The sequence below is a fragment of the Megalobrama amblycephala genome, linkage group LG3 (assembly GCF_018812025.1).
Source record: "Megalobrama amblycephala isolate DHTTF-2021 linkage group LG3, ASM1881202v1, whole genome shotgun sequence".
Taxonomy (NCBI): domain Eukaryota; kingdom Metazoa; phylum Chordata; class Actinopteri; order Cypriniformes; family Xenocyprididae; genus Megalobrama; species Megalobrama amblycephala.
The window spans coordinates 54,862,638-54,982,399 of record NC_063046.1 but is presented as its reverse complement, the minus strand read 5'-3'; the positions used below and the strand labels follow the sequence as shown (position 1 = coordinate 54,982,399).

The 119,762-nt window shown below is 37.4% G+C and overlaps 4 protein-coding genes across 6 annotated transcripts; 2 read left to right on the top strand and 2 right to left on the bottom strand.

Annotated features, from left to right (window-relative positions):
* Positions 1-7,151: 7,151 nt before the first annotated feature.
* avl9 (AVL9 homolog (S. cerevisiase)) lies at positions 7,152-53,827 on the top strand. Of its 2 annotated transcripts, XM_048186104.1 has the most exons (16): positions 7,159-7,595; positions 11,760-11,880; positions 15,016-15,101; positions 15,413-15,484; positions 15,561-15,650; positions 25,212-25,278; positions 25,678-25,718; positions 25,851-25,889; positions 25,985-26,054; positions 30,721-31,187; positions 35,413-35,547; positions 38,285-38,504; positions 39,548-39,665; positions 41,372-41,425; positions 45,933-46,021; positions 53,163-53,827. In XM_048186104.1, exons 1-16 carry the CDS (start codon positions 7,521-7,523, stop codon positions 53,273-53,275), a joined length of 1,857 nt encoding a protein of 618 aa, XP_048042061.1. In that variant the 5' UTR covers positions 7,159-7,520; the 3' UTR covers positions 53,276-53,827. The 2 variants fall into 2 exon arrangements, with proteins under 2 accessions (XP_048042063.1, XP_048042061.1); XM_048186106.1 differs by lacking the exon at positions 41,372-41,425 and having other exon boundaries at positions 7,152-7,595.
* A 7,796-nt stretch (positions 53,828-61,623) lies between these two features.
* kbtbd2 (kelch repeat and BTB (POZ) domain containing 2) lies at positions 61,624-74,772 on the bottom strand. Of its 2 annotated transcripts, XM_048186103.1 has the most exons (5): positions 74,269-74,772; positions 67,994-68,100; positions 67,713-67,916; positions 64,197-64,362; positions 61,624-63,507 (listed from the first exon to the last, which is right to left on the bottom strand). In XM_048186103.1, exons 3-5 carry the CDS (start codon positions 67,883-67,885, stop codon positions 61,948-61,950), a joined length of 1,899 nt encoding a protein of 632 aa, XP_048042060.1. In that variant the 5' UTR covers positions 67,886-67,916; positions 67,994-68,100; positions 74,269-74,772; the 3' UTR covers positions 61,624-61,947. The 2 variants fall into 2 exon arrangements, with proteins under 2 accessions (XP_048042060.1, XP_048042059.1); XM_048186102.1 differs by having other exon boundaries at positions 67,713-68,100.
* Positions 74,773-81,936: 7,164 nt separating this feature from the next.
* buc2l (bucky ball 2-like) lies at positions 81,937-85,366 on the top strand. The gene is made up of 5 exons (XM_048186101.1): positions 81,937-82,097; positions 82,418-82,651; positions 82,862-84,928; positions 85,023-85,095; positions 85,222-85,366. The coding sequence occupies exons 2-5, from the start codon at positions 82,420-82,422 to the stop codon at positions 85,277-85,279; spliced, it is 2,430 nt and encodes an 809-aa protein (XP_048042058.1). The 5' UTR covers positions 81,937-82,097; positions 82,418-82,419; the 3' UTR covers positions 85,280-85,366.
* A 2,103-nt stretch (positions 85,367-87,469) lies between these two features.
* On the bottom strand, positions 87,470-111,703 carry si:ch211-217a12.1 (alanine aminotransferase 2-like). Its single transcript, XM_048186100.1, has 12 exons — positions 111,548-111,703; positions 106,921-107,101; positions 100,715-100,804; positions 100,518-100,626; positions 98,010-98,143; positions 95,501-95,744; positions 92,499-92,578; positions 92,273-92,409; positions 91,442-91,616; positions 91,191-91,346; positions 89,831-89,943; positions 87,470-88,721 (listed from the first exon to the last, which is right to left on the bottom strand). The coding sequence occupies exons 2-12, from the start codon at positions 107,056-107,058 to the stop codon at positions 88,631-88,633; spliced, it is 1,467 nt and encodes a 488-aa protein (XP_048042057.1). The 5' UTR covers positions 107,059-107,101; positions 111,548-111,703; the 3' UTR covers positions 87,470-88,630.
* Positions 111,704-119,762: the final 8,059 nt, after the last annotated feature.

The window sequence follows — 119,762 nt, the reverse complement described above, 5'->3', positions numbered from 1 at the left end:
CTCCAATCCTATTGGCCGGCGACAGCCTATCACGTCAAACGGCGCGAACCGTGACGTATAAAGGGAGCGCCTGGGGAAGCAGCCAACATCTTTTCGTCTTTGAGGGACTGTTCAGCAGGCATTCCGAAGCATGGCAGGAAAGCGCAGAGTCTCGTTCCCTGTTCTCAGGGAACCATGGTTACATGCGTAACCTGAGATGTTCCCTTTCGAAAGGGAACTTCAACTCTGCGCTGATCGCGCTATGGGGAACGATATACCCACGCTGCCATGCTAGAGGAGAATGCATGCCCAAAATGTCTGGACAAACATCCGGCAGTTCCAGGGAAAAACCGGGAGCAATTCTCCAAGGCTGTCAGTGACAGCATTCCCTACGGCCAACAGCCCAAGTTGAGCCTAAAAAGAGACCCTCCGAAAAAGGCCTGCCAAGGCTGCTCGAGCATCTGGGACCAACGAACCAAAGAAAGTGGTCCCTCTAAGGGAATGTGGCCAAGACTCCAAAGGAGTCCCAGTCTGAACGGGAGACTTCACAGAAGTCTACATCCAATGACCGGCTTAGGGAGCTAAGCACAATTACACAGTCAACCCAAAGGGAAGTACGAAGCTCAACCTAACAGACAGACCGTACTGTAGGCACATAGCCATGGAGGCCGACCAGAAGGGGCCTACAACATAACTAAAGTTCTTTAAACAAACTAATATCACAAGAACCCAATCCATAAGGTGGTATTCAGGATGGCCCATAAGGCCATTCGACTTAAAACATAGCATGCTAAGCGCATGACCAACCAAATGATTAGGTAGCTGTGAGTGCCCACAGAACAGCCCGTCCAACACAATCCAACGAGCAGTGTACTCGGTAAAAGCACCTTTCTACTCTTTAAGCAAGAGGAGTACAGCGTACGCCATCACGCGCTAAAGAAGGCCCCATGGGCCTATAACCTCAGCAGACACATGGCATCAGCTCGTGGCAGTGTTACCAAGCTCCAGGCAGAACAAACCGACTACGGAGGAGGTTAATGAGTCAGCCGGAGCCCTGGCCAGCCAGCGACAAAATCCCTTTCACTGTTTCTTGTCAAAGAAACGCAAAAGGTACATGCCAGCATGTTCCAAGAAGGAGGCCCCGAGGGCCTACCCGTTACATGCAACGTCAGCTAGCGGCCATTAAGAGATGGGCATCCCGGAGAGCAGAACTCAGCTAAGCGCTATAAACCCTCGTATTGAGGGGAGTAAAATCCGCTCTTCCTAGGATCTACTCAGTGGCTGATAAAGCACTGAGGAGGCTGTGCGCTAGAAAAACCCTGGTACAGGGGAGCACAAACCAGCCTGGGGCCAGTCTGAACGGGAGACTTCACAGAAGTCTACAACCAATGACCAGCTTAGGGAGCTAAGCACAATTACACAGTCAACCCAAAGGGAAGAACGAAGCTCAACCTAACAGACAGACCGTACTGTGGGCACATAGTCATGGAGGCCGGAACAAAGGGCCTACAACATAACTAGAGTTCTTAATAATGAACTAAGCATTCCACAGAAACTCAACAAATGAGGTGACATTCCGGGATGGCCTGTAAGGCCAAACACCTGCAACATAGCATGCTGGAAGCATGACCACCAAGTAATTAAGTAGCTGTGAGTGCCCACGAAAACAGTCCATCCAACACAATCCAACGAGCAGTGTACTCCGTAAAAGCACCTTTCTGCTCTTTAAGCAAGAGGAGTACAGCGTACGCCATCACGCGCTAAAGAAGGCCCCATGGGCCTACAACCTCAGCAGACATGAGCCAAACTCCAGCGTGATAGCAAAGGAGGCCTGTCAAAGCCTACGACTCATGAAACACGCGGCGTCAGCTAGTGCTACAAACACAGATGCAGACACCTCCTACCTTGGAAAGAGTGTCAAACGAGAACAGAGCATCTGAACAGAGGAGACGCTCGCATTGAATAATAGAAAAACACACATAGACGCCACCCTCAAGCATCGTCTATGCGTCCGCTCCTCTCAGACAGAAAAACGCCAGAAACGTGTACATCAAACCAGGGGACACGGATGAACACATTCTCCTGAACGTTTGCAGACAAAAAAGAAGTAATTTCCTACCGGGGTTTGTGAAACAATGGCACAAACAAAAACAGTCCCGAAAAGACGAAAGGAAGTTGGCTGCTTCCCCAGGCGCTCCCTTTATACGTCACAGTTCGTGCCGTTTGACGTGATAGGCTGTCGCCGGCCAATAGGGATGGAGTGTTGTGATTCTTGGCATTTCGAACACGAGTCACGAGTGACGTTCCCCCATAGCGCGATCAGCGCAGAGTTGAAGTTCCCTTTCGAAAGAGAACTACAACTGCCAAAGTATGATTCAGCATGGTCTTTTTGTTTACCAATAATGCATGCTGATGACGTTTTATTCTTTCATAGAAACTTGCATTGTAGCCTACGAGTCAATAGGTGTCATCATCGTACAGTCTACATGCTTGTTGCACCCATGTTTAATAGATCCATGTCACACAGTGTGATTTGTAATGATCTTATAGGATTGCTAAAATCGTGCAGTGTATCATGGGCTTAACTCAAATATGGGGTTTATTGAACTGTTGGTGAGTGACAGGAATACAGGCGTCACAACTGGTGGTTGTAGATAAGCACACAACGATGAAGATAAATGTCAAAGTAAAGTCTTTAATTGATAATCCACAAGGCAAGATTTAAATACAGAGGATTAACAAAGGGAAATATTAAGGGGACAGCTGAATGAGTAAATCAAATCAGTTACTATGGTATCAAATGAAGAACTCCGACAGAGAAATGGTGAAGAAAGAAAACAAAGTCCAAACACAACAGAACTGTGACAATACGCCCCTTCCCGGAAATGTGTGACTTCTCACCAACAAATCGATGACAGGAGGAGGATTCGGTGGAGGACAACAGGAAGAATCACGGCGGTGCAGACCGAGCCATAGGGGTGGAGAGATAGAGTGCAGCGGACAGCACGTAGGTCCATGGTGTAGGAAGGGCGATGTCTGACCCAGGCGGAGCCAGTGGTTCGAGTGAGCTCGGTGGAGCTGTGAGGCCTATGGTCCCTGGTGAAGCAGAGGGAGGAGCCAAGGCAGGGGAGTCAGGGTGATGAGGTGGACCGACAGGATCAGCAGCTGGAGGCGGAGCCAGGGGATCCACTCACCCAGGGGAGGCTGGCTCTTGGAAGGCCCGAGGTGAATCCACGTCACAGATCTCCTGGAGGAACAAAGGGGTTGACGGGAGATAGCTGAGTAGACTGAGTAGAAGGACTGGCTGAGGTCTAGAGAGGAGGCAGGAGAGGGAGGCTGGGTGGGATCCGTAGATCTGGATATGAAGAGTTTGATTCGGGTGGGATCAGCAGGGGTAGAGGCAGTACTCAGCAGTATTTCCCACAGGATTTTAGTGTAACTGTGGTCGGTGGACCTTGGTCCTTCTAGAGGGGTCCAGGGGCATGATGAAGTTAAATTCATCAATCTGGAGCACTTGAGAGTTCAAAATTTAGAGCTCCAACTCATATTCAGTGTGCAAAATAAACAAAAAAAAAGAGTCCGTACGTTGACTTTGCTTGTACCTGAACTTTTGAAGGGGACTCAACCCTCTTTTAGTTGTGATATAGTGTCTCAGTCTACATTACACTACATAGTAATAGTTATAATATTATTCCTATGACAGTAATAGCCATATGTTGTAAAACAAAAAAGCAAAAAAAAAAAAAAAAAAAGTTTTACTCTACTTGCTGAGGCCTAAACCTCACCTCAGAGTGAGAAGTGCAGTTCACCAGGTTGGGGGTCCACTTTAGATGTTATCTCCTCCTTACCCTGGTCAAAGCGAGTATTGATATGGTTAAGCTCGTCAGAAATAGAGGCAGAGCTGGATGGGGGCACAGAACATTGTGTCTTGAAATCTGCAATAGTCTGAAATTATTGCCACATGCGTTGGGGATCTGAGTAACTGAAGTGCTTCTCAATCTGTTGTTTGTAAGCATATTTAGCCTTGATGCCCCTCCATAGATTGGCCCTGGCTAAGCTGTAAGCTCCCTGGTATTTTTTTTTTTTTTTTATAGCTGCTTTACAGTAGAATTGAACCCTATTTGCATCATTGAATCATTATTTTCCTGTTTGGCTGCTTTGAAACAATCTGTATTTTATAAAGTGCTATATAAATAAAGGTGATAATTATGACATACAATGTCTAAATTATGACATACTGTACTGTATACTGTAAACCATAATTATGAGATTAAAAGCAAGTAAGATTCCTAATCTCTGGCAAATCCAGTGGGCCATAATAATTAGTTCCTATCTAGACAGGAGTGCTGGGCCAATAAATGTTGCGGCTTTATTCACTTTCATTTGTTTCTTGGTCCATTCTTGTCACAGTTGGTTGCAGCACAGAAGGGAAGTTGAGGCAGGATCTATACACAGCAGTTGCTTTTTTTTTAGTTGCTTGTGTTTCTCCTGCATTCCTGTATTCTTCTGTGCTCCTGATTTTTATTTTTTATTTTTGGTTTATTGTTAAGTGACTACTGCAAACAGATCTTGCCTTAACTTCTCTTCAGTGATGCTACCAACTGTCAACAATTACCAAAGAACTATACAGTAGTCCTTAAGCATCTCAGAAGCTATCAGAATTAGATAAAGAAAATAGCAATATTCATAAAGAGCTTGACGAACCCATGTGAAGTTTATTGAAAATAATCCAAAGTGAACAAAACAAAGACTTGACTTGATCATTAACATAAACAGTAATTCTGAATTCTGCAATCTCTCGAGATACATACATGTAAGAGGCTGACAATTAGCTGAACATGCAGTTGTTTTATTAGTAACACTTAGCCTACATTTTAAAATATTTATTTGAATATGGCAATTTTTTATTTTAAATTCTTTATTTGAATAGGTCAACATTTTATTTTAAAATCTTAATTTGAATATGGCAACATGACACCTCGTTCTACAATATTTCACTGACAGAGACCCCTCCCCTATCAGCCAATCACTGGGAGTGTAGTTAGTAAGCGTGTTGACATCATCCATAGCAATGAGGTCAACCCCGCCTTTCTCTTACCTTAAGACTTGTCTATTCCTTAGTAAAGGTTGGTCTCAGCAGCTTTGTGAATAGGTTTTCAAAGAAAACTCTTAACTAAGAACTTTTACTGCTATTTAGGAGAACTCTTAGTGGTAAGATCAAATGTTTTGTGAATATGGCCACAGGTGCAGTGTTTTGTTCTGGAAAGAGGCTCCTCCTCAGCTCTCGGTCTTTATTTGCAAAGAGTTTTTCTAGTGCAGAATCAGACACAGACACATCCTGAGTCTGCACTGATGCAAAAACTGAAGCAATGAGATCCAGGCAGTCCAGCAATGATTATGTCAGAGATCAAATTTGAATAAGTATTAAGTATTAATAAGTAAGTATTAAGCATTAATAAGTAAGAATAACAAATTTATTAAGTAAAAATTATAGAGACAAACAAATTAAGTAAATAATAGTTTATAATAAAATCCAGAGTATTGTAATATTGTAATATAATATTGTATTATGACGAGTGAAGATCAGAGTATAGAGAAAGAAAGAACAAAATTAAATTAAAGCTGCAAGCAGCGATGAAAGGGCCCTCGCACCCGGGCTCACCGCCACCCGTTGGCCTCAGGAAAACAGCGAACAGTGGGCAACATGCATGTAAGTGAGTAAATACAGGAGAATTATGGCAAAATCATGTAAAAGTGCCACACTTCCTGCTGCCAACAGGTGGCGCTATAGCTAACTGAATATTGTCATATAGATGTCTTTAGGCCAGGACTTTTATCACTCATGTGAAGTTTGGGGCAGATCAGACATAGTATGCCTGAGTTACAACAGCTTCCTCTTTCATGGCGAAAACATCAAACTTTGTCAGGCCGCCACGGACACGCCCTTCAGTGAAAACTCTAGATCTCAGCGCCGCGACACGTCTTTCAAATTCGAACACATTGTTTTACATTTTTTTCTGAGTCATAGCTGGGCGCCGCAGACAGGCGCCAAATGTCGCTGCTGGTGTGCGTACACTCATAACAATGCGTTCAAATTTTAAAGACGTGGCGAGGCGCTGAGGTTCGCGTTCGGTGTGCGAGCCCCTTCAGTCTTTTGCCACTCAGTGACCGTGACCGCAGTTGTAACGGTCGACGGTGACGTCACGTGCATACCCTCTATAATAAGCTGGCATTCGGATGTAAACATGGAAGCCTTCACTGTGCTCACTATGTCATCTGCGTAAGGATAATGAAAGGGAAGAGAAGAGATTGTGTAATTAAGTCGTTATTTTTGTTTTGCGCACAAAAAGTATTTCAGTTGAAAGTAGCTAAAACTGGTCGTTAAATGTTGCTAGATGACGTCATACTGGCGAGTCACGGAATCTAGATAAGGTTTGTCCAAGAAGTTGCTAGATTTGTCGCTAGGCTTTTGAAAAAAGTCTTGAAAGGGGACAAAATCGCTAAATTGGCAGCACTGCCTGTGCCCTAGACATTATCTTTATGTGGATTACTCACCTGTGTTCTGACCTTTGCCTGGCTTTTTATGTATTTGGACTGCCCCTCAAGATAGATAGATAGATAGATAGATACTGTAGATAGATAGATCTATCCAAAATAAAATAAAATAAATAAAACGGTGACAAAATTAAAAGATAGAAATAAAGTTAAATAAAAACACTGGAATGTTAACAAATAGGAACACATTTTACAACATAATATTGTTTTTAGGTAGTGATGAACGTCTGTTTTTGAAAAATTAAAAACAAAAACAAAGGCTTATTTCCCCCAAATTTACATTTATGAATACTAAATTTAGCTAAAAGAAGTAACAGATTAATTAAATAAAATTCCTTATGATAAGACATGAAATAGTAAAAAACAAAGACACAAAGCATTAAGTTGAAAGCTGGGCATGATGTGAGCTGCGTATTAATAAAAGAGCAGAAAACTTGCCAAAAACAAATTGAAAAGGGACAACTCCAAAATAAATGAAAGAATGTTTCTGCATGTAAACCACAAAATGTACAAAATATAATAGGCTACACAACGTTGCTCGTGACGTCATCAGGACGTGCCTTTGCTAGGAAGTGTTACGTACCTGCATGTGGGAGTTGTTCTTGTTCATAAGGTGAATCTCATAGGCTGTGTTTTTATTTTGACACTTACTCAAAATATGAATAAAAATATAAATGTATTATAATATTTGAGACTGTAATGAACTGGCCACCGACACAGGATAAGCACTTTGGAAAATGGATGGATATAGATGGATCGAGATGGATTGATGGATGATCTTCGCGAGCCATGGCGCGCCCTCTCTCGGCAGCCCCGGATGGCTTCCTGCTTTTCGTCCGGTATTTTTGTTGCTGCTGGAGGCGGAGCATGGCGTGACACACAAACTGACGGTCAAGGGTGCGGAAGTTATACACTCCACACATTAAACCCATATTTTACTTTTCATTTCTTCTCTTTTGCACTCTGATCCGATTATAATAGAGCGGATGGAGTCTCAGTGTAAAGAGGAACCGGTGTTGCACATCGTAGTGGTGGGATTTCATCATAAAAAGGGCTGTCAGGTAAGAGACTGTCTTCATGTGTTTGTTTATAAATATTAATTTGCTCCAACGTGTCGCGAGCTTCACTGTCACCCTTACAAAGAATTTATGTGGTTTTTCTATTGTATAATTTATTATTTACCATGGTACTTTGGTGTAGAAATGCAACAAAAAAAAACAATATTCAAAATTAAATCTGCTGAAGGAGCTCGACTTCACTGAATGATGAATGATCATAAATTATAAACATCGCCTGAAATTCAATACTGATGGTGACGAAGTGTGTGAGATCCACCACTATTCTCTTCATCTCATCCACAAGAAAGAAAGAAAAAACACATTTCTGTCATATTTGAATGAATGGCACATATTGTTTAACATAATGTCCAATTACATGAGAAGATTTCAGTCATATCATAGTGTTATAGCAAAAACTGTTTTATTCTTTATAAAAGTGTTCCTCCCTCATGGTGGCTGCCATGTTGATATCACATGACCAGCTGAATAAAACGCACTGGCTGTATCAAGAGGTAGTAACATAATCAAGACATCACATACAAATTCAATTATTGTTGGCCTACATAAAGATAAAAATATAGGAGTAATAAATTCAGTTAGAATAATGAAACATTATAATGCTGTTACAAATCAAAATAAATCAGTATCAAAAAATCCATCTTTGTGATGTGGCATTTAGATATATTTAAACAGATTTTTAATGCAGCTCAGGGGTAACATGAATTCACTGAAATTACAATGACATTTTTAAATTTATAATTAATATTTTAAATAAATATATATATAATAATAATATAAAAAAAAAAATGATAATTTTAAAGGTGATGTAAGATTTTTTTTTTTTTTTTTTTTTTGCCCATTAAATCATTTGGAAGTTTTTTGGCTTTTAGTATGGATATGTTAGCCTTACTGTTATTTATAAGCTAGTGTGCTCCAAAACAATGACAAAATTCCCATTTAGAAGATATAAGCATTGAAAACTTACAGTCTCTCACTTCTGCTAATATGGATCAATGATTTGATGACATCACTATGCACTTCAGCTTCTCATCAGATTTTCTGTCCAATCAAATGCTCTCTAGAATCTAAAGCATCCACAAGTAAATAGATGCTGAAGCTGTGGCCAAAATCGGTCACTTGTTCACACATTTACTATTTTCTACATGGTGAATGGCACATTGTGCACTATAGGGGATAGGGAACGCTTCAGACAGTGTAAATATGCTTTCCACTGGGGGAATGAAGTCTGTTTTCACGTTAGTGTCACACGAACTGCCACAGCTCGCACACAATCTGCTCCAGTCTAGAGACATGATAGAACAAAACGGATCTGAGAGTCTGAGAATACTAGAAAACGTATCAGAACCATTTGAATTCTGCACAGAATGCTATATTTTAAAGTGATATGAAGGAGATTAGGAGGAAACTGCGGCTTTACTGAGCTCAGCCTTCAGTGGCTCTGGCTGAGCTGTGATATAAATGAAATGCTATTGGATATTTTAAAAAAAGGGAATAAGCTATTCTAAATGTTCTGTCTTGTCTTGCTGTTTCAGTGGAAATTACGTCAATACATTGAATAATGCTGCGTGTTTCAAGGTACTTTAGTGGGCCTTTAAAATACATTCTCTTAACCCAGTTTATTGTTTATTGACAACTATAAAGGTGCATTCACGTCATGTCGTAATTACGAATTTCCAACTTGAGATTCCAATATTTACCGACATGTACCACGTGACCACTGTACCACTTGCACCACTGCAGATTCATTTTGGTGTTGATAGTGCTGCCTTAAGGCCAGAACACACCAAGCCAACACCGACGAACTAGTGGCAATGAAAGCAGACTGTGGGGTTGGCTCACGTCGGCAGGGTCTGTGTCCAAAGTTGCCCTGACACACCAAACCAACACTAGACAGCCGACGGCCAAGTAGCACGTCAGTTCTGCACCTGCGTGAGATGAAATGCCTTTTCCAACCAGCAGGTGGAAGTAGCAGAACGGCCAATCAGAATGATCAGATGGCCCGAGAGACCGACGAGCTCCGACGGCGATTCAACATTTCAAATCGGCCGAAAAAAAAGCCAACGAGGACCAACTTTGGCCGACGGACTTTTTGCCAGGGTCATTATTGCCCCCACCACTTTTTGAAACATCCCGTGGCACAGATGTATACTAATACAAAAGAAACACCTCTAGCTGATTAGCAATTTGTTCGTTTGTGTTAAATAATAGGCAATCTATCGCTAGGATGTGTTGTTTTTGAAATCATGTTGAGTTCTTGTTGCCGCTGTTATCAGTAGCCCAACAGTGTTCTCTTGGCGCTGTTTTTTTTAAAACAAAGTTACGCCACTGTCTGTTTGAAACCCAAAAATCGTGTTTCTCAATTTATCTAGAATTGTGCAGCTCTAGCGCACAGTGCTTTAGCATGTCAGCCCTGGGCCCATATGCAAAAATTCTTTAACAGGCCACAAACAAGTGCAGTGAAGAGGCTAATATTCACTGTAGCATATCAGGAAAACACCATAACAAACACATTTATATCTCATTGTTTTCATTCCAGTAGTCTGATAAATACATAATCTCTGTAAAGTAACAGGCAATCCAGATACAATACAAGAGTAGTATTAGTAGCTAATAGTAGGGCTGGGCGATATATCGCATGCGATTCTCACGCGCATTTCGTCAGTAAAGCCGGTTCCCTGATTACTGCTAAATCGCCATCACCTGCTTTCAAATGGAGCGCCATTTAACAGACAGAGCCGTAGTTCACTGATAAGCCACGCAAATATCGCGTTCATTATCGAAGGCGATTCATCTGCGATATGAACGTGATATTGCGTGGCTTATCAGTGAACTACGGCTCTGTCTGTTAAATGGCGCTCCATTTGAAAGCAGGTGATGGCGATTTAGCGGTAATCAGGGAACCGGCTTTACTGACGAAATGCGCGTGAGAATCGCATGCGATATATCGCCCAGCCCTAGCTAATAGTCAAAAATTGTATATTGAGCAAGTTACCTAATAATAAACCAATGAGAGCTGCTTATATTGCAACCTTGAGTGTCATATTTCTACCCAAAAACTTTTCACAACCAGAACTAACATACGCTATATTGGCAAAAGTTTTGGGAGTCTGCCTTTACATGCACATGAAGTTTAATGACATCCCATTCTTAATCTTTAGGGTTTAATATGGAGTTAGCCCACCCTTTGCAGCTATAACAGCTTCAACTCTTCTGGGAAAGCTTTCGACAAAGTTTAGGAGTGTGTTTATGGGAATTTTTGACCATTCTTCTGGAAGTGCATTTGTGAGGTCAGGCACTGATGTTGGACGAGATGGCCTGGCTCGCAGTCTCCGCTCTAATTCATCCCAAAGGTGTTCTATCAGGTTGAGGTCAGGACTCTGAGCAGGCCAGTCAAGTTCCTCCATGCCAAACTCGCTCATCCATGTCTTTATGGACCTTGCTTCTTGCACTGGTGCACAGTCATGTTGCAACAGGAAGGGGCCATCCCCAAACTGTTGGGGGAATGAAATTGTCCAAAATGTCTTGGTATGCTGAAGCATTAAGAGTTCCTTTCACTGGAACTAAGGGGCCAAGCCCAACCCCTGAAAACCAACCCCACACCATAATAACGATAGCTTAGAGAGCAGGGTGGCCGATGGTTGATATACAGTATATATCACATTACACTATTTAATTTAACAATAATTTAGCTCGTTGTCAGTTGTATTTCTTGATTGTTTTAAGTATAAACATAGCCTTATGATATTTTGTTTCTAATATACAGTAGATGTGACATTAGAGCTATTCAGAGGGTTTCCACTGCCCAGTGACCCGTTTGACTACCAAATATCTTTCAGTCATTATGTTGTCCATCTTGCCAGGCCATATCACAGAGTAAGAGTTCACAGCCCTGATATTTATTGGATTGAAAATACTCTTTAAACTCAGAAAAGACTATTTTTATACTTTTCCCTATACCTTATATGTGAATGACTGTTCTGAAAAACAAAAAGATAAAAAAACAAAGTGAAAGTTAATTTTCAAAACACTTCACTACTAATTAAAATGTTATACATGCAAAGGTATTATATTATTTCATGCATATTAAGCTCACAACACATGCAATGACAGGTTAAATTGACTGTTGCTTTTTTATTTTTATTTCAGGTAGAATTCTCATATCCTCCTATTATTCCCAGCGCGGGTCATGACAGTCACACACTCCCAGAGGAATGGAAGTACCTGCCTTTCCTGGCGCTGCCCGATGGAGCGCACAATTATCAGGAAGGTAAAGTCTCTATCTACACTACACTTTACTAAAAATCGAGTAAAGGTTTTGAAATTCTACCTAAATCCTTTTCTTTCTTCAGTTGTATATTTCTATAAAATCTGGTACAATTTGTACAAAATATCTTGAAAAAGCCAGTTTGAAAGTTTTGCACTCTCAGATCATTAAAGGGATAGTTCACCCAAAAATGAAAATTATCCTATGATTTACTCACCTTCACACCATCCTAGGTGTATATGACTATATTCTTTCAGATGAACACATATATATTTAAAAATATCCTTAGTTCTCCAAGGTTTATAATGGTTGTGAATGGGCGCCCGTGATTTGAAGGCAAAAATAATGCATCCATCCATTAAAAAAAAGTAATCCATATGACTCCAGGGGGTTAATAAAGGCCTTCTGAAGCTAAGCGATGCTTTTTTGTAAGAAAAATATTAACTCTGTCCTTTACTGAGCTCACTGGTTTGTTGTATTTCCTAATATTTGTCATTTTTTAATTGTCGGCATCAGCTATTGAGTCTTAACATTAAACGTCATCAGCCAAACAGGTAAACTCATCTACTCACAAGTCCACTTTCGTGGCACTTTGTCCCTCACTAAGCTCAGTCACATCAAGCTTTGGTTTATTAGGTTTTTTTAGGGATTCATATGTTTTTTAATAGGTTTCCCTAGACACTCCGTTTTTTTTAATCCACATTGAACCAAAGCAGTCTCATTAGAAATACTGTTTTGATTCTCTGAGCAGTGTGACGTCAATTCAATTCAATTCAAACTTTATTGTCTATCCCCACAGGGGTAGAAAATTGTCTTTAGACAAAGGCTCAACAAACAAAAAACACAAGTCAAGTCAAGTCACCTTTATTTATATAAGCGCTTTTTACAATGCAGATTGTGTCAAAGCAGCTTTACATTGATAACTGGTACATAATTTTTGCTGCACAGCAGCTCTTCAAGAATAGTGTCAATGCAGGCAGATCAAAGCACTGTTGAATAAATGTCAAGAATACTGTTGAATATCAAACGTCAAGTCAAATGTAAAGTGTCCCCAACTAAGCAAGCCAAAGGCGACAGCGACAAGGAACCCAAACTCCAACAGGTGACATCAGGTGGCAAACAACTGGCAAATAGGTGTTAAAATGGAGAAAAAAACCTTGGGAGAAACCAGGCTTAGTCAGGGGGCCAGTTCTCCTCTGGCGAACAGTGCTTTGTTACGAATCAGGTTGCTATCATAAGTCTGATAGGATCGCAACAATCAAAGTATTTATTTCAGTTCCATCCAGTTGAGGATCGTATTCATCACGCCGGTATGGATGGTTTGTTGAGGAACTGTGCTACTACAACACATAATATCAGTTTCAAACCTACTACATTAAGACCTACACAATTCTTATGAAAAACAAAAGATTCATCTTAAGAGCCCATTTAAAATACCAATAGCAGTTAGAATAAAAGTCTTCTTATATTTGGCCTTTTTCACTAAAGGTACTTTGCACCATCTGCCAGAAGGAAGTAACTGAAATGCACTATACAGGGGATGGGAAGAATCTGTCAAAATAACAGAGGCTTTCCTTTTTACTGCCACCATGTTGAGATCTGTATGTGATCCTTGTTTCTCCCCACTTATTTTACGAGCCAAATTTATGATCCTTAAGAGTCTGTTTTTACTTTTAACAGAGAGAGAGTTGAACCAAGATACAATGTTAAAGCTGAACACAGATTCATTAGGTGATTATATACTACTATCTCAGAATGTCCAGATTGTAAAAGATTTAACAAAATTAATATAATTATCCAGTGAGTATCCATCACACATGCCATGTCATCTGCATATTTTATAAGCATCAAATTATCCTTATTACACATCATCCCATTTGTATAAACAGAAAAAAGAATTTGAGATAAAACTCATCCATCTGCATAACAACTAATAAATGACTAAGCTATACAGATGCAAACCACTCAGCAGCGAGGCAGACAGGAGCAATTTGGTCTAAAGTTGTGATCGAATTTACATATTTGGTTTGGTTTTTGAAACTATTATCAATACTTCCAGTTCTTCCTTGTAAATTCATTTCCAATAAACATTCCAGATGGCTTTTTAACTTTTTAAATTTTTCTGCCAGTTGCAGTGTTGTTGTGTAGCCAGTGAAACCGAAGAATTTGGCTTGTGACATTGGAGTGTGCTCTGTTATCTCCGTTGTTTGATGTCAGATTGTGCGCCGCTATCTTGTTTGTTTACATGAGGCGAGTCTGTGCAATGGTGGACGTAGCCAAAATATTGCTGTTAATAACTGTGCTAACAGGGATTTGATTGGCCAACATGGTTTTACTGTTAGGGTTATATCACCGCCTGTTGGTTTGGCATGCTCTTGACAGCGCTTCATAGCATGTTTTTGCATTTTCATGTGGACGGAGATTTTTTTTAAACCATGCTTGTGTGGACGAGAGTTTTTTTAAACGAAGGAGGAAAAACTCCTGTTATAAAAATACCCATGTACATGTGGTCTAGGCCTTAATTGGTCCCTGTTTTCTCTGTGTAGTTCCTGCCTTCTTAGTTGTCATAGTGACTGATTGTTCCCTTGTTTGTCTTCATAGTAACCTATGACTTTCACCTGTGTTTTGTTTAGTTCCTTGGTTGCCTGTGTGTGTATATATACCCCTCAGTTTTCAGTTGTGTTTGTCGGTTCTCATTTATGTATAGGGTGTATTTTTTTCCTGTGACTATTTTAGTGTTCTTCTGAGTGTTTAAGTTTAATAAAGACTTATTTCTGTCTACATTGTCTTCGTGCGCTGCTACCACCATAATGTGACAATGACATAGTGTCCTCATTGTTTTATTTGGTTGTTTTTGTTTTATTTCTGTACTTGTTTATTTATTTATTTATTCATTCACTTGTGTCTTTATGATGTGATTCATTTTCTTTACTATGTGTTGGGCTGTGTTTGTTGTGTTGTAATTGTGTTAAAGTTAAAATTATTTTTAATTTTTTTTTTATATTTTTATATTTTGATGTAAGATGATGGGGGTGTGGTATGTTCAGACTGAGCTATGATCATAGATATAATCAATGAAGAATTTTATCTGCATATCTGTTTTTAAACTGCACATTGTATTATATTTTTTATGGACAGACACTGTCTACTTTCATTTGCCTCCTCTGGAAGGACAGCTGAAATGTGTTTATGGAGTGTCTTGCTACAGACAGATGGAGGCTAAGGTTTGTCCACAATAATTTATACTAATTATGATTAAGTTTTTTATGCTTTAAATACATCAAAAATATAGATAGTAAAATTACAATGCTTTGTGTAAGATTTATTTTTTTAATTGAGCATAAGCCATGGAAATGCAATTTGATGCCATCATAATCAACTATTTTGAACGATATTACATCATGATGTAAAACAGTTTCCTCAATCCAACATAAATGTCTCTAAATAATTAAATATGCAGGGTTGTTTTTGTTAGATACTGTAAAATAGTCAGATTATGTCTAGTCTGATATTATTGTAATTCTGTGTATTACAGGCACTGAAAGTACGAGAGGCAGATATCACGAGAGAGACTGTTCAGAAGAGTGTTTGCGTTCTCAGTCGATTGGTGAGATGTATATGCTGGAGAAGCCTTGATTTACATAAAAAATACAGTTTATTAATGTTATGTATTGTTGTTTCAGCCACTGTTTGGTCTGATACAGGCTAAACTTCAGCTCATAACTCACGCTTACTTTGAGGAAAAAGATTTCTCTCAGATCTCCATCCTAAAGGCAAGATTTTTCACACACATTTCATTGTCAGATTTATTAAGAACTAATACAGCTGGAAGATGTAAAGTTAAAATGTTTTAATAATGTTATTATTCATGAAATGAATAATAATTGTTAAGAACATTACCATATGAGATGTAGAACCCTTGTCATATCAGTGGTCTGGAAAAAGCTGCTTTATTTTGCATAAAGTTTCTTTTTTTTCTTTTCTGTTTTAAGTGATTACTTCCATCTGTAAACTCGTGTCTACAGTTAACAATGTTTTGACCAGTGATTAGTGAACATGTATAGGGTTAGAATTGTTGCATTATTCCAAATAAATAGATTGAGATTCACAAATAAATGTAAAGAGATTCACAAAAATGTATCAAATTCACAAGTTATTTTAAGATCCACAAATAAATGTAAAGAGATTTTATTATTTTATTATTGTGTTAGACCATTAGACAGCGTTTCCCACTTCTTCAGGCAAGCAGTTATAATGACACATATGAGCAGCTTTGTGGATCTAATGATCTATAGAGCACTATAAATAGTGTTTTAAACCTTAAATAGGCCTACATGTATTACGATTCCCTTTGTTTGTAGAGAAGATATTGGTGCGTTCTTTTTAATTGTGTGACAGGTTGATGCATTCCAGAGATCATAGATCATATGATCATATCATGCATTTAAAAGTGAAATGCCAAGCAGACAAGCAATATGCATATTTATTTATGGGTATTATATATTATATCATATTTGGTATTATACATTATGTATATATTATGTCCTATATTTGTCACTGTGATTGTGCTTTAAAAGCAAAAAGGAGCCGTTGTGCCATGTCTTACATCGTGTCTACCCCATGCGAGGGACGTCAAAGGAATGTGTTAATAATTTGTCCTTCATGTAAATTAGCGCAAATGTGTGTAGAAGTATAGTAGGCATCTGTTTACTTTCGGTGAACCATCATGTCACGCCGCGTCATGTCCAGTGTAGACAGCATCACTGATTATATAATGTTATGGGTACATTTTACTTTTGACGCGTTGTATCACGCCGTTTGCGTCCAGTATAGAGAGTATAGAGAGGGTGTTACTGATCATGATGCTGTGAATGATCATAATTTGTTTATAATCCTGGGTTTATTTTGATTCACTGATCCTAATGGAAATATAAAGAAGCCTTAAACTCCAATAATCTTTTGGAAACGGGGTGTTTTAACCACACAAACACTTCAGCTCAATTTGAATGAAGCACCCATAGAATACAGTTTCTTTCAGGGCTGCAAAATAAATCCGTTCCCACCCTGACTGTAAAGCCAAACGTGATTGGTTTAGGGAGAATGTGCTATGATTGGTCAGCGCAAATGGCTGTTATCTGATTGGCTTAAGTAGACAATGGGTGGAGTCTACTTATTTGTGGATTTGCCTGCACTTCTTGATGCTAGAAATGTTTTAAAATTCACACATGCGTGTGGGGATCTACAAATGCACAGAAAGCTATTCATAAATGCAGAGGAAGCAATTCACAAATGAATGCCAAGCAGAGTTGTGTTTGTGACATAAAACACATTTGTAATTATTTTTTATTTGCAAAATTTCATTTTATTTATTTGTGAATTTTATTATTTTTGTGAAACTCTTTACATTGTTTGTGGATCATGATCTATTTATTTGTAATAATGCAACAATCTTAATCTCATAAACATGTCCCCCAAGCATTCCTCTCACACAAGGAGGATATAATTCTGTGATTTAAACCAGTGGTTTCTAATCTAGGTATGAGCACAATGACTAATGTAAGTGTTGTTTAAACAGAATTTCTTTAATCGACTAGTCAGCTGGTCTAAAATGAATAAGACTCTTAGTAAAGAGTAAAAAAAAAAAATCACATTGTGTGTATTTGGGATTCATTTGTAGTACTAAATCTATTATTGCCAACAACAGCTAAATCTTGACACCTAAATGCAGCTGGAAATATGCCATGTGTTTGCAATGTCCTATATGCACAGCTAAAGAAGTTTCAGGCAGGTCTTGACAGCATTACAATTCCACATCACTTATCACATATTATCACATCACATGTTATTTCAGTTAATTTCAAATTATTTTAAGACCCTTGCAGCCTAGCACAGCAAAAGAACCAAAAAGACATTGAAATAAATATGCCTTTTATTTATGAAAAGCACACTAAGGTACAGTATCTCTGCTCTCTCTCTCCCACATAGACACATACACAGAGACAAACGCTACTAAAGAGCTACATGACATTTCTCAGTACTGAGGTTGTAATGTTGTTATTTTTTGAACTAGTTAAACTTACAGTTTTGCTATAAGGAGGGTCAATATCACTAATTCATAACAGCTTTGTAACGGCGTATGCAGGCAGACCAATGAAGACAGATAAATCAGGTTCCAAAAACTCAAAAGTTTAATTACAAACTCAAAAGTCAGGCAGACAGGTAGTTGCAAACTCATCAAACACATAAGTGACTGGACAAAGATTATAGACAAGGGAGCAGCTTAAAGAGTTAGTTTACCCAAAAATTAAGATTCTGTCATTAATTACTCACCCTCATGTCATTCCACACCCGTAAGACCTTCGTTCATCTTCTGAACACAAATGTTTCAGAGTACATTTTCACAAGTAGCATCAATTTTGCCATGCCAGTGGGCTAAATTTGACATTGTAGTCTGTGGATAATCTAAGCGTAACACTGTATTTCAAAAGAGTTTATATTCACAGAAGCAAATGTAGTACTTTTAAACTTATGTGCATATAGTTTGTTATTTGTTATTTCTGCATAAATATGCCCTGAAACATCATCCGATTTTCACAAGTCCTAAAAGTAGACAAAAAGAACCAAAACAAACAAATGAGTTAAAAAAAAAAAAAAAAAATGTGCTTGGTCATTGAGAAAAATGATCCAGGGTCATTCTTTGTCAACTCAACCAGAGCTCAAATTTTTGATTTTGTTAATATTTTGCCTGTGAAGACAAACATAAATTGTAATGTTCTATGCAATTCTGTTGATAGAAGGAAACAAGATACATTTCTAGTTTCAACATTGTGTTCTTCAGATATTCCTTTTTAAAAGAAAAAAAGTATCAGATGAATGCAAAGTGACCCACATTTGGTTTTTGACCACTGAAAATGTGTACAATGACCAATTTACTCATGGAGCCACATTAAGATCTCCATATCCCTGGGATTGAACCACCGAGGGCCTTTTAAAATGCAGATACCAAAAGGAAAGTTTGTAATGAACCAGAATCTAAAAGGGTATTAAGATATCTTTAATACTTTTTGAGTTACAGGCATGCAAGCTTGAGACATTTTTGAACTGTCACTGTTGCATATTGTTACGAGCCCCTCTTTAAAATCTAGGGGTAAGAAGAGGCATGTAACAAAAAAAACATGTAGAGAATGAGAGAACTGCCGTCTCCAGGTCCCAGGGCAGGTACAATAATGCTTAGTAATACAAGATTCAAAGATTTATTAAACAAATGGTAGGAATTAACAAAAAGACTTCAGGAGGGGAGAGGCCAAAAATAACAAACAAAACGATTCTTAAAGTTAAGGGATAACTTACCTACCAAAAGAAAACAAAATAAAAAAAAACACAATTTCCTAACTCCCTTTTCTGCATAAACAGGAGAAAATATGATTCTTAAATAAAATAAAGCCACCTCCCTACATAACTAAAAAGAAAAGACTTCAAGAGAATCAAGAGAATTAAGACAACAAAATAGGATAACTGATGTTCACAAATAACTCTTAAACTAACTGAAAAACTCAATGCTGCTCAGCTTACACTCAAGTCTCAGGATTGGAAAAATTAGCTGAAACACTAGACAGCTCAGGTAAACCAGTCAACTGAAGCCCACTTAATTGTTGTAAAGTTTTAAGTAGTGATGTTACGGTCTGTGCCGAGGCTTCGGAGCGTGTGTCGAGAAATCCCGGAAGCTTTCAGTGAAGCGCGTATCGAAGCTTGTATCGTTTTAGATCAGTGACGTCATTGATGACGTTCGAAGCCTCGCTTCTGCCTGACTGGTTCGAATGGTTCGACTGGATGCGGTTCAAATCTTGGCGCAACATTTTGACAGATATATAAACCATGGGATCCCCTCAGAATGTGTGGTTTTAGAATAATAATATCGCCCCTCCTGCCTGTTATGACCAAAGAATTTGTTTACACACATTTGATAGCCCCATTCATTTAAAAACCAATATGTTTATTACATAGTTATGTTATACAATCATTATATACAACCAGAAAATACACATTACATTCAAATAAATATATATGTCTTTGTGGAAATTGATTTTTTTCTTCACCGTTATTTCACCGCAAAATAAAGTGTATCACAGATCACATCAGGTCATCTGTAATGTTTCTACTTGTTTTACACTCTTTGACCACCAGGTGGTATTGTGAGCAAATGAAGCCTCGAGAAATGAGCCCTTTTGTGAACCACTTCATGAAGCTTCAATGCTTCATGAGGCTTCATCTCGCCATCACTAGTTTTAAGTATACACACATTAGCTGAAACACCTCATAGCTCTTTACCTGAACACTACAGGCAAAACAATATACACAAAAGAAACCAACAGCACTGGGACCAGAAGATGGTAGTATCTCTCAGAGAAAAGCCTCAGTCTCTCTTGGACTGGAAGTCTTCAGCTTCATTTATACTCCACCTAACGAGCTGCAATAGGATTCAGGTGGCACTCATGAGCCTGTCAAGCAAACAGGAGGAGCAAGAGCAGCATATAGAAAAAAAAGTCCCTACGTCCCTATGGACGTAACAATATAGTGAAACAAAGATTTCTAAAGATTTGAAATGGAATGACCCTATAGTATTACATATGTGTGAGTGGCAAAAGGATGTGAACTTTTGCTTTCAGCATCTGGTGTGACCCCCTTGTTCAGCAATAACTGCAACTAAACATTTCCGGGAACTGGTGATCAGTCCTGCTAGCCTGACTGCGTCAGACTTCCAACTTCCGCTCAATTTCATTTCGCTTCTGTACTCAGTCTGATACAGCGTCAGAGCTTTCTGTTTGCCACCGGTCTGGAAACAGCCGGGCCAATCAACGAACAGAGGGCGGGCTGAGAGCCGTGACGTAGATGCTAAGCGCCGAGTTTTACATTGTAGGTTAGAGAAATCGAAAACTGAAACGACCGCGGAAATGGGAAACGAGACACGGGATGCAATTCGCTCTGTTATGGAGAACATTCAACTCTTTTTCAAACTGAAGCCAGAACAAGAAGAGTGTTTGATAAACATTTTAAATGGAGGTGATGTTGTGGCCCTACTCCCGACTGGTTTAATCTAATCCTAAATTTGAGAGTTGGCTACAAACATTTTCTTGTTTCACTCTGTCAAAAATAAGTTTAGAGGCCGTGATTGTACCGTGTATGCGTAGATTAACTTCGCATAATCTGCAAAAGTCGTTTACAGCCATGTTCACTCCGGTATTTCGCTCGCATCATCATGTGTTTACAACAGGTTTACAGTGGAAGTTCAATCATAGATTTGAGTTCGATGCATGATGTCTGTGCTTCGATGCGGCTGTACAGGCGCATAACATACGTCATAACTAAACGTATCTGATTGGCTTACGGGTAACCAATGATTTTAAACTTCAGACAAGCGCCCCCTAGCGAGAGAGAAAACACTTCTCTATTATGCCATTCCAGACTCTGTCTACGAAGCAAAGTGAAGTAGCAGAGTCTGGTATTACCAGGCTACAGTCCTGCACAACTGTTTCAAGGAATTTTAGCCTATGTTGGTGGGTTTCCTGACATGAACTGTTTGATTCAGGTCCCCCCACAACATTTTAGTTAGATTAAAGTCAGGATTCGACTTGGCCATTCCAAAACATCAACTTTGTTCTTCTTTAACCATTCTTTGGTAGAATGACTTGTATTCTTGGGGTCAATGTCTTGCTGCATAACCCACTTTCTCTTGAGATTCAGTTAATGGACAGATGTCCTGAGTCTGACATTTTCATTTAGAATTTGCTGTATAATTCAGGATTCATTGTTCCATCAGTGATGGCAAGCAGTCCTGGCTTAGATGCAGCAAAACAGGCCCAAACCATGATACAACCACCACCATGTTTCACAAATGGGATAAGGTTCTTATGTTGGAATGCAGTGTTTTCTCCTCTCCAAACATAACGCTTCTCATTTAAACCAAAATGTTCTAGTTTTTCCAGAAGCCCTCTGGCTTGTCTACATGATCTTTAGCAAACTGCAAATGGGCAGAAATGTTCTTTTTGGAGAGCAGTAGCTTTCTTCTTGCAACTATGCCATGCACACCATGGTTGTTCAGTGTTCTCCTGATGGTCGACTCATGAACATGAGCTAATGTGAGAGGGTTTTAGTTACTTAGAAGTTACCCTTGGTTCCTTTGTGACTTTGTGGACTATTACACATCTTGCTTTTGGAATGATCTTTGATGTCAGCCACTCCTGGGGAGTTTTACTATGGTCTTGAATTTCTTCCATTTGTACACAATCTTTCTGTCTGTGGATTTGTGGATTCCAAACTCTTTAGAGATCTCTCATTTATTTGATTGGGTTCTCTTTGTCTATTTTTAGGACTTGTGTGAAAATCTGATGACGTTTTGGGTCATATTTATGCAGAAATATAGAAAATTCTAAAGGTTCACAAACTTTTAAGCACCACTGTATGTCTGTCTATAAATTAATAAATTGGTGTGCACTTTTTATTAATTCCTTTCATTTTAGTTAAATGCTGAGCATGTTGTGATAATTTGTTCCCTTTATTTTACTAAAAATAAGAACCAAATAAATAAAACATGCCCACAATTTAACTAGAGCAATGTACAGTCAAACCAAAATTTATCCAGATACCTTGAACATTTCATTCATTAATACAGTGTATTCACTATAGTTTAAAAAAATGGTAATAAAATATGACAAGATCTCAGAGTTAAACTGTGTCAGAAAAAAATAATCTTAATTATGTCAGAAAACACTTAAGTAAAACATAGTTAGGTCAAAGTGTCTGAATAATTTTTGGTTCCAAATTTTTATCAATTTTACTGGTAGTCCAATTTATGAAGAACTTTTAGGTATAATATGTCACAGTTTACTTTTATTTTGCTATCCTCACTTACATAAATGAGCTATAGTGTCCTGCACCCACAAGTAAAAATATATCAAAAATGTCTGAATAATTTTTGGTTTCACTGTAAGTTAAAACGAAGGGAAGGATTAATAAAATGTCTTCATGTTTTAGCTAAAATGATTTAACAAATTATTAAAGGGGTGGTTGATTATGCTTTCACTTTTTTAACTTTAGTTAGTGTGTAATGTTACTGTCAGAGCATAAACAACATCTGAAAAGTTATGATGCTCAAAGTTCAATGCAAAGGGGTGAGGCCATGTTATTGCAATACAGTACATAACACAAATGCAATAGCATGTCATAAAAGCAAGATGACAACATAAGTTATATCCACAATTAAACTAAACTATACCGGTTCTATCTTCATGCATATTCTCTGGCTCTGTAGGCATATTACAACAGTTCTCACGCAAGAGATTTATAGATTATCATGACAGAATATGCTAATCAATGACTTTAATATAGTTAACTCTACATCAGCTACATAAATTCATAAACTAACCATTCAGAAACGTCCTGTTGCATTCTATATGTTGTCACTTCTTCTTGAGTCTCTCCATCATTGTCCGACTCTGGTTTGAACATAAAAGGCTGAACAGTTTCTGACATTTTCAGTGAGTCTTCGTGAGGTAATCGGCGCTGCTAACACTATGTGCTAACAGGAGCTCTTGAAACTCCGCCCTCTTATTGGGAGCAGCAGCTCATTTGCATTTAAAGCAACACACAAAAATGGAGTGTTTTTGCTCACCCTCAAAAATTGACAAATTTAACATGCTGTAAAAAATGATCTGTGGGGTATTTTGAGCTAAAACTTCACAAACACACTCTGGAGACATAAGGGACTTATTTTACATCTTGTAAAATTGGCATTAAATGACCCCTTTTAATTAGTGTAAGCAGTGATATAACCATTAATGACAACTAAAACTAATTAAAACATGTTTTGTTAACGAAAATAAAACAAGATGCAGTAATTGGATGATGATGAAACAAAAACTACAATTATGTCTTAAGAAAAAAAAAAGAAAAAACACACAGTAACTAAATTAAGTTTTTGTATTTTCCTGAGCATTTGTATTAGCACTCTGGAGAGAATGAAATGTTTATATTTACAATGTGGTTTTGCAGCACTGATAAAATTACTTTATATTTACTTGATAAAATCCTTGTAACAATTTGCACAAATACATTTTAAGTAAATTTTTCTGCTCTAATATAAAGAACAAGTCACTTGTCATTATCAGGTATTTACTTACTATTGAATCTAACATTGATACAGGAAATACGTATATTTATTTTATAAGATATATTTACAGTATGTAAAGTAATTAAGTAAAGTACATTTGCTATTATCAAAATATTAAGTAAATCTTACTATTTACTGTTATGAAGTAAATAAGTAGATTTTATTATATTTTTTGTTTGACATTTTCATTTACAATATTACTACCTATAATTATGTAAACATTACTAATTTCTTTTTGATTAATATTACCACATAAATGTAATCATTTTGTCTGTACCTTTATTTAGGTTTCCTACCCAATTTCCTACAAAGTTAAGGCCACTGGTCTGTAATCATCTAAGCAGCTAATATTCTGCTTTTTTGGCACTGGAATTATAACAGCTCCTTTAAAACATTCTGGAACACTGCATACCCTTAACAACCAATTGAATATATTGGTAAATACTGGGGCAAGGGTGTAGGCACCCCATTTTAAAGTTTTAGCTGATATGGAGTCAGGGCCTGCTGTCTTCCTGCAATTATGTCTCCTCAGCAGGTTCCTGACTTCATGTTCTTCTATTTTGAAAGGAGGAGTCATTGAACTGGGCCAGGAGAGCAGCATTAGCTGACCTACCTGCTCTGTTGTATTAAATTGACTATAGAATACATTAAGATCATCAGGCAATGTAATGTTATCAGAGATGACTGTAGCTTTTACCTTATATCCTACGATCTGCTCCAGACTTTTCCAGACACCGTAAGTGTCTTTGGTCTTCAACTTTTATTCCAAGTCACATTTGTATTGACCCTTTGCCTTTTTAAACTGCTTTTTCAAATGCACATTGCAGTGCACAATCATTGCAACAATAAATAAACAAATAACAGCTATTATTAAAACATAAAATAAATCCTTAAACTCAGACAAAACTGCCATACATATTAAGGGAGTTTGAGGTATGTATATACCTCTGTAAATATAATATAAATTAACAGTGAAACTAGCAGCTTGTGGATGTCTGCAAAAGGTCTATTATCCACCCACTTTCAGTTGCAGAGTAAATTAATCATGGGTGTCAAATACATTTGTATTTTACAGTGACATCAGTAACTGCAAACATTTATTTTTGTATAGTGCTGCATCAATACAGATGTCAGTATAAAGACATCCAATTTTCTTTGTTCTCCGCAGGAGCTCTATGATCATATGAACAGATCTTTAAGCTGTACATCGCTGGAGGGATCACAGATTTATCTGGGTAATTCAAAAACTCACATCTGCTTTTCACTACTATAATAGATAATTTCTCCCTTTACTGACTCTAATTGGATGAATGTGATGTTAAATGTGACCCATATTTACTTTCCAAATACACTTTTCTTTTTTTCACTTATTGTGTAAAAAGTGTGATTTACCAGTTCACATCATTGCAAAAAAAAAAAAAAAAAAAAAAAAAAAAAAAAAATATATATATATATATATATATATATATATATATATATATATATATATATATATATATATATATATATATATATATATATATATATATATATATATATATATATATATATATATATAGTGTGGAAATGCTCTGGAGGATGAACTTGACTTGAACTTTCTTTTTCTTTTCTTTTTTTTTTTTTTTGTTCTGAAGGTCTGTCCGCCAGAGATTTGATCCTGCACTTTAAACACAAGGTAAAGGACTGGACTCTTTTTAAATGCTGCTTCATCCTTTTGGATAATACATATTTATTTTGATATTTATTATAAACTTGTAAATCTGGTTTTGGACTAAATGTTTGTGTTGTTTTTTCTTATTTTCTGTAGGTTCTGATTATTTTTAAACTGATTCTTCTAGAAAAGAAGGTAATTATTACCATCTCAATACACATTTTGTATAAAGTGGGATCACAAGGATGAGTTTAGTCTTAAATACACAAGTGTTTACTATCTCCCTATAGATCCTGTTTTATGTGACTCCGGTGAAGAGATTGGTTGAAACTCTGATGACTGTCCTGTCATTGTTTCCAGGTAAAAATGCTGTAAAACAGGTCATGTGATATGGTGCCAGATTTTTATTGGTGGGTGTGTTATTCTAACAAAAAATTAAAGCACTGACTTAAAAGTTAATAAAGAAATAGTAACACTGCAGAGTAACTTTAACAAGATACTATTAATGTTAAAGGGGGGGTATAATGCTATTTCATGCATTCTGACTTATTTAAACTGTTAAAGAGTTGGATTCTCATGCTAAACATGGCCAAAGTTTCAAAACGTATGATGGAGTTGGACGTATGATGGAGTATTTCTGTGCCAAAAATACTCTTCCAAATCCTCATGAATTTAGTTTTTTTTTTTTTTTCGAGTATGGGCCTGAGTGACGTAAACGGGGGCGGAATTCCTTGTACGGGCACTTCTCCTGGAAGGGCGTGCATGCACATGTTGACCAGAGAGAGAGCAAGAGCACGCCCATCAACGCGCGTCCGGCTTTACGGAAGTTGTCGGCAGTGCTGCACAGGTCACAGGATTTCGCAAAATCAACAATTAGAGATGCTCCGATCAGCATTTTTGGGGCCGATTACCGATCACCAAGATCATGATCTGCCGATTGCTGATCACTGCCGATCACAGAATGGCAGGGGAATGGAAATCTTTTATCTATAATCTAGCAGAGTTTGCACCATTTGTACAAATGAAACTAACTCTAAATGAACTGTATTGAGAAAACAAAAACTGTAGAAATAGGCTAGAGTCAAGATCTTGAAGAACCACCAAGTGATTATTTTAGAAAATTAGATAACTTAAGGCTACTGTAGGCCATCTTTCCCAAATAAGGCAGAGTAACATAAAATTATTCCAAACAAAGAGGGGTTAGGCAGACCAACACACATCAGATCAGCTTAATGGGATGTAGCCTCTTAAAACACTGATTACATTTAATAATTGGCAGCTATATGTAAAACTTGTTACACCAAAACTGGCTACTGCCACAAAGGACAAAACTATGGCAAGTTTTTTTTTTCTGTTATACATTATCACGTCGTTTAAATGCATCACTCGCAGTCGGCTGGTTGAGGGATGGGGATGTTGTTGGCTTCGGCTGGTTTAGTTTCTCATACTGGGCATATTCAGTTGTATGGCGTGTTCTAAGATGCCTAATCATGTTAGTGGTGTTAAAATGACGTTGCTTGCTTCCACCTCGAGGGATTTCATCACGACATACATTGCAAACGGCTAACTTTACGTCTTTATCGGACACTTTGAAAAACTTCCAGACGGGAGAACTCGTGTTGCCACTGACAAGCTCCGCTCTGCTGTTGTGTACCTGTGCGCCCGCTGTGCCGTGCATGCACATGCGAAAAAGTCGCGCGAGTAATTTACGTCACGTGATCGGTTTTTTTGATCGGCGCTTTTGGGGTTCGCCGATCAAGCTATTTTTAGCCAATATCGGCCGAACAATTGGAGCATCACTATCAACAATGTCACCAAAGAAGGGTGTTTTTGGTTGTAAGGGAAAGACCTTGCTTCCCAAAGAACCCAGCGTAAAGTTGAGCTGAGAGTTTTGTTCTCACGCAATACATTGATGCGCTCTCGATATTTGTCATTAAAATAACCATAGAAAAGTTGCAATCGCGTTTTTATTGGTTAAAATTAATGGAGAATATCTCGTGTTTTTCCGTGGCTGTTCGAGCCCTCGGGATTGGTGCTTATGGTTTCATAAACAAGTCCCAGTTCTGCGCTGGATTTACAGATCATTTGAAACTGAAAGATTGAGTGGTCACAGTGATAATGATCCCGGATATGAGTCAGAACCGCAGTTGGTGAGTAAAACTGCTTCAAATGTCTGTTTTGTTGGCATCAGGCGCCTAAGTGCATATAATCTTAACAATACGAACATAGTGAATTTATAAATTCATTATTCATCATTCACTATACGCTATATTCATTATAGTGATTCAAAGGTTATCCATGGATAACGCAATGGTGTAACGTTATTGCGTATTTAAATATATTTGTTTAGCTGACCATTGATAGTTTGCAGCCGATCTCTATGCAAAAGCTGCGCGTGCTTGTGACAGCTCATCACTCTGTCTCCGCTCACAACGACACGCCTCCAGGCACTCGGCTGTTTTCGGAAAGACTCGGTACAGCGTATGTATCTTTTATAAATATGATAAAACTAAAGACTTTTCGGCGATATGAAGGATGTTATACTACTCTATAGGTACTTAAGATTAACATGAGATTGGCAGAAACTGTGTGTGATACCCCCCCTTTAATAAATAATTTAATAATAAAATGTAATAATAAATTTTGTCTTTGATTGTACATTACTTGATTTGTTAATAATTTTATAATATTTGTTAATAACATGTTGCCAAAGAAATTGCACATGCATTCTAGGGTTGGACTGGCCGTAGGGAGCACTGTAAAGTTTAGACTTGTGAGCTGGCTGTTGTGAGCAAATGTAAATATTTAATTACCCCATAGAGTACAGGTCAAGTCTATTTAAACACATTATCATTATGCATGTAGGGCCTGAGGCCTGTTTCACAAAGCTGGTTTCAGTGGCTACCCAAGTTAATTTGAACTTATAGTCTGGTTTTTCAGACTCAAGAAGATGAAGAAGTAACTTATGCTAAAAGGTTGTTTTTTTTTTTAGGTATTTTTTTGTGATTGGCTGTTCACTATGTTAATCAAACTGAATTAAACTGAGTTGACAGAGAATAGTGAGCTCAATGGGTCCGCTGAACCTGATCTAAACTGGGTAGGATTTGATTGGTTTTGTCAACTCTAAACCAGGTCTGAAACATAGTTTGTTCAACCTGCTTCATGAAACAGGCCTCAGTACAATATTGCCTTTTACAGCTGAAAAAGTTGTAAACAAAGCCACACATTCCATTTCTGTGGAGCCCACCAGAAACTCAAGATCAAAAGGTGGCACAGATCAACAAACATATTTACTCCAGTTCAAAGTGACACAGGCACCTTGTCAATGTGAACATGTCAATCTAATTACATCTGTTTAACACTTTTTTCTTTTCTTTTTTTTACTTTTTAAAATATTTTTCCATCATTTTACATAACTGTTCATTTTGTCATATGTGATTTGTAAAGATATATTGTATAGATGAGTGGTTCCCAAACTTTTTGGAGAGGCGTACCCCCTGAGGCATTAAACATCCTTAACATCCAAAGACTATAGATAATTAAAGACAGTTTACTCCTATTAGTTATAATTGGGAGAAACTGCAACATGCAATATGGCGGAATACGTCCCGACTTCTAAGTAAAAGAGCTAATCACTGATTGATAAAGTCATTGCATCACTGCAGCGGCCGTTAGAAGCTCCGGTTCCCATAGAAACCTGAGACTGAGGACTGCACATGCGCATTGAATCATCTAGCCTGAAAAATAAGCTTTTTTTAATGCTATTGAGCATAATAAATAACATTTATGAGACAGTTCATGTCAAATTTTGTTGATGATTTGAAATATGTTATTTGTTGTGAGTTTGCCAAACAGTTTTTGAGATTTCAGGATTCCCCAATTCAAATAGATAGGACATGGTCTTGGATGCCCAAAATAGCTGCTTGGAGGCATTGCAAATATGACCGCCAAGTGAACAGACTTTCCTTGAAAGGGACTTTGGTACCACGCTCTTCCACTTAGACTGCAGTCACACCTTTTCCATTAAGGGACCATTTTTGCCCCCTTAAAGTGATTTTCCGTTGCATTTTTTCACCTTTATAAATACCTTTATAAAATAAATAATGTTTTAAATAAAAAAAGAAAATGTTCAATAGAGAAATATGTAATGATGGTAAAAACGAAGTGATACTTTTAAATATTAGACTAAAACCGCCAGTAGGTGGCGGTAAGTCACTGTCTTAATGAGTGAGTCATCGAGTCATTCATTCACTCAGTAATGAAGCAAGTGGCAGTTTCTGTGTGTTGCAGTTCTGCTGTGGCTTTTTTTGGAACTATTATTTCAATTCAAAATAGAGCAAAAACAATAATGCTGTGTTTGAAATGTACATCACGTAATATTACCATTTTGTTTGTTGAACTGGAAAATTTGCATTCTTGCTAGTATAATATAATATCAACATTAAAAAAAAAAAAAAAAAAAAAAAACATTTTTACAAAGGTTAATTGTCGAGAATGGCAGTAAAGTAGCACAATTTGCTAAGGCATCATACTCTGCATGCAACCTATCATATGCACGCTGCTTGTATGGATGCAGTAGGTTTCAAATACACACAGTTTTAATGTAATTTTAAGATGAGGTAGAATTAAATGAATGGCAATACTCAGCATTTTGTTTTTATACCCCCCTCTGTCACCTCACGTGCCTCAGTTTGGGAACCACTTGTTCTTTTGCCAGTTGACTAGTACCAGCAATTGACTGGATTATGCTGCAGCAGCTCGCATTGTTTGGTCAATCTTAATTATCTAAAGTGACTTTTATTTTGTGAAAGATATCTGAGCTCTAGCCTGTCAAGACACCACACATCTATTCCAGATAGACCCACCCCTGAATACAACATTAAAAATAGTGAAACAATCTTATCTTTTCCAACTTGGCAGTTCTTGGCTAAAGTAAGCTGCAAAAGAGTAAACAGAATTACTTTATGAATATTATAAGTTTTATAAAGTGACTTATTTATTTATTTATTTATTTATTTATTTTCAGGTATAATAGAGCATGGGCTAGCAGATTCCTCTCACTATCAGCCCCGGAGGAGCGTCTCGGAGGACTTCAGTTCACCAGAAATCATATCTGCAGACGAAGAATCATTCTGCATGTCTGCTACAGATATTACTGACATACCAAAAGAGCTTGAGTGCAGGTATGATGTCAGTGACCAGCCGGATCAATCAAAGCCTTGTAACACTGCTCTGGACACACACTACCTTCAGCCTCACACAGGAAGCTTGCTGGACTCCTCAGAGTGTGAATGGGAGACGCTGGAGCCTCATGTGATGGATGAGATGGAAGAGAAAGTGGACATAGATCATTCAGAGATGTTTGACACCGTTTCAGGGCTGCCAATAACAGTACAGCCACAATCAGCCACAGGACAGGGAACGTTGACCTCAGGCCTTGTATCTGGACTCCAAGAAGACCAGTATGGACTACCACTCGCTATCTTTACAAAGGTGTGCACACAAGACACAAGCCATATTCACCATACTCTGTAGAGTAAAACTCTACACTTGTGCAAGTTCAGTTATTATAATCTTAATTATTATATATTTTATGAATATATTTGTTATAACAGTTAATTCATTTCAATTAATGAAATTCAAAGAATTCAGAATTTTGATTGTAGTCTATAAGGTTATAAAAATATGCTAACTGTCTAAATGCTCTGTACATTTTTAAAACAATAGGGAGAATGACTGAAGATACACTTGCATTTTTGATTTAGCCAATTATAGGGTCATTATTGCCCAGTGGACACTACATTTTACATGGCTCCTCAGAATCACACATTTCATGTGTGTCAAGTTCTGCAAAAACTGAATATTTAATTTAAGAGTTAATGGTTACATTAAAAATTTAATTTGATCTGGTAAAACACTTTTGTTCTTTAGCCCCCATAGTATACTTTATGGTGATACTAATGTGTCTCTGTAAATTATGCGCTTACATTCCATCTCCGTTATCACAAGACCCTCGACATACAACAAACACAGCTCCGATCATGGCATCGGTGCGGTTTTTAGCGTTTGTAAATGCCGCGCTTAAAGACGCCACTGTCGGCCGCTTCAGAGTTTCTATTTCCGGTGGGAATGCAACCAGGAACATGGCCTGGGGGAGAAATTAGTTCTTGGGAAACTATCCTAGTGGCTAGTTCCTATAACTAAGTTCCTATAACTATTCGGTGCGCAAGCCATTATGACAGCAGCACTAGGCCGGCAGTCTCAGACCTGAAGTTTGGACAGAGCTGACGATTGCCTGCCCCCACCCCTAACACGTGTCTACACCGGACATGAGCGGAGCAATGCGACACGACAAAAGACAATAGAAGCCATTAAAATCAGTGATGTTACGCTGGATGCGACATGACTAGACAAATTCCCGACAGTAAACTGATGCCTCGTTCTATTTATGATGTACTCCGAGCACTCGCGATACTTCTCATAAGGACATATAGATTTGCAACGGTCGCTTTGTTGCATCCAGTGTACACAGCTTCTAGCTGCTGCGGCGTGATGTGTTAATGGACGTGTCCATTGTAGACATGGTGTAACCCTAAGTTTTCCCTATAACTATACGCTCCACCCTAGCAAATGCCTAACCCCACCCCAACACTAATTCTAACCTTAATGAGTCTATAACCTCCACTCTAAGTACCTGTCTTAGACTGCTGGCCTGGTGCTGCTGTCCTGAATCTGCTGTGACTTATGGCACTGTGGGCCTGCGGCTATGCAGTTGGATACTATTGGATATACTTACAGTAATGTTCTTTTTAGTTCTTCTCATTGGGGTAAAAATATGTTCGGAATACCTTTGCAGCTCTATGTGGCTAGCGAAGATCCTGACACCACAGACAGCGTTTAGATGAATATGTTAAAGTGCCCCTATTATGTTATTTTAAAGGTTCCTAATTTTGTTTTGAGGGTCTTCTACAGTAGGTTTACATGCATCCAAGGTCAAAAAACACTTTTCTCATAATATACATTGCACATCATCACCTCATTTCTCAAAGAGTCCGAAAACGGTTAATTTGAAGATTCAGTCTCTCTAAACCCCTCCTTTGCATGAGACTACTCTGCTCTGATTGGTCAGAAGGCCCAGTCTATTGTGATTGTTCTATGGCTTACAACGCGTGTCAGAAACTAAATAACTATTACCATATCTGAATTTTAGCTCCGGAGTATCCTCAGCGCTTGATACACAGTGATACGATCAGATTTTTATCTATTTATTTAACCTTTATTTAACCAGACAAGTCATTAAGAACAGGTTCTTATTTTCAATAACAGCCTGGCAGGAGAGTAAAGGTCTCCTGAAAGACATACAACCATACATTACAATACATATACATATTAAAAAAAAAAAAAAAAAAAGATGTCGTTTTTTTCCCCGTTTCTGAGCAACACAAACCAAACCAATGGTTAAACATTTATTTTGGTTGTAACTTTCATGCTTAGTTGCAACATAAATGTAACCAAATACCTATACGGATTACTGTTAACAACTTTCTTAAAAGATGACAACAGTAAACCACTAGCTACACATTATGTGAAGGCTTTAAATAAAGCAACGGTAACATAAACTATAATAAAATATATTCAACTCCTATAATAAAAATATATAACTCAAGCAAATATATCTGATCCAGGTATACTGATTTTATTAGCAACAGTCAAACAAAGATATGCTTGATTTCTTAATAGCGTTAAAGGGTTAGTTAATCCAAAAATGAAAATGATGTCATTAATGACTCACCCTCATGTCGTTACAAACCCGTAAGACCTCCGTTCATCTTCGGAACACAGTTAAAGATATTTTAGATTTAGTCCGAGAGCTTTTTGTCCCTCCATTGAAAATGTATGTACGGTATACTGTCCATGTCCAGAAAGGTAATAAAAACATCATCAAAGTAGTCCATGTGACATCAGAGGGTCAGTTAGAATTTGTTGAAGCATCGAAAATACATTTTGGTCCAAAAATAACAAAAACTACGACTTTATTCAGCATTGTCTTCTCTTCCGGAATCCTTTCCATTGAATTGATTCCATTGAATCCTTTCATCTGTCGGCGTTGGTAATGCACTTTTACGTTGCCGTGGTTGTTTTTGGTGATAAGGACATCCGCGACATTTTGAAGCATCGAAAATACATTTTGGTCCAAAAATAACAAATCTACGACTTTATTCAGCATTGTATTCTCTTCCGGGTCTGTTGTCAATCCGGGTTCACGACTCCGCAGTGACGCTGCTGACGTAAGACGCTGCTGACGTGTTATCCGGTGCGCCCAAGCTTCGTTTACAGTCTGAGGGAGACGCACGCTGTATTCAAGCTATTCTACATTGTTTGTATTTTGGTATTGCTATATTTTTTTAAAATGGTGTGTAAGTGTGCATGTCGCGGATGTCCTAATCGCCAAAAACAACCACGGCGACGTAAAAGTGCATTACCAACGCCGACAGATGAAAGGATTCAATGGAATCAATTCAATGGAATCAATTCAATGGAAAGGATTCCGGAAGAGAATACAATGCTGAATAAAGTTATTTTTGGACCAAAATGTATTTTAGATGCTTCAAAAAATTCTAACTAACCCACTGATGTCACATGGACTACTTTGATGATGTTTTTATTACCTTTCTGGACATGGACAGTATACCGTATGTATATTTTCAATGGAGGGGCAGAAAGCTCTCGGACTAAATCTAAAATATCTTAAACTGTGTTCCGAAGATGAACGGAGGTCTTACGGGTTTGGAACAACATGAGGGTGAGTCATTAATGACATAATTTTCATTTTTGGGTGAACTAACCCTTTAACTCTGGTTTGACATTAATTACAAACACACGGTAGGATTTAAAACAAATGTACTTACCTGTGTTGCCACTGAGGACAAAATGCTTGGCACTGCCATATCTTTCAATATAATATATTTAAAAAATCGGCAGCATGTTGAGAATCATTTACAAAATTTATGAAATATGAAGAACAAATGAAAACGCTATCTCTTTATCTCACAATTGGTGTGCACACCTGAAAGTCTCATGAGGACATCACAATATCATAATTGGATTACGATTAAAACACAGTCAGATATGTGAGAGAGCGCAATTGAAATGACACAGACATGTGGTGTGAGAGAGCCCAATATGTCAACAGTTCTATTTTTGTGTAATACCTGTTATGCTGCAAAATTCTCACAAGATTCACCCTAACACCCACCCTAACCCTACCTTTGGTAGCAGCAAATGCACTCTTGCCAGAATTTTAACTGCACAAATGTTAAGATGGAAGTCAGAAATTATGTGATCATACTGATAAATAAAAATATATTGATTTAAAAATACTGATGCAATGTCATGAGAACAAGAATCACAGTATATTAATTTATTATTTTATCACCCCAATAAAATTAGTTAATCATTAATATGCAATATGCTATTTAATGAAGTAGCAACACAAGAATAACCCCTCATGAAGTCAAAATGTAAGCAAATGAGCACATTGAGTACCAGTTTAGTAACTGACAATTTCAACAAGAATTAGAATGCAGAAAGATGTGTTTTACTCCAGAAAGTAGTTAGAACTTCTACCAACAGGGACTAAATGCTCAGCCGAACCCTGACCACTGGATTAAACAAGTTTGATTTGTGTGACCTATTGACTTCTTTGCCCTTTTTCCAGGGTTACCTGTGCATGCCATACATGGCACTCCAACAGCACCACCTGCTATCAGACATAAGTGTTCGAGGTTTTGTTGCTGGAGCGACCAACATTCTCTTCCGTCAACAGCGCCACCTAAGTGATGCCGTCGTGGATGTGAGTCCATCCACTTTTTTCTCTTTTTTTCTGTAATCACACTAATTATGGAGGCCGACATATGAGATATTATTTGGTGAATCTCACAAAGCCTGTCAAGAATGTGTGCAGCCCATATTTCACTGTGTTCAGTGTATTTTTTTGCATTGTAACATTATATTCATGACGGTTATACATGATTGTCATGAAAATATGTCTCATTACTGTAATGAGTCTGGGTGTTTTACTTTTGATTGTAATTCTCTTTATTCCTGATGATGATTCTCAAGGTTAATGTAATATAGTCATGAAAATCATCCTGTCCAGACATTATAAATGATGTACAATAATTTTAAATAATATACAGTGGGTACAGAAAGTATTCAGACCCCCTTAAATTTTTCACTCTTTGTTATATTGCAGCCATTTGCTAAAATCATTTAAGTTAATTTTTTTTCCTCATTAATGTACACACAGCACCCCATATTGACAGAAAAACACAGAATTGTTGAGATTTTTGCAGATTTATTAAAAAAGAAACTGAAATATCACATGGTCCTAAGTATTCAGACCCTTTGCTGTGACACTCATATATTTAACTCGGGTGCTGTCCATTTCTTATGATCATCCTTGAGATGGTTCTACACCTTCATTTGAGTCCAGCTGTGTTTGATTATACTGATTGGACTTGATTAGGAAAGCCATACACCTGTCTAAATAAGACCTTACAGCTCACAGTGCATGTCATAGCAAATGAGAATCATGAGGTCAAAGAAACTGCCTGAAGAGATCAGAGACAGAATTGTGGCAAGGCACAGATCTGGCCAAGGTTACAAAAAAAATTTCTGCTGCACTTAAGGTTCCTAAGAGCACAGTGGCCTCCATAATCCTTAAATGGAAGACATTTGGGATGACCAGAACCCATCCTAGAGCTGGCCGTCCGGCCAAACTAAGCTATCGGGGGAGAAGAGCCTTGGTGAGAGAGGTAAAGAAGAACCCAAAGATCACTGTGGCTAGATTGTAGTTGTAGAAAGTCAACCATCACTGCAGCCCTCCACCAGTCGGGGCTTTATGGCAGAGTGGGCCGATGGAAGCCTCTCCTCAATGCAAGACACATGAAAGCCCGCATGGAGTTTGCCAAGATGGTGAGAAATAAGATTCTCTGGTCTGATGAGACCAAGATAAAACTTTTTGGCCTTAATTCTAAGCGGTATGTGTGGAGAAAACCAGGCACTGCTCATCACTTGTCCAATACAGTCCCAACAGTGAAGCATGGTGGTGGCAGCATCATGCTGTGGGGGTGTTTTTCAGCTGCAGGGACAGGACGACTGGTTGCAATCGAGGGAAAGATGAATGCGGCCAAGTACAGGGATATCCTGGACGAAAACCTTCTCCAGAGTGCTCAGGACCTCAGACTGGGCCGAAGGTTTACCTTCCAACAAGACAATGACCCCAAGCACACAGCTAAAATAATGAAGGAGTGGCTTCACAACAACTCAGTGACTGTTCTTGAATGGCCCAGCCAGAGCCCTGACTTAAACCCAATTGAGCATCTCTGGAGAAACCTAAAAATGGCTGTCCACCAACATTTACCATCCAACCTGACAGAACTGGAGAGGATCTGCAAAGAGGAATGGCAGAAGATCCCCAAATCCAGGTGTGAAAAACTTGTTGCATCTTTCCCAAAAAGACTCATGGCTGTATTAGATCAAAAGGGTGCTTTACTAAATACTGAGCAGTCTAGGTCTGAATACTTAGGACCATGTGATATTTCAGTTTTTCTTTTTTAATAAATCTGCAAAAATGTCAGCAATTCTATGTTTTTCTGTCAATATGGGGTGCTGTGTGTACATTAATGAGGAAAAAAAATGAACTTAAATGATTTTAGCAAATGGCTGCAATATAACAAAGAGTGAAAAATTTAAGGGGGTCTGAATACTTTCCGTACCCACTGTATATGGCCAAAAGTAGACACTTTCCTAATTGATGGGTTTGGCTATATCAGATACTACAGCCAATATAGCAGGTGCATAAAATCATCTCCTCAGACATACATTTTCAGTAGAATGGAGTGTATGACTTAAGATGACATAGAATAGTTCTCTTATAGTCTTCTGAAGCTATCTAGTAGTTTTGTGGGGGAAAAATCAGGCAGAAATTTAAGTTATTCACTGATGTTTCCCCTGTGGTGAACTGTGAACTGCTGATTCAAATAAAATGTATCTGATTCAAAATCATTCATCAACAAATCAGACATTACCAGAGGTGTAATTATTATGGGGAAAGAACCTTCTCAGTTCTCATGACTTAAACTTACAGTATGCCTTCAGAACACTTGGAATATAGTGCAAATTGTTTGGCCACTTTTATTATGCTTTTAAAGTACTTTAGCATCCTTTTAAAAGCTTGAATGCTTTAGTCCCATTGTGATTCATTGTGATTGCATTGAAAAGAGTGAATTGCAGTGATAAGAGAATATTTAGTTTTAATTTTGGTAAACTATTTCTTTAATTGTAATAATAATAATGTCATGATGCAAAACACTATGCGGTATTAATGGCCCTTAAAATAGGCTTAAATTTTCTTTATGCAATATATACACATTTTTATTTCCTAATGGTTTTGGGGTGAAATATGAGACTGGCCTGTTTCGTAGGGAGAGATGTTAAGTTAACCCATGAGGCTATTAAACCAAATATCTTCTCAAGATGTTGTACAGCTGTTGAAAGGTAATTGTTTTAAATTTGTCTGTGTGCAGGTGGATGAAGCACGTATTCAGATCCATGACCCAGAGCTGCGCAAAATGCTGTATTTAAGTACAGCTGATCTGCGATTCGCTGATTATCTGGTGAAACATGTCACTGAAAACAAAGAGGATGTGTTTCTGGACGGTACGGGCTGGGAGGGTGGAGACGAGTGGATAAGGGCGCAGTTTGGCCTATATGTACACTCTCTGTTATCTTCTGCTCTACAAGAAGGTGCATTACAACACACACACACACACACACTTAACTTATATGAATTTTTGTTAATTTAATTTTAAATGTTTTAGAATACCTATTTGTATTGTAAATGAACATGAATTAACAATGAACAATAGTAATTAAATTGATGGATAAAGGGTGCATATGATGAAAGGTTTTGAGTGTTGAAATGGAGACAATCTGTTATCTCCAACTTGTCATGTGATACAGTGACCCAACAATACAGCGCAAAACATCCACGCATCTAATCTCCAAACCACTTATCCTACACTATGTAGGGTCACTGGGATGCTAGAACATATCCCACCATGGATGGATGGCCAGTCCATCACAGGGCTAACACTCGCCTACATAGACACATACACAGTTGCACTCATACCTAGTTTCCAATTCACCTGCATGTCTTTGGATTGTGGAGGAAACTGCAGTACCCAGAGGAAACATCAACACATAACCCTTCTTGCTGTAAGGCGAGAGTGTTACCCATTGAGCCACATATATATTTAAAGGGATAGTTCACCTTAAAATGAAAATTAAATCATTTACTCACATCGTTGTTGTTCTAATGCTATATGCCCTTTCTTTTTCAGGCCACAAAAGATTTTTCTTTCTTTCTTTCTTTCTTTCTTTCTTTCTTTCTTTCTTTCTTTCTTTCTTTCTTTCTTTCTTTCTTTCTTTTTTTTTTTTTTATTAATAAATGTCCTGCTCACGCTAGTCCATATAATGTCAGTGAATAGCGACCTATATCAAGCTTTTAAAAATGATGCAGAATTCTGTTTTTGTGGTCCGAAAAAGAAAGAAGGGCATATGGCATTAGAACAACACCAGGGTGAACTATCTCTTTAAATCATCTATTATTTTTACCTTGGAGTTTCATCATTTTACCACTGCCAGGAATTCAGTGGTCATTTTTTTCTTTAACAAGGTCAAGTTACCAACTGAACACACATCACTCCAGGATCACGTATATGTAATTTTGTGTAGTTGTGACTGTGAGATTTTATTTTGCTTGTTTTTTGAATACCGTTTTTTATCAGATCATGAGCGGCTGTTGGCGGATTATGGAGCTGCGTTCACATCCGCCTGGAAAATCACACATAACTACAGACTGTGGATCAGCAACAAGCATCCAGCGATGGCAGAGATCACTCCAGGGTATGAGAACTGAGACAAATCAGAATAGAATACTAGCATTCTGCTACTGCTTACTATTTTTTTTATAGTTTGCCAAAATAATGTCAACCATATTTTAAAAAGGAGCTGGCTCATTCAGGAAAATATGTGAGACTGGGGATGGTCATGGTGGTAACATTTTGCTTTTAACATTTGTAACTCGTTGTTTTTTCTGTTTTTTGTCTTAAACTTTGATATTAATAGTCCCATATTTGTCTATTAGTTGTTTTGAAATCTACAACTTATTCCTAAATTGTTATTCATAACTGGAAGTTCCTGTCAAGTATGAAGAGTGCTGTTTTACAAGCTAACCCACTACCATGAGTTGTAACAGAAGGCTGGGTGGGTTGTAACACTAAAAAATATATGCATTAATTTTTTTTATTATTTTTTTTTAATTACCTTGTTCAACATTTTTATACCAATCTCCATCACAAATTAAATATTAAACCAGGTCATTTTTTCCTCAATTTTTTTTTTTTTTTGTCCGGTAAATCTTTAATATGTTTACACATAGTTTTCTTTCTTTTTTAATGTAACCTCAAGAGGATGATGATCATGTCTGATAGCGATTTCATCCTTGTGACTAATTTTGAGCATTTCAGTTGGTCAGATTATGTTACAGTCCCTGGTCTCCACTATTCAAACATGGAAGATGTGCATTAAGGCCTGTACACACCGGGACGAATATCGCACGCGCTTATCGCCAGCATTTTTCGAGATGTTTTTTGTGTTCATACCGGTTCATAGCCAAGCGATTTTCACTGGCGATGCGCAGAGTGAACGTTCAAATTCACTCCCTGACAGTATATGGCACTTGTGCTGAACGGTAGTGCAAATAAACATATTTATGATATTAATAAAGTTAAAGAAGATAAAAATGCAGATCTAAAATGGCATATATATGACATATGAGAGATGTTAGTCAGAAACGGTAGTGCAAATAAGTCACAATGACAGTAGTGCAAGTGAACGGTAGTGCAAATAATCATATTTATGAAATAGACATTCTCAGCTATATTTCTTGAATGTGAAAGAAAAAAGAACTGTAAAAATGCAGAAATAATACACATCTATTGGTGTGGCCAAGAACTGGCAGAGCATAGCGTGCATCTCAATCACTTTTACGCCTGCTGTTTTTCACGTCAGTGCGCACACTCACATTGGCGCCCTTTGTTTAGTCACGAGGCGTTAAACGTCTGCGATAATAGCACGCAATATTCATCCCGGTGTGTCCAGGACTTTATTATATAAGCAACTCAGAACACTAGGTCACAAATTTACATTTACAACAAACATTTAAAGAACCAAGATGTAAGCTACCTTCAGTAGATTGTGTGTGGACAGGAATGTACTATACAAACATAGTTACAAACATACTCATTTATAAAGTAAAATGTGTTTAGTAACTTTGTTCATTTGCGAAACATGTTTACCTGCACCTTGTTTCACCAAATACATTTGATCAATTTCTGGTAATTAAGTTTTGTCATTTTTATGCATCATTAGCATGTGCTGCTTAGTTGGCTGTTACTTTGCAAATCATTTTGAGGTTTTTAACTGTGCCAAATACAATTTTTAAAAAACTTTCGAAGGGAGGCATGTGTCTCTTTAAAAAGTAATTTTCAACAAATGTTTACCATAACACAGAAAACTTGAACTTTAACCTCAGATCATTGTGTTCTTAGACATCCATTCCAGGGTCAGTACAGTGTGGCAGATGTAAAGATCCGCTTGTCACAGTAAGTGTTACACTATTATGCTCTTGTTTACATACTCCTCCATAGGGTAGTTTTAATATCCATATACTATGTCTATATAACTTTAGTTTAATTAGTAATTTATGTTAAATATAAGGGAGACATCCAAAATCAATGTGCAATACTTATAAAAGGTATTCTCCCCACTTAAAATATTTTAAATATGATGTAAGAAAAAACACAACTTGGTTAAGGTATTATTTATCTAAAAAAAAATATTTGGCAAAAAAGGCAAACTACAGCTACAGGTTTTATTTTACTATGCAAATAAAAAAACCTCACCTGAAAAAGCATGTGTTGGCTACAACGAAATCAGTTATTAATATTTTGTCAATTGTTTTTGCATGCATTCATAATTTCTTTGTATGACAGCCTGGTCAAAAATTACATCCGCACAGTTAGGCATGTTTCATTGCGTTATCACAAGTAAAACAATTGACTCTAAGCACAAGTAGTGTTGTCACGGTACCAAAATTCCAGTAGTCGGTACCGATACCATGAAAATTTTACGGTTCTCGGTACCAATTTCGGTACCACAGCAAAATCTGTTGGAACTATTTTACTATTTTATATAGCCTATTTTAAAAACATTAAATATGACTTGGAGCATGTGTGTATGTTTGTGTGTGTATGTATAGGCTACCTCAATGAAATAAATTTTGAAATATAAAAAAAATAAAAAAAAATAAATGCTCAAATATCCATTTTGTACTGTTGAAAAAAAACAGCATATGCTGGTAAGGTAGGTTTTGAAGCTGGTATGCTGGTTTGAGCTGGTTTATGCTGGTCATGTGCTGGTCCATGCTGGTCCTATGCTGGTCCTGGACCAGCATAAACCAGCTCAAACCAGCTTCAAAACCTATTTTACCAGCATATGCTGTTTTTTTTCAACAGAGGTAACAGGCGTGCGTGTTTATTTTAGCGATTCCGTCAGTGAAACAACACACTACAGCCTATAAAACTATTAAATAAATATTGGTAAATAATGGTAACCTAAATAATAAGAAAGTTAATTTTTATTTATATTTTTTTATTTCCACACAAAGATGCGTCATATAGCCAAAGTCCCGTTATTATAGTCTTTGATATAGCCTACCCCTCTGCGCTTTGAGAGGGATGTGGGACACGAGCAGGAAAGAGACCATTTCTCTTTAATAATATCTTCATGTTTTCTCCTGATGTTACGAGCAACTGACATTTGTTGTAAAAGATCTGAAGAGCGAGTTTTATCCTCCGCAAGGGCAAGACATTCAGGCTATTTTGCACTGCCAGAGAAAACGAAAGTAAAAAATCACTAGCGTGTGTGAAACGCGCTATACAAATAAACTTAACGCGCCTTATAAAGTCTAATAACAAGCACAAACTGTGTTAAATAGAAATTGATGTGCAAGCAAAAAGGTTTCTGTCCTACAGTGTTTTTTCTACTTTACCTACTTTAATGCGAATGGCCTATGCGAAGGAAAGAAACGTTTATAATACCCTGCGTGAGTGAAGATTTGAGAAAAGAAACAGAGATTCCATGTTCAGTGGAATAACTAATGGAATATTGTTAAATTCTCTGATAATCAGTTGACCATGATCGCGATTGGCAAAGCAGAATATAAAGCTTAAATGTATGGACTCACCTATACCTCTCATTCGGCATGAACCAAAATGTTTCCATGGCTGCGATGTCACATTTAATTGCTAACCCTATTATTTCTTTTGTAAACAAAGCTTTGTGCTTCACTCGTGTCATATTAACGTAAATACTGCCACAGCCCTATCAGTGGGTACTGGGTATACCGAATATAATATACCTGGATTCTCAGTACTACCGGTACTACAGAAATGCGGGTATCGTCACATTTTCAAAATTTCAGTACCGACTTGGTATCGAAGTACCGGTACTTTTGACAACACTAAGCACAACTATGCTTACAAAATCTTTAACAAATTTTTCATATTTGAATAAAGGATGATGTAAATTTTCCTAGGACAGACATCACTTTTGTCCACTATTGTAGTATTCTTGCCACTGATCAGCAGACAAAGACTACTTCAGTGAAATATCTCGACAAAGTCATCTAAAATAATTGCAAATAAATCCAAAATTATAATTTCATTAGCATTGACTGCCTGAAAATGAGACACCTAAATGGTGCAGCCGATTTATAATTTCAGAGGTCACATATTAAATGAGATTAATTTGTTTAAAATAAAAGTAAATCCTGTGCACCATGATGCATTTGGGATCTTCTCCGCAGCAAGCTCTTGAAGGCTTGTGAGAGTAGAAAGTACAATAAATGCAGTAAAATACACAAAAAATCTGACAAAGACTACAAGAAACTTATTACTCAGGTGAACATATGTTTTCAATAGTTCAGTGATCCAAAATCACTTTTTGGTGATTGGTTACATTGCTAAAACATTGTCACTAAAATCTGCCATATTTTCTGTGTAAACACACATATTCTGAGCTTGAAGTAGGTCGGTGCACACCAGTACAGGCTATTCTTTTTACATTTCCAGACATTCTTCTTCAGAATTAAAGGCCTGACCTTTGAAAACAACAAATCCAAAAGTGAAATGAATGTGTATAGAGCCATAGTTGCTTATGTCATACATTTATTCATTAACCTGGACTATTTTCCAAAGCAATTTAGAAAAGGAACATCACAGGCAATCACAGGAACATCACAGGCAATTTTCAGGCAATTTTAAGGAACATCACAGGCAATTTTCATAAGAGCAGCAATATTCATAGTAGTCGCTGGCAAATTTAAAGTATAATCTATGAATATACAAGCTAGAACAGAAGAGACGCTGTTTTTAATTGGGGTTATAGTAAGTGCTTTGTTTATGGTTGTGGATTAGTTGTGGTGGTCTCAGCAGTTCGGATGGATGTTGGCAGCTCATTCCACCAGAGAAGAACAGAGACACTAAAGGGTCTGAAAAGTCACTTTGTGCTTTGTTGTGAAAGAACAACCAGGGTCAACTTGTTCACTGGTGGGAGGCAGGAGGGAGCATAGACGTATAGTAGTCAGAGTTCCCACTCGTCCTGGAAAACCTTCAAAACCTGGAAAATTGATGACAAATTTTCCAGTCCTGAAAAACACATGGAAAAGCACATTTTACCAATTCCAAACCAATCAATCTTAATTCATTTTGTATTTAGTCTTGAAGTTAGTTTGTGAAGGCTTGTTTTCTTTTACAGATAAAATGAGCCAAAAAGAGATTTATCTCAGACTGAAAAGTCAAAAATTATCAAATTCCTACAAGAAGGATGCAGTACTAATGAAATACTAGAAATTGCTGTTAAGGCATGACCATTGGGTCAGCAGGGTCAGACAAAAACAGGTGGATAAGAAAAGACACATTAACTGCAAAAGAATTAAGAATTAAGGTGAAGAATTAAGTGTGAAACCATCAGAAACCCTTTAGTCTTCAGCGCCACCATTTTCCAGAAATTCAACCTGCCTGGATTCTCCAGGAGTGCGAGGTGTCAGGATCTCAGAGACTTAAAATAGGTAAAGAATCCTAAAAAATGCCCCCCATTTAAGAATCACATACTGAATTGTAGTAAAATACAAGAAGACAGATTTTTTTATAGGCTTTAAAGACAGACCTATTGAGAGTGACTCTTGAAGGACCAGCACCACATCCTCTTGTACCACTGTTTGAAGAATTTATCTTCCGGAATCTAGCTGTAAGGTGTTGGAGTTTATTTTTAGTCCATCTCTTAGCCTGAAAAGTCCACCTTGCAAAGATAATGATCTTCCAAAACTTACTGCCAAAAAAATAGAAGTGTGTATCAGTAGTTAAGTAATGACAATAAACTATGGAATCTTGTTTTCGAAACTGTAATAAATAATAAATAATGTTAGCCTAATTGCAACTTTTTATCTCACAAGTCTAAATATTTTTCCTACAATTGCGAGTTTACATAATTGTGATATAAGCTCGCAATTGCCAGGAAAAAACAGTCAGAATTGCAAGTTTATATCACGCTATTCTGACCTTTTTTTCTTGCAATTATTATTTTTTTTCTGGCATTTGACAGTTTATATCTTGCGATTCTTACTTTGTTTCTTAGAATTGTGAGATATAAACTTGCAATTGCGAGAAAAAAAAATCAGAATAGTGAGATAAAAAGTAAAAGTCGCAATTACCTTTTTTTTTTTAACGGAAACAATCTTCCATAGTCATAATGTATGATTAAGAGCTCATATTAAAAACTGATTTTATTGTTAAGTCATGGCAATAAACCTTTTAAAGACTTGGAGAGCAATATATTACTTTAGGGCGTAATCCCAGTCTTTTATTCCCATTGTTGTAAAATTGAAAATGTCCTGGAAAAGTCCTGGAAAATGATCGCTGAAAAAGAGTGGGAACCCTGGTAGTGCAACCCCACGTACGTCAGCTTGGTCTCAGAAGGGGTTAATCATTGTACAAGAAATTGTAAAATTTAAAGTAAAGTTTTTGTGATAGCTCACTCCTGTTATTTCAGTTCAATGCAGAACAGCGAGCGTGGGAAGAAAATCGGGAATGCTGTGATGTCAACGAGCAGAAGTGTCGTGCAAACAGGAAAGGCTGTTGGTAAGATTAACAATAGAATAAAAATGTTCACTTGTTAATTCTTTCTTATTTCACATGAAACTTATTTTGCATACAATCTGTTCCAGCAGTATAAACAGCCACCCCCTTCATAGTGCATGTAGTGCATGCCATGTACAGTGCCTTGTGAAAGTATTTGTACTTTGCATTTTCTTTCCCCCACATTTTGCATGTTATGCTAAAATTCTTAATTTTATTCACATCAATTTGCACTTCACAGCCCATCATGACAAAGCAAAAAACAGATTTGTGAAAACTTTGCAAATTTATTAAAAAGCCAAAACCGTAATAATTACATTGCACAAGTATTCAAACCCTTAAAGGGTTAGTTCACCCAAAAGTGAAAATTATGTAATTAATTACTCACCCTCATGTCGTTCTACACCTGTAAGACCTTCGTTCATCTTCAGAACACAAATTAAGATATTTTTGATAAAATCCGATGGCTCAGTTAGGCCTCCATTGCCAGCAAGATAATTAACACTTTCAGATGTCCAGAAATGTATTAAAAACATATTTAAAACAGTTCATGTGAGTACAGTGATTCAACCTTAATATTATAAAGTGACGAGAATACTTTTTGTGCACCAAAAAAACAAAATAACGACTTTTCAACAATATCTAGTGATGGACGATTTCAAAACACTGCTTCGAAGCTTTACAAATCTTTTGTTTCGAATCAGTGGTTCGGATCACGCATCAAACTGCCAAAGTCATGTGAGCTATTGAAATTTCGAAACACTTGTGATGTAAAGAAAGCCTCGTTTACTGAAACCACTGGACTTTGGCGCTCCGAACCACTGATTCGAAACAAAAGATTCATAAAGCTTCAAAGTATTCTCGTCGCTTCATAGCATTAAGGTTGTGTGAGGTTGAATCATCAGTGAGCAGCCATTTTTAGGTCTTAAATGGGTTCACCTTCAAGATATGGCTGAGCCACTCAAGAACATTCCAAGTTGTCCCTAAACCATGTGCATTGTCTTGGCTGTGTCTTTCAATCTGACCACTCTATCATAAAGCTGGTGAAGTGTTGCAGTGATGGCTACAATATCAGAACACAAGGTTTTTTGTGCTTGCTTGTAGGGCTGCACAATTTGGCCAAAAAGGTTGAATTTATATTAATTATTATGATTATTATTATTATTATTATTATTATTATTATTATAAAAACATTTAACAAAATAAGAAATATTACTATTATAATAACTATTTCACTATTAAATACAAAGCAGAGTATTTAAGAAAAATATATAAATAACATTATTATTAGGGGCCAAGCACCGAAGGTGCATAGGCACCTATTGAAATTATTCCTCTCTAGAAGTCTATAGCAGCCCATAGAACCATATGTTAAAAAGTTGTGAAACTTGGCACACTGATAGAGGCCAGTCTGAACTGTGCAAATACCTTAGCAAACTCCATAGCAAATTTGGAGTCTCTAACTCAGTCCCTCTTGCACCACACCCTGTCCAAAGTTTTACTCATGTTTATATACTAATAACTTTTGAACCATAAGGGTGAGAAACAAAATTCTTTCCTCTGATTCCTTGGCTCAAGCTGAATCAAATGCACCCTATGACATAATTTTCAGTCATGAAAATTTTCCCGCCATTTTGAATTTTCCGAAAAACCTACTTTTTCGAACTCCTCCTAGGATGTTACTCCAATTTTCATGAAAATTGAACCAGATCATCTGCAGACCATGCTGACAAAAAGTTATGGAATTCAAGTCGATTTCTCAAACTGTTTTTGAAAAACGCACGAACAAATTTTATGTAGTGCTTGCGAAAATAAATATAAAGCTGAATCTCTGCAACTCTTTATCATATTCAGAACAAACTTGGCACATGTCATCACAAGCATGACCTGAGGCAACATGTAGCGTTTCGGTCCATTTTTGTCCAAAAATCAAAAATGGGTCTCGTTAGATTAGGGGCATCATGCTGAGTCAAATGATATCCAATATATCACATATCAGCCATTTTGAATTTTGTGCTAAAATGCTGTATTTTATGAACGCATTAGCCTAACGTTACGAAACTCTGTATGGGTCTTCAGCATGATGCCATGAAGGTGCCTGAGAAGTTTTAAGCCAGCGCCTCCTAATGGAGAAAAAATTATTTACAGTGGGGAAAATAATTATTTGATCCCCTGCTGATTTTGTTAGTTTGCCCACTTATAAAGAAATGAGTGATCTATAATTTTTATGGAAGGTTTATTTTAATGGATAGAGACAGAATATCAAACAAAACATCCAGAAATAACACATTGTATAAAGCTTATAAATTGTTGGCAAGCACAGAAGTAAGATGTTTCTTGTGGTTGGTCACCAGGTTTCCACACATCTCAGGAGAGATTTTGGTCCATTACAGATCCTCTCTAAATCCTTAAAGTTTCTTGTCTGTCACTTGACAACTTGAAGTTTCAGCTCCCTCCACAGATTTTATAATGGATTGAGGTCTGGAGACTGGCTAGGCCACTCCATGACCTTAATGTGCTTCTTCTTGAGCCACTCCTTTGTTGCCTTGGCGGAATGTTTTGGTTCATTGTCATGCTGGAAGACCCATCCACGACCCATCTTCAGTGTTCTGGCTGCAGGAAGGAGGTTCTCGTCCAAGATTTTACAGTATATGGCCCGTTCATCTGCCCCTCAATGTGGTGAAGTCGTCCTGTACCTTTTAGCAGAGAAACAGCCCCAAAGCATAATGTTTCCATGCTTGACTGTAGGGATGTGTTCTTGGGGTCATAGTCAGCATTTTTCTCCCTCCAAACACAGCGAGTTGAGTTGATGCCAAAGAGCTCAATTTTGGTCTCATCTGGCCAAAGCACTTTCTCCCAAGCCTTTTCTGAATCATTTAGATCTTCATTGGCAAACTTCAGACAGACCTGTACATGTAACTTTTTGAGCAGGGGACCTTCAATCCATTGAGGCGTAGTGTGTCCCAACTGCCTTGAGATCATTTACAAGCTCCTCCTGTGTAGTTCTGGGCTGATCCCTCACCTTTCTCATCATCATCATCCTTACCCCATGAGGTGAGATCTTGCTTGGAGCTCCAGACTAAGGGCGATTGATGGTTATTCTGTATTTCTTCCATTTCCGAATATTCCCACCAACAGTTGTCTCCTTCTCACCAAGCTTCTTGCTGATGGTCTTGTAGCCCATTCCAGCCTTGTGCAGGTCTACAATCTTGTTCCTGATGTCCTTTGACAGCTCTTTGGTCTTGCCCATGGTGGTGGAATGGTTTGAATAGACGATACAGATTCTTTGGACAGGTGTCTTTTATACACATAACGAGCTGACATTAGGAGTACTTCTTAAAGTGACGGGACTAATCTGTGTTTGACATGGGCACATAAACAATCTGTAGGAGGAAGAATTCTTGCTGGTTAGTAGGGGATCAAATACTTATTTCACTTGATCAAATGCTAATCAATTTATAACCATTTATATAATATGTTTTTTTTTTTTTTTTTTTTTTTTGATATTTTGTCTCTATCCATTAAAATAAACCTACCATAAAAATTATAGACTTCTCGTTTCTTTTTAAGTGGGCAAACTTACAAAATCAGCAGGGGATCAAATAATTATTTCCCCACTGTATATGTTTATAAATTTGAATGTGGTTGACTTATTTTCACGGGATTCATCTCCTTAGACTCCTGAATCCTTGTCGAGTCCAACGATACCAAACATGCTAGGTTTCACCTTATGGTTTGTGCAACATGGTAAATCCAATCAAAGTCACCTATGGGTCATGGGACCATCAGGCTCTTGGTCACCTCTCTAGCCAAGGCTCTTTTTACTCGATTGTTTAGTTTGACCAGTCAGCCCACTCTAGGAAGAGTACTGGTTGTTCCAGACTTTTTCCATTAAGAATTGTGGAAGCCACTGTGCTCTCTTCAATGCAAGCTTCTGGATGGATCTGGCAGCAGGCTCTGGCCTCAGGATGGAAACGATGGCCAGCTCTTGCTCCAGGATGGACATGGTGGCTGTCTCTGACTCCATAGCGAGAGTAGGCACTAGCGTGGGGTATGTGGGTCTTATGCGTCTCTGAGTCCATGGTAGGCACGGGGCTGACGGGGCTCTTCCTCCTTTACCTCACAGATGGTGAAGGGATTATGTAGGATCACCCACTCTAAATATCCAGCAAACATCCCTTCGAGGACCTTCTCTGGGCAGGTGTGCCTTGGACTGCTTGTTGAGGCTGGTATTAACCTTTTGTTCAGCGCTTGTCATATATCACAACTACGCAGTGTTTTCAGCCACATAATGGTTTTTTTTTTAGGTTTCAGACATTTAAATACACAAGCACTAGAAAAACAATACATTTAGAATTTGTAAAATACAGCAGCAATAACAATCTATTCAAATATAATTTACCGAAGTTTATTCATATCAGACACACACTTTCATATATTTCAGGAGAAACCGATAAATTCACATGCTGTAAATTCAACTGACAGGACTCTGCAAACTGTGGCACAAACAAAAGGCAGGAACACACCAAGCCGACGGTCGGCCGTCGGGCAGTTTTTGTTCGTCGGCCGACTATGTTTTCTCAGTGTGTTCCGCACCGTCGGCTGAAGTTGGTCCTGGTCTGCTTTTTTTCGGCCGATTCGAAATGTTGAATCGGCATCGGAGCTCGTTGGTCCATCGGGCCATCTGATCATTCTGATTGGCTGTTCAGATACTGCCACCTGCTGGTTCGAAAGGCATTTCATCTCACACAGGCACAGAACGGATGTGCAACTTGGCCGTCAGCTGTTTAGCGTTGGTTTGGTGTGTCAGGGCACCTTTGGACACAGACGCTGCCAACGTGAGTCAACCCGCAGTCTGCTTTGTCGCCACTAGTTCATCGGCGTCAGATTGGTGTGTTCCGCCCTTTAGATGGCGGCACCCATCTCGCATTATAGATCAAGATAAAGATAATTTAGAAAGGTTTTTAAACGACAAAAAACACTCACACATATTTGAGAATCGGAATATCAGATAGTTGATGAAATGGTAAGCAAGTTTATATTTTAAATAAAAAAGGAAAAACAAAATAATAGCGATACATCTGTCATACAGTTTTATTGTGGCTACGGTGTGTTATGTGACATGCATGACATGTTGCCATGGAAACAATGAGGGCAAACATTCTAAAATTATGGGGAAAAAAAGCACAAAAAGGGAGAGGTTTAGATAGTGTCTGGCACACCAGGTCTAAAAAAAATCCCTCATGTGGTCCTTGAGGGAGCGAACCTATTGGTCGAGGAGTAGGAGGCGAACAGCTGGTAACTACATCTTTATATTGTCTTTGTAGTTTGCTGGTTCAGAGCCAGAGCCTAGTTTCAAATCAGTTCTTTGTCTTTCGACACCCTAAGCACCAACTCTGTTCATAAATAGTAACAAAACTTGCTGGTCTAGAAGTAAGAACCGCTTGCCTCAGGGGTTGGGGCAGGGTTACCGTGACCAACAAAATGTGACCACCATTTTTGAAATAACAGCTAATTGAGCTAATAGCAGCTTGATTGTAATCTCCGTCTGTACAAATTGGATTCGCTGTTTTTGGATGCCGAGGTTCGCAAAGCCATGAGCATCAACAGTAATGTAATATCCACCATTGTTGATGGAAGTCTTGTTTCAGATGCATTGGAGCTGCGTGGACAAATCGGCATATTACATCAGAGTGCCGCATGTCCGCTGGAGCGTTTGTAGAGCCTACGACATACGAATCCTTGTGCTTTTGGATCGCTCTCACATTGCTTTGGTGTCATGCACCGATCAGTGTTTGCGGCACGGATGCATCTCAAACAAGGTTGGTGTGTTTGGCTCTGCAGCTCTAGTGATGCTGTGAAAGATGAGACGTATACAGTGACGTAAGACCTGGCTCTGTGCTGGCTCTCTAGCCCGTGGAAAGGCAAACCGCTTCTTAGAAGGCTCGTCAGTTGAACCAACTCCAAACTGGCAATAGCACTAGCTCTGAACTAGCACCCTGTTCGTGCTGATGGAAAAGGGGTATTAGTTTGCAAACACTCACAAAGTTGACGAAAGAGTAAAAATAAGCATTCTTTATTATTAATTCAGAAGACTCAGGAGATCTCAGAAAAAAACATAGGGAAAATGCAAAACCACATAAACCATACGAAAACTGACAAAACATGACTGCAAACTAAGCGCTATATAAACACAGTGCAACCAAAGAAACTAAATGAAATACGGGTGAAAGTAATGGATACCAATGGAAACTAACAAAGAAGTAATGAGTAATTATGGAAACTGAAACTAAACAGAGCGGAGAAAAAGGAACTAAAGGAAACAGAAAAAAATGACAAAATAAAAGCCCACATAACAGAACATAACCATGACATTAAGACAGGTGTGTGCCTTTTTCAAATCATGTCACAGGTTAACTCCAATCAAAGTTTGCAATGTAATTATTTTAGTTTTTCAATACATTTGCTAAGTTATCACAAATCTGGTATTTGCTTTGTCGTTATGGGGTACGGAGTGTATATTTATATGTGTGGCAAGCAGGATGAGGCAGAGGGCCGTGAGAACGGAATGAGGCCCGTGGCGTGAGTGATAATGAAATCGTATCTCAGAGGAGATCCTCCTTTATGCTCCTGGAGCTCTTACATGATAAACTAGAGACCAGTGCGGCACGCAAGTGACGCTCATTAACACTCGCACCACTGGCCTCGCCCCATTCTCATGGCCCTCTGCCTCGTACTGCTTGCCAGTTGCCACAAAATGAAAAATAAAGCATTTCAACATAAGGTTGCAACATGTAAAAAAGAAAATGAAATAAAAAAGAAAAGAAAAAGAAGAAAGAATACATTTGCAAGGCGCTTTACAATGTGTTTGTTGTGTGCAGTGAAATAAGTTGCTGAAACAAGGAAAAGGAAATTGTTTGATTTTGAATGTTTAAGAATATATTAGAATGTGATGCTTTCCAGATGAGCTATATAACAGGTCTTGGTTCATCCTAGTTATGATCCTAGAACTTTTAAGTAATTATTGGTATAATGATTTTATTTATTTATTTGTTTGTTTGTTTGTTTTTGAGCACCATGTTTTGTAGCTCCTGCAGTTATTTCTTGCTTGGCTTTAATTTATTATTATTATATTTTATTTTAGGTCAGTCAGTAGGTGGAGCTTTGACCGTCGCTAAATCAGCCATGTCGTCCTGGTTCTCCATGCTGGGTCAGCCAACCGCAGCAGTCAGTGCATCTCCACAGTCTACGGACTGACTAAGTACTTCTAAGTACTAAAGAGAAGACAATACTGCAGACATTGCACACATCTCTGTTGTTTGGATATATGACAATGAAGATTTTTATAGAGAAAGAGAAAATTTAAAATAAAAAGAGAATTAGAGCAGCTGTCTTGATTTTAGATTTAGTACTCATTGTAGTTTCATGGAAACAAATACTATAATAAATGTTTTTATTACAGTATTTGTTACCATGAAACTACAATGACAAAATCCACTATTTTCAGGTGTTCCATGTGGGATTGTTAATGGTTTTGGGACTCATGAAACCTGTCTATTCTGAGAACAGGTTACCAAATGTTTTTATAGGTATTTTTCCTACAAATAGCACACTAATAATCTCTAATGGCATATGAAAATTATACATTGTGGTCACAATTAGCCTGTGTTATTTAAAGCTGTCGCTGTCCACTTTTCTCACAAATAAAAAAACAGTGACACTATAGAGTCTGTGCATAAAATGGACCTACATCGTGTTCAGATCAGTCATATAACTCAATAAAGAGAATGCAATTTAACAAATATTACACAAATCTTTGTAATTTTCATTCATTGATGAAAATGACCCAGGAGTAACACTGTGTCCTAACCAGACGCGATGCGAAAAGATTCTCGCGACAAGCAATTTGTCTGTCCACACCAAACGCAACACAACAAAATATTGATATAATCTCTCTGCAAGCACACTGCACTCTAGATAGATAGATAGATAGATAGAGTGCTCAGCGTAAATGAGTACACCCCCTTTGAAAAGTAACATTTTAAACAATATCTCAATGAACACAAAAACAATTTCCAAAATGTTGACAAGACTAAGTTTAATATAACATCTGTTTAACTTATAACATGAAAGTAAGGTTAATAACTTAGATTACACATTTTTCAGTTTTACTCAAATTAGGGTGATGCAAAAACTACTACATCTAGTACTTTGTATGGCCTCCATGATTTTTAATGACAGCACCAAGTCTTCTGGGCATGGAATGAACAAGTTGACATTTTGCAACATCCATCTTTTTCCTTTCTTCAAGAATGACCTCTTTTAGAGACTGGATGCTGGATGGAGAGGGATGCTCAACTTGTCTCTTCAGAATTCTCCATAGGTGCTTGATTGGGTTCAGATCAGGAGCCACTGAATCATTTTAACCCTGTTTTTCTTCAGAAATCCAACAGTGGCCTTAGATGTGTGTTTAGGATCATTGTCATGTTGGAAAAGTGCACGATGACCAAGGGCACGGAGTGATGGGAGCATCTTCTCTTTCAGTATAGAGTAGTACATCTGTGAATTCATGATGCCATCAATGAAATCAATCAGTGAACTTGCATGCTGATTTTCTTCAACCCTTCTCATCAGAAGACGCTCCTGTCGAGGTGTTAACTTCCGTGGACGTCTCTGTGAGATGGTTGCAGTTCCATCTTTTTAAAATTTTTGTACCACTCTTGCTACAGTATTCTGACTGATAAGTAAAGTTTTGCTGATCTTCTTGTAGCCTTCACATTTCTGGTGTAAAGAAATTATTTTCTTTCTCAGGTCTTGTGACATTTCTCTTCTATGTGGTGCCATTGCTGACAGCATGAAATGGGAACGGGTTTTAACACCCTTTTATAGTCAACTGTCTGCTGGACACCTGTGTAATAAATAATTAGACTCACCTGTGGTTGAATTCTTGTTAAATTAGACATTTGTAGTCTAAAATTTAGCTTTGCTCCCGAGACTTTCAGTGGGTGTACTGATTTTTGCATCACCCTAATTTGAGTAAAACTGAAAATTTTGTTCTCTAAGTTATATTATTAACCTTACTTTCATGTTATAAGTTAAACTGCTCCGGGTGTGTGTTCACGGTGTGTGTGTGTGTGTTCACTGCTGTGTGTGTGCACTTGGATGTGTTAAATGTAGAGCACAAATTCCGAGTATGGGTCACTATACTTGGCCACATGTCATTTCATTTCACTTCACTTCACTTCAAACGGATGTTATATAAAACTCATTCTTGTCAACATTTTGGAAATTGTTTTTGTTTTCATTGAGAGATTGTTTAAAATGTTACTTTTCAAAGGGGTGTACTCATTTACGCTGAGCACTGTAGATAGATAGATAATCACTTTAATTACACTAACAAATCCTGTCTTTAAGTACGACCAAGTGTCAAGTCAGATTGATTTGTATAGCGCTTCACAATTTACAGAAAGTCATAATAAATTCATAAAGTTGAACACACCTACTGTTATTTCCATAGGCAGATCGTGTGTATGGCTGGGCCTTTGGACTAGCGTGGAATTTTCTCACTCAAACCACTGACTGCTGCTGCTGCTTCTGATTGCTTTTAGAGTGAAAAGTTGCCAATAACTGCTGGTCTAGGATCAGTTTTCTCCATAATAAAAGCATATTGGCAAAACAGATTTGGTGATTGCACTCATGAGAGCGTTTCTCTTTACAACATTTTTTGCTGTGTTGATCTATGTAGCCAATGACAAACATATCTGTTGAGTTCTTGAATGCAATGGCAAATCGGACATGTTTAAGCAATCAACGTTCACCACTGAAAACACAGGGGGTTTTGTATGCTTGCAAATCCTCTCGTTATAAGTTAACTTATAACAAACAAACTTTAGTCATTATGTGGGCTAAGATGAGTGACAGCTTTTTAGTGATTATAAAGGGAGCACTCTTTGCATGTATTCTATGGAATATATTCATTTCAGAATTTAAAGAAAACTTGTTTTGCTGCATTAGGTAAGGCAATGTTATTTATTATTCGAACTGGCTGCCATGCCAAGTCACGCATACAGTATGCTTGCTTTTCTGTTCAAATTATAGTGGTTTGTGAACATAGCCACTTTAATAACAAATAATTCATTGTGCTGGGTATAATAGACAACATGTAACTATTTCATGAAATTCTATTTAAATGTGTTTTTAAGGAGGAAGCGCTTCTAGCCTTACCCTGGAGTCCACCTATGGTTATGTCTATAGTGCCTTAGTGCTCTAACAAGTTTTAGGGCTAGGCTATATGGCAATATGTAACAAAGATATAACTGATTATCCAGATTTAGATCTAGCTATATTGTATTTTAGTGTTGTCTAGCAGATGAAGTGTGCACAGGCTTTGCTTTATGTATTTCCCTGGCGTCTAATTAAATGTTTGGAAACCCTATTCCTGGCCACATGTCATTTCCATGGACCACCAGTTCTAAGGATCACTATCGAGTCCAACTTCCTTTAATTTGGAGGAGACATTTGTTTGTTTTACTCCTATTTTCACAGTTTTCCTTACTAAAGCCAGTCATGATGCAGGATGTTTTGCCACTCAGATCGACTGAGAATTTGCAAAATCTCTCGTTATAAGTTAACTTCCACGCTAGAAGCGTGTAAAAGTGATGTCAATACATATATTCTTTTGGCAGGGGTTTAAAGGAGTTATTATTGTTTTAATATGTTACTTGATTCACTTATAATGATACATTTTTTTGCACAAAAAAAAATCTGTCAACAAAAGTTTCAGCCATTAGGCGACTGAAAGCCAGTAGGCGGGGCCTGTGGTCAGGGCCGCATTAAGACTGTCAGAGGCCCCTGGGCTTTACCTCTTGAGGTGCCCTTTATGCACCAGAACTACTTTCACTCAATCTTCTTAATAATATTAAAAGTATTTATTGGGTAGAGTTAGGGCCTGGGCAAGGTGTATGGAGGGTTTTTATTCTCCCAATAAGGCAGCATCCATTTAATAATTTTAATAAATAGAATCTATGATATTATTGCATTCTGTTAATGTACAAAAATACTGAGGTGCAAATAGTATCTGCCAATATAAAGTATAGATAGCATCAAATTACTATTTACTCTTATTACAAAAAACTGATATTTTTACATTACCTAGTGTAAATAGCATTATATTCTATTTACACAGTTACAATAGCAGCATTTTCTTAGCAATATGCTATTTTCACTTAGTGTAAACAGCATCTATTACTATTTGCACTTAGTGTAAATAGCTGCTGCCAAAATATTTTTGGACAAAAATATATTACACTGATTTTAAAATAAAAAATGTAAATTTATATTTCAGGTGTTCAGCCACTTTTGAAGCGCAAAGACCACGAATGTGACTCCTAAATGAAATGTACAACAAATACATTGTCATTTCACTGGAAAATGAGTCATCAGTGTCCCAAAAGTATCCTTGTCAGCGATCAAATTTGTGTACACATCCCCACACAATGTAGGGAATTAGAAGCTGAATTAAACACTCTGTTTATCAAATAATGTCAAGAAAATGCTGTTAAAAGCTCTAATTCTAGTTCAATTGTGACACTGTACAATAAAGCTCAAGTCAAGCGCATTGCACTGAGATAGATTATTCATGCAGTGAATACAGTTTTACGACTTTATACTAAGCATGTTTGCTAAGGTGGTCACTCTTACCTGTATAAAAGTATGTTAGCCTTCATCTCACTGACAGTTGCTAGATTACATGATTTGAAATCAGCATTGTTATTAATTACTGATTGGCTGAAGATACCACATAAACACGCAGAGGGTTTGGCCCTTCATTGGCTGAGCTGGACATGGCTGTCAAATGCATTTTTCCATCATACAGCATTTATTAGCAGGGTCTAAGGGTGTGATGCTAACTAGGAAAACATTCACCTCTTTGAAATAGCAAATGTAAAATAACCTTAATCTAATGAATGGAAGAAATTTAGCATTTTGTGCAAGGTACATATGCAGAACGACATTGTGTAGGATTTTAAACAAGGCCACACACTCATGTTATGCAAGTTTGAAAACCATCTTTTTTTCAGTTTGACCATTTAAGTGTCATTATTAATGTGCTCATTGTGTTTCTTTTATGATCCATTTATTTCAGTGAATGTTTGAACTTTAAATGTTGCAAAGACGGTCTTATAATCAAATAACACTTTATAAGACAATTATAAATGTATAAGATACTCCTTGACAGATTTAAAAAAATGCTTTTACTAAGAATGATGTATTTATGTAAATAACTTTAGTATATAGATGTGATTTTATTTTCTTTGAAATGATGCACTGCAGTAAATGGACTTAGTGTAGGCTACTATGAGTTTTCCCTGAACTGAAGCCTTCAGAAAGTGTCCAAACCTTAGTCTTTTTATCAGAAAATATGGAGATTTTAAAATTACTTTATTTTTCTGCCATTGGTCAACAATTTGTTCTTTGGTCTTGCCACATAATCTTGAGAAAACAACTTCAGAGAAACACCACTCCTTGACAATCCTTGATGTGCAGAAAGTCTGATTGAATACAGTAAATATGCAAACAAGAGATGGGAGTTATTTATTTTTCAAACATTTGCAAAACATGTTAAATAGCATCCAACTGCACTCCAGTAAAAATTGAGGCACAGAGCTGAATGAGATCTCTCTACATTATTTTATCATACGAATAGGTTAGGTGATGTATTTGCCATCCATGTGATTAGATTAATCAACTGAAAAATGTGTTTGTAAGGTTTACAGAGGCAGCCAAGGTGTGCGTTCATATCTTTCAAGCAACTGTGGATATACAATCTCTTAATGCAGCCATCAAGTTTTAGAACAAGAGACTTCATAAATACTAAATAAATAGGTCATTACATATTGCCTATTTTAAAACTGCCCAAAGCTCAGCCACACCAGGAGGAAATTGTCAGCTGTCAAAGTCTGTGCCCAATATAATATAATTATGCAGAAAATCTGCTCATGCAAACTTCTTTTGTCATCTGTCGGCATGAAATTCTACCCAGTGAACACAAATGCTTCAAGGTACACAAGCTTGAATTAACACATTTTCACATTCAGGAAAAAAAAAAAAAAAAAAAAAAAAATGGCAAATTGGTATTTGTTTTTCTTTAATTTCAACTTCATCGTGAAGCAAAAGTTTTGTGAAGATCTCTTGATGAGCAAATTACATCTATCAAAGATACATCTATCTGATTCTTAACTCAGATTTGAGGATAAACATCTCCTTGACGTCTGTTACCGGCGCAATAATGAAAGAAAACAATGAACAAAAACCAAACATTGACACCTGCTTCAGCATACTACTGTAGCATAGTGATTATAACTTACAAAATTAAGGAAATTGGTCTGGTACTGATGTTTCTTTCTTTTTAAAATAATGTATTACTATTATTGAAAACAATGCTGTCAGAAAACAGCCGTCCATGTGAACCTGATGTTTTAGGCCCATCTTCACCTGAATGTCACAAGCAACAGAAATAGTCAATAATATTCTTTTATAACAAGTTATTAAAAATAGCAGTATGAAATAATTTAAAACCAAAAGTGTGGGTTCAGTCTAGCAGGAAGGAACAGCTTTGTACACACTATTACACAATAACAGCAGCAAAAGTAATAACCATAATACAGTATTAGAACAAACTTTACGATCAGTGCAGATAAACACTAAGGGCAATTTGTAGATGCTTTTTTTATCTTATATCTCAACGGAATCCTCTCACTTTCAACTGCTTTTTTGTTTTAATGTGTACTACATTGCATCTCATCCACTGACTGCACTAGATTTGCCAGTTCTTTCTGTGACATGTTACGCCACTCTTTATCGAAGGCACTTAAAAATTCTCAAACACGTCTGTGGGGGATAATCAGATGTCCTTCCAGTCACCCTGTAGCACTTTGGTGTTTTTCAGTCAGTAGAAAGGTCTTTTTAGTGCCCTATGTTATTGAAACTGTAACCTTAATTGTCTACCATCTGTAAACTGTTAGTGTCTTAAGGACCGTTCCACAGGTACATGTGCAATAATTGTTTATGGTTCATTGAACAACCATAAAAAAACTTTATTTAAACCCTTTCCAATCTGTATATTTGTACAAGCTCTGTTTAATCTGTAAAGTGTACTTCCATTTTACAAAATGATCTTGAAAATATCTAGAAAAATATACGGTTTTGAATTTACAGAGATTATGGTGGGTGGACATCGGCCCCTCTAGTGTCAAATTTGTACATTTTAAAGTTAAATTCATCAATCTGGTGCACTTTGAGTTCAAAATTAAGAGCTCCAACCCATGTTCAGTATCCAAACTGAACAAAGAAAAAAGTCAGTGAATTGGCTTGTAGCTGAATGTCAAAGGGGATTCTAACCTCTTTTTAGTGTCTCAATCTACATTACATTCACACTGATGTTTTAGGAATCCAAACGATTAGAATATAATAATTTTTTATTATTACTACTATATGATTGTAATAGTAATGTATTGTAAAACAAATGCACTGTAAAATAAATGAAAATTAATATTTCATAAGTATTTTACTTTAATACAGTAGGGAAAATACAATACTTTTGACCTAATTTCTACACTTGAAAGAGATAAAACGTTTGAGCTTTTATTTTGGCGGAAAACTACAGTTTCTGTGAAAAGTTTTACGCATCTCATTACAAATCTAAAGAGAAGCTGTACTCATCTACCCACAAAAATGTGAAAATAATGTGCAACTTAACTGGTGCACATGCAGAGATGGAGTTCACTGCATTCATTCAATGTGGACTCAGCTGTTCTGTTCTGACTGAGACACTGAAAGCAACAGATCACAGACTAAACACTTGTTTAATTAAATCACAGTTTTGCTGCGATTTGGTAAGGGCACAAAGCCATATCGCATTTTCGATCTTCGTCTGACAAATACGTTGTCAAAGCAATGGCGCAAAATAACGATAGAGACCTTTTATGTTATAAGAAGTTTAAAATATTTTCGGTTCATTATTAAACTGGCGGTACATATTAGCCTAGCCCTAGACTGTGGGGACCACAACAGTCAAGCAAGGTAATTAATGGGAAACACCGTATGCGTGTATGTATGTATATGCGTGTGTGTAGCCAACGCGTGTATATGTGTGTGTGTATGTGTGTGTGTATTATATATATATATATATATATATATATATATATATATACATATATATACATATACACACACACTTTTTTTTTTTTTTTTTTTTTTTTAATTAAATGAGGCTGGAAAAGCACCCTGAGGTATTGCTAGTGTGTTTCTGGTTGTGAATGTTAAACACCCTTCTAAGGGTTCAAAAGATGTCATACCCAGGAAGACCACAGAGAACGTCAACTATGAGGATACAGATGCAGAACAACGACGACAACAACATTAATGTGAAGCAAGTCACCAAACCAGTGGCAAACCAAAACATCAAATAACATTCGGTACGAAAATATCTCACCAACCCCTTGACCCTTCTGTACCCTGCTGACATTTAGGAGAAAGGTGAGCAATTAATTTCTGGAAGATGAATCAGACAAAAGGAACAGTGAGAAATTTAATAAGTCGGGGTGTTCAGTTGCCATTTTCCACCAAAGAAAGTTTAATCGCAATATCATCCATTTACACCATCAAATTGTTAAAACAGAATGCCAAACTTGTAGAAAATGAAATATTTATGTTACAGAAATGAAATATTCATGTTGTCAAACTCCATGAGAAAGATCAAAACTACACGTCTAAGCTGGAACAAAATTTGAATTAAACGTTTCCGTTTCCAATTAAATATTTGATCTCCATGAGCATGTTAGGCATTAAGGGAAGACCGTCCATCAGCTCAATCACCTTTCAGAACAGTGGATAAATTACAGGTTAAGTTTCAAAGATGATGCCATTAACTATACATGAGGCAGTGACACCATGTCCTCATCTATCTCAAACTCCTCAGCTCCATCAGGGGAGAAGAGGTAAGTGGGTGGCTTCCAGGGTGATTCGTCAAGGCAGGACGGGTATAATTTACCCACAGCACAGCGGAAATCTTTGCCGAGGTCCCAGAGCACACGCTCTGACACAGGCTGCCGCAAGGACCAGCAATCGAGCTCCAGGTCGTATTGATATAGAGCATACTTTGCCCGTTCGTTTAAGTGCGTCTCACGTATAAAGATGCACAGCGTATTCAGTAGCACCACGGCGCGCACACAGGGGTCAGAGTATCGCTTGGCTGGGATGTTGGCAGCCAGACGCCATTCGTTTTTGTTGACATCGTATATCTCTACCGTAACAGAGGAGCCATCAATAGTGCTCGTCGGCAGACGCAAACCCGAGTTGCCCACCACATGTAGACCACCGATATAGAAGAGGAGATCTCCTAATGCAGCTGCGGAAGCAAAGCAGCGACTAGTCTGCCGCATGGCCATTTCCACCCAGGTGTCGGCACGAGGGAAGTAGCAGTACATGAGGTCATGTGTCATGACGTAAATGCAGTCCCGAGCTGTTACCGCTGTGCTCCAACTCCACGCGCAGGGAAGAGGGCTGGTCAAGCTCCATTCATCCCGCTCGCAATCGTATCGCTCCACTGTGCGTTTATTCAACTCGCCACCCACGTTATCACCGCCTATAGCGTAGATGAAACCCTGACAATACACCAGTGATGGTTTAGTGCGAGCGTAAAGCATGGGCGTTTTCGCCACCCATGCATTCTGCTGGGCATCCAGCCAGTAGAAGCTGTCCACTGAACAATAGGCAGCCTGCAGCTTGCAGCTTTTGCTACCGTGGGTTGCTAGTGCACTCTTCAGTTGTATCTGTCCACCAGCAATGTAGACATCATTGTCTGGGGTGACCAATGTCCCAACCTTCTGCAAGTCTCCAGGCAGGCTACACAGTTTATAGACCTTCTCCGCTTGAGGACTATAACAGACTATAACAGTGTGACGTGGACCTATCACAACCGGGTGGCTTTCAGCTGGCGGTTCAGCCTCTACAAAAATCAGCATTTCTTCCTTGGTCATGCCCAGTCTGGGCTTGAAAAACTTTGGCATAGACTTGTACAGGCCTTGGACTACCACTGATTTGTCATTCGGTGGAAGACCTTTGAACCAGGCACGTTGGGTCACCTCAGAAAGCGCATCAATTCGAATCTGGCTGAGGACAGAGGAGAGATACTGAGAACGTGCTTCCATGTTGTATTCCAGCCACAGCATGGCCGCCTCACGTACCGTTTCCTCTTTCTCCACGTTGAGATTATCGCTGCTCAGGAGGTCCAGCAGGAGCTCGTGCGAGAGCTGCAAGAAAGCTTCCTGTCTGTAGACAACAGAAAACTTGTGCTCCACCATGCGCTTAGCACTTTGCTTCAACTCTGTGCAACTGAACAGGTCGCCAATGCTTAGCATGCGGACGCAGTTTTCAGCTGTGATTTTCTTGACCAAGTATTCTCGACACTGCAGTAACACATCTTCCACCTGAGAGGAAATCAATGAAATGCAGAAATAAGTAGACATAAAAATTAAATAACTGTATTGTAGATATTAAGATTCTCTAACCGACCCACTTCTAAAAGGTAGTTTGTTTTGGTAACACTTTATAAAGGTTTATTAGTTAACAGTTAACTACATTAGTTAACATGAACTAATAATGAACCGCACTTCTACAGCATTTATTATTCTTTGTTAATGTTAATTTCAATATTTACTAATACATTAAAATCAAGAGTTGTGTTTGTGTTTGTTAACATTAGTTAATGCACTGTGAAGTTACATGAACAATCTATGAACAGCTGTATTTTCATTAACGTTAACAAAGATTAACAAATACAGCAACAAATTTACAGTAAAAAATTTTTTTTGTAAACGTCATGCACATCCCAAATTTCACGATGATCAGCCATTCACCTTATTGGCTGATAACCATTTGTGGACATTTTACAGATGAGACCTCTAAAAATGCCAGACTGTGTTGCTTAAAGTCTGCAACAATGGCATGTTGTGACGGTGATGTGTGACAGATAGGCTTTTTGAGTGAAGCAAGTTGAAAACTTGTCAAAACAAGTCAGTGTGAGGATTGTGCATGTATATTTATGTATATGTGAGAGGAATGGTTGACTTCTTTTAATGCGTTAACCTGTGGAAGTGTATGTTCATGTCTTTCGAACCTGAAGAAAACAGGCCGTCTCGTAGAGGGGTTCCACAGTGGTGTCGTTGATGACCAAGTTGCCGGTGTAAGCATAGGTTATGATGGTCTGCAGTGTGATGGGGTCAACATTTCTAAGATGAACATGGGTCTGTTTGCTCTCACTGAGCCCGCTCATAAACATGGCCCTAGAGGAAGAAAAAAAAATTTAAAAACGGGTCAAAACAAATAACTACTTTTAATACGGTAAAAAAAAAAAAATGGATTCATCTATTAAAGTTCTCATGATTCTGAAGAAAAAGGTTTTTTTTTTTTTTTTTTCCCACAAAACCTAAATATTAGGCTACTAAACAAAACAACATGCAATTTACTACAAGTCTGCTTATGTGAATCAAAAATTTTAAAGAGAAAAAAATAATAATTTTATTGTAGTATGCCAGTCCCAGACCTACTTAAAGAAAAACATTCTTGTGATGACTATCACTTGTCACTAGGGGAAAAGATAGAAACATTACTAATGCAGGGCTCGACAATAAGGACTGCCCGATGGCCCGGGACCAGTGTGAAAGACGCTCAGGACAGTTTTGTCACTTGCCCAATTGGGCCAGTGCTGTGTTGTCACAAAAGTTTATTTGTGTGAGCATTGTGCGTTATTTGTGTCGTCACAAATTTTTTTTGCAGATGTTTTTAAGTCTGGTGAAATTAAACATTCAAGCAATTAACCATTCAGAATCAGATTCAAACTCAATAAGCCGCGAAAGAGAAATCACAACTCTCTGTGTGCATTCATGCAAAGAAAACGGCTTGTGAGTACTGAGTTGAGCTCTCTTTCGAGTCTTCTTGCGCTTGAAGGGAAATATACACACAACAAAGTGTGTCAAAATGCTGGTCTTGGCGAGTATTCACGTAAACACCGTCAGTTATGTCTTACTTGAACGTAAACGGATGAGAAAGAAAACGTATGTGTAACAGTATATTGAATCCATGCATTCAGTCTTAAAGTGACAGCAGCGTAATATTCCTGCTGCCATCCGTGTTTTTAATGTTAATCAAACAACAAAAGACAGAGAAAATCTGCTCAACTGCTCTTCACTGAATAACTTTTGTAGGTTTAACAAGGATTAATATATTAATAAACATACCATGTGATTTGAATCACTTGCCTGACCAGGCCAGTTGAAAAAAATCCTTAGCATTGAGACCTGCTGATGTGTTAAAATTAAAGTGAACATACAATTTTTTTTATGTTTTAACTACACCATTAAATCTCTGTTTCTTAAAACAATCATGTGGTATGTTTATTAATATATTTATCATTGATAAAATTCTTTACAGATGGGCAAGAGTACCCAAGTACTTTTTGGGCGGTATTCCAGAAAGCAGGTTATGCAACATACCAAAGTATGTTTACAGATATGTAAATGGCATAGGTGAAAGGTGAACCAACATAAGGCTACAGAGATGTGCTTCCCAACCCTTTAAGCACACCTTGGCAACAGAATCGCCATTGACTAGTAAATTTTTAATCTTTGTAAAATGGCACCACTTTTTAAATATCTGAACGTACACTTAACATCAGTCATTCAATCAAGCATTATATGATTTTATGACAATCAAGCACTATTTAATGATAGAACTTTAGTAATTGGAACTAAAACTTGGTAACCATGTATTAATAATAATAATAATAATAATAATATATTAATGCATAAATAATGCATATTTGTCATGTTAACTGAACTTAGGAATGGTGGTGATGCTTAAGATATTGTTGGTCAGTAATTATTATTAAAAGATACTACTACTACTACTACTACTACTACTACTACTACTACTACTACTACAACCAATATACAGTGCACTAAAGATTGATGAGCTGCTGGGTTCATGAATAGTAATTACATTGTCGGTGTTCGCTCGACTCGAATTGCTGAAATTAAAACAGGAAAGGTAATAGATGAGTGCCAGCCAATGAGATTGTGCATTAGTTCCACTACCGAAGGAACCGGCATCCCTTCTGTGTGCTCTTAATAGCTGAATAATTCCAAAATAACTCCATTATTTTGACAAGAAAATACAACAAACAATATCGTTTACATGTAGCACATCGATTCTGCGTGGTATGTAAGTCACTGTCTCTCTCCATGCACACGAACGCCCTCTCGTGTCGAAACTTGAATGTGATAAGCTCGTAATCACGACTTCAGAAGTGGGAATTATCAAATTTCCTATAGCACGTAAGGGTAGCATAAGTCGCAGATTTTTTTCCCTTGAGGAAATTTGCTATGTATTGTACCTAATAGGTAATATATATATATATATATATATATATATATATATATATATATATATCAAATTGAAATCGAATCAAAAGTTTGTGAATCGAAACATGAAATTTGTGTCAATGCCCAGCCCTAGACATTAGTAGAGATGCTGCTGCCTAAAACTGTTGAGAGACACACAGACTGATGTAATTCACACACACACTTAAGCAATCTATCAATCTCTTTCCAATAACAACATATCAAATGCTCAAGCCTCTGTTACTAGCTTTAAAATGATGTTTTAAAAAACTGGAGGTGGCCAATATAGCCCCTTCAGCCGGACTGGGTGGCAAAAGAGATTTAACTTCAACTTTGTTAGTCGTACAACTAGCAGTTAGGTCTAATGACCAGAGACTAAACAAATGAGACAGTTGCCATAAGTGCAGTGGAGGTAATCCTGTCAGATCGTCCATCCATTGAGTGAGTGTGTACGGGTCGGCCATCTTGCTTGCTAGCGTTAGTGAAGTGGTCAGGGGAATCATACTGTCTCCACCTAAGTTCCACCCACAAAAAAACATCACAATGTTTACTAACAGATGTCTGTCTGCAATTGAAACAACATACCTTCTAATGTTAATTCATGTTTATTACTAATAGGAAGAGATGATTGGTTCACATGCCACTTGAACTGAGACAACAGTGATCTGTCACAACAAAAAATAAGCCACAAAACTGTATTTCTTAAATATTGTTTGAATTTCTTAATGACAATGTAGCGTGAGAGCCCCATGGCTTGTCGGGCAAAGCAACAGTAACTAAGGGGGGGGTCCTTAAGAAGGCTCAATTTTTTGATTATTGTTTGAGTTTTCGCTGGAGTGTAGATCTTAATGAGCAGGCACTGAATGTTGCCCACGATATTGACAGCTTCAGTGATTATAATGGGAGTGTTTTTTGCTCGCTTTCGGTTTATAATCCATATACACTTTGCAAAGTACACTGCAAAGTTTCTGGATTTACAATTGTATTTATATGCACAAATTAATCTGAAACTGCAGTGATAGACAGTAGGTATGTTTCCATTCGATGTTGCGATGTTGAAATTGTGGAATAATATCATTAAAAATGGTACCTGTAAAAAGCAGAATTTTAAAGCATTTCACATTTTTGTAACACTTTTATACATATACACAAATTCTAAAGCCTACTTTTTATAAAACGGTTGATAGAACAATCAGTTAAATGGTCATGTATTCACAAACACCTGCTCTACCCACCTGAAGTAAGCACTGCAGGTGGCCAGCACCATCTTATGGCAGGGAAACTCATTCTCCTCCACTAGCAGAGTGATGTCAGTCAACAACTTCTGCTCGTAGAAAAACTTCAGCTGTTCCAGAACAGAAACGGCATAATCTGTGTTGACTGGCCGACGCTCTCCAACCTCCGACATGTTCGTATCCCATGAGTTTTCAACCAGCTTTCTGATGTCAAAGAGTAAAGGTTCCTTTCTACAAATGCCTGTTCCCAGAATACTTTGAAATTAAGGTTATTCCTCTACCATGCTGAGTCACAACTTTCACAGCACTCCCCGGTGTTCAGCTGTCTTGCAGGATGTTGGGATTCAGAGATGAGGAAGCGTGAGGTAGAGGGAGATCATCAGAGCACCTGCAGTGTGAACAAAATGGGCACATTAGACAGATAAAGACAACAAAAAAAAAGTGCTTTAATATTTGATATTTTATTATATTATATTGATTTTGTTTGTTTATATACAGTACAGTCCAAAAGTTTGGAACCACTAAGATTTTTAATGTTTTTAAAAGAAGTTTCGTCTGCTCACCAAGGCTACATTTATTTAATTAAAAATACAGTAAAAAACAGTAATATTGTGAAATATTATTACAATTTAAAATAACTGTGTACTATTTAAATATATTTGACAAAGTAATTTATTCCTGTGATGCAAAGCTGAATTTTCAGCATCGTTACTCCAGTCTTCAGTGTCACATGATCCTTCAGAAATCATTCTAATATGCTGATTTGCTGCTCAATAAACATTTATGATTATTTTCAATGTTTAAAACAGTTGTGTACTTTTTTTTTTTTCCAGGATTCCTTGATGAATAGAAAGTTCAAAAGAACAGCATTTATCTGATATACAAAGCTTCTGTAGCATTATACACTACCGTTCAAAAGTTTGGGGTCAGTAAGAATTTTTTATTTTTATTTTTTTGAAAAGAAATTAAAGAAATGAATACTTTTATTCAGCAAGGATGCATTAAATCAATCAAAAGTGGCAGTAAAGACATTTATAATGTTACAAAAGATTAGATTTCAGATAAACACTGTTCTTTTGAACTTTCTATTCATCAAATAATCCTGAAAAAAATATTGTACACAAATATTTTGTACAATTGTACACATTAAATGTTTCTTGAGCAGCAGATCAGCATATTAGAATGATTTCTGAAGGATCATGTGACACTGAAGACTGGAGTAATGATGCTGAAAATTCAGCTTTGCCATCACAGGAATAAATTACTTTGTGAAATATATTCAAATAGAAAACAGTTATTTTAAATTGTAATAATATTTCACAATATTACTGTTTTTTTACTGTATTTTTAATTAAATAAATGTAGCCTTGGTGAGCAGACGAAACTTCTTTTAAAAACATTAAAAATCTTAGTGGTTCCAAACTTTTGGACTGTACTGTATGTAAATTCAAAATTGCTTTATTGGCATGACTGTAAATATTACAATACTGCCAAAGCTTGAAAAAAAAAATGTGTGTATGTATATATGTATATATGTGTATATATATATATATGTGTATATATATATATATATATATATATATATATATATATATATATATATAAATATATATAAATATAATATATATATATATATATATATATATATATATATATCACTTTTTTTTTTTCAAGCTTTGCAGTATTGTAATATTAACAGTCATGCCAATAAAGCAATTTTGAATTTGACAAAAAAAAAAAAAAAAAAACTGACAATCCTCTAAAAAATATAATAAAAGTATTTAATAATAATATTTTATAGAACAAAAGTACAGTACAGTACTAACACTTATGGCTGTATAAATTTATTTGCTTTGAAACATTAAAACAGAGCTTTTATTTTGGTCAAAAACCACTTGGTCAAAAACCACTTATGGCTGTATAAATTTATTTGCTTTCAAACATTAAAACAGCTTTTATTTTGGTCAAAAACCACAGGAAGTCTTTAAAGTGTCTCTTTCTGTGACAACAGAAGCTAAAACACAACATGTACTCTGTCTGTCCTTGCAAGTTGAATGTGGACAGGACAGGAGAAGAGTTCAGCTGGAGATGCATGATTGACAAACTTTAAAAGCATAGCATGCAGGTTTCGTTGCTAGAGGTCGCTTTTTCAAAATATTAAAAAAGGCGTAGCTTGATGACGCCGTGAATGAGTGTGGGAATAATCATGGGAGTTGTCGTCTTCACCTCCACAGCAGATCCGACGGGACTCGAGGCAGAAATCATGTTTATGGATGAGCTAATGTACACATTAGCACACTGAAATAAGCTAGATATTAGAATATCATTAATAAAAGCTGGATAACTTGTGTTGCTAAATGGCATGCAGTTAATTTTAAAGTATATTGTATGGTGGAGAAAATACTGTATTACTATTACTACAAAAAAAGTTCTTTCTGATTATGCTCTGTTAGCCACTTGACAAAAAAAAAAGTGTTGTCTCTGATGCATGATACAATCACGTTACTCGCCATAAATCAAGAAAACAAGTGATTTAAACAATAAGACTAACTGTGCTGAGCTATATAACAATGATTAGTTTTCTGTTGTTAAAGGCATCCAAACAGTTGCTCACCCATCTAATAAAACACATAATATATTAAAGCATCCTTGGTGTTTCCATGGTTTTTACGGAAGTAGGACCGTAAATCAGGGGTAATGCGGACATGAAGTTATTGACTGGCAACGCAATAGAGTACCTCAGAGATGACGTGTTTTTGTAGGCCAACCAAGTTAGCTGCGCACGGGTTCCCTCGATTGAAAGCCTATGCATTTTTCCCATAGACTTTTGGAAAATCGCAAAAAAATAATCTCTGTGTTTAACAAATGCACGTTTTATCAAGATAATCTTTACAAGTTAACACAACATTTATACATTTTGAAGCCTAAATAAAGTCGTCAGATATAAAAAGCTAACAGTAGGCTATAAACGGACTACAGCACACCATGGTCACGGATCAACGTCACCACCACCAAGCTTCCTCAAAATGTATTTAAAAAACAACTTTATTTAAAAACATGCTCGCTGATTATGATCTGTGCTGTGTATGAATACTTATTCACTTTTTCATGAGAAATGCTGTCCAAATGTCCTGTTTGTCATGATGACATCTAAAGTCCCCGCCAAAGGAAGTAGTCCCTTTAAGCAACTGCCATTTTTAAGTCACAATAAAGGTTTAAAAAAAAATTTTTTTAAATCACAAGCGGTTTATAACTGGTGTGTTTTATGTCATAGATCAAAACGTTAAAATATTTAGATGCTTTGTTAACCACAGACCTTATTTCAGGGGATTTAGCAAAAATCCATTCAAAAAAACCTTTAGGGCGATGGAACTGGAAGTCCTAAAATGCCAACTCACTTCCGGGTTTTGCATACAAAAACACGTCATCTCTGAGGTACTCTATGACACGGGCCGTTACACTTGTTAAAGGCTTAGTTCACCCAAAAATGAAAATAATGTCATTTATTACTCACCCTCATGCCATTCCACACCCGTAAGACCTTCGTTAATCTTCGGAACACAAATTAAGACATTTTAGTTCAAATCCGATGGCTCTCTCAAGATCCATAAAGGTACTAAAAACACATTTAAATCAGTTCATGTGAGTACAGTGGTTCAATATTAATATTATAAAGCGACAAGAATATTTTTGGTGCGCCAAAAAACAAAACAAAATAACGACTTATATAGTGATGGCCGATTTCAAAACACTGCTTCTGGAAGCTTTGGAGCATAAAAAAAAAAAATCTGTGTCGAATCAGCTGTTCGGAGCGCCAAAGTCAGGTGAATTCAGCAGTTTGGCTGTTTGACACGCGATCCAAATTATGATTCGATACGCTGATTCATTATGCTCCGAAGCTTCCTGAAGCAGTGTTTTGAAATCGGCCATCAGTAAATAAGTCGTTATTTTGGTTTTTTGCCGCACCAAAAATAATCTCGTCACTTTATAATATTAATATTGAACCACTGTACTCACATGAACTGATTTAAATATGTCTTTAGTACCTTTATGGATCTTGAGAGAGGAAATGTCATTGCTCTCTATGCAGGCCTCACAGAGCCATCATATTTCAACTAAAATATCTTAATTTGTGTTCCGAAGATTTACAAAAGGCCTACGGGTGTGGAACGGCATGAAGGTAAGTAATAAATGACAGAATTTTCATTTTTGGGTGAACTAACCCTTTAAAATAGCCGAGCGAATTGCTCTGGATTAAAATATTGTTGGGAAAACTCTGGATAATCTAAGTACACGACTGAACAAAACATAACACTGTGCTAGTGGTTTTTGGATATTTTAATGCAAAAATCGTACATATTGTGCCTTTAAACCCTTGATTTCAAACTATGGATGCGCTATAAGTTACCCAGTTTGCCGCATATTCATGTCATTTTCACTGTGTGCCATGGGCGAGGCTAGCACCCCTAAAAAGGAGCTCAGCACCCCTAAAACTTGGAGTAAGAAATGTTATTCTAAAATTTTTGTTCGTCTTTTACAAGGTTAAATAATGTCCAAAACATACTCTGTAGTTTGTGGTTTAAAATGTATGTGTTAAGGATGAAAATGAAAACATCCCCCTTAGCAAATTATGTCATCCTCTTCTCTTCTTCTACTTCTCCTCTGTACCTGCACCGCTCAGCACGACCGTCATCCAGCGCGAAACACACGCAGAGTGAGAACCCGTTATGTAGTGTTGTGAATCAACTAAGTTGCTCCAAAGCTGTGTCTCACACTTCTTTCTTTTTACCTAGAGTTGTTCCGATTCCGAAACCATATCGGTGAGTAACCTACTGGAGTCAGTATAAAAAAAAATATCCCCCCTGGGTGATGCTACTCCTCAAACCACCAACAGAGCATATAAAATACTGCGTTTATATAGAACTGTCTCTTTACGACCACAACAAACGGGACACTTTTCAGACGCGCGTTCCGACTTCGCCTCAGCGCCAGGCGCAAGTCAAACGAGCGCGGAAAAGGTAGGCTACAGGTGACGACGAGGGAGCTTCAGTTGAACAACAGTGAACTGCAGTCAGATGAGATGTTGTCAGGCTATGTCGGTAAAACTCAGAAAAATGAACACGACTGTCCAATCAGCCGTTATACTATGCTCGTGGCGCGCACTCAAGAATTGCATGAGCAAATGCGCCGGCGCGTGCTGCATAATTACTTTATTATAGCTTAAATAAAGCGCAAAAGAAACTGCGAGCAATGACCGTCGTTGTTCTGTTGTAAGTTAAGTCATGAAATTACCAAACATGCGATTAAAGCTGCCTCAAAACTGTGCATGCATGTATTTGTTGACATGGTTTTAAAGCTATTGTTATCCAATTTGTTGGCCTTAAAACGTCTTAAAATGCACATATGTATACCAGGGAAATCTAAATTTTCTCGGGGGACCATGCCCCCGAACCCCCCTAGCATACTACATTTTCTGACCTCGGTAATTAAAACCCGCCGTGCGGCCCGGCTTATTCTATCTAATGAAATCTGAGGTAAACGTGCATTTCTCCAAATGTGCGCACTTTTGGACTAAATGTTTTGTGTACATGCACTGTGATCAAAATATAAATGGGACCAAACACGACTGAATTTGTGTCTCGTTATTCAATTAATAACTAGGCTAAAAAAAAAAAAAAAAAAAAAAAAAATTTGGAAGAATTTTGGAGTTAGTTGAATCAATGTTAAAATGATAAAGTTATTTTTCAATAGACATATTTTTTGTTTTTGTGTGAAAAGAGGGTGGGTGGTGGCAGTGGGGCTCATTGGGTGCTGCTCAGCACCCCTAAAGCTCTGACCCTAGAATCACCCCTGCTGCGTGTTGTATGTAAAATTAGTGTTACCTTGTCTTTACCTATTTGTGGCTATTACTGTAATATTAATTACTGAAATGTATTAGTGACTCGTTACATATTTCCAGCTTAGGGTATGGTCACGGTCACTCAGGTATAGTTTAACCAAACATGCATCAAACGTGAATAACTAAAATGACGTTGTCATCGTAGTTATCGACGTCCTCTCAGTATGTGAAGGAATTAAGAAAATGCGAGATGCAGTCTATGAAATCAATACATTAGCATCGACTGCCATTCTTATAATGAGGTTTGTAAATTGGCGGGACATGAGCCTTTTCCGGTGAAAGCTCATTAGTTCAGAATCAGATCAGTAATGTCACTACATGAACTCATTACACCCACAATTTTCAGCCTATATTATTGGCTGAAATATATTGTAAGCAGCTCAGAAACAACTATATTCACGTAAAGTACAGTTAAATATTATATTAGCTTAAAAACCAGTTAAAGATTATATTAGCTTAATTTCTTCTTAAGTGAAGAACGTGTTTTGCTCCCATTATAGTGCTCAAACCATACTACAGCATCTTACTGTGGTACGCAAACATGCTAAGTTTTAGTTTCAGTAATCTTTTGATCACATCTGGAGCCGAGCAGGGACGCTGTTATCCGCATCATAACAACACTACGCTGTTAAACAGGCCTGTTAGAGGTCACCTTACCTCCGATGTGCTGCTTGGAATTCCGGCTGCTGCGCGTTTCTTTCGGATCCACAACACACAAAGACGAATTTTTTTCACAGACAGCAGGATTCTAGAAATGGTCGGTCCTTCCAGGATCGAAACCCGATGCTTTACTTGCCTACATCAAACACCTTGACGCCCTGATCATGATTTCAAGCTTATATTACACACTGATCATTGCTTTAGCAATATGCTGCTAAATATATCTGTATTAGCACATCTAGCTACAAACAGCAATACTTTACTGAAATTAACCAGATGGATATTAATGTATCGAAGGCAGCTCAAGCACTTAAAACATTTACACTCCGTATGCAATGATGAAATGACTTGTTCAGGCCTTTAGACACCGCGTGAGCTACGGAAGCCTAATTTAAGAAGTTGCTTCGATCAGGAAAGCTAGCTGCATGCTAGCAGCCCGAGAATTAAACCGGTAGAATAGAAACCAACGACAAACGTGTCACCGAAGGGGGCGGGGAAAACTTCTTCCGCCTGGCCCGCACAATGTCGTCTATATCGATGGCATCTTACAGTTTGACCGATAGGCTATCCTCAGTTTACACACTGGCTATTTAATCTCATTTTAAATCTAATATATTAGGCCTACCATTCACGTGCATGTTATCTTTGATTTGCTAAAGAGAGTAGCATCACCCTGTTTCCTCACAGCAACCCAGTAGGATTTTTCCATTGGCTTTTGGATTATTGAAGAAAATAAGATCTGCGACTAACAAAAGTTTATGATACTTACACGTTTTGTACATCATGATAATCTTCACAAATTAACACAACTTTTATTAATTTTGAAGTCTATAAACAAACTACACTAGGTCTTATGACTTCAGTGTCACCGTCAAGTTTCTGACAACTCGTTATTTAAAAAATATATTATAGAATTTTCCATTAAAGTTTAAGGTAGAGCATGATTATAAACACAATAAGGCTGTAAAAGCAGACTAGATATGTTAGTGATTAGATCTGTTAACCTGTTCAGCATAATGACGTTTAATGTCTCAGACAACCTCTGTAGTCCCATTTAGCCACTTGTTAGCAACAGGGATGGATTACTGACCAGCCTAAGGGGCCAGTGCCCAGGGGCCCTTGACTACCAGAAGCCCAGGGGGCCTGGGGTTTAAGGCTGCACAATCCAGTTTGGTTTAGAAATCCCATCAACAATACATGTCCCATTATACAAGGCCTCTTAAAGCTTCTTGGACTACGAAGGCTCCCTGGAACTTATGTTACTGGGGCCCTATGTGAATATGAAGGCCCCAAAACCTCTTAAAGAACTATTGTCCCATCCTGTTTCATTTATTTGAACCACTCTTTGAGCTTCTTTCTTTGTGTGAAAGGTTTTGGGAAAATAACTATTATTACAGAATAACTGCCCAGTTGAAGTCAGACTAAATTTTAAAACATTGCCTAATTTCTTTTCTTTTTTCTTTTTTTTTTTTACAAGCAAATTGGCCAATTTTGCGGTTGCCGAATTTTTATTTATTTTTTGTTTTGTTTAAAGGGTTCACCCAATTGAAAATTCTGTAATTTATTAGAAAGTACTCTCGTGCACATTCGAAAGACATTCATTCATCTTCGGAACACAAATTAAGATATTTTTGATGAAGTCTGAGAGGTTTCTGTCTCTCCATAGAGATCCAACCCAGCAAACATTGGTCTGACGACAACATTGTGTCCTTGGCCAAAAATAATTGCCGTAGGACGGCATAAATCGTTAAAAATATGTAGCCTAACACAGAACATTTCCTAAAATGTATTCAGATACATTTGTACATGTCTACAATTCTCTGGGGTTGCATGTATAATTGTTACTTTGACTTTTAGCTACGTGTAGTTCAATATATTATAATTAATTAATTAATTAATTAATAAGATAACATCAAAGACATCCATTAAAATTTTATTTTGGAACTATTTTTCAACCATGACGGAGGGACGTCTTTTCAACGGTCATTAAACATCCAAATGTTTGCTGAGAACGCAACTACCATTACAAGGTCCAGAAAGGTAAGGAAAAGACATCATTAAAATACTCCATGTGACGGTGGCTTAAACTCAATTTTATGAAGCAACGTGAGTGCTTTGTTTGTGCAAAAAAAAAACAACCTTTATTTACAAAATAATATCCAAAGCGTGTTCACGCAACAATGCCAGCTCTCACGTGAACACAAAACGCATGCATCATGATGCTCTCATGAACACGCGCTCATGTGTGTTGTGTTGACACGTAAATATGAACATAACACGCATGCGTTGTTATTCTCTCGTGAACACTTGTGCTCTATAACAGGCCAACTGTAATTAAACAGCATTTTAATTATGATCCAAACAAAGATACACACATGTAGCAAGAACAGTTGCTTTTGATTTGAATTAGATTGTATAATTTCAAGATTTAAAGTAAAAAACATAATGGTCTGACTGTGGATTTGTGAAATTATGCTGCATACAGTAAGACACCTGCACAAAACAAAAACAGCAGACGGACTGAATGGAAATGCAAATTCATTCTATGACACACGTTACGGACAGCAGCCTTAAATTAAGTATCTACTAAAAAACAAACCATGTACATAACAATTAAAACAGACTCACCATGAGCAGTAAACAAAGTTAACTAGCAATTTCAACGTTTTTCCTTGCCATCTACAAACAATTTTCCCAATTATAACTTTTTTTTTTTTTTTTTTTTTTGGAAATGCTCTTAACATGTTTATTAATGTTAAATGAAGATGAAAAAACGTCTTATCACAAACCTGGTTTGAATTATCAGTCATATACGTCTAGTTTTCTACAGTGTTTTAGCACAAGTATCATTCTATTTTGTTTCTGCTACTGTTGTTAAAATAACATTTGGGTTACGAGTGTAACCATGGTTCCCTGAGAAGGGGAACTCGCACTGCTTCCTAGGATGCTATGGGAAATGCGCATAGCATCCTAGGAAGCAGTGCGAGTTCCCATTCCATAGGGAACTGCATCATCTGCAGCTCCTAATGTGGCGCTTTAATGTCTTTAGTGGGAGAGACAAACAACGTGCACAGAATGGAAAGGGTTTGAATGAAATGTGTTTGGCTCTAGATAAAAATATTAGAGGATATATCGCCGAGAGACCATTACCATAAACGACCCTGAGTGCTTGTGGTATGAACATCTTCATTGTTTTGACACACTGCTCCCTTAACTATTTGAGTATGCGTGGTCTAGTATTATGTGTAGCTTATTTAGTTTTTTGTTCCAGGCCTCCTTGTTGGTTCTGATATTTTAGCTTAGAGGCTTTCGCCTCTGCCCTGCCTTTCTTCCCTTTCTAGTCCAATGTACAGTAGACATCCTGTTTGTCACAGTTGGTTCATCCTTGTTTTCTGTGACTGCTAAGTGATTTACAACACCTTAATGTGACTTACAGGTGCTGGTCATATAATTAGAATATCATCAAAAAGTTGACTTATTTCACTAATACCATTCAAAAAGTGAAACTTGTATATTATATTCATTCATTACACACAGACTGATATATTTCAAATGTTTATTTCTTTTAATTTTGATGATTATAACTGACAACTAAGGAAAATCCCAAATTCAGTATCTCAGAAAATTAGAATATTGTGAAAAGGTTCAATATTGAAGACACCTGGTGCCACACTGTAATCAGCTAATTAACTCAAAACACCTGCAAAGGCCTTTAAATGGTCTCTCAGTCTAGTTCTGTAGGCTACACAATCATGGGGAAGACTGCTGACAGTTGTCCAAAAGACAACCATTGACACCTTGCACAAGGAGGGCAAGACACAAAAGGTCATTGCAAAAGTGGCTGGCTGTTCACAGAGCTCTGTGTCCAAGCACATTAATAGAGAGGCGAAGGGAAGGAAAAGATGTGGTAGAAAAAAGTGTACAAGCAATAGGGATAACCGCACCCTGGAGAGGATTGTGAAACAAAACCCATTCAAAAATGTGGGGGAGATTCACAAAGAGTGGACTGCAGCTGGAGTCAGTGCTTCAAGAACCACTACGCACAGACGTATGCAAGACATGGGTTTCAGCTGTCGCATTCCTTGTGTCAAGCCACTCTTGAACAACAGACAGCGTCAGAAGCGTCTAAAGACAAAAAGGACTGGACTGCTGCTGAGTGGTCCAAAGTTATGTTCTCTGATGAAAGTAAATTTTGCATTTCCTTTGGAAATCAGGGTCCCAGAGTCTGGAGGAAGAGAGGAGAGGCACACAATCCATGTTGCTTGAGGTCCAGTGTAAAGTTTCCACTGTCAATGATGGTTTGGGGTGCCATGTCATCTGCTGGAGTTGGTCCACTGTGTTTTCTGAGGTCCAAGGTCAACGCAGCCGTATACCAGGAAGTTTTAGAGCACTTCATGCTTCCTGCTGCTGACCAACTTTATGGAGATGCAGATTTCATTTTCCAACAGGACTTGGCACCTGCACACAGTGCCAAAGCTACCAGTACCTGGTTTAAGGACCATGGTATCCCTGTTCTTAATTGCTCAGCAAACTCGCCTGACCTTAACCTCATAGAAAATCTATGGGGTATTGTGAAGAGGAAGATGCGATATGCCAGACCCAACAATGCAGAAGATCTGTAGGCCACTATCAGAGCAACCTGGGCTCTCATAACACCTGAGCAGTGCCACAGACTGATCGACTCCATGCCACGCCGCATTGCTGCAGTAATTCAGGCAAAAGGAGCCCCAACTAAGTATCAAGTGCTGTACATGCTCATACTTTTCATGTTCATACTTTTCAGTTGGCCAAGATTTCTAAAAATCCTTTCTTTGTATTGGTCTTAAGTATTCTAATTTTCTAAGATACTGAATTTGGGATTTTCCGTAGTTGTCAGTTATAATCATCAAAATTAAAAGAAATAAACATTTGAAATATATCAGTCTGTGTGTAATGAATGAATATAATATACAAGTTTCACTTTTTGAATGGAATTAGTGAAATAAATCAACTTTTTTGATGATATTCTAATTATATGACCAGCACCTGTATAACAAATGCCTTCATCCCTGATTTTGGGATTGTGTATTACATTATGAAATGTGCTCAGTGCTCAGTTGTCAGTGATGTTATGTTTTATATATTTGTACTATCCTGCTACTAAAAAATGTGCTGGGACAGTTGAGCAACAAGATCATAGTCTCCATAAAGCCCTGCGTATTCTTCATTTTTTAAGTGTACACTAGTGTACATGCACAGTCAAACGCACAGCCTTGGAAAGTATACTTCACTTGACTTCATACACAGCCGTTTGACGCATGCACAGTTTTTTTGCAATCTCTCACCATACAACCCATGTAAACATCTTTGTATTCTTTCACGCTAGAGTTGTACAAATGAAGGTAGGCTTTTCTCACAATCTCTCATCTATGTAGGCCTCCATTGTTGTTGTAGCTTGCGTAAGTTCCGTCGGTTCTGTTTATGCAGTTTTTCTTTGAGTACCTTACAAGTATGCATGGTTACAAAAATCCAGCGGTGGGCATACAGCACATACTCTTTTGATGACGAAATTTGCATCATGCGCACTGTACGCTGACCCTCTCGTACACGTCAAAAGTGAACTATACTTTGGGCTTAAGACATACAGTCAGTGTCTGCAACTACAAGATACTGTTAGAGTTAGTTCACCCAAAAATGTTATGAGAGTTATTACTCATGAGGGTGAGGGCATGAGGGTGAGTAATAAATTACATTATTTTCATTTTTGGGTGAACTAACCCTTTAAGGTGTCAAATTGCAATATGGTGAAGTTTAAATCATTAGACATTTCATAAGCTTAGATTAATACAAGGCTACATCTGCCATCTCCAAATATGGTGCTCTTCTTCTTGGCGTTTTCTTTGCTACTCATTTGAGATGAGCAAAATCTAGGCAGAACCGGTCATTTGTGATCACTGTGAGATGCATGCCAGTTAAAAATGTGTCTTAGTATGGTCCGACTTGTTATGATAATGCTAAGATGTAATAAAAAGCTCTTGTGCAGGCAAGGCGGTTGTGCCAGGCTGCGCAGTCAGACATAGTTGCTCTCTGCCAACTGCACTGAATAAAGGCACGATGGGAAATGACTTGCTAACAAAACAATGTTCATTGGTTTGAACCATTCTGATATTTTGTTCTCTTCTAAAATGTTCGATTTGATTTTCTTAATATTTCCAAACACTTTGACAGTGCATTGTCTATAGATTATCACATTTCTAAAAATTTTTATATATATATATATATATATATATATATATATATATATATATATATATATAATTAAATAACTGTTACTAAATCACATCCAATTTATTAGAAATAAGACACATGAGCATTAATCAAGAAATATCCACCTTTGATCTTGTGGATAGCTGATCAACTAGCTATAGGAACTGTGAAGTGTCCATCTTGTCTGCATTTATTTTGCTCCCATGACTGCAGCCATCTACTCTCATCTAAGGTGAGGCAGGGCATCTAAAACGAGATCTTTCTCTGTTTGCGGTTGTTGTGCATAAATTGGCTGACTGAACTAACACCAAAAAACTTCTCTGGAATCAACAGAGAAGTTTACACGACAACGATATGGTTACAACGTGAAAATGACTAAAAACGCTCTATTCTGCTGGTGGGCCATTAGATGGCGATGAAACACTATGGAGTGGCAAAAGAACCTGCTGCATGACTGGATTTAATAAGGGAAAATGCGAAAACTCGAGTAACGATTACACTAAAGATTGGGCTCGAACGTGTTTCTTACAACTTGTCAAATAAACCTAATCCATGGATATTGACATGCAGCCAGGAGTCGTGTTTCCTGACATTTATATGTGCCTGATTTGACGCTGGGGAAATAATGTTACATAAAGCAAATCTGCCTGTGAATAATTTATATAACTACAATATAGGTAGGTTTAAATCCACGTAATCACTTATGTCAATGTTATATATATCGTCATATTGTTCAGCCCTAAAACATATATAGTTTTATAGTATATTTTTTGTCAGTGTTTATTTTAAAACACACAATTATGCAGAATATAAGATGGAAAATATTTAATTGATGATTTGTCAACATAATATATAACAATACAATATATACGGTATGATTTTACCTCAAAATCCAACAATTTGACACAAAATGATAACTGCAAATCCATGTTTCTCTGCTGGAGTCGAGTTGTTTTTGTAAATTGCAGCAATCCATTTGCATCTTTTTTCTGTAGCTTTCGACAGTCTTTAAATATATACCTCAGGTTTTGTGTCAAAGCTATTTGAACAGTCAATCACAAAACTCTTTTCCGTTTTAGATGTGTTTTTCTTCTGCCACTTAAAAGACCGCAGTCGTAACGGTTGACGGTAACCACGTGCATACCCTCTATAGACTGAATATGTAATGCGCATGTGCATGACATCAGCGTTTTTACAGATTTGCGTTTTTGTTGTTTACACGGAGACCATTTTCAAAAACTTGCACTTTAAAAACCCGTTTTCAAAACTTTGCGTTTTCAGGCCACCAAAACGCCGTTGTCGTGTAAAAAAACGGCCAAAACGCATAAAAGTTTTCCATATTTAGTTAAAAACGGTGTCGTATAAATGTCCCCTAATAGAGTCAGCTGGACTGCCTAATCATTTCATGCTCCATCCTAATTAACATGTCAATCTAATTAATAGGTCTAATTATTTGGGTGTGGTATTCTCTGTGTTCACAACACACTGTTGATTTAAACTTGTGAAAAACTGTGTATTAATTTTTATTGTAATCATTTTTGGTCTGAGAAAGCTTTCCATTCGGTGTAGAAAACTTCAAGGTAAGCACTGTGAGAAATATAAATAAAGCCACACATTCTATTTGTGGAGTTTTAATAGTTTAAACAAACCATTCAGTTGCTATCAAACATTTGATCACTGTCATAGAATGCTAGCAAAGCTTAAGTACATGTAAAATAAAGTCATAATAAAGTGTGGATGGATAAGTAAAAGTTTCTTTAAAAAAAAAACTATTAGAAAGGTCAAACAGGCTAAAATCATCCCTAAACAAAATTTAGAGAATTACTTAAGTTCAAAAACAAATGTCTGTTTAAAGACAATTCTGGCCAAATTACTGAAACCCTGTCGTCTTGTGCTCCAGGTATGGCTGCTATAGTTACCCAAGAGTCCACTGGTGTTATGGCAGGTGTACGGAGTGGATCACAGCATGCACAGGCCCCTCCACTCCCTGGTCCTCTGCCCTCCAGAGTGTTAAACCCAGATGAGCAGCTCCAGCGAAACCAGCCCTTTTACGTTCCCACTGTCCAGCCTCTTTTCCCATATCAATGGCCCATGTCAACACCATATGTTCCCTACAGTGGACTTCATGGGTTAGGTATCTTCTAAAGCACGCACATTTCTTTTCTCATTTTACTGAATATTATTAGGGTTGCTTTTGATTTTTATTTTATTTATTTATTTTTTCTTCAGAGATAGATTTCAATTTAATTATACTGTGAAGCAATGTACTTTATTTGCTGTGCCATTATTTCATTTTACCCAGTGAAGATGATGATTTTTCTATAATGTTTCTTAATATTATAAGGTTATGGCATGATGCCACTACTACTTCCACCATGTTTGGAAGTCCCTGGATACATGATTCCTCATGCTCAACTGCCCATATTGGACTACAGACATATAATTCCCCGTGTGGCTCCAACTATTGCCCACCAGACCCACCGCTCCCATTTTCAAAACAATGTGCCCATTGGTCGTGTAATGGTCAGCTCAGAGGTGCAAACTGAACCCCTTTGTCATAGCATAGACTCACATGGACATGCAGCAAGATCCCAAAATTGTTCTGAATCAGGAAGGGGTACTGGCTGTGGCAGTCCAGTGTCAACATCACCCTGCTCCTCAGATAACAAATCAGTAGCTTGCCCTGAAGGTACATCCGTGCTGACTCAAAATTGCAACACCACAAATGCTATTGACACTACTGGTTTATCTGCTGTTCCCAAGAGTGAAATCCTCCAAGCTGAACGGGTGCAAATCAAATGCAGTGAAATGCCTTCTGGGCTTAAGATCTTTCAGAACATGGAACTAGCTGGTCATAACGAAACTGACCTTTTGCAGTGCAGCTTGGCATCTGTACAATCTTCGGAGGATGTCGTCTTGTGCTCTTACCAGTCATTAGCATTAAGGAAGGATAAACAGAGGGTTGAAGCTGGGATGTTAAGATACTCCAGTAAGCATTGTCTTCCTGCTTGTACAGAAGTTAATGTGGTAACTTCTCCATCTTGTAGAACTTTTAAAACATATTCTAAGCCAAGCAGATCCGTCATTACCCAAAGCATTAAAGCAAAGAAAAAATCAGAAATGCCATTTCAGGCAGAGGTAAAGGAAAATGGGAACTCTTCCAATGTTCTTGACATACAGAACCATAACCAGCCTTGTCAGCTTGAGGCTTCTATCTTGTCGGTAGAGTCTTTGATCCCGTATGTTCCTTCCAGTGAGTGGATGATAGAGAATCTTCCAACCCCTCAGAAACCTTTGAGCCCACTGATTGAACCCAGTGACATTATCTCAAAGCCGAATTGTATTCCTGTAGGGAAGAATCTACAAACTGGCGCATCAAATAAAAATCATGGTCTTCCACATCATCCAGAAGCCTCTATCTGGTCAGTAGAATCTTTGATGCCATATGTGCCTTCCAAAGAGTGGATGGTTGAGAATGGGGTTCTAACTCCTCAGAAACCTCTGAGCTCCCAGATTAAACCCAGTGACGTTCTGTCAGAGTTGAATCGGTCTTCCACTAGTGCTGTTTCAGTAGGGGAAAATCTACAAACTGGCGCATCAACTGAAAATCATGGTCTTCCACATCAACTAGAAGCCTCTATCTGGTCAGTAGAATCTTTGATGCCATATGTGCCTTCCAAAGAGTGGATGGTTGAGAATGGGGTTCTAACTCCTCAGAAACCTCTGAGCTCCCAGATTAAACCCAGTGACATTCTGTCAGAGCTGAATCGGTCTTTCACTAGTGCTGTTTCAGTAGGGGAAAATCTACAAACTGGTGCATCAACTAAACGTGTGAACTCCCTCAAGGCCCGCTCACCATACCGTCCCTCAACAAGCTGGCTGGCTGACTTTGGTAATGTATACTACTACAGTAAGTTACCCATTGTACAACAACAACCTAACATTCCAGAGAGGCGGCTGCCAAAAATGTCCTTCGCCATTAGTCTTGAATCTTCTCCTCTCAGAAATGGGAAAGAGACCAGGGACCAAAGACCAGCAATTGGTGTCTCGGATCGGAAGCACAGTTCATTTCATGCTTGCAAGAGCAAAGCAAAAAGCAGTCCAAGGTTTGCTAGATCTGCTATGACATGTGGTTTGGTTTCTCATTCCACATTGGAGAAAAAACTTCCCTTCAGCCCATCATGTAGATATGACCTGAAAGGAAAGGATCGTAGAAAGCTTTCCTTTTCAGATGGTCTTGGCAGCAAAAGAGAAGAGATTGCTGAAGTGAAAACCTTTGACGAGAAGAGGGCTACTGATGGACTCTGTGATACTCAAGATAAATTTGTTGACTTTGAATGGAGAATTTGGGAACCGAGTGAGGAAGACTGGATCACCCCAAATAAGAGCTTGTTACAGAGACTACAGAAAGGTAGGGCTGCCAAAAGACTGTTGCCCAAATTTTGTACTCTATATATCATTGCCCAAATATACTCTATATTGTTACCTATATCTTTTTCTGGTAGACAATGCATGGAAAGGAAGTATTCAGGCATCTAAAACTGAAAGGATCCAGAAAAAGGAAAGAGTACATGCAAGGTAAGTTAATTTATCTTGAAAGAACTGTGTCCCTATTATACCCTAACTGTTTATGTATTTAAAATCCCTTTTACGTAATCACTTAATCTTTTGTTGTTTTTTGTTAATCCCCCTTTATCTCTCCAGAGCTCACACAAGAGGGAGACACAGTGCACACCCCATGGAGAAAGTAAATGCACATTAACGTTACAAATGTTTAAACCCTTTTGTCACTCAAATACTTGCGTGTCATTTTTATGCAGTGATTTAATAAAGTACTTATGACTGCAAACATGCTGCATATTGCCTTTATCATTGAATCTTCAGAAGTTCCATTTGAAATGGTGTCACTAAAGCACATGAATACATTGTGTGAATATCTATGAATGTAATACACACAGTACTGTATAAATGCTTGAGCACAATAAATGCTTTTACAAAAAAAAAAAAAATTAAGACTGTTAAATCTTTTTTGCTTTAATGTGCCAGAAATCGGATTTCACCAACAAACTAGTCTGACAGAGCAAGAGGTGCTGTCTGGAGTGACTTCAAACATGTTTAAAGGGATAGTTCACCTAAAAATTAAAATTGTCATTTACTCAGCCTCAGGTTATTCCAAACCTGTATAAATGTCTTTGACTTCCATAGTAGGAGGAAAATACTATGGAAGTCAATGGTGGCCCAAAGCAGCCGGGTTAAAAACTTTCTTCAAAATTTCTCTTGTTTTCAACTGAACAAAGAAATTTATACAGGTTTAGAACAACCTGATGGTGAGTAAATGACAGAATTTTCATTTTTTTGGTGAACTATCCCTTAAACAGGAGACTGTTAAAGCTAAAGTGTTAGTCCTCAGAAGCTACTGAAATTTTGAATATGCATTAAATATTACTATAGATTAAGGATGAGACAAAGTGTATATATGCTTGATTATTTGATTTTGATTAGTAATGTGAGTCTAACATCCTGCCTGATACAGAAGCAAAGATGACAAGGACCAAAATTGATTTAAGTCATATGGAGAGAAAAACATGTCATTTACTCACCTTTGTCTTTCATATCAATTCCTAAATGATTTGAGTGTAGTGAATGGGGAGACCATTCCTGTAAAGCTAGATTTTAAAGACAAGTGAATAACATTTAACTCTGTTCCTTACATAAAGCCTCATTTGGCTGTGGAAGCCCCTGGTCCCCATTCACTTCCATGAAAGTAGTTGGGAAAAGCGTCAACATTCTTTAGAACTTTTCCTGCGAAGCCATTCAGGTTTGTAATGAAAATGACACTGGGAAAATTGACTTATTTTTGGGGTGAACTATTCTTCTGCCACTGGAGGTTGTCTATTCAAAACAAAGGCATAGCTTGATGATGGCGAGATTGAGCGCGGAATCTTGGGAGATGGCGTCTTCATCTCGCAGCCAATGGAAAGGAATTGGGATGGGACTTGAGCAGAAATCATGTTCATGGATGAGATTATTAATGTTACTATAGTATGAAGCAGAGCAGGGCCGAGTGATGCTGGAGCTGAACGAGGCCGCTGGAGCAATTACTAATGAGAGATGAGCGCGACACGTCTCGAGGCAGTGAAACTTTTATTATGCCACAGTTGTCACTTCCACTTCTTTCAGTCAAGCGTGGGGTAACATCTATCATATTAGATACATTTGAGTGTGTTGAAAATGTTATAACGTTACTCTAAGCATTTGCTCAGTGGCTGCATGAGACACTTGTTGCACATTGCAGTAAGTTAGACCGATATTAGAATATCATTAATAAATGCTGGATGGCTTTTGTTGATAAATGGCATGCAATTAATTTTTAAACATACTGTATGACAGAGAAAATATATTACTGTTACTAAAATAAAGCTGCATCTGATTATGCTATGATAGCCACTTGAAAAAATAGTGTTTTTCTCTGAGGCATGGTGAAAACATGCAGTTGCAGAAAATCAAGAAAACGAGATTCAAACAATAAGACTAAACATGTTGAGCAAAATACAAAATAAAACTGAGGAAATTGAGGGTAACGCAGGTATGATGTCACTGATAGGCAAAATTGCTTTTTTCTCTGGATTTAAACATTCTTGGAAACATCTGAGATAAAGTACACAAGTCAACAAAATATTTAACTGTTCTAGTGGTTTTTGTATATTTTAATACAAAACCTTACATATTATGCCTTTAAGTATAGTAGTGAAGGCTTAAGGCACACACATGATTTTGGGCCCAATTCTCTGCTTCCAACAATCCTAGGTAAAGTCCTGATTATCTTGATTGATCAACAGATTATATTATCAGATTTTCCTGTGGTGTGAGGTGAGTTAAGATGACCACTGGCTGTTTGCTTGGTTTATTAAAAGCAATGAATCCCAAATGATACCACTAGATAGCTCAACTATCGGTTTTGAAAGTGAATGAGAAGTTTATTTCTGCTACAGAAGAAGTGATATCGCCATCTACAGTGCGTTTTGCCCTTATTCACCCAAACTTGTCAACAAGGCTTTACGCCAATGTGAGTGCATTAGCAGGAAGTTGCTAAATCACAGGTGTTTCATTTATGAGTTGAGGACATGCCTGCAGCCAGTGATGAGGCTGAAACAAGAACATCCAGTGCAAGTAGGCACTAATTAATTTTACTTAACCTTATTTTACTTCTTCGTCATATTGAGGAGCCATTTTTTAACTCTAAGGTATCTGTACTTTTACTCAAGTATGGTACTCTTTACACCTCTGGTTCCCAGTCCCATCATTGAATAAATTGGATTTATTTTTAATTCATTTTGATTAAATTTTGTAAAATAAACAGCTTGTAAACATTCTAAAATCAATAGAAAAAAATACATTTAACATGTTAAACATGAAAGTATTATGTAATCATTTAAGACATTTCTCCTTATAGAACCTTTTTTGCCTAAAGGGTTCTTTAAAGAACCCTAACGGTCTATATTGAACCCCACTGACTGTTTTTTTCCCCCCAAGAGTGTGGCAGAAATGCTGGCAATGGCAATGCGTGGTGTGTTCTTACCACTGTTCACATGCTCAAAAAATATTTTTTTGTAAAGTATTTAATTCATTCATTTGTACATTTAATTTATTTTTATCATCTTTACGCATATATATTAACCAACTGCACAATCATATTTTGTAATCATATTTTGCTAACAGACTGTCTTTTCCATTTTCACAATATTACATTTCTTAACACTGCAAGAATACAGCAAACAAACATTCAATAAATAAAAGAATCAATCTTAACAAAATTATGTGTTAAAATGCTACTAGTAAAATAGCATCAATATTTTCATTGTTCACCACAAATGTAAGTTAGTTTTTTGTCCCCAAAAGCCTTTGACATTGCCATTTATGAAAGAGCCTGTGACTACACTCAAAGTGGGGGTATACTATACCATCCTCTCCACATGGCTCGCGTTCACCTCACATTTTGCTGTGAGATAGGACTTTGTTCGCATTGCAGGTATTTACCCAGAGCACATCTCAAAAGTGATGTAGCTTTATGTGTGAAATTGGGGATTTGGTTAAGAAAATGAGATGGCCAGGGTTAAGAGTATTGGTCCGTAAAATGCTGGTGAAACTCCTTAATCTTGGCCAACACTATCTTCAGTTTCTCTTTTGGAGGAAGGATGGTCATTCTGTAGGAGAAGAATGCACAAAACAGGTACACAGTTAATGAACAAAGGGATTGATGGGGTGGCTCAGTGAGGCAATAGAGGCCTCACTGAGCCATCGGATTTCATCAAAAATATCTTAATTTATGTTCTGAAGATGAACGAAGGTCTTCTACGGGTATAGAACGACATTAAAGTAATTAATGACAGAATTTTCATTATTGGGTTAACTAACCCTTTAATAGTATCTATAGTTCCTAACTAAACAGGCTGTGTGACTATGAGGAAAAATGCAGATTGTGCATAGCCACATATTTAGATTGACAGCATTTGTCGCTATTTGAGCGAAGTAAACACAAGTTAATAATGAAAATATCTGATCATCCTCCATAATGCAGTCAATATTTACATCTCATACCATCTATATTCTTGTGTTACCAAGGCAACGACTGACACATTTGTATTACATTCCAAAGAGCTCTGTTGTCAGCCCAACAGTGAAAAATAAAACATACTGGCTGGGCTGGATCAGCATGTACAGGAACCATTAAGCAATGGTTTGGCCCGACAGTGGGCCAGCTCAGGGCGCATTGTATTTAGCTCAGGGCGTAACTATTTTCCCTACCTTCATATTAATCGACACATCGTGTTCTAAGTCACGTTTCTAAATTTTCCCGATTTCGCTGAGTAGATATGATTTTTGTTATGGGAATATGATACACTTTACACAGACTTAATTAATATCATAATTTGGGAAATGAATTATCATTCACACACATACCAAACACCACATTTTATGGCCATCTCTTGCCATACACGAGAGACTGTCCATGAATTTTCTTGGGAATGATTTTTCCTGGGTAGGTAGCCATGTCTTTCCCCAACCCTCATTACATGGCTTGAGACTTACACATACACGCCTACAGACAGTTTAGCATCTCCAATTCACCTATATTGCATGTTTTTGGATTGTAGGGGAAACCGGTGGTTGACCCAGAGGAAACCCACGCAGACTTCAATTCACTGTTTCAAATAACTGTTTCAGATGTTAATTCACTGTTAATTATAATAACCAAACATGAACATATCAGTGGCTGATTTTATTAATATTGATTGTATAAAGGAAGAGTAACCTGAAATGGTAGGTGCCATCTCGCTGTCCAAAGCCGCTGCCGGGAACCAAACAGATGCCTTTTTCTTCCAGAAGCTTCATACAGTAGAACATATCTGGAGATTGTCCCTTCTCCTAAAATTTGAGGGGATAGGGGATTTTGGTTAGTTTTAGATTTTGGTTTCATTTTATGATAGTTTAATTCAACCAAGTAAAAAAAAAAAAAAAAAAATGAAAGGAATGGTTTAACACAGAAAATATTGCTATAATTTACTTTAACTCACTGTCATTTCACTTTTTATGTGTAGGTCTTAATGTAAACCATCTTCTCATATTCACAATATAAGTGCTCAATTTTTTTACCTGATTCTAACGTTGTACTGACATGAGCATAATATTCTGCTTCACTAAAATATTTTGCATGTCTTATACTAATAAAGCCTAAAAAATGGATTTGTGTTCTGGGGCATTCACAAAATAAGAGACAAAAAGTGCATAGGCCATTTCTCACACATACATAATATGTTACACACACAAGGTATTTTTAACAAATAAACATCAACACACTTCTAACCATGTACAGTAGTGGCCAAAAGTGATGTTCGGCCTGTAGGAAAATTTTCATCTTCACCCTTTATTCAAATATTATTAAAAATTTGTTAAAGATTTTGTAAGTATGTGCTTGGAGTCAATTGTGTGTGATAATATGATGAAACATGCCAAATTGTATGGACATAATTTTTGACCAGGCTGTCAAAGAAATTATGAATATATGCAAAAACAAGAGAGAACCAACCAACAACATATTAATAACTGATTATGTTGTAGTCATTGTATGATTTTTCCTGTGAGCTTTTTATGCATTTTCGTTTTATGCATAGTAAAATAAAACCTGTAGGCTAGCTGTAGTTTGCCTTTTTTTGTCAAATAATAATTATTAATAAAATTATTTTGTAAGATAAACAGCTTAACCAAGCACAGTGTTTTGTTTTTCCCTCATATTTAAAATATTAAAAAAAAAAAAAAAAAATGATGACTGAATTTTCATTTTTGGGTGAACTATCCTTTAAAGTGAGTCATGGGATAGTGAGGACTATCCCTTTAAAGTGAATATGCCCTATGAATCCCAATCAAGCCACTGCAAAGGGTAGTTATGATGTTATAATGTCACATTACAGCACATTAGTGCTGAATGTATGAAGCACAGCGCACACAATCACTTTCGAACCAGGCAGCTGTTTGTTAGTTAACTTGGCAAATTTACATTAACAAACAGACTCAATGCAAAGTCTGCATGGGGAAATATTTTGAAATTAACACCGTTAGAGATGCCCATAAAAAAGAACAATAATTAGATTTAACTGAACACAGGCCGATTCTACCTTGGCCTCCAGGATGGCTTTTGGTGGGAGGTGGATGCATGGGAAAGTGTACATTGCACCCTGCACTGGGTTGCATTTTATTCCTGGTACTTGATTCAAGATCTCTTGCGTCATGTTGGCTTTCTCTGCCAGTGTGGCCAAAGTTTCTGAGCGTTCCTGAAGACAATAGAGAAAAGGTTTAATTACTTTCTTCTTTGCCAAATAAGTTTCTTAACTGGTACAGAGGAAACAATCAATGGGACGGTATAGACCTTGATGAATGTGTCATATGAGGGTTCATCTGGTTGAGGTGGATTGACCACCACATCTAGAAGAGCCTGACCAGGCACCGGAGGACATAGCCGCACAGATACCAGCTTAGTCAGTTGAACTTTCACCTCAGGGTCTAGATTTACCACCTCCATATAACCACCACGAAAACCACACCTTCAAGAAGCAAGACAGACAGGTTTAGAGCTTAACTATTTACTTGATCTATTTTAGGGCACAACTATTTGGTCAAACCAAATAGTTACTTTAACAATATCTGTGTATGCTCTTTCCACATCATCTCATAACCTTCATTTCAACTTATGGAGGAACAACAACGTGCTCAAATGTGCTTGTGTGACACTCAAGAACAAACCTCACCGGTCCTGGAACAAGTAAGTGTGTTTGAGCTTTGAATTTGATTTGATGAGTTCTTCGTATTTGTGTTGATCAGTGTTTAAATGTAAATAAAATCTAAATTCATCTGTTCAGCATAAAGCAATCATGTCTCCAGATGTCTTGAACCTTTTGAGGTGTCAACTTTTGGTGTAATGGCTTAAGCTTTCAACTGAAAGAGAAATCTCTCAGGTTTCAAAATATCTTTCCTTGTATACCAAAGATAAACAGAAGTCTTATAGATTTGGAATGGCATGTGGGTGAATAAATGATGACAGAATTTTCATTTTTAGCTGAATTAACCCTTGAAGTAAAAAAAGTTATTAAGAGGAGTCCAAACTGGACCCAGATTCATTAAATTCTATAACACTATCAATGGAATACTTCTTCCAAATAACATGAAGATTATTTGCACATCTCTTGTTTTGGACACTCACTCTCCCATGTAGCACTTCGACGTTGAGTGAAACGAAGCTAGTTCCACTTTCTCTGAGTATTCTGGACCCATTTCAAACAGCACCTTCTTAAAGGAGTGAAACTTACACCCGTCTGCGTAAACATTGTCCTGATAGACCTGGATAAAGTAGGGCATATTGAAAATATTATCATTATGTGTTTTATGTATTTAAAAACCATATGTATAGGCCTATCATACAAATGCACCTCGTCAGCCATAAGGAAAAGGTTTTCTGACGCAGCAAATTGGATCACATCTTCAATGCACTGCCGACTTTGCACTTGACCTGTCGAATAAAGGAAAGCAGCGTTGCCAGATTATTTTGATGTTTTCAAGCCCAATGATTGTTCATAGCCTTCACAACTAAAACAACAATTATTTCTTCTTATGGCTCATTTCCACCGAGCGGTACGATACAGTACAGTACAGTGCGCGTTATGCGAATTATTTCCGTTTCGATTGTCAGAAGTTGTCAGAAGTGAATGGTACCAAAATACCAGACCGTACCTTACCATTTTTTTGGGACCCTTCCATTGGGGTATCTAGCACAGTAGACCAGTACCTAAAGGGTGGAGCTAGACTCACTGCAGAACATTAATTGGTTGACAGAGATCATCACTTGCAAGTGCTACAAGGGGAATGGCCATTTTTTAAATATTCAGTAGAAACACCATACCATGTCGGTGTGCAGCAAACAAACAACCACATGCCGAGAAGCAAGAAAAAGATCTGCTGTATGGCCTGCATTGTTGCGTACTGTGTCGCATTCTTCTTCTTGCGAGAATGATGTCGATCACTATTTACCAGCATACACCATGCCTATCAAGTAAGGGTACTGTTGGCGGTGGAAACCACCAAAATTTACGCCAACAGTAAATTGATCAGGGTTTACCATCCCAAATCGTACTATACTGTACTGTACCGCTCAGTGGAAACAAACCATTATTTACATATTCAGCCAGGGTGCTTCTCATTTCTTAAATTGTGCAACATTTCCTTTCCTTCCTCCAAAAATGTGAAGGAGGCATGCAAGGAAAAGAAACAAAGACAGAGGAATCAAAGTGAAGCGACGTGTGTAGCCAAGTATGGTGTCCCATACTCAGAATTTGTGCTATGTATTTCCCCCATCCAAGTGCACACACACAGCAGTATTGAAGAGTATTGAACACACACACCGTGAATACACACCTGGAGCAGTGGGCAAAGGAAGATGTATTTGTAAAATTTACCATAGCAACCTGGAATTATCAGAAATGGATAGGCCTATAACAGGGGCATTTCCTCCGAGGAGGCAAGGAAGGCAGTGCCTCCTCAAAAAAACTGGATGAGAAAATAATCGATATTACAAAAATAAAACAAATTTGACATTAAAAAGTGTAAAAGTCACTTGTTTTTACAAGTTACAGCGGGGAGTCCGCGTCTCTCGTGCCTCCCTTGATCACATAGAAATAAAGCAGAACCCCTAAAGCATGCGGTTTTAGTGAGCAATCAGCATGGTGAAATAAAAGGTACATCTTCGTGTCTGTGACCACTGACCAGTGTGTACAAGCTTGATGACTGCTGAAAATAAAATGACTATTAAAAAGAAAAGCTGAATATTATTTCACAAATAATATATATAAATAAATATAAATATATATATTTGGTAACACTTTAGAATAATGGTCATTAGTTAACATTAGTTAACTACATTAGTTAACATGAACTAATAATGAACTGCACTTATAAAGCATTTATTTATCTTTGTTAATGTTAATTTCAACATTTACTAATACATTATTAAAATCTTGTTAACATTAGTTAAGGCACCGTAAACTAACATGAGCAAACCATGAACAGCTGTATTTTTATTAACTTATGTTAACAAAAATGAACAAATACAGTAACAAATGAACTGCTCATGGTTAGTTCATGTTAGTTAATACATTAACTAATGTTAACTAATGACCATTATTCTAAAGTGTTACCATATATTTTTTGTGAACTAATGTTAGTTATTATTTTGGAATAAATGTAAAAATGCTTAAAAACACTAACTTGATGAAATGTATGCTTGGTTTTAATAAACAGAACATTACATAGTGTAAAAATGCAAAATAGAATTTTATTTGGTCTCTCTTTTTTATGTAATGCGTATTTAACCAGGAAAATTGTGTAACAGGGACATAAATTTGCATTTGATATATAAAAAAATTGAGGACTTTGCCTTCTCATTTTAAAACACCACCGCACACCACTGGCCTATAATAATATAACATGGAGTGAACCAAACATGTCCCCTTCAGTTCACTCACCGTAGTCTGGGGTACCATTTAGTTGGTATTGTGGGCATATTACACAACAGATCGGCGACAGGGGGTCACACATTACACAACATTTTCACATTACACAACAGGAAGAATCGTCAACAAGTTCTCTCTGGTCTACAAACTATGTTTCACAACCAATCATATGTGAGAAAGTGATAGAGGAAATAATGTAAAATCATGCGTGAGACAGGAGTTTTTGTTCAAGAGATCTCACAGGCATTGGCGATGCACTGGCACTTCTCTCAGAATGCGTCTTTGATAATACACACTACGCTATTGTCACTCACGTGAACGAGGACCAATTTGCCTCCGATTTCAGGCATTTGTGTTTCAACAAAAAGAGACTATAGTGTTTCCTCACTTCTCATCTCTTATACATCCTTCATCATGGACTCGAAGATGAAAGAGTGAGGAAATGAGGATGCACAATTTGAAGGGAATGAGAAGCACCCACAGTGACCAGTAGTGGCCAAAAGTGATGTCCAGAGGGGATATTTGTTTTTAACGACCCTATACATTTGGCAAAAAAAAAGGCAAGCCACAGCTACAGGTTTTATTTTACTATGAAAAACCACAAATTTTTAATAATATAAGGGTCAGCATAAAGGGTGAAGATGTCAACTTTCCTAGGCCGGACATCACTTTTGGCCACTGCTGTATGTTGTCCTGCAATATCAAGAAGCCAAATGATTAAGTCATACTGTAACAATGTTATGCTATTTCCATTCAATAATAAACAATATCACATGAGCAGGAATGCCGTTGTACTCCATCAGCACAGCTATTGGGCTTTACAGGCTTAAGGCAGCAGCTATAAAAAAGTGATTCATATCAAATAACTTATATTTCAAACCAAAATCTGGCCACCATAACAAAAGCTGATAGATTTGTCGTCACACCTGTGGGGTTGCCAGGATTGATAATGCACAGTGCTCGAGGGATGCAGTGTTTCTTTGCTTCCTGCAGGGCTCGACGTAACTCATTGATGTCCAAACTCCAGCAATTATCTTCATCCAAATAGTAACTGATTTGCACAGCACCCAACTCAGCCAGAGCAGCGGAGTACAGCGGGTATTGAGGGATGGATATCATCACTCCTGTACGAGACATTCCTTCCCCCGACACTAGTAACTTAAGCATGGTCTGACACAGACAAACACAGATATTTAAAACTAATTCTGATATTCCATTCTCTAATGCAATGACAATCAAAAATATAAAGAGTGAATAAATATGAATAAAACTTTGCGTAGATTTAATCATAAAATTATCTCATGAATACACACATAAGTTTTCATAAAGCCATTTGTACACCAGAATTTATGCAAGTTTACATTATAAATCACTATTAATGGAAATGCGTACACAAATTAGCTTTATGCCCCACTGTCTCCTTCATGAAATAACCATACATACAGAGCTGACAATTCCTTTTTTTATTCCCATTACCTAATTGGCATATGATTCCCTTTATGTACATTGCCATGCAGATATGTTGTCTGTGTCTATATGATTTGCTCCTAATGTAAATCTATCATTTTAAAGATGCTTGGATATTTTTACTGGCCATTTTGGGCATTGAAAAGTGTGTACTAATGTAATTAGTATAATATAATATAATATAATATAAACCTCGACACATAGGGGAAAAAGCAGTAGCCCCTCACTGCAGAACACAAGAGATCCAGGGGGCGGTGACTGGTAGGTTAAGGTATATGTAAAGTGTGAGTTGGATCCAGATCCAGGGGGTGGAGATGGGTAGGTTTAGATCCAGGGGGCCGAGACAGGTAGTTTTGGGGATATGTAAAATGGGAGGAGTTGGATCCAGATCCAGGGGGTGGAGATGGGTAGGTTTAGATCCAGGGTGCGGAGACGGTTTAGGGATATGTAAAGTGGGAGGAGTTGGATCCAGATCCAGGGGGTGGAGATGGGTAGGTTTAGATCCAGGGGGCAGAGATGGGTAGGTTTAGGGATATGTAAAGTGGGAGGAGTTGGATCTGGATCCAACCTCACCCCCTGGATCTTGTGTTCTGCAGTGAGGACCATCTCGAAAAATGCACAAATAAACATTGTTCTGCTCATAATATAATCCACAAATATGCAAATATCATGCAATAAGTTTAATTTAATGCACAAATAAATGCTGAGCCATCTGTACTGGTTATTATTTATTACTGGTTATTATTTTATTATTATTATTTGGGAGTCTAGACACACACGCAATTTGTAATATGATGGACCATGGTCTAGCATGGCTGCCAGCAAATGCTGGGAATCATATGTTCACATTGATCTTTGATTCTGGAAAATTATCAGAGAGCCTTATGTGTGAACATAAACCCTAACCGGAATGCTGTAAAATTCGATTCGACAGTTTCGGGGGATTAACCTTAGTACATTAGAAGCTATTTCTGATGTTTGCCACACAAAATCTGACTGGATGGATAACAGTTTATTTTCATTAGTTACTTAATGTACAGGTAGATCTAGAATTCTGAAGTAAAATATAGGATTACATTTATTTGAATGAACAAGAGTAAGAGATTGAAAGTGAACTTAATTACTTAAAAAAACAGCAATGTTACCACCTGGTTGCTGAGAAATATAATGTAGCTTTTCAATAAAGAAGCTATTTTATTGATAAAATCACAAGGCAGTATTGACAATAAGTTCCTGCACTCCTGAATGTTTCTGTGTGTGCGCTGTATGACCTCTGTGTGTGTGTGTGTGTGTGTGTGTGTGTGTGTGTGTGTGTGTGTGTGTGTGTGTGTGTGTGTGTGTGAGTGACTGTCTGTAGGTGTGTGCTTGTGCTACAGTGAAGGCAGTGAATTAATTTTAAACAGTGATTAAACTGACTGGAACGGTTTTATTGCACACCTTCCAGCCAATCAGAATTGAGGATTGAAGCCTGGATGAAGACTACAAAACTCCATTAAAGAGGGTTGCATTTTTATTTTAAACATAGCAAATTCAATAAAAGCATTGTTGTGAATCCTTCTTTTAAATTTGTTACTTGTTCACTGGGCTCATCAAAGTCATTCACAGTCCTAGGCAAAGGTGTCAAACTTTGCTAGTTTAGGACCACAGCACTGTGAAAGTTAGTTCTACTGATTAAACATATCTTAACCACCTTATCAAGATACTTAGAATAACTTGAAAACTACAAGCTGGAATGTTGGAGCAGGTTTGGACCTCAACTCCGCAGGACTGTGGCAATGAATTTGACATCCTTTGTCCAGTGTGTGTGGATGATGCACATATCTATTTCGTATAAATCCTGATGCACGCAGAGGAAATGGCACAAACGCTTTTCAATGCCCATAATGCCACATTTTTCAAAATGAATGTTACATTTTAGCTTTGTTTCGTCTTCACTTTTCTTGTAGTCTGTTTGTTGTATATGCTTACCACGATCGCATCACTGGCTCCTGTTGAGAGGTAAATGTTGTCAGGGTCACATGCGATTCCTCCATCTCGCCGTTCAATGTAGCGAGCAACGTCCTGCCGAATCATTTCAATGCCCTGACTAGTACTGTAAGCACCTGAGAGATCCAAAAAGCAAACTGTTAAAATTAAAACAACTTGATCATTGTATCAAACACAATGTCTATTAAAGTATTCTGTTGGTAACCCATAGGTTAACTTTAGTTAATGCATTAACTAACATTAACAATAAGCAAAACATTTGTTACAGTAGTTATTGATTAAAACATTTAGTTAATTAATGTTAGTTAATTAAAACAAATACAACTGCTCATTGTTAGTTTATGTTAGCTCAGGTTCATTAAATATTATTAACAGATACAACTTTTTATTTTAATTAAGTATTAGTAAATGTTGAAATTAACATTTAGAAGTAGCTTTAGAAGTATTTTACATTGTTAGCTCATGTTTACTTATGTGTGTAACTAATGTTAACAAATGCAGCCTTATTGTAAAGTGTTACCATTCTATTAAAGTATTCATGACCCACACTCTCAGAAAAAAAGACTTTTTTGGACCATCCCTCCCAGTGGACCAGTTTATCAATATATCTGGGTGTTTTGAAAGCACAGCCTTCATTAGGTTATGTCACCGCATCTGAATAGGCTTAACGTCAGGACTCTTTTTCATCCATTCTTTAGTTGATATTACTTGTGATTTGGGTCACTGTCTTGTTGGCATCACCCACCCTCTCTAAAGCTAAAAGTAATGAACTGTGTCCTAACATTCTTCTGTTAAATCTCTTGATATACTTTTGAAATTCATTGCTCCTTTAATGTTTGCAAAGTGTCCAGGCCCTGAGGCAGCAAAGCAGTGTGAACTATGATGCTTTGACCACCATTCTTCACAGCTGGGAAAACGTTTTGTAGGTGGTGTGCAATGCCTTTTTTCCCTTCTAAACAGATCATAGTGCATTTTTGCTAAAAATGTAAACGTTTATCTTAACTGTCTGCAGAACATTTTTTCAGAATTGAAGCGGAAACACCAGGTGGTTTTGGGCAAACATGAGACATATCTCAATATTTTTTAGACAGCAATGGTTTCCTTCATGTTGTCTTTTCATGAACACCATTCTTGGCCAGTGTTTTTCTGATTGTGATAGGATGAACAAAGAGTTTTCTGCTATCTTTTGCTGTTACCCTTGGGTTATTTCTTCCATCTTTCGAGATTGCCTGTTGTGTTCTTCAACTGCTGTCAAGCTTCTCTGCCTTGAGTGGGGAGATCACTCCCTCGAGGAACATTTAACAGATTTTCTGGATCTGGTACCTCAGACAACCTTCCTGGACGACTGCCTCTGCACGTTTTTACCGTGCAGGACTTAACATCGCCACCCGAGAGCAGTTGTCCGGGGAACCTCCTTGAGGGCACCACCAGCCCCACTCCAACCCCGGTGCCCAGCCAGAACCTTACGGTCGGAGTCAAACAGTTTGAGCCCACCGCAGACTTCAAGCCTTCTCCGCCGCAAACCCACGCCATTGAGGATGTGTATGCCCAACATTGCCGTGGAGCCAGAGATGTGCGAGTCTGACCAGGTGTGCGTGCCAGCTGCATCACCCAAGGAAGTGCAAGGGCAAGGAGAGCCCTGCCCACCCTCCTGCCACATTCAGCCCTTCAATCTATGGATTCTTCATCTTCAGTCCTGTCAGTCCCCTCAGTCCCTCCCTGCCTCCCTCTCCCACCACCTCATCAGACCAACTTAGAGGACATAACCCTTTTCTTTGGACTATGTTTAGCCATCCTCTATGGTCCTCAGCCCTCAGCCATTCCCTTTACCCATTCATCAACATCTCCCATCAGTACTTCTAGATCCATCTTCCCTCTCAGTGGCATGGATCTACCTCGGGCCAGCTGGGAGGCATCTTCGCCTGGATAAGAGGAGCCCACAGTTATGCTACGACCTCGGCGGACGTCGCTTCTCCTCGACCCGTCTCCCAGACTCCCTCGCCTACGCCTCTGCCGCCCACGATTCCAGCATGGACCATCGGCCATTTGGCCTCGCCGGGCTCCCTCAGTCGGCTCCCTCAGTCGAAATTGGCTAATTATTTGACCAATCGTGGCAATTCACACACAACAGTCAGGTTGAGGGTGTCTATATTACGCCATGTAAATAGCAATCCGCCATGGTGCAAGGCAAAGGGAGGTGACACTCTGATTGGTTTATTGCACATTATGCCCAAAACAAACCCATGACTCATTAAGAGATTAGGTACCCTTTTGGACCATGCGGCTGGCACGCCGACCATTTTTTCCATCCTTAAACTAGCAAAAGTGGATTCGGACATGCTCTAAGTGCACCTGCGCCATGTGCTTCAGACCATGTGCTTAGATTGTTAAAATAGGGCCCAAAGTGTTTTGAGAATAGGTAAATTTGGTAAATTTGGTTTCATGTTTATTTAAAGTATGTAACATCTAATTGAAAGCATTTTCCAGTACCGAGACTTCCTCCACCACAAGCTTGGAGAATGCGGTGTGCTCTACTTTTGGCATCTTCTGGAAATTTGCTGTCTTCAAGAAGATCTGGATAAGAGCACAATGCCAAGACCTGACAAATAAATGGAGCATACGTACAGTATGTACAAAAACTACTGCTCAGAATACAGCATGACATGCACAATATCTTGTAAACACACCTGTCTGAAGAAGGTGATGGGTTTCTGGCCCATAGCGTGGCAGTCACCGATGTTGGCTTTAATGACCTCTGTGAATGGCTTATTTACGCCCTACGTTGATGGAGCAGTTAATGGGAAAGGTAGGAAAACAAAGAGAATGAAAGAGAGAGAAACAGAAAAAAGTACAGAAGATTTACAACTGGGCTTCTTAAAACAATTACAGAATTTTCATCCAACTATTTCTTAAAAGAATTCATTGCGTTATCTTAAAAACAAAGCTTTCTGGTCCACACATGTTATTGTATTATATTTAAATTGTACTATATTATATTATTTTCATGATCACTAGCTGGAGTGCTCTTTATAGCCACCAGAGGGCACTCCTCCCCAGACTACTGCCTTACTATCATGGACTCCATTTCCCGTAACCCACTGCCTGGACTTATCAACCATGATTACATTCAGCTGTTGCTCATTTCCTTGTTAGTGTCTGTCTATATAAACCTGGTTCTTTCAGTCACTCTTTGCTAGGTCTTGCATGTCTGTATTTACTGTATTTCTGAGCCTTTATATCTTGTTTCTCCCATGTCTTGGTTTTTCGGTCTCATTGTATTAGTGATGGGCAAATGAAGCCTCATGAAGCACCGAGGCTTTCCCCTCATTTTTATGGGAAAAGAGTCAAAGCTTCAAGAGTGTCAAAAACATCGTCATCTGGTGTTTAGTAAAAAATAAAGCAGCCAAAACCCTGTGAAAGAAGGTTGCCGGACAAAGCAGCTACCACACATTCCATAGATAGTTTCACGTTATGTGCTCAAATAAAAACCTCACAGTGCATGTGTGTGTTGAATTTCTCTCTGTGATAAATTCATTTCTGACACGCAAAGATAACTGTGCACGTGATTGGATAGAATGAGTGAGGCTTTGTTTGTCATTGGTCACGTGATTTCTACGTTACCAATACAAGCCTCAAATCGAGGCTTCATCTGGCACGCCCATTTATGCTCGACACAAGCTCCAAAGCCTCGGTTCAAATATCACATCACTACATTGTATTACATCTGGATTTCCCTGTTTTTGCCAGTGCCCTAGATTTTATCTTTCTTTGGACTGCCCACTCCTGTGAATGACCTTTGCCTGGCTTTTTGGATTACGATTGTGGATTACCCTCTGAATAAATACTGCGTTTGGATCCTCAACCTTCAAGTCTCAGAGCAGTTCATTACAATTATATATATTACATTATATTATATATGTGTGTGTGTGTGAAGCAGCACAACTGTTTTCAACATTGATAATAAGAAGAATTGTTTCTTAAGCAGCGAATAAGCATATTCAAATGATTTCTAAAGCATCATGTGACACTGAAAACTGGAGTAATGGCTGCTGAAAATTGAGTCTGCAGGAATAAATTATGTTTTAAAATATACTAAAATATAAAACAGGTATTTTTACATTTTAATATTTCACAATATTCCTGTTTTTACAGTAATTTTGATCAAATAATTGATTGGTGAGCATGATGTTCCTGTCTGAATGGAACATCGAAACATCCCACCGCTGTATGGCCAGATGATATGCAAACTATGTTTCTCGGCTGGATAAAGCAAACCAGCGTCTCGCTATAAAAGTTTTGATGGATGACGAATGCAATCCAAGAAAAGACGATTGCGGTGACGTACAGGAGTCGTATATTGATGCGCAAACAAATCATGTATGAGCATTCTCGACGCACTGATCGCACAGTGTATTTATGCACAGACACATTTCAGTATATTCACATTGTTTTCACAAACATTCAAGATAATATTTGTCCTGTGTATGTTGCTGTGTTCTTTAGTATATATGCAGGTCAGGGCTGTTGGTTTAGGTTTTTTGGCATCTCCATGTGCTCCTGTTCAGCATCGCAACTTGAATTCTCTAAAATGTAAACAAGCTCTTTATTGTCGCACATATTATACACTGTGAATTATTATTATTATTTTTTTTTTTTTATGGGTGCTTTGGTGTACATAAATGTATGAATTATATGGAATATATGGTCCTTTTGGAGTCTGCAACTGTCCTGTTTTGTGAAAATCACACTTCAAAATGATGGTTTACTTGCTGGATATAGGCAATGATGGCAAAATGGACTTTAAACATAAATAAATGGTATATGCATAATTTCATCATAAGTGTGTGATTAATCGCGATTAATCGCATAAAAGGGTGCGTGATTAATTGTGATTAAAAAAAAAAAAGTATCTATTGACAGCCCTAATATAAATATATATATATTCCAGCTCTTAATCTATATAGCACACAGCATAAATGAGTGCATCTCCTCTGAACATAAATTTATTAAACATTTACTTAATAAAAAGGGAGAAATAATATCTGTAAAACTGTAAATTAGGCAAATTTGATTAAAGGCACAATATGTACATTTTCGCCGCTAGAGGTCACTTATTCAAAACAAAGGCATAGCTTGATGACGCTTTAATTTTGCAGAATCATGGGCGGTGTTGTCTTCACGTCTTCAGGTGGAGGAAAAGAATCGGGATGGGACCATAGACTGTAAAAAAATATGGACGTAGTGTCAGTGACGCCACCCATAGGTTTCTGAAGAGCATGAAGCCTATAGCGGGCCATCACCATCTTGGCAGCCCATCACTGCGCATCACTTCCAGATAACTGAAAATGGGCAAAGAGGCAGGACAGGTGCCTAGTTGCTGAAAGCTAGCTCGACGTCACCAAGTTAGCTCAGGCTAAGGAGTTATCTATCTATCTTAGATACTATCTAAAATATTAATAAAGATAAGTTATCATTTGAAAGTTCTAAAGGTTTACTGTCAATCTACGGTGTCTGTTTTACAATATAGATGCTCCAGCAACAGTAATATTGTAATTTGCAAATGACAACACGCGAAATCAAAATGGGACTTCATACCTTAGTAATGAAATAGCGATCGTGAGATAAATCCAATCCATCGCACTTAAAATGTCCATGAGCATCCATTGAAAAACATCCAACAGCACTTTTTGTCCAGAAAAGCATTAAATCCATGAAATATTGATATACTGTCCATTGTTTTCATCGCATTTCTTTTGAACGATCTGTTCTCCATCATAATTCAAGAAATTATGCAATCTGAGCAGCGTTTATGTTGTAAAACTGTACGCGATCGATCGTATACATTGGACTCTAACAAACAAATGAGCTTGCGTCCAAAGTATAATTTTTCAAAAGAGTGCAGCAGTTTTAGGAGAGAAGATTTGACTTCCTTTTGGAGCCTGTCTCTAGCGGCCAGTCAATGAATTGCAGTTTAAGTCACTTCTGTGTTGGCTTCAAGAGAAACCGTGGGATCAGAAAGTGTTTTAATAATCATTGTTTTAATAAAAATTGTTGATCCATAAAATATGATGTGTATCAATGTTTAATAATCACACAAGATATGTTTAAAAAATAAAATATGTAAGAAGCACGAGGAGTCATACATGTTATAGAACGTGCTTGCAGCAGATAAGAAATCCTCATCTGTGAGAAACTGTCTGACAGCCAACAAACAAAGATAAACTGTACCGTTTGCTTTCTAGAACACTGCAGGGATATCACACAAATGTCTAGCTTTCAAGCAATCTAATGAAACAAAAACATAAAATATAGAGAGTAAACATAAAAATATATAGTACGTATGCTGCCATTGCCATTTTAAAAAGTTATTTTATTTCTTAACCTATAATTTTTTTTATTTTAAACAACTATATATTTTAGATTTTAAATCTTAAACTATAAATCATTAGAAAGGTCTAAGGCTTGAAATTCAAGTTTTGACCCCTGTTTTGTTATAAAAAACATCTTATAGTGACAATTTCTTAATTTTTGTTAGGAGGTATGCAAAATCAAAAACTACACTTCTCATCAGATGCCTTTACTAAAAAATATACCTCAGGGCTTTTTAAAAAATATATTTTTCCTATTTTTACCCAAAATAGGGAGAAATGAGCATTATTGAGCAATAAACACATGTAATGTATGTTTCATTCATACTCAATGCCAAAAGGGCACAAAGCAAAGCAAAGCTGCTTTAAGGCAAGCCTCCAACATTAGCCATCCAACATCTAAAAAAAAAAAAAAAACGTAACGCTGCTGTATGCAGGAAAGGAGACCAGATGCTGTTTTTATAGATACATACTATTTACACAAAGTGCAAATAGCGACAGATGCTATTTATACTAAGTGAAAATAGCATATTTTCTTAGCGATATATGCTATTTACACTAAGTGCAAATAGCTGTAGATGCTATTTACACTAAGTGAGAATAGCAGCATTTTCTTAACAATATGCGATTTAGACTAGGTGAAAATAGCGATAGATTCTATTTACACCAGGTAAAAGTATCAGTTCTTTGCAATAAAAGTAAATAGTAATTAGATGCTATCTATACTTTCACGAGTTTGTGTGTCCATATAATCTTAGCGTAAGTGGTAAACAGATTTGGCTTGCTGTCTGCTATAGAGGGGCTCGGAGAGGATATTCTACTCGAGCACCAATTGCCCCCCCATAACAGGCAAAATTGTACAAAAAGGAGGAGAAGGGGAGGAGGAGGGATGCCGAAAGAACTAACAAAAGGAAGAAGAAAGATGCTGGTTTTATACCTTGGTATTAATTGGAAGATTAGATGGGCATACAAACTTACGTTTATTAACTTCACTTATATTGGCAGATACTATTTGCACCTCAGTATTTTTGTACATTAACAGGATGCAATAATATCATAGAGTGTAAATGATTATATTTATTAAAATTATTAAATAGATGCTGCCTCATTGGGAGAATAAAAACCCTTCCTACACCTTCCCCTAATCCTACCTAATAAACACTTTTAATATTATTAAACACTCGTTCACAGTTTATTTCTACTTTTAGAGCATTATTTTAATTTTTATTAAAATAAATGCTATCTCTGCAAAAGGCGGATTTGAATCCACGTCAATCACGTTAAAAGCCAGGTTTGCAAGCCTTATTTGCTACTGCTGCGCCACTGCAAACGTTGAATTCTGTACATCTTTTTTAAAACTTGAGTGACCCAACCAGACATTGGTGGGCAGAGCTAGTGTAAATAGCATTTGCCAACAAGGGATGCTATTTGCACTTAGTGTAAATAGACACTCCGTTTTCGGCAATGGATGTCAGTGGAGGAGAAGATTCACTATCTAAAACAGCTTATCACAATTTTGCGACAAGTATGATTCAGTTCATGGCACCTATCATTCATTTCTATGGTATCTGCAAACTGATTAAATGTCGCACAACTCGCACCTGTGAAAAATATATTTCTGTTTTCTAAGACATCTCTGGTATTTTTATAAAGTAGAATGCGATATTAATAAAAAAAAAAGCCTTTATATAATATATTTATAATAAATAATATATTTTCTACCTCATTATGTAATAAGAGGCCACATCAAATCACAAAAGGAAGTTATTTCAAACACTCTACTGACATTATAAATTTATAGAGAGTATAGAGTAAAAAGGTGTTATTAAAAGTTCTCTTTCACTGAACAACAGCTTTATAAATGCTTCTCAAACTCACAGCACTTGCAGAGATTTAATAACAGAATTTACTGCAAACCAATCGCGCCAACACTGAAAACAGTAGTATCTCCTTGACTCATTTGCTGTGTCTGAAACTTGTAGCTGCCTTGCTGCCTCTGTCCAGTCATTCAACAACTTCACACACAGACTTTAAAATGTCTAATAAAGTTTTATTGATCTTATTTTTCAATAGTCATTAGTAGGAAATGTATTTCTTTCTTTCAAATGCTCCTTCAGGCTGCATTTTATTCTTTCAGGATGTTACACAATGGATTTTGACATACTTATCATTAACACATCTAAAGTTGATTTAAATAATAACTAATTATTATTTTTGTTATGATAACTAAAATATCTGAACTAAACCTGCATTGAGGTCATAGGCTAAGGCTACTATGTGAATCGCTTGTAGCCTACATGTCATCAGTGTTTTCATACATTTGAAAAAAGAAACTGTAGGCTGTATGGTGTGCATTATGTAGTTAGTATTTTCAAGACAGCACGTCGACTTTTAAAAGCTTTAACAAATTTGTGATCTGATTGCATTGCATAGCTGTTTCTGACAGCAAGATATAAGAATATGCTTTGTTTGTGAACAGCCAATAAAATTTCAATGATTTTATGAGTAAATGAACCGACACTCACCATCTTGAGTTCTTTTTCGATCTGAACTGCTCTCTGGACTATGGGACCCCGAACAGCATATTCCACGCGTTTAATATTCGGGTTCATAGTGTCCATCGTCAGCACCCTCTCACGGTATTCACAACCGTTTTCAGTCATAGTGTCTCTGTGTATTCTGCTTCAGATAATTTCTGGTGTAAACCTGCAGATAACAGAACAGACGTGCAATACTCAAATAAGACAGCATAATCAGGGACGGCATGCACTTTTTTTTTTGGAGGAGGAGGAGACCAGTGACAGCTGTGGTAGTTTTTCCAATGACCATAAAACAGTCTAATAGCCTATGTAATTTATTATGCAAGAAGACTCAAATCCTTGTTTAATGTACACTTTTGAATAATACAAAATTAGCTCAAACTGCAGCCCCATAATAAAAATAACGATTAAAAAACAATTACGATTTTTAAGGTTTTACTAACTCAAAAAATTTGAGGAAACTAAATACCTCTATTTTTTTTAAGTTTGCAAACTTAAATATCATCAGTAGCATAGCTAGTTTTTTGAATAACTGTAAATTCCAAATAAACATTATTTTAATCAAAATATATATTTAGTGTTTTATTCATCTTAATTTAATGCAACTCAAAGTTTTAAGTACACTCAGTTTTAAGTACACTAAAGTACAATCAGTCACCTCAAATTTTTTAAGTTAAAAAAATTAAAAGTTCAGGTAAGCAGAACTGGCAGCGTGGGGCACAACCTAACGCTTTTTGACTTTCTCAGTTTGTGTAAATTGGTAACACTTTAGAATACTGATCCTTCATTAATGAATAACTACACAGGAACAATTGAGTAATGCATTTTTAACACTCTAGTAACTACTATTAACTAACAAGTAACTCTGATTAATGAATTAGTATGTTCACTATTAGCTAATAAGTAACTACTATTTTTTTCATACCTTCCAGAGAACTACTAAGAACTACTATACAGGTTCATAATTAATGTGAATAATGCATAATGTATAATTACACATAATTCTAAAGTGAAAATGGTAACCCACTAATAATGACTGAAGTATTACCAAATCCTTCAGAAGGAATTACTAATTATTTGGATCAGTATTCTAAAGTGAGAAACATGATAACTCTCTAGTACCTACTGAAGTCATTGTAGACTTTTGAGGTTTTTGTAACTCAAAAGTTACTACATATTTCTAAAGGAACTACTAATTATTTGGATCAGTATTCTAAAGTGAAGATCACAGTAACCCACTAGTAATTACTTAAGTGTTACCAAATACATCATAAGGAATTACTGTACAAAACTGTACAAAAATATACAAAAACATCAAAAGTTTACAATGACTTCAGTAGTTACTAGAGAGTTATCATGTTTTTCAATTTAGAATACTGATCTAAATAATTAGTAATTCCTTCTTAAGTAATACTTCAGTCATTACTAGTGGGTTACCATGACCTTACTTTAGAATTAATTATACATTGTGCATCATTCATGTTAATTATGAACCTGAAAACATAGTTCTTAGTAGTTCTCTGGGAGGTATGAAAAAACAGTAGTTACTGATTAGCTAATAGTGAACTACAACCTTCAAATAAGCACTATTACTTTCAGTTTCTTGTTAGTTAATAGTAGTTACTAGAGTGTTAATAATGTATTACTCATTTGTTCCTGTGTAGTTATTCATTAACAAAGGTGTTACTGTGTAAATCTACTTAGGACACGTGTCTGGTACAAATATGTGGCTTTGTTTCATTAATACAGTGTATACTTTTTTCTTTATTTACCCTGAAAGAAGAGAAGTGAAATGTGACAACATGCCCCATAGGTGGGGCACATTGTAACATGTGATGGGGCATGTTGTAACATGACCATTTGACGGCTAAAAATGTTATGTGATTGAATTAAAAAAATATACAATAATTCAAATATTTTGTCAATAAAAGACAATAATTATTTTTTTCACATAAAATAATAGCATTTTTTTTAGAAATTCAAATTTAAATAATTTTGTAGTTTGACAATGAACACTCTGTAAAACACAGCTCTACAGCACTGGTCAAAACAAAACAGGCAAACAGATGAAGAAATATATTTAGACATTCAGAAAAACACAGAGCTGAACAAAAACACTCCCCTCCCTCCACTCACAGCTCTCACAGAACATGAGATAAACAGACGAGCCAGTACTAATGCTGAACATTTCTTGAAATAATATGTTCTGGATGTTCAGGTTCTTCCTCTCAGTCTTTATTCAAATTTTTTCCATAGTTTATCAACAGAAATTCATAAAAGTTGATTATGCCAGTTGTATCGTAACTGTATAGAATAGCGTTGCAATAGCGGGGCACATTGTAACGCAGTTTTACAACGAACCCTATCTGCGCAACTGGAATTTAAACCTGGTTAGTGTCTTCTGATAGTTATGAAGCCTTAAAGAACTACCCAAACTGCTACACAATTGATTGGAGATTAAAATAATATCAGATTTGTCTAATTTAAAATAAACACAAAAAATATAGATGAAAAATTAGCCTAAGTAATGAATTTACTTTTGCTATTATTAATGTTCAGTGATATCTCCCAAAGATTTCTGAATTTTGGCGCAATTTTTTCTCTATATATTGTCGATCTAGTAAATACGTTAAGTTTCTTCATGCTAGCGTGTGTGGATATATTTAAACCATGTGTGTAACCCCGGGTTAGCCCCGTGCTACTCATTGTTCTTACCTTGAAATGTTTCGGTACTCATACATTCATCTTAAAATTATCATGTAACACCAATTTAAATACTTTTATTAGTGTAAAATTTGGTAGCTTTAACAAGCTAATTCAGAAAAGGCTAATTTGTTACTATGTAAACCGAACCGCATGCACCGCTTGTCACCATGGTAACTCTCCAAAAACCCACATTAACAGAAACTCTTCTGAATCAGCGTAACAAAACATTAATCACTACTAAATCTCACATTTAACATTAATCTTGCACAAAAAAAAGCATTTACTTTAATTTTTAGCATTTACTCTCCCTTTCGAGTGCCATGGGCATAGCATGCTGGGAAATAGAAAACACAGCCCAGTTTCAATTAAACCTAAAAAAGAAATAAGTTGAAACAATGAAACAGTTCAGTTTACTTAAAATATATGAAAGCGTCTGAATGCGCCTTTAGCAATGACGTCACATTTTGTTTTGTTTTTTAAAAAAACCGCCACTAGAGGGCGTATGTTTGACATTAAAATATTTGGTTATGGTTGAATCTTTTTTTTTCTTTCTTTTTTTTTTTCAAGTTCCCTGAACTCTAAACTTAAGCGGAGTAGTAAAAACTCAAACAAAAATATTTAGTGTTAACTTAAATCTCTGATAGATGTTGAAAGAACTCAAAAATATTAGTTAGCCAAGTTAAACTTTTTGGCATATTTTGAGTAAAAGGTACTTTCCATTATAAGTTAGTTATACTGTTTGGGTTAACAGGTCATTTTTGTAACATTTTCAGTGTTGTTGTTTTGAATTCTGTGGAAGGAGACAAAAAGATTTAGATAATTTTGAAGGTTTAATTAATTTTTTTTATTTTTTTTAAACACTGCAGTTCAGGAAGTGAGACCACATCCCTGTCCCTCATGACAATACACTGAACAGCCTACTGTGAAAAAGCTATGCTATGATGTATCTCTGTTTATTAGGAAAAATGTACTCTTTACTTTTGAAAATGTAGTTTTTGGATTTATAAAGTATGATAGCAGGGTGAATAAGGAAGCTTTTGTAATTAATCTGTTAATTTTATTAGTCAAATTTCACATTCATAAGTGTAAGTTTTCTAACAAAAAGCCCCTTTTCTCAGTAGTTCTTAAAGAATTTGAAAAGTACTTGTCCACTATTCAGTATAGTAATAATGGAAAAGCTATAACAACTGTTTATCTGTGTAATAACTTCAAACTTTTTGAATGATAGTAAGGTCTTGTTTTTCTGTGTATGCATTTTTTTTTCTTTTCTTTTTTTCTGTAATATGTGTGTTCTTTGCTCCCCTGGCTCCAAAATATATGTTGTATTTTTGTTGTTTAAAGCAATAAAAAAACACACACAAAAAAAACACTGAGTAGCCTACTTAGATGACACAATGACAAAGTGACATGATTCCATTCATTTTCAACAGAGAGCTAGAGTGATACACATTCTACAGTAGTGACCAAAAGTGATGTCCAGCCTAAAAAATATGTACATCTTCAACCTCTTTTTAAATATGATTAAAAATGTGTTAAAGATTTTGTAAGCATATTGCATGCTTGGAGTCAATTGTTTTTATTTGTGATAACACAATGAATTATGCCAAATTGTGCATATATAATTTTTGGCATACAAAGAAACTATGAACACATGCCAAAACAAGAGAGAACCAATGAAAAATTCATAACTGATTATGTTGTAGTCAGTGTATGCTTTTTCCTGTAAGCTTTTTGTTTTTCAAGGGATTTGTTTTTGCATAATGAAATAAAACCTGTAGCTGTAGTTTGCCTTTTTTCCTAAATAATTTAGTTTAGTTTAGTGTTTTGTTCTTCCCTCACATAGATAGATAGATGCAAACAACTCATGGTTGAAGTACATATTTAAAAAAAAAAAATCACACAGTACCTTATTTGATATCCTTTGGTCCTTTAATCTCTGTCTTCCAGTTCTTTAATCCACTCTTGTTCCCTCTCTTCTGTTCACAGTTTGAATAACAGCTCCACCAATGACCTTGTGTTCATATATAACATCAGATCTTTTTTCTGCCCACCCCTCTCATTCCGTTCTATTCAAGGAAAGTTTCCAAGACATTTCCAAGTTGACACTGGCCTCTTTGGATTGTACCTTCTCAGGAGAAAGTGACATTTGATCTTTGTGGACATGTCATGATCTTTGTAGACATGTGATGTTGACCCAGATGACATTTGGTTGAAAAGAACGCACTGCACTCTGACAAAATGTACAAATGCTGTAGTCCATCAGCATAAACTTACTGTAGCCTACCATACACCATATTACATGTCTTTTTTTTAACCCCTTAGCATTCCACTGTACAACCCGTACAAATACCATTCAACAAGAGACCTTAGGAATGCTAAGGGCTAACAGCTGTTGCTCAAACATGAGCCATTAAAACACAGGGACCACTTTGTAAAGATAACACACAGCAACCAACATTTGCTGACTGTCAAGTATTAGTCATGGCATGGAAAGAGAGAGCTGAGGCAAGGATTTATTAACCCTCTGGTACTGTTCGGTCATTTAAAAAAAAAATTTTTAATTTTTTGCTTTTTTTACTTCATTAGAATGATATGAAACTTGGTGGCTTTTGTGGCACTTGCCAATAAACACAAAACAAATCTTGGACATGATTCAAAAAGGTCTTAAAATATAGTAACACATTGTTGTCACAGACACGTCAGGCTCCACCGCCCACCAATCACAGCGCACCCAGTCACCAGAGTACTGATCACAGACACCTGCACCTCATTAAGTACCTCATCACTTCCAGCATAAAGAGCACTCACACACACCACTCGATGTCTGGTCTTGTTTGCATTAACTTACCTGTATGCTTACCTTAAGGACTCCCAGTGATCTACTTATCTGTCTCCAGTATTCTCCTCGTGTGTTATCTCCTCTCTGTGTGAGTGCTCCTCGTCACCAGCGTCTCCTTTGTCTCCATCTCCAAGTTCGACTCCACCTGAAACCACAAAGGAACCCATCATCACCCTGCACTTCAAGAATCTGCACTGCTTCACTTATTACTCACCTGCACTTCTGCCACAATTCATACTGGTTCTCAATAAAGCTCCATCTCCTGTTAAAGACTGTCTCTGTCCCTTCTGTATTGTAACAGAAGACCGGACCATAACAGCGCGAGGCCAGTATGAGTTCCCCGGATCCATTCCAAGAGCTCGTAGATGTTCTCCGATGAGCTCTCACCTCCAGCGCACCTCCACCATCACCAGCCATCACTTCCGCAAACACCGTCACCTGTCCCTCTCCGCCAGCGCACGCCAGTCCCATGGCCAGACCGGCGCCCTACTCAGGATCGGCGGAGGACTGCAGCGGTTTCCTCCTGCAGTGTGCACTGGTCCTGGAGATGCAACCGCACCTCTACCCCACCGACACATCCAAGGTAGCGTTCATCATTTCCCAATTGCAAGGCAAAGCGTTACAGTGGGCTGAATCCATCTGGTCTCAAAATGGTCCCGTCACACGTTCATATGCCTCCTTCATGTCCCACTTCCGGGAAGTGTTCGGCAAGCCCTCCTTCGACTCCTCTGTTGGTGAGAAATTATGTAATCTCAAGCAAGGTTCCATGACCATTAACGATTACGCTTTGCAATTCAGAACGCTAGCCGCTTCAAGTGGATGGAATGAACAGGCTCTCATAACCACCTACCGCCAAGGGTTGGATCCTCGGGTGCGGTTGCATCTCGCTGCATATGAGGATTCGATCGGCCTCGAGCGCTTCATCCAGCTTTCCATCCACTTCGCCTCCTGTTTGCAGTTGTGTATCGAAGAACACCAGGACCAGTCACTCTTCCATCACCTCCTCTGCCGGCCTGAACCCGTCAGCCCTCCAGAACCAGGAACCAGGAACCCATGAACATCGACAATTCCAGACTCACTCCCTCCGAGCGTCAAAGACTGCTGACCTCTGCTGGCAGCTCAAGCTCAAGACTACGCCCTCTCCGTCCGTCTACCAGATCCACTCAATAACAGGAAAGCCTCTGAGCCAAAGATGTGTGCGCCGATGTGTGGGCCCCATCCAACTGCGAGTTGGTGTACTCCATCTCGAAAATATACATCTGCTGGTTCTGGAGGAATCCACCTCTGACGTGGTATTGGGGCGTCCCTGGTTGGAGCAGCACAACCCAGCCATCTCTTGGTAAAACGGCGAGATCCTGAAGTGGGGCGAAACCTGTTTCTCCAACTGCTTCTCTGACCTTCCAGTCCCTCGAGTACCATCCTCTCATGACCTCTCCGTTTGTGTCCAGTCGAGAAACGTTCCATCGAGATCCCAGAGTGTTACGCCCCCTTCAGCGACGTCTTCTGCCCACAGAGAGCCTCCAAGCTGCCTCCACACCGGTCACTGCTTCACGTATTACTCACCTGCACTTCTGCCACAACTCATACTGGTTCTCAATAAAGCTCCATCTCCTGTTAAAGACTGTCTCTGTCCCTTCTGTATTGTAACAATTGTACTGTGTTTATTAGATTGTACCCAAAAACCACATCAAGGAAAAGGTTAAACTCTAAAACATTAAGAGTGCAAAACAGACACAAGGTTTGCCAAAATAAGGGACATTCTTGGTTCTTTATAGGAAAATCATATTTATATTATAATAACACAATGGCTGATCTGCACATGCTAAACTTATATCTAAATATATTATAGTTTAAAAGTGTTTTTGTGTGAAGTTGAACTGTTGTGCTCAAACTCTAATGTGAAATGTTTTGTAAAACTGAAACTAAAATTTATTTAAAAGTAAATAAATCATGTAATATTTTTGCACAAAATATTATACTGCAATGCAGAAATACTACACAAAAATGTCATATTACTTAAGACAACATGTTAGAATTAGTAAATCAATCGAATAATTCCTGGCTGCAGGTTCTCATGCAATTGCCTCAGAACAGGTTATATGAGAATGTGCTGTCTGTATGATTGCTGCAGTTTACACATAAGTGATTACTTTATTTATGGATAATAAGCCTACAAATGTACATTTTAAAACTTTGTGTCATCCTAACATCAGACAGAGTGGTGCGTAATGGAGTGCAGCAAAGCAGCATCAAGAATATCAGATATTGTGGGGACAATATGGCCATTTCTAATTATTGTGGGGGACTTGTCCCCCTCAATGTCTATGATGGTTATGGCCCTGGATCAATGTATTTATTTCCATTTAAAGGCAAGGAAACTGATTAAGATTTCTTATCCTGTGATTCACTCTAGTGGACAACATTAATATCAGCCGTCATCTTCAGTTGAAATGGCTGATAGTTTAGAATTTGCTGTTAGCCTCCCGGGGATCATAAATTGATGAAACCAATTATTCTCTTATAGACAACATGAAATTGGAGAAATGATAAAATACACAATACACAATACATAACATAACAACACCCTCAATAAAAACACAAATTATGAGTGAAAATTAAATTAAATTAAAAAGAAAAATCTAACTTCTTAGACAAAGTTTTTGCTATACGCACACAAGAAACAAGACACAAGAAAATGTTTAAAATTTATTTAAAAAGAGGGAAAATGAGAATACATCAATGGATTTGGAATTTAATGACTGAATTAAAAAGAGTCATAATAGGAATAAAAAAACTCGGATAACTGTGTTGCCATGCCATGAGTACAAGACAAATTTTCTGTAAAGTGTATTTATTTTCATATCTCCAATTTCATGATGTCTATACATTTTCCTCCCTTTCTGAATTTTCTGAGGAAAAAAAAAAGAGGCACTGAAGTTTATACTAAAGCTACAATCTGGAGAGAAGGTTACATATGTAATGGAAAAGAGAAATCATTTTGCCATTTACCTAAACCAAGGGCAGGATCTTGGAAATCCAGACAATTATAGACCCCTAACCCTAACCCAAAATATGAAAGAAATAATGATGACAGTATATTTTGATAAAAAGCTTATGACACCATGTAGAGAGAAAGTTGAGTAAAACAAACAAACTAGGGTTAAATTGAGGGTTTTGAAACTGAGCAATAAACTTTGGTCAGAACAATATCGGTAAAAGTAGAAACCAAAACTTCTGAAATTATTTCCATTAATAATGATATTCCACAAGGAAATGCTATCATTCAATATTATGATTAATGATACTGTATGTGTAGGGAGGTACTGGAATTCAGTCAGCCCTGATGATAGAGTTTATTAAGCATGTTAACAAAATTCAGGAAGCAATCAGTAATGCTTAAAATTGGTCTTATGAATGGGGTTTTAAAATATCACAAAACCATGTTATATGATATTTACTAAAAAGAAAACAAGGTAACAACATATCTTATTCTACTAACCCTGACAGTCTACTAATACTCTAACAAGAGTTAGTTGACATGTTGCAAAATTACTAAGTAGAATGTCTAAAGTGGACTATCAAAAATAAAGTGTAACCAAAAACAAACTTTGAGATAGTCAGTGTATGATGAAAATATAGAAAGAATTTAAATATTTGGGATTTAGGTTGAAAGAAAAATATACAGTACATGGAAAAAAAAAAACATATAGAACATATTAAACGAAGTGCTCTCCTACATACAGTATCTCCCAGGAATTTAAGGTTTTTCATATACTTAATATGTATGTATAAATTTAATTTTAACATGTTTAAAACCAAGAGTAAAATTTTGAATAAATTTTAGAATGAAAGTTATTGATGAATCGTGATTTGCTTTTGAAAATGTTTGTATGCAGATTTCATGCACGGTTAGTGAATGAGACCCAATATCTTACATGAATACATAAACAGATACTATGGGTATTTAGAAACTATGGCTCTAAAGACACAGGGAATAGACATGTGGGTATGGTTATTAATCTCAGAATTCATTTACATTACTAAAAGAATATCTAATAATGTAGCTCTGCTCGCTTGATAAATAAACTACAGCTCGTACAAAATGCAGCAGCTAGAGTTCTTTCTAGAACTAGGAAGTATGACCATATTAGCCCAGTTCTGTCATCACTGCATTGGCTTCCTGTTAAACATCGTATAGATTTTAAAATCTTGCTAATTACTTACAAAGCACTAAATGGTTTAGCTCCCCAGTACCTAAGTGAGCTCCTAATACATTATAGTCCTTCACGTTTATTGCGATCTCAGAATTCAGGCCAGCTGATAATACCTAGAATATCAAAATCAACTGCAGGCGGTAGATCCTTCTCCTATTTGGCACCTAAACTCTGGAACAATCTTCCTAGCATTGTTCGGGAAGCAGACACACTCTGTCAGTTTAAATCTAGACTAAAAACACATCTCTTTAACCTGGCATACACATAACACATTATCAATTTATATTTTCAAATCCGTTAAAGGATTATTAGGCTGCATAAATTAGGTCAGTCGGAAACCGGGAACACTTCCTATAACACCAGATGTACTCGTTACATCAGAAAAAGAATGGCATCTACGCTAATATTAGTCTTTCTGTTTATCCCGAGGTTTACCGTAGTCAACCGGATCTGGGCCGTATCCAGCTGAGACCAAGGACCTGCGCCTTGACACGACCACAACGCAGCCCTGAAGTATCAGCAGAGATCGAGTCAACTAGATCATCCATTGTGAAGACATCATCAACACGACAGCCAGTGCCACAGTTCCTCAACAGACTGTCCATACCGGCGTGATGAATACGATCCTCAACTGGACACGACCACAACGCAGCCCTGAAGTATCAGCAGAGATCGAGTCAACTGGATCATCCATTGTGAAGGCCTCATCGACACGACAGCCAGTAGCACAGTTCCTCAACAGACCGTCCATACCGGCGTGATGAATACGATCCTCAACTGGATGGAACTGAAATAAATACTTTGATTGTTGCGATCCTATCAGACTTATGATAGCAACCTGAATCGTAACAAAGCACTGTTCGCCAGAGGAGAACTGGCCCCCGACTAAGCCTGGTTTCTCCCAAGGTTTTTTTTCCCTCCATTTTAACACCTATTTGCCACTTGTTTGCCACCTGATGTCACCTGATGGAGTTTGGGTTCCTTGCCGCTGTCGCCTTTGGCTTGCTTAGTTGGGGACACTTGACATTTGATATTCAATAGTATTCTTGACATTTATTCAACAGTGCTTCTGATCTGCCTGCATTGACACTATTATTTAAGAGCTGCTGTGCAGCCAAATTATGTACCAGTTATCAATGTAAAGCTGCTTTGACACAATCTGCATTGTAAAAAGCGCTATATAAATAAAGGTGACTTGACTTGACTTGACTACAGTGTATCCGGATTGTATTCACAGCGCTTCACTTTTTCCGCATTTTGATATGTTACAGCCTTATTCCAAAATGGATTAAATTCATTATTTTCCTCAAAATTCTACAAACAATACCCAATAATGACAATGTGAAAGAAGTTTGTTTGAAATCTTTGCAAATTTATAAAAAAAAAAATTAAAAAAAATCACATGTACATAAGTATTCACAGCCTTTGCCATGACACTCAAAATTGAGCTCAGGTGCATCCTGTTTCCACTGATCATCCTTGAGATGTTTCTACAACTTAATTGTAGTCCACCTGTGGTAAATTCAGTTGATTGGACATGATTTAGAAAGGCACACTGCACCTGTCTATATAAGGTCCCACAGTTAACAGTGCATGTCAGAGCGCAAACCAAGCCATGAAGAAGGAATTGTCTGTAGACCTCTGATATAGGATTGTTTCGAAGCACAGATCTGGGGCAGGGTACAAAAAAATTTCTGCAAAATTTCTCCATCATCCAGAGAAGTTTGGAACCACCACGACTCTTCCTAGAGTCGGCCACCTGGCCAAACTGAGCGATCAACGGAGAAGGGCCTTAGTCAGAGAGGTGCCCATAAAACCTGATGGTCACTCTGACAGAGCTCCAGCGTTTCTCTGTGAAGGAAAACCTTCCAGAGGAAAACCTTCCAGGAGAACAACCATCTCTGCAGCACTCCACCAATCAGGCCTGTATGGTAGAGCGGCCAGATGGAAGCCGCCACTCAGTAAAAGGCACATGACAGACCGCATGGAGTTTGCCAAAAGGCACCTGAAGGACTCTCAGACCATGAGAAACAAAATTCTCTGGTCTGAAGAAACAAAGATTAAACTCTTTGGCCTGAATAGCAAGTGTCATGTCTGGAGGAAACCAGGCACCGCTCATCACCTGGCCAATACCAACCCTACAGTGAAGCATGGAGGTGGCAGCATCATGCTGTGGGGATGTTTTTCAGCGGCAGGTACTGGGACACTAGTCAGGATCGAGGGAAATATAAATGCAGCAAGGTACAGGGACATCCTAGATAAATCTGCTCCAGAGCGTTCTGGACCTCAGACTTGCCCGCGAAGGTTCATCTTCCAACAGGACAAAAACCATAAGCTCATATAGTCAAGATAACAAAGGAGACAACTCTGTGCTTGAGTGGCCCAGCCAGAACCCAGACTTGAACCCGATTGAACATCTCTGAAGAGATCTGAAAATGGCTGTGCACTGACGCTCCCCATCCAACCTGATGGAGCTTGAAAGGTCCTGCAAAGAAGAATGGGAGAAACTGCCCAAATAAAGTTGTGTCAAGCTTGTATCATCATACTTAAAGTCCCCGTGAACCGGAAGTTACAAACGACTTTTCTCCAGTGTTGTGACGTATTTCCAAGTGAAATGGAATATTGAATAGAGGGCAGGGTTTTACTTTAGCGCTCCTCCTCTCCATCTCTCTCTCTAAGCGTTTTTATCCCAAGCCGTCAAACTGATATCATCAGAGAAGGAACGGCATTCCAGACCGGAAGTAACTTTTCAGATTTTGATTAAAGATTCTGTGTATTAACTTGCACGGATTAATTGTTCACCCCAAGACTAACAATATGCGCTAACAAAGTAAACAGGGTCAGTTTTGATTTCATGACGACTTTAAAAATACTTAAGGCTGTAATTGGTACCAAATTAATAAATTTGCAAAGATTTAAAAAAAAAAAAAAAAAAAAAAAAAACTTCTTTCATATTATTACTATGGGGTATTGTTTATAGAATATTGAGGAAAATAATGAATTTAATCCATTTTGGAATAAGACTGTAACATAAGAAAACATGGAAAAAGTGAAGCACTGTGAATAAT

What these genes read in the sequence shown, in the direction of transcription:
- avl9 (XM_048186104.1), top strand. Translation starts at nt 7,521, where the DNA reads ATGGAGTCTCAGTGTAAAGAGGAACCGGTGTTGCACATCGTAGTGGTG. An exon ending in TTTGCGTTCTCAGTCGATTG is followed by an intron (nt 15,485 to 15,560) that starts GTGAGATGTATA and finishes TTGTTGTTTCAG; the next exon opens with CCACTGTTTGGTCTGATACA. An exon ending in TAAGTGATGCCGTCGTGGAT is followed by an intron (nt 35,548 to 38,284) that starts GTGAGTCCATCC and finishes GTCTGTGTGCAG; the next exon opens with GTGGATGAAGCACGTATTCA.
- kbtbd2 (XM_048186102.1), bottom strand. Translation starts at nt 67,885, where the DNA reads ATGTCGGAGGTTGGAGAGCGTCGGCCAGTCAACACAGATTATGCCGTT. An exon ending in ACCTGCAGTGCTTACTTCAG is followed by an intron (nt 64,363 to 67,712) that starts GTGGGTAGAGCA and finishes TTCTTCCTCTAG; the next exon opens with GGCCATGTTTATGAGCGGGC. An exon ending in AGACGGCCTGTTTTCTTCAG is followed by an intron (nt 63,508 to 64,196) that starts GTTCGAAAGACA and finishes ATTTCCTCTCAG; the next exon opens with GTGGAAGATGTGTTACTGCA.
- buc2l (XM_048186101.1), top strand. Translation starts at nt 82,420, where the DNA reads ATGGCTGCTATAGTTACCCAAGAGTCCACTGGTGTTATGGCAGGTGTA. An exon ending in CAGTGGACTTCATGGGTTAG is followed by an intron (nt 82,652 to 82,861) that starts GTATCTTCTAAA and finishes TAATATTATAAG; the next exon opens with GTTATGGCATGATGCCACTA. An exon ending in GTTACAGAGACTACAGAAAG is followed by an intron (nt 84,929 to 85,022) that starts GTAGGGCTGCCA and finishes TTTTTCTGGTAG; the next exon opens with ACAATGCATGGAAAGGAAGT.
- si:ch211-217a12.1 (XM_048186100.1), bottom strand. Translation starts at nt 107,058, where the DNA reads ATGACTGAAAACGGTTGTGAATACCGTGAGAGGGTGCTGACGATGGAC. An exon ending in TTTTCCTTATGGCTGACGAG is followed by an intron (nt 92,410 to 92,498) that starts GTGCATTTGTAT and finishes TACTTTATCCAG; the next exon opens with GTCTATCAGGACAATGTTTA. An exon ending in GATGGCACCTACCATTTCAG is followed by an intron (nt 88,722 to 89,830) that starts GTTACTCTTCCT and finishes CTTCTCCTACAG; the next exon opens with AATGACCATCCTTCCTCCAA.